This window comes from Phoenix dactylifera, chromosome 9 (genome assembly GCF_009389715.1).
Source record: "Phoenix dactylifera cultivar Barhee BC4 chromosome 9, palm_55x_up_171113_PBpolish2nd_filt_p, whole genome shotgun sequence".
NCBI lineage: Eukaryota > Viridiplantae > Streptophyta > Magnoliopsida > Arecales > Arecaceae > Phoenix > Phoenix dactylifera.
The window spans coordinates 5003399-5147577 of NC_052400.1; the positions used below are offsets into that span (position 1 = coordinate 5003399).

General features: G+C 42.1%; 4 protein-coding genes and 1 non-coding gene across 8 annotated transcripts; 2 read left to right on the forward strand and 3 right to left on the reverse strand.

The window, feature by feature from the left end:
* The first annotated feature begins 19208 nt into the window (after nucleotides 1–19208).
* On the forward strand, nucleotides 19209–82736 carry LOC103722876 (ribonuclease J). 2 transcript variants are annotated; one of them, XM_008813579.4, is made up of 17 exons: nucleotides 19209–19623; nucleotides 20434–20662; nucleotides 21661–21784; nucleotides 22773–22829; nucleotides 23113–23304; nucleotides 23379–23456; nucleotides 36880–37062; nucleotides 37195–37275; nucleotides 47047–47112; nucleotides 47215–47307; nucleotides 54035–54160; nucleotides 54329–54442; nucleotides 69023–69118; nucleotides 69203–69300; nucleotides 80162–80610; nucleotides 80901–81349; nucleotides 82232–82736. In XM_008813579.4, the coding sequence occupies exons 1-17, from the start codon at nucleotides 19512–19514 to the stop codon at nucleotides 82352–82354; spliced, it is 2670 nt and encodes an 889-aa protein (XP_008811801.1). In that variant the 5' UTR covers nucleotides 19209–19511; the 3' UTR covers nucleotides 82355–82736. The 2 variants fall into 2 exon arrangements, with proteins under 2 accessions (XP_008811801.1, XP_038985803.1); XM_039129875.1 differs by lacking the exon at nucleotides 19209–19623 and having other exon boundaries at nucleotides 20496–20662; nucleotides 21661–21770.
* Nucleotides 38118–41816, reverse strand: LOC120111851. 3 transcript variants are annotated; one of them, XM_039129877.1, is made up of 3 exons: nucleotides 39622–41816; nucleotides 39468–39543; nucleotides 38118–39369 (listed from the first exon to the last, which is right to left on the reverse strand). In XM_039129877.1, exons 1-3 carry the CDS (start codon nucleotides 39706–39708, stop codon nucleotides 38126–38128), a joined length of 1407 nt encoding a protein of 468 aa, XP_038985805.1. In that variant the 5' UTR covers nucleotides 39709–41816; the 3' UTR covers nucleotides 38118–38125. The 3 variants fall into 3 exon arrangements, 1 of the variants encoding a protein (XP_038985805.1); XR_005513254.1 differs by having other exon boundaries at nucleotides 39468–41816; XR_005513255.1 differs by having other exon boundaries at nucleotides 39350–39543.
* On the reverse strand, nucleotides 49408–49481 carry TRNAM-CAU. The gene has a single exon. It is a non-coding gene; the product is annotated as a tRNA-Met (tRNA).
* A 10265-nt stretch (nucleotides 82737–93001) lies between the features above and the next one.
* On the forward strand, nucleotides 93002–105608 carry LOC103722874 (probable adenylate kinase 7, mitochondrial). Its single transcript, XM_008813578.3, has 4 exons — nucleotides 93002–93459; nucleotides 94190–94330; nucleotides 94777–95028; nucleotides 105208–105608. Exons 1-4 carry the CDS (start codon nucleotides 93103–93105, stop codon nucleotides 105358–105360), a joined length of 903 nt encoding a protein of 300 aa, XP_008811800.1. The 5' UTR covers nucleotides 93002–93102; the 3' UTR covers nucleotides 105361–105608.
* An 18136-nt stretch (nucleotides 105609–123744) lies between these two features.
* Nucleotides 123745–134613, reverse strand: LOC120111978. Its single transcript, XM_039130552.1, has 4 exons — nucleotides 133407–134613; nucleotides 126540–126673; nucleotides 124805–124992; nucleotides 123745–124311 (listed from the first exon to the last, which is right to left on the reverse strand). The coding sequence occupies exons 1-4, from the start codon at nucleotides 134534–134536 to the stop codon at nucleotides 123745–123747; spliced, it is 2019 nt and encodes a 672-aa protein (XP_038986480.1). The 5' UTR covers nucleotides 134537–134613.
* Between the last annotated feature and the right edge of the window lie 9566 nt (nucleotides 134614–144179).

Below are 144179 nucleotides of genomic sequence, written 5' to 3' on the forward strand. Positions count from 1 at the left end.
TCGGTCAATACTTCTAGTGTGTGTGACCCCATAGGTTCTACTCTGACTGGTAGTGAGATATATTATGATCTCTATCACAATATCATTGAAAACTTCTTTCAATGGGTTGGAACGATTCCAACTCAACTCATTTAGGGTTTATCGATCATCGAGACAATCCCTATGAGTCCCACCATCCACCAGTGACACCTAGCAGCATGTAGTGGCTACCCAGCAGAATAGAAAGATAAACCTCTAGGTGCAGTTGTCATGTGATACAGTCCTACTATCGTGGATCCCTACAGGACGGAGGTCATGGACAACTCGTCAAACCCCATCGTCTGTCATATGTGAAGATTTATTCGACTTAAGTTCGAGAGTGGAAAACTCTTTCTCCACTATGCATACTTCCCCGGCCGAGGTCTTACGAACTCAGTCTTATAAATCACATAGGATCTCTCCTTATCTATCAAGGTCGATAGATTCCTTATAGGTGCATACCCTACTCCTACAGTAAACTTACTGCAGCCAATCTACACTGCATGGACCCATATGGCTAGAGACCATGTATGTGTGCAGTCAAACTACAATAACCTCACTGTGAGTAGCCGAAACACCGCAGGTCAAAGGACCAGTCACACTACTGCAACATCAAGCAAGTCACTGACGAGTGGATAGACATCCAAGTGACTTCTTGTCTTGGTCACGCTCAGTACCCTTATTCTCTAACAAGCACCTGCACTATCACTTCAGTGTCCCTACACTGTGGACTCAAGTCTCGTCCATCCAGAAGGAAAGTGATCTGTGCACTGATCGGATCGATCACCGTCCTCGTGATGATCCATTGATCAGGAGCATTTAGAAATTAATCACCAATGATACATGGCTCAAAACTCTTGAGAATATGCATCATCATCTTATTAATTTCTTGGATGATTCATAGACACATAAATAATATGAATGAAAAGATGCCTTTTATTTATTCAATAATAAATAGTCAATTACAAAATTATGTCCCTAGAATTAATAATGTGTCAGCCAGATTGGCTTCTAGGGCATACATCTAACACCTCATCCTCGGACGAACCGTCGAAAGATCGAGCTGGGGGCAGAATCGGGCCATCTGTCTCCGGAAGTTCTCGATGCCTCGGAGGAACCCATCGACGGTTTCCTCCTCTAACATGTCGCGAAATTCCTCCGATTCTTTGAAGGAGTCTACGGCATGTTCGGCTCGCTCGAGCGCCCTCCTTTCTCGAGCCTCCAGTTGCTCGACCTTGAGGCGTAGGACCCCGCCCTCGTACCTGAGGCCCGCGACCTCGGATTGGACCTCCCCCAGGCGCGCCTCCGAGGCGCGCAGAGCTGACTTGGCCAAGGAGTGGGCAGCCCTTTCTTCCTCAAGCACCTCGACCATTGCTAGGCACCCGGCCTCAGTGGCCTCCCTCCGCGCCTCGGCCTCGGCCAGCGCCGCCCCCAACTCGGCGATCTTCTTCTTAGCCAGCTCCAATTGCCGGCTGACTTGCCGAGTCTCTTCTTGACACCCTTGGGCAATGAATACCAGGGTGTCGACTTCGTGGATGTGCTGCAAGAGAAAAAGGGTAAAGCGATTACGAGTTGAAAAACATATAACATGTTCGCCAATAGCCTAAGGAAAATTGGGAAAGTAGCTTACCCGAGCGGTATTGCGGTAGGTACCGTCGACAATCTCTTCCAGCGGCAAGTTCCGGAACTCGGCCCAGTCCGCTGGAAGCATCGCACGCCGAAACACGGCACGTGTGACATCGGCATCGTGGATGGCCGAGCTCCCCTCGAGGAGTGGGGATCCTGGCTCGGCCGACTCCTCCCTCTGGACTCTTGAAGAGCTCGGCTCGTCCGAGCTACGGACCTCGGGGCCTCTAATTTCGGGGCCTCTGGTCGGCTCAGGCCCCAGGCGCCGTAAGTGGATTACGGTCGCCCCCCCGCTGGGCGACGGGGGCGGGACAGAGAGGGGCCGCTGGGCCCGCGTCGCCGGCGGCCCGTGTCCGCCCCTGATCAACTGCGGAGGCCCCCGCCTCCGGGCCTCCCGTCCCGGCCGATGTGGAAGCACCGGCCGACCTCGACTTCTTCCGAGGCTGGGGAATAGCCCCCCGGCCTCGGCCTCCCGCCTCTTCAGTCGAGAGAAGAGGGACGTGTTGCTGGTCGGCATGTGGGGGATGTCTGAAACCAAAAATTTTCTTAAGTGTCAGACCGATGTTAGTGAGAAGAGAAAACAGATAAAAACAAAGCGATGCGACTACTCTTACCCTCGGGGCGCGCCGAACTCAAGCCCACGCTCGCCAAGGCGTCCTCCCGTAGGAGCTCGGTTAGGTTGAACCCCTTTCCGAGGGCCCGTATGGAGTCCAAGACCCTCAGCTCCCTCCCCGAGGGCTCGGAGAGCCTGTTGAGAGCTTTCAACCGAGGGTGCCCCCACCTCGGGTTGAACCCCCACGGCACCTCGGACGCAAGAAAGAAAAATTTCCCCTTCCACTCATGAATAGAGGAAGGGGCGCCCTGAAAGAGTGACATACCGCCCCGAAAGGCGAAGTATAGCCACCCAGCATCCACCGGGTTTTTCTTTAATAAAAAACACCAGCGGAAAATACTCACCGAGGTCGGGATCCCGTGCGCAAGACACAAGGACAGAAACCCGATTATGGTCCTCCATGAGTTCGGAGCAAGCTGTGCTGGAACGAGTTGATACTCTACCAGCAAGTTGTTCACGAACTCGTGAACAGGGAACCGCAAACCGGCCCAGAGCATCTCGCGATGGATCGCGATCCGACCTGGGGGCGGCCGCGTCGCCCTATCCTCCGGCCCCGCAGTTTCGAGACGAAATCCGGGCTGGAAGAAGAACCGGGAGCGAATTAACTCCAACTCCTCTCCCGACAAATTCGACCCCACCTCATCTGGACCAAGACCCATTTTACAGAGAAATGAAATAAACTAAAAATAAAGGGAGTAAGGAGGAGGAGGAAGAGGAACCCTAGCTAACATAGGGTGGAAACCTACGGAAAAGCCGCCGGAAATCGCTCCGGGCACCGTCGGCAAGATTTGGTCGAAAGGTGGAGTGAAGGAGAAAACGGCAAAAACGAAAGGCGACCAAATAGAACTCTTAGGACAGATTCGTGGGGTATATATAGACCCCCCTGACGGTCCAGAACGGCGGCTTCGATTCCCACCCCCCGTCTGGATTGCGCCACGTGTCGGCCTCGGAAGCCGAAGCACCGCATTCACTCCAGATCAATAAGTCGGGTACAAAATCGAAGCGCCGTCCCATCGGATCTCACGGCCTCATCATGGGTTCGCAAAACCGGACCACCTTGAAAGACGAGCGGACGTCACCCCCGCTCCCTTTATTTAATAAGCTTCACGGACACGTGGAGCGCCGATGTAACCTCAGCCTCCCCAGATCACTATCCTGCCAATACGAGATCCGAAACATCCGACCTCGGATCATGCCGCGTGTTCATTTTGAGGCGCGAAACGGCGTACCTATTTAAGAGGGGGGGCTCGACCACGAGATCGAGGCGCCGCTCCGTTGGGTCCAGGGACCCTCATCATGAGTTCGTCGTACGAAGCGATCTCGGAGATCCAAAAGGCACTGTCCCCGTTGTAGCTGCTTCGAGATGCGTAAGGACGCAGACCCCGTTATAAGTTGGCCATATAGAGCGATCTCGAAGTGCCAAAGGGCGCAGACTCCGTTATAAAAGCTTCAAGGTACGTAAGGGTGCGGACGTGATCCCCTTCGGCTTCAATAACCACAATGACAACTTCTACTTCCCACGTCCGAGCTTGCAAGCCGCTCGAACTCGGAAGTCGGGGGGTAGTGTTGGGGGAATACGGTTTTCCCCCCCCAGCAATATAGTAACCCCGCCTTTAAAAGGCCGCTTAGCTGCCGACCTTGGACAACTGAGGTCGGCGTCCGACCTCAGAACGTCCGACCTGGAGAATTCCCGACCCCAGAGGTCTGTCCTTGTCGACCACCTACTACGGTCGTACCCCTCCGAGGTCCGGCCGAGGGCCATATCCTGCCACTGCCCCAGCATTTATTACGCATGACCTCTGCAAACCCCTGGTTCACTCAACAATTAATGCGAATCTCCAGCTTACTCAACAATTAATGCGAATCTCCGGCTTACTCAACAATTAATGCGAATCTCCGGCTTACTCAACAATTAATGCGCATGGCTCTTATTATCTACGGACCTACGGCTCTCCACGGCAAATCAGCTCAGCGGAGTCCAGTCAACCGTGATAAGTCTCTGATCTCGGCCTCACCTCCGACACCAATGCAATGATTCACCCGATCGTGTGCCAGCTCGGGTCGTACGACGGCCTCATTTCCGACATCAATGCAATGATTCACCCGATCGTTTGCCAGTCCAAGCAACATGCCGAGCCGTACGACGGTCTCGCTCCATCACATCACAGGTAAACCGACCCCCTATAAAAGAGAACCCTTGCTTCTCAAAGGGGGGGACACAGAAAACTCGAAAAATACTGTTCTCCTCTTTCTCCTTTGAACACAGATTGCCCCCCTCTGACTTAAGCATCGGAGGGCCGGCGCCGGAAAACCCGGCCACCGGCTTTTCTGCAGGCACCCCGATGGAGGACGCCGCCCGCCGACGGACCGCCACTCTTCTGTGTCCACCGCCGCTCCCCCTCCTCGACCGACGATCGCCCCCGGGTCCAATTTCCAGCAATAGGTAGGATGCAAAAGTTTGTATTATAATATATTGAGATACAAGAATGCAATAAAATTTGTTTACACGAGTGTACATGGATGTGTAAACCGATATAATACTTATACTGAATATATCACACAGCTCCAAGTGATATGCTTTTGAGAATAAAATGGAACATATCCTACCAACGTTTCATTAAGATAACTAATTTTGGTACACATTCAAGGGATCCATAATCTGTCAGCTATTTATGAGAAACAACAAAGGCCACTTGTGACCAAACAAATTAATTTCTAAAGTAGTGGAACATTTAGTCTTAGCATGAAAATTTGAATCACAATCCTTTAATTCCAAACCACCCACTCGAACATGATTCATTTTATTTAGTTTTGAGGCCTTTTTAATTATCTTGGTCATCAAACATCTCAATTAGATAGAAGAAAGAGAAGAGGCAGGCAACTTTTTTCCCAATCTAAAATAATGAGATATATTTTTGGCATAAGAGTAACAAAAAAACTATCGAGGGTAGACTCAGTAACACTCAAAAAACACAAGCATCAAGAGCAGCCCAAAATGTTATGAGATAATCAACCACAAGAGGACCTTAACCTTTTAAGAATTTTCCCTTTTTTTTAATAAAATTATTTAAGGTGGTAAATCTTTCAAAATTCAAAATACCTCCAAATATTACTTTTCTTTGCTTTATTTGAGAAGGAGGGCCAAAGCCCACAATATTTATCAAAGAATAAGGATTAGTGGATTCGTTGCAAAGGAGAAAAGGGTGGAAAAAGTATAAGAATCAAGTAGAAAGAAGTTTTGCACAGTTTCTCAACTACCTTTAAACTTGGAATTGTAACAAAGCTGTACCTACTTAAAAGACTAAGAATACTATGAAGAATAGAAGAAAGGCTCGACAACTTCTCTGAGAAGATTCTCCTGTTTCTCTCCTTCCAAGTGTTTCAACGTATACCAATCACTAGTTGATCTCATCCTCTCTTCAATCTCTTAACAACATATTTCAACAAGTCCAAAGATCTAGAAGCATAGAAACGTCTCCTCTAATTCCTAGTTTACATCTACGACGGCTCCAGCCACATTTGCATTTGAGCAAGAGATATATTTGGTTTCTTCTGAATAATTGTGTTAAAAAAAAAAAAAAACATGTCCCCCATAAAGTTGCCACTTAGAAAGGTTGTCCTGGGTATTTATCTTATTTTTCTTGGTATTTATCTTATTTTAGTGGCCAGGGAGTTATTTGAAATACCTCCTTTCTAAAGAGTAGAATAAAAAGGACTAAGGACCCCTCTCTCAATGAACTGATAATAGGCTTCAAATATCCTACCTTAGGCCAGGGGCTACAAATGGATTGGTCAGAACGGGGCATGCTTGACTCTAGCCGAACCCAAATTCATTGTTCGGTCCTAGTTTTGTACCCAAACTCAATCCATTAGCTGATTGGGTTTGGCCAAGTCAACTCCGTAGAAAAAATTTTAGACCCAATTTTGGTCATGTGGGTTGGATCAAGGTCAAAATATGACCCAGGCGCCCAACCTAAAACGTTCATATTTGGATCAAAACCGAGTCATGCTAGGTATACAGTTCGGATCACATATTTAGTTAATCTTTGATAGGTAAATGTATAATAATTGGATGTTTAAATATAAAATCACTAAAAAAATTTAAATATCACTAGAAAAACCAACTTTACCATGAATTTCATTCAAAGAATTTTAAATTTAATCCAAGAAATGACCATTGTTGATATCCAAGTTTATAAACTACAATTGTATACGGATATAAAATTTCTAACAATAATTTTAAAATAGATATTAATGTACTTGTGAATATTATACTGACTTATCACGCCAGGTCAAATTAGAAAATAAAAAGTTTAAACTTGATTTTGTTTTCAAATTAGGTCCAAGTTTTAACCCTGACCAGCCTACGAGTCTTCAAATACTTACTAGATAGGGACCAAGATAACTCAACTCGTTAGGAACCCAATATAGACCAGAATACCAACTATCAACCATCGAGATATAATTTGAAGTTATTTTACATTCATGCTTGTAGAATATAATGTAAGTCATATTCAAAGTGCATATCACATTTCAATCATCAATTCTTCTCAAATAAAAATAATTTTATAACATAAAAATAAATATTTTTATTTATTTTTTAAAATTATTATAATATTAATATTTAAAATAAGTATTAATATCAGTACGTTCAATATTTCTTTCTATTATGAATAATGATGTTCTGAATGATTACAAACTAGAAATAAAAATACTTTTTTCATAGTTCTAGATATTTATAAAATTTTACTATAAGTATCAATAGATCAACATAATTTTATATGTTAGAAATAAATAATTATTTTAAGAAAAAGGAGATGACTCATGATTATTTTGTATATATGCTATAAATGAAAAGTACAATTAAATGCTACTTATATGATTTAAAGAATATCATTTAATATAAAAATATTATCAATATCTATCTTTTCTTCTGTTTAGGGAAATTAATGGCCGGTCCATCTTTGGACTAGACTTTAACTTTTAGTCCCTGTTGGCCGGTTTTATAATAACCGGTCCAGCGATATTTCGATATTGAACTATTTTTCGTCATGAGACGAAAATACTCTTTTTTCTTCCACTCTTCCTCTCTTTCCCGGTTTCTAACTCCGAGTTCGACTCCCTAATCCCTATCCCACCGGCAATCCGTTCTCATCGTCAAAGGAGATAACTGTTCTTCCCTATTTTCTCCTCAAACAAAATGGGCTACTGATCTGTGCTTTCAATTTTGATATTGGCCTTGAACTTTGTAACAAAATGCTTCCTGAGAAGCAGACTCATATTTTATGACTGATTTCTCTTCTGAAATATGGCATGTGAACAAGAGAGCTGACTCTTTCATCTCCGCCAACGATGTTACTCTTTCTTTCTTGTCTGTTGTCAAGAAATAACGAGACTAAACTTCATTCTATTTGGGTTCTCTTCATGCAAGGTTAACACTACATGCCTATTGAATATTGGAAGTCATTTGACCATGGGAAAACAGATTCCATTGTAGAAAAGTTAACAAAGAGGCATGAACTATAAAGGTGCTGAATTTTCCATATCAAGCATAAAATGTAGCTTCAGATCATGCAGGGTGTGACAAATTTTGTACATAATGCTGTGGATGTATTCCAAAGAATAGTTATGCGAACATCAAAATGACTGTCAACTTGGGCAAGAGTTTCTTCACAACGTGTTTCTATATTCTTGATAACAAACCCTCCGAAAAAATAAATTAGCCTTCCATCATTTAATAATTATCAAAACCATTTGATGCGGGATTTGCACCCCGTCACCAGCATAGTCCCCACCGATCCAAGCAGCAGAAGAGAAAGTGTCCCTCAGAAGGTATTGTCCGCTTTGGGTCCGATTCGGGGGTCGAGCGTACCCGGAGCCCTCCTCACGGCGCCTCACGGTTTTGCCCCACAAAAGGCGCCTCCTAAGGGAAGAGTTATTGAGCCCCCCATTATATGGCACAGACCTTCCCGCTACACGGTCGATGTGGGACTAAATTCGGGGAACCCCCCGTAACACAGCCCCCCAGCGGGGAGGTCCTGTGCCCGGGTCGGCTCCTTACTGGATAGGCGGAGGGCCGAGGCCCTCCTTCTAGCGCCATCTGATGCGGAATTTGCACCCCGTCACCAGCATAGTCCCCACCGATCCGAGCAGCAGAAGAGAAAGTGTCCCTCAGAAGGTATTGTCCGCTTTGGGTCCGATTCGGGGGTCGAGCGTACCCGGAGCCCTCCTCACAGCGCCTCACGGTTTTGCCCCACAAAAGGCGCCTCCTAAGGGAAGGGTTATTGAGCCCCCCATTATATGGCACAGACCTTCCCGCTACACGGTCGATGTGGGACTAAATTCGGGGAACCCCCCGTAACACAGCCCCCCCAGCGGGGAGGTCCTGTGCCCGGGTCGGCTCCTTACTGGATAGGCGGAGGGCCGAGGCCCTCCTTCTAGCGCCATCTGATGCGGGATTTGCACCCCGTCACCAGCATAGTCCCCACCGATCCGAGCAGCAGAAGAGAAAGTGTCCCTCAGAAGGTATTGTCCGCTTTGGGTCCGATTCGGGGGTCGAGCGTACCCGGAGCCCTCCTCACGGCGCCTCACGGTTTTGCCCCACAAAAGGCGCCTCCTAAGGGAAGGGTTATTGAGCCCCCCATTATATGGCACAGACCTTCCCGCTACACGGTCGATGTGGGACTAAATTCGGGGAACCCCCCGTAACACAGCCCCCCCAGCGGGGAGGTCCTGTGCCCGGGTCGGCTCCTTACTGGATAGGCGGAGGGCCGAGGCCCTCCTTCTAGCGCCATCTGATGCGGGATTTGCACCCCGTCACCAGCATAGTCCCCACCGATCCGAGCAGCAGAAGAGAAAGTGTCCCTCAGAAGGTATTGTCCGCTTTGGGTCCGATTCGGGGGTCGAGCGTACCCGGAGCCCTCCTCACGGTGCCTCACGGTTTTGCCCCACAAAAGGCGCCTCCTAAGGGAAAGGTTATTGAGCCCCCCATTATATGGCACAGACCTTCCCGCTACACGGTCGATGTGGGACTAAATTCGGGGAACCCCCCGTAACACAGCCCCCCCAGCGGGGAGGTCCTGTGCCCGGGTCGGCTCCTTACTGAATAGGCGGAGGGCCGAGGCCCTCCTTCTAGCGCCATCTGATGCGGGATTTGCACCCCGTCACCAGCATAGTCCCCACCGATCCGAGCAGCAGAAGAGAAAGTGTCCCTCAGAAGGTATTGTCCGCTTTGGGTCCGATTCGGGGGTCGAGCGTACCCGGAGCCCTCCTCACGGCGCCTCACGGTTTTGCCCCACAAAAAGCGCCTCCTAAGGGAAGGGTTATTGAGCCACCCATTATATGGCACAGACCTTCCCGCTACACGGTCGATGTGGAACTAAATTCGGGGAACCCCCCGTAACACAGCCCCCCCAGCGGGGAGGTCCTGTGCCCGGGTCGGCTCCTTACTGGATAGGCGGAGGGCCGAGGCCCTCCTTCTAGCGCCATCTGATGCGGGATTTGCACCCCGTCACCAGCATAGTCCCCACCGATCCAAGCAGCAGAAGAGAAAGTATCCCTCAGAAGGTATTGTCCGCTTTGGGTCCGATTCGAGGGTCGAGCGTACCCGGAGCCCTCCTCACGGCGCCTCACGGTTTTGCCCCACAAAAGGCGCCTCCTAAGGGAAGGGTTATTGAGCCCCTCATTATATGGCACAGACCTTCCCGCTACACGGTCGATGTGGGACTAAATTCGGGGAATCCCCCGTAACACAGCCCCCCCAGCGGGGAGGTCCTGTGCCCGGGTCGGCTCCTTACTGGATAGGCGGAGGGCCGAGGCCCTCCTTCTAGCGCCATCTGATGCGGGATTTGCACCCCGTCACCAGCATAGTCCCCACCGATCCGAGCAGCAGAAGAGAAAGTGTCCCTCAGAAGGTATTGTCCGCTTTGGGTCCGATTCGGGGGTCGAGCGTACCCGGAGCCCTCCTCACGGCGCCTCACGGTTTTGCCCCACAAAAGGCGCCTCCTAAGGGAAGGGTTATTGAGCCCCCCATTATATGGCACAGACCTTCCCGCTACACGGTCGATGTGGGACTAAATTCGGGGAACCCCCCGCTCCCTCTCCTCAACCGAAGGTTGCCCCCGGGTCCAATTTCCAGCAACAGTCATGAATCAAGTTATAGTGCAATTTAAACTCAGTTGAGGATTTAGAAGACATCCAAAGATGCTAAATTTTCAATACTAGAGAACAATGCTTGGTTGCGATGGTGATTGGGTCAAGGGTAGGTACCGTGTTGTAGGCCAAGCTTGTAACCTCACCTAACTTTTTATCTTTCTTCATATGAAAGACTTTCCATTAACCATGATTAGGGTCCTGCAAACCCAATAACCTGACCTCCTTTCCTATTTGGATAAAAAAGTAGCCCAAGCGCTGTCGGCTACACCGCCAGGGATGGGATGTGTTGGGGGAATAAGATTTCCCCCCCCCCCAGTGACGCAAGTACCCCTAAGAAGTCGCACAATCGCCGATCCTGGATAGCCGAAGTCGGCATCCGACCTCGGAACGTCCGACCTCAACATATCCGACCTCAGAACTCCCGACCCGGAAGATTCCTGACACCCGAGGTCTACTCCTGTCAGCCACCTACCACGGCCATACCCCTCCGAGGTCCGGCCAAGGGCCATATCCTGCCACTGCCCCGGCATTTATTGCGCACGACCCCTACAAACCTCTAGTTCACTCCACAATTAATGCGGATCTCCGGCTTACTCCACAATCAATGCGGATCTCCGGCTTACTCCACAATTAATGCGCGTGGCTCCTGTTATCTACGGACTCACAGCTCTCCACGGCAAGTCAGGCTAGCGGAGTCCAATCAGCTATGATAAGTTCCCGATCTTGGCCTTACTCCCGATACCAATGCAATAATTCGCCCGATTGCGTGCCACCTCGGGTCGTACGACGACTTCACCTCCGACATCAACGCAATAATTCACTCGATCGTGCGCCGATCTGAGCAACATGCCGAGCCGTACAATGGCCTCGCCCCATCACATCACAGGTAAACCGACCCTCCTATAAAAGGGGACCTTTGCTCCTCAGAGGGGGGTTGAAAAATTCCACACTCTACAAACACTGTTCTTCTTCTCTTTATACATTTTGCCCCCCCCCCCCCATCTGACTTGAGCGTCGGAGGGCCGGCGCCGGAAAACCCGGCCACCGGTTCGTCTGCAGGCACCCGGACGGAGGACGCCGCTCGCCGACGGATCGCCGCTCCCCTGTGAGGACCTGCCGCTCCCTCTCCTCAACCGAAGGTTGCCCCCAGGTCCAATTTCCAGCAACACCATTGTTACCAAAAAAACAAAGAAACAAAAAAAGACGATCAAACCATTGTTATCAAAACCACTAGATTTGGTTTTCGTTTTGTAAATCCGCTATACCAAGACATTGAATTTTCAAAAGCCACATATAAAGGACTGCAGTTTATGAAACCATTTCGTATAACATAACTGTGTAACCATTAATTAATGGTAAAATTTTCTTCTAACTCCTGCCTATGTAATTTGATGACAAAGATAGTGCCACATTAGTTATCGCATCGTTCAGACAAAGTGGTTTTGGCAGCGTCTAGAGTAAGATCATAATGCGGTAGGACGCTTAGTAGGTAAAACAAAATGCCAGTCTGATGGTCGTTGGTTGAATGCAAAAGATGTCTGCAGCTTGGTTGGTTGAGCTGGAAGGACCTTTCATATCCGTGGTATCCAAGATTTACCAACCAAACGGATGCGATAACCGCAACCATGTTAAGAACAGTGATATGACCATTCAAAGCTGTCACAAATCTCTGTAATAAATATTCACTTGAAAGAAATTGCTGCCACCGAAGATATGCCCGCATCTGTTTCAACTGTTGATTACTTGAATTCTTGCTTCAGATTAATTAATCCATGCGACTATCACCACTATTTATTTTGTAAAGCTTCCCTCATCTCTAGATCATTAGCAACATTCCCCAGAGCTCTTACTCGAGAGCAGAACCAATTAAGGAACACTGATTGGAGAAAAACATCAAAATCTATTGCATATCCTACTGTAGCAAAAAAGCTCCCACTTGGAAAACGCTGACCAACTATCATGTTTTGCTCGGCCTGACGCTGTCCTCGTCATCTTGACCAGCGTTGCATCAAATAAGGTTCGCACGAGTGAATTGTTTGTAACAAAAAGCGTTAAAAGTAACAACAAATTCAAGCAGTAAAACTGCCAGAGAAAACACATTGTTCACATTAAGGCAGAAATACTAATCATATTAAAATATGTTTTTCGCAATGATCAAGTATTGAAAGCCAGAGAACTACATTCTTTAACGTCCAGCTAAAGGGAAGAAAGGGCTTCTTCAAGATTGAGCAGAATAAACATGGTAAGAATTTAAATCTTCTCCTACGCTCGAGCTCCCTCCTTAGCTGTAGAGAGAAATCATCACTGACATCATCATCATCCCAATCATCCTCCTAATGCTGCATGGCTTCCTTACCTTCTTCATTGTCATCCCATTCTGCAATGTGTTTAAGACAACAGTTAAAAACATATGGTTAATCCTGATTCTCACTTATCCATGAAGAGCCAATCTTATGGAATACAAAGAAACATTTTCCTTAATTTATTTTTTTTTAATAAAAAAATGCAAGCAAGTTTCTTCATCATCATCACTAGCTTGTTTTTTTACTTTAATAATTATTAAAGTACTTCATTAACAGGGAATAACAAATATGACAGCACAGATGTCAGATATCATTCAATGCTATTATAGGGCAACCTGCAACTTCATTCCACCATTCTAAGATCTGAAAGGAGATTGATCTTTGCATCTAATATAATCCCAAGCCACACAAGCTAAATTTAGTCTTTAGGGAGAAATTTGAAGAGATGATTAAATGTATAATCATGAAAATAAAGATAACTTCAGAGACTGTCTTGTACGATAAAACAATGAGAGTCCAACTCACATAGCACTAACCTGCAACGTCATTACATTTAATGCAGGTGGTTGAAACCTCATACAGCTAGCATATTACATAAATTGCTCCAAAAAAGTGGAAAGTGTCGTACACTGAAATAGCCTAGCACATAATTAAGTCTTCTCGGCATACCGTTAAGTCTTCTCTCCACACAGTTAAATAAGTTTGGAACACACTTAAATAGACCGGCATACAGTTAAGTCCTCGGTACACAGTTAAGTCTTTTCTGCACACAGTTAAGTAAGCTTGGAACACAATTAACATAGCCTGACATACAGTTATATCTTCCTAGTACATAGTTAAGTCTTCTTTGTACAAGTTAAGTCTTTCTGGGATAGTTATTTCTTCTTTACACACAGTTAAGTAACCCTAACACTGTTATTTTGAAAATAGTTAATAATATATGATAGATACTTAATATAGCTTGGCACACAGTTAATCAATGTTTGAAAATAGTTAATATCCCTATTCACTTGCTAATCATCTCTATAAGCTGAAGTCCATGGTATGTTGCTTATGTTTCTATGCACTCTCTCAATTTTCATTTATCTCTCTCTGATCCCATCTTCTTAGGATCTTCTATTCTCCTACAGCAAGATGAATTCTTGTCTATACCGCTGGACTACACTTAATAAGATTGCATTGGCTTTCTAATATATTTCCTCGCTAGAAAATAAAATTGGGTAAACAATTACTAAATTTTCAGATGAGAATTATGCGGATGAGAATCTGTTTAGATGCTTACCATGTACACAGAGTTAAGTAAGGCTTAGAACATAGTTTATATAGCATGGCACACAGTTAAGTCTTTCTCACATATAGTTAAGTAAGCTTAAAACACACTTAATAAAGTCTGACACACATATAAATAATCTTGGAACATACTTAAATAGCATGGCACATAGTTAAGTCTTCAAGACATATAGTTAAGTCTTCTCTGCACACAGTTAACTAAGCTTAGAAGACACTTAATATAGCCTGGCATACAATTAAGTCTTCTTGGCACATAGTTAAGTCTTCTTGGCACACAGTTAAGTCTTTTTTGCACACAATTAAGTCTTCCTGAAATACAGTTATTTCTTCCTTGCACACGGTTAAGTAACCTTGACACTCTATTATAAAAAGTTTGAAAATAGTTAATAATACGTGCACACTTAATATAGCTTGGCACACAGTTAATCAATATTTGAAAATAGTTAATATCCCCAATCACTTGCCTATCATCTCTAAAGCCGAAGTCCTTAGTATGCTGCTTATGTTTCCATTCACCCTCTTAATTTTCATTTATCTTTCTCTGATCCCGTCTTCTCAGGATCTTCCATTCTCATGCAGCAAGATGAATTCTTGCCTATAACGCTGGATTATACTTAATAAGATTACATTGGCTTTTTAACATATTCCCTCGCTAGATGATAAAATTGGTTAAACAATTACTAAATTTTCAGATGAGAATCTGTTTACATGCTTACCGTGTACACACAGTTAAATAAGGCTTCGAACACACTTTATATAGCATGGCACATAGTTAAGTCTTTTTGGCACATAATTAAGTAAGCTTAGAATATACTTAATAAAGTATGGCACACAGTTAAGTCTTCTCGGCATACAGTTAAGTAAGCTTGGAACACACTTAAATAGCTTAGCACACAGTATCCTTTTGGCACACAGTTAAGTCTTTCTTGCACATATATAAATAACCATAGCACACAGTTATAAAAGGTCTGAAAATAGTTAATAATAATGGTACATATTTAATATAGCTTGACACCTAGTTAACCAATGTTTGAACACAGTTAATATCCCTAGTCACTTGCTGATCATCTCTAAAAGTTGAAGTCCATAGTATGTTGCTTAGGTAAGTAACCCTTGGAAAGTAAACCTTGGTCTTTATTCTTGCTGTTGGTGCATGTAGAAAGCCACAAACATCAAGAAATTAAGGAATCATGAATCTGTCTGATGTGGATGTGTCATATGCATATATTCTTGTACCCTTGCTGGTGTACACTTTAGAAGATTGCATTGGCTTTGAAACAGATATTATATCATGGCACACATTTAAGTCAACTTGCACACGGTTAAGTGAAACTAGTATACAGTTAAGTGACCCTGGCACACGGTTAAGTTACACAAGCACATAGTTAAGTCACCATGGCACACAATTAAGTTATCTCGGCATACAGTTATAGAAGGTTTGAACACAGTTGAAATCCCATGGCACACCATGGCACAGAGTTGTGTTCTTAATTTTGCTATTGGTGTAGGCAGGAAGCCACAAACATTCAAAACTTCAGGGATCATGTATATGTCTGATGTGGTATACCTTTAATAAGATAACAATGGTTTCATAAGAAATTAGTTACCATTGCAATTAGTCAATTCAGCTAGGTACATAGTTATTATTGGCTAAAACACAATTAATTCAGCATTACAATTATTAGAGCTTGGCACATAATTTACTCGACATGGCATCCAGTTAAGAGTACGACAGTAAAGACAGAATTTGGCTAATCATCTCAAAAAATTCAATGTAATCATCTTATTTGTTTCAATGTTATATTATGCAAAAAAATGAAAATGTTATAAGGCTATTTAGCATTACATGCTATAATCTCTCTTTCTAAATAACTTCTCGTCGTACCATGACAAGAACCTATTATATGTAATGCAGCAGTCATTTAACAAAATATTGCCGCAACCCACTCCTGTATAAAAAGGGATCCTTGAACTCTTCCTGCAATGGTCTCGATGTGCCTCGTATCAGTACCTCTGCAATAGTGATAGGCTCCAATGACTTACTCGACTGAGCAGGCGAATCCTCCTTTTTAATTGCTTATGTCATACTAGCTTCATCTATTTTGCTGACTTTCTGTTTCTTTTTTGCCCTTTTATAAGTCTTCAGAAGCTGTGATATGGCCTTTGCTTTCTTTGTTGCCTTTCTCTCGTGTGCTCCCAACTTCACGCGCCTTAATAAGGAGGAAACAAATTTGGTGGCGGGTTTACATTCTTTCTCGCCCTCAACATCAGTGGGCCAAATAACCTAATAGTAATATACATTTTATGTAATAACCATTTATACTATAATTCTAAAATCATATATTGCTGAAAGCAAATAATTACATACTTCCACCACATCGGTACTGTGGTGCATATCCTCTATGTCCATCGACCTTAGGCTCATCCAAGAGCTTAGAGTTTCGCGCTTGAAAGCTCTTATTGACTCCCAATTGGTCATTGGACAAATTCGAGGAGACTTCAAAGCTAGGGCCTCTAGGATGGCACACTACCTCCAAAAGGTCAAGGACAACTCTTTGACCTTTAAGGAGTTTGAAGTCTTGCAAATGCCTAGGTCAAAAAATGCTAGGGTTGACTTGCTCTCGAAACTCGCTACCTCAAAATGTCCTGAGGCTTAGAGATGACCTACCTAGAAGTGTTCCTCGACAAGTCGAGCATAGAGGAGGAACCAACCCTAGTCCTACAAGCAAACTTTGAACCAAGCTGGATTGACCCTCTCGTTGACTACTTTCATGATGGAAAACTTTCCGAAGACCAGAGGAAAGCCCGAAAGCTCAAGAACCAATCTACACACTACATCCTTGTGGAGAGGAATCTCAACAAGACGTCGTTCACCTTACCTCTCTTTTGGAGTTTCCGAGCTTCCAAAACTGAGTCCACACTTCGAAAAGTCCACGAAGAAATTTGTGGGAATCATCTAGGAGGTAGAGCCTTAGCTTACAAGGTCCTATGAAAAAGTTACTATTGGTTGAGCATCCAGAGGGATGCTGTTTACTTTGTGAGGAGGTGCCATCAATACCAACGGCACGCAAATATTTAGCAGCAGCCAATAGCCTGCCCACACCGATCCTTGGCCTTTCCCCTATTGGGGAATGGATATCCTTGGACAGTTCCTACAAGCAACTGGGCTGAGAAAATTCTTGATAGTTGCCATCGAGCCCCTAGCCCAGATCATTGAGAAAATTGCCCAAGACATTGTTTGGAAGTTCATCTTTGGGCTTCCTCAATCTTTCATTATCGACAATCAAAAATAATTTGACAAAGCTCGCTTTAGGAGATTCTTTATCGACCTATATATAGACCATCAGCTCACCTCAATTGAGAATCCCCAAGCTAATGATAGATTGAGGAAGGTAGTTAATAGAACCATCCTACAAAGCCTAAATATGCGGCTAGATCGAGCGAAAGGACTCTGGGTGGATGAGCTTAATAACATTCTTTGAGTCTATCGAACCACTCACCAGACTCCAACAGAGAGACATCTTTCAGTCTTGCCTTCGACATCGAAGTAGTATTTCGGTGGCTCATAGGATAGACTCCTTCAACGAGTAGAGAAATTCGGAAGACCTTTGAACAAACTTTGATTTTTTTGAAGTTATACGGAACAAGCTTAGATTTGCATGGCTACGTACCAACAAGTAGCTCAATATTGTAACTCTCAAGTGAAAGTCAAGTTTTTCTGGCCAGGAGACCTAGTACTTAGAAGGACTAAAGTGGCCCAACTAACCGAGCAGGGCAAGCTCGCACCTAACCTAGAGGGGCATATAAGGTATTCGAAGTCATACACCCCCGAATCTATTGCTTGAAGCATCTAAATCGGACGCCCACACAATAAAATATTAGTCCCAGTCTAAAAAATTGTCAAAAGTTTACCACAAATAAACTTTTCTTATGGTAGCCAATAACTTTTTCTCTAAATCTAAATCTATTTCTGAAAGTATCATACCCAATGCCAATGTGTATATCTATATTTTATATAAAAATGACAGTTTCAAAATTAGGAAATAATCCCTTCTGATTTTGTCTATTATTTTTATATCAAAAATACCCTTTCACATTTTGTACGATATAAGCAAGATTTAAGATTGCTTTTGAAAATTAACCTAATAAGAGGATGGTTTTTTTTTTATAAATTTAAACATATTTGGGATAACTACTTTTTACAATTAATTTGAAAAAATAAAAAATATAGATAGAGTTGGATTACTTCTAAAAACACAATTTGGGAAAAATAAAAATTATTCTAAATCAAATTTTATGTATTGTAATTATCTTTTAACAATATATATTTCTATTTAAATAATGTTATAAATTTTATATAATTTCAAATTTACTTTTATTTTTCTAAGCCACGCATGCCATGAAGGGGTGTCAAAGGAGGTTGATAATCCACTAATCCTATTTGAAACTTACCTAAATCAAAGGGTTTGGTTATGAAAATTAAACCCAATAAGCTAATGGTTTGGGTTTAGGCTCCGAAATTATATCCAAAGTCTTATTAGATTGGGTTTGGATCTGGTATATCCATACTTGAAAATTCGAAATCCAACTTAACTTTAAATACATGTGCACAACACATATACGCGCACATACACATAAATACATAATATACACATAGCTATGTGTATTTACCAATTATTCTTTTATGATTAAAAAAATTAATAGAGAGTGTGAAACAGTAAATGCTACTTCTAGTAGTCTTTCTGTAACATACTAAATGCGATTAATATTTATTATTGAGCTTAATCATTCTCAGATCTTTTTTTACAACTTCATATTTTTTGATGGCACAGATGCTTAGATAACAAAAGATAGATGTATAGATGCCATCTTTAGATTCAACTTTTTCTTTATATTTCTTTATATAATTACTCTTCATATTTCACAATTCATGAGTCAGCATTTTGAATGTACTATATAATTTTAAAAATAGTTCAAAATATAACAAATTAATTTATTAAATACCTGATTTTTATTCGAAAACTATCCGATATCCGATATTTCTTGGGTCCAGTAATGAGAGGATCCAATTAAATTTGAGTTAGATTTGGATCCTAAATTGGTCCGAACCCGGCCTGCAGAGAAAGATGCGCTGGACCGACCTGACTCTACGTAGACATGTTCGGTACGTGATAAGCCTGCCGCTCGTTCGCCGCACCCTGTCTTGTGTTTCCCCCCGCCGATGCGGCTGAATGCCACCAGCGAGCAGCAGGAAAGGCGATAAGATAGATATTTCCGCCCCATCCAAAACAAAACCTCACTCTCTCTCCGTTTCCCGCTTCCGTCCTCACTCTACCATCATCTCATCTCCCTATTGCTCCGCCCTCCATCCAAAGCTAACATCTCCCTAAAACCCTAAGACGGCTGTAGGGTTTCGATTCGCCGTGAAGAGCTCTCACGCTCGATCCTGGAGCTCCTTCTCCTTCTCGTCCCTCTCCTCTTCTGACCATCTCTTCGAGAGGGGAGCCATGGTTTCTCTCAGCGTGCTCCCATCTCTCTGCCCCTGTGGGCTCTCCCGGAGGCCCAGGCTTCCGAAATCCATAGTTCGGTGCTCTCTCGGATCGTCTTCCTCGGTCCCAGGTCTCTTCTCTTATTTCCCTCTCTCGATTTAGGTGCCAGCTTGTTTTGATTGCTCGCTTTAGGTAGATTGGTCTGGGTTCCTGCTTCTTTAAATTGGCTTCTAATTTTTATTGTTGCATTTTCCCCCTTTTTTGGCCCTTTTCTTAAAGAATAAATGTCGATTTAGATATTCTCGTGACGACTTTGGAACAATATAAATGCTAATAACAAAGTATCTGTTCTAGCTGGGATAGAGGACACTGGCAAAATTTCGCAGGCCCATCTAATTTGGAGTTTGGACAGCTTCCGATGTCAAAGATTCATGTTTTTTTCTACAGTGCCTAACGTTTATTTTTTGCAGGCAGGCTTCATATTGTGGCTATCCTTTGAAACCATTTTATGTATCTTCCAAAACCACACTGTCCAGATTATGAATTTGGGCTCCCTAGCTTTCTTTACCTGGTTGTTGTACCATACCATTTTGTTTGGCAGCCCACACTATCCAGATTATGAATTTGGACTGCCTAGCTATCTTTACCTGGTTGTTGTACACATACCATTTTGTTTGGAAGCATAATGCTAATAATATTGCCCAAATTCCTTTACGGCTTTCCCCTGCACTCCTATCCTGTCAGTGTGTGAATATATATATATATTTTTGTGCTTTAAGTGGCAATAAATAATACTGTAATTGTTGACCTTGTAGCTTTTGTTTATCTGTGAAATGCAATAATGTGATATTGTGGATGTTCTCATAACTGCTAATTCTTTGGTTTTGATGTTTCTATTCTTTGTAGTCTTACTGCCAGCACATTGACATTTCAATTGTAGGTTCCCGGGAATCTAAAGTTTCCCGCAGAAAATCCAGAAGAACTGAAGGGGTGCGGAAAAGCATGGAAGATCCTGTCCAGCGCAAATTGGAACAGTTTTATGAAGGATTAGATGGTCCACCACTCCGTGTGCTTCCAATAGGCGGTTTGGGGGAAATTGGGATGAACTGCATGCTTGTAGGAAACTATGACCGTTATATCTTAATTGATGCAGGTGTCATGTTCCCAGAGTATGTTTCAGAAAGTCAATTGCATTTGCATTATCCATTGCAGCTATACTCCAGCCTATTTTATGTATATGCTTGATTCAACTGTAGACCTAATTGGAATATTAAAGCTCAAAAGCCTATCAATTTAGATAGGAGTAAGACGTTTTTGATTTCATGATCATGATTTTTTAACCTATTGTTTAATCTTAGAAATTTTGACCGAAGGCCTGTTTGGTTGCTTGGGCTAAAAATCCTATGGGATTCACGGGTTGGGCCAGTATAACCAGCAAAATTAAAAATTTATAGGCTGGGCTAGGCCTATATTCATAAATACCTAGGAGTAGCTTTGCAATGGGCCGGCTAGGAATGTTGCCCTATTGCTAGGGTCTTTTTTTTTCTTCCGATGGGATTTGGGCCGGCTTACTCCAAAGCTACTCCTGAATATTTATGAATATAGGCCTAGTTCAGCTTATAATTCTAGAATTTTGCTGGTTGTATTGGCCCAACCCACGAATTTCATAGGATTTTCAGCCCAATCATTCAAACATGCCCTGATGTATTTCTAGAGAATTTGGATTTTTTTAAGACACACCTGGAAAGCTACTTTCAAAACTCTTATATTTCTTTTTCACGATAGATGAAAAATCATAGAATATCAGTTTTGTTTTTCTCTAGTTCACCCAAATAAAGCTTCTGTGAAGTGAATGAACATACAACAGAACTTTTTTTATGGCATTGTGGGAAGTAGTTGTTTTTCCTTCCTTATGCTACTTGTTGTAGCGCCTCAATCATATTATTCAAGTCCTAGCCATATTACAAATTAAAATGTTGTGCGAAAATGCTTTATTTTGTGCATATCCATTTCTATCTTTTATTTTACATTTTGCATATTATATATTCCCTGCATGTCTGCTGACTTTTCTAATACAGTCACATCATATGTTGTGCTTCTATCTACTTCTTAACATTCCTCACTGCTGCTACTTTGGTTTTTAATGGCTGTGTTACATGCATAATAGTTATGATGAGTTTGGAGTCCAAAAGATTGTTCCTGATATAACATTCATCAAGAGATGGAGCCATAAAATTGAAGCAGTTGTTATAACACATGGCCATGAGGATCACATTGGTGCGTTGCCATGGGTAAAGTTTCATTCTAATGCTTGAAACTGTTGTATCTTTTTTACATTTGACATTATTATGATTCTCTATATAATTAATTCAAATGATATTCATCGTAACAGTTATAAGTTATGTATTCAAATATGTTTTATTAGAGAATGGCTGTTTGCATCACCTTTCCTGAGAGGTTAGGTTATACTCAGAACATAATATGCAGGATGATTTGGGAAGGTGAATGTGTTTAAGTGCTTCCTGCAATTGGTTCTTGGTCTTGAATGAACCAAAAGCAGTTTCATGTTCAAGATTTTTGAGGTTGTTAGGGCATAAATTTATTTGTCATTCGCATCACTTATTCATCAGCATTTCTTTTCCATTCTGTTAGTAAATTAGCAATGCAGAATGGTAGAATCATGTAGAGATGAAACCACTTGGAAGTATCTCAGTTTTTTCCTGACCCATTAATTGAATCTGATTATCATTGGTAAACAAATACTGCTTGTGCTCTTATGGTCTAACTAGGTTTAGTTGCTTCAGAACACTTTTGCTAGACCTGGACCAGTTTAGTTGGACTTTTAGAAGTCAACAAGTGGTCTCTAACAGAGATGCACTTTTACTTTATTCATTTACAAATCAATGATGACTTCGGATCAATAGCTAAATGGAAAAGTTTTCATAAAGTTGTTGGAATATCTGCTTCAATTTGAAAATAAATTTCTTGGTATACATACCACAATTAAAGAATGTAAGTTTCTTTGGTTTGGCAGTATTCTGTGCATGGTGCTATCATAAATCTTTTTTCTACTCAGCTGAAGATATGTCTTTCGCAATAAGATCTCTTATCATGTATATGCTGTTGGTCATGTAAGGATGAATGACCACATTCTTTTTATTGCAAATATGATATCTGAGCATCATTTTACATCAATCTTCTGCACTTGTTGCATTCCCTCAAATTTTGAAGTAGCTAAATGTTCTTGCGGTTTCTGATTCGTACTGCTCTATGAAACAGGTTATCCCAGCTTTGGATTCTCATACACCAATATTTGCTTCATCTTTTACAATGGAGGTATGTGTCACTAATGATAGCAAGTTGCTGTAATAAGTTTGAAGGGTATACTTGTATAGGTTCAACATTGACAGATTTTATGATGTTATAGATTTTATATGCATCAGATTTTTTTATTTTTTATTTTTTACTTTTATGCATGAAACGAGCATGTTTATCTCCAAGTAATCTTTATCTCTTGCATGCAGGCATCCACCCCCACATTTCTTCTTTCCTTTTCAAAATCTCTTTATGACCTTTCACACAAAAAAGTAAGAAGCTTTCTGTTTTTATCTGTGAACAGCTTATTAAGAAGCGATTGAAGGAGTTTGGGATTTTTGTTCCATCCAGGCTTAAGTTATTTAAGATCAGAAAGAAGTTCCTTGCTGGACCATTTGAAGTGGAGCCGATCCGTGTAACTCATTCAATTCCTGATTGCTGTGGCTTGGTTCTCCGCTGCAGTGATGGTACCATTCTGCATACTGGTGACTGGAAGGTAAACTACATTGTTATTATGAAGCTTTTAATATCTATTGGTCTTAGTTGCATAATAAATTAAATGTTTTGCAGATTGATGAGTCACCATTGGATGGTAAAGTTTTTGATCGTGAAGCATTGGAGGAGCTCTCTAAAGAAGGGGTGACTTTAGTAAGTTTTCTGAGTATATATTTTCTCATTCTGTTTCCCTTTGTTTTTCTTTCTTTCTTCATTGTGAGATAGAGCTCTGAATATCTGATATGCTGTGAACTGTACCCTGCTCGTGTATCGTTGTTGTGTGTAATGTGTTGCCTGTTTCTCTTATAAGCAATCTATCTACTGTCAATCGTTAATCTCCAAATATTTATATTTATTTGAATCTTTTATGCCTATGGAGCTCTCCAAGATGGTGGAAGCTTTCTGTATTTTTTCTTGATCACTTCTTGCTCAACTACTTTATGATTGTCCCTTTCTTAATAAGTCGTACAAAGAAAGTACCACCCATATAATTAAAAATTTATCGTAAAGATTCTGCACCTGTGACCTCTCTTTTTGTGTAGGTAAATAAATTGTCACCATTGCAAAAACCAGCTTCATTTGAATATGTTGTTAGAATCTTTACAATTAAGATTTGGCACATAAATATTTGATTTCATGTTTTACAACTCCATGAGATGGCCTAGTGTTTAGGATTCAATAAAATTGGAATGCAAGAGATAAGCTGCCTTGAAGTTTAGCCACCATGTCCTGCTAGTAGTATTGTTATTTGTCTTTTAACTGTCAAGAACACCTTAACATGTTACCTAAGTAGTTCATTTATGCTACAAGTGTAGTTTTGAAAATTGATATAGAACCAAGGTTTTGAGGAATAAAGTAGAATACAAAAGAAAGAAACAGAAGGTATTCATGTAAAAGAGAAGGGATGGATATTTATTATGCGGCTACTACCATGAAATGGACTAAATACATTGTATTAACCACACTCAGATAAGTAAGACAGATTTAACATTGTTATTACTATGTTGCTACAATTGTGGATTAGCAATAATTTAAAACCATCATAAACCATGGTTACTATTGAAATAAACATTTACTAGAATCGAAGAGATAAAGTAATTCATGAATTTGTTATAATCACTATTACTAGGACCATGCTAATTAAACATCAAAAGTTTTTAATTAAAAATGTTTTGAACTTTATTGAGAATAAAAAAAAATCAGTAGGTGGAGTTGTTTATAACTCAAAATTCTAGAAGATAATCCATCTTACACCCAACCATGATTGGTCTATTTTATAATGTTAACAAACCTAAACAACAACTTTTCTCTTGAGGAAAACTAATCTAAACAATAATGTTTAATTGTCAATCCCATGTTCAACTTTGTGAGAATGATGACCGATCTAAACTATTTAGGCATAGGCAGAAAGAAACCGAATAGTAAGAAAAGGAAGTATCACTTATGACTTATGGCCTTAATATATTAGGGTAGTGGAGATAAATCTCTCTTTTCTTGAAATATGGAAAACAAAAAGAGAAAGATCGTTAGGGCAAAACCAAAACAAAGGAAGCTACAGATGAACCAGTGAAAAATAGATATATATCTTATTAATTTGACTCTTTATATATGCTATTGGCTACCTGATTTGATCAAAGCCCTTGCTTCTTTGTCTGATTAGAATTTTAAATGAAATGCCAAAACGAGGTGAGAGTCCAAGCTTCCTCAAATAACATCAAAAGGAATTGTCCTGATTCATAGATCTAGTTGGGAGTTCATTAATATCCTATGAATTAGAACAACCCTGTGATGTGAGCAGGATAGGGGGGCCCATGCTTGGGTTTGAGGTGGGATGGCAGCTAGCCAATGTTTTAGGAGACAGTGGTTAACAGTATCTGGAGAACTACCAAAAAAAGGCTGCTCCACCCCTATGAAGTATAGTCTTGGCTGTGGGCAACTTTTGCTGAAAACCTATAAATATTCTCTAATTGTAAAGCATAAAAGCCTTACTGTAAGTCCTGCTATATGTCTCCAGATATATAACCTATAAATGCAGATCTATAACCTGTAAATACCATATAAACCTAAATGTTACAAATTCTTTATGCGCAAATTCCAATTAAATCAATGACAAAACACATATTCCATCATAAATTGTTAAAGACACTTGATATATTAATATTTAAGTTAAAACCTAAAATAGTAAATGCCATTCTTTCCTCTAAGCAGTTGAATCAGTCCAAGTGCAAAATAGCAATGGAAGCTCAGAAGACATGATTGAACCTAACAAAAAAAGAGACTAGTCAATGTTAGTTTCAGTAAATAGGTGAAAATAACAACAAAGGATGCTGAAAATTGGAGGGCAACACATGCATGGCAAATTAAAATCCTATATTGGGAGCAAGGCTGAAAGAAGTCACAAATTTATAGGAATGGAATAATGCTTTAGTGCTACCAACATTAGGTTATTGAAATTGTTGCCGTTGAGAATCGGTATGACTGAGGTGCCGGGCTGGCGAGGTTGCTGGAGGGCTCGATGGTCAACTGTTCAAGTTGTGTAGATCGGTGACGTACTCGAAATCGTGCTTGGAAGATGGGGTCATGCTCGGGATTTTGCTCCGAAGTTGGGTTCAACTTGAAACAGCAAAGAGGAAGAAGTCCTTTTGCCGAAGAGTGTCCGACGGGGACCTTCGTTGCCTAAGTCAGAGAGACTCTCAAGGAACAACGGAGGTTGGGAGCGATAACATGATGGTGTGTGAGAGCTTGAGAGCACTTACGTAAAGGCCCCCTAGGATTGGATTGTATAGGTGAGGGCTGGCACCTGTTTTCAGAGGATTAGGGCATGTGAGCTGGCCATTTTTAGCAGGCTGCCACATGTTTCGAAGATCACGCACAATTGTTTTGCATGTGCGTCATGCTCTGCGTATCTCACAGGCGCGGTTGGGAAACCACCTATGATTATAGCCGAGGTGTTGGTAACTAGGGGGAGATTTCGAAATTCAAAAGGTTCTTTGCATGCTTCTAGGCTTGCCACATGGCAGGCCTTGGTTGATAGGTTGAAGGCCTCAAGGATGGGTTTGATTGGCTGGTCCTCCACGTCAGCTGTGGTCGGTTCCAAGGCGTATCACTTACCCCTCGCTTTTCAGGTTGAGTGAACTTGTTGGCACAGATGGTGGAAGTAATCCCGTCGACGAGACCAACCAGTCGAGGTGACATGTGAAGCCAAGCCAGGCGATGTTGCTGTGCCATTGTGGTTGTCCTTTCAATTTTGGCGTGGAGGTTTTCCAGATACTGCATTTATGAAGGGTGTGGTTGCTCCTACCTCTCTCGAAGTGTTGTCATTCACAGAGGGAATATCGACTTAATGATTAGAGTTTAGGGATCGATGATGATCCGAGGGACTATCTGGAAGCGAACGCTCGGGCGACATATGGTGAGGATCAACTAGGGTAGGTGAGCCATCAGAGTTTAGCCCTTTCGCTGGAGTTTGTTTGCTATAGTGAATCTTTTGTAGGTTTTTCTTAAGCTTTTGTTCTTGGCTTGTTTTGGGTCTCCTTTCTCTTTTTTTCTTTATCTTGCCTTTGGTCTTCCCCCATGGATCCATCTATTGATGACTGGTCCACGGGTGTTGAGGGAGCAGGTCAGGACTCTCCTGACTGAGCTTCTGTGGCCTCGGGGGAATCCACCTCGAGGTCATCTTAGGTTCGGATACTGAAAGAAGTATTCTGGAAGAGTCTGACCTCCATTAGATTTAGGCCGAGTTTTTTATCCCTCGAAACTTCTCGGAGTTGCTTGGTCCTTCTGGTTGGGTGATGTTGTCGGGGAAGAGTCTGGTTGCCCTTTATGAGGGGTGAGGATGGAGGTGAGGCTCTCCATTCATTTGATTATTCTTGACTTGCTAGCCCAGTATCAGCTTGTCCTGTCCTAGTTTGTCCCCACTGCATGGAGGATGTTAGTCGGCCTTTTCTGCTTTTTGAGATTCCATGGGATTGTCCCAATCATGGGGCTTTTCTGAGCCTTCATCCAAGTCAAGGCACACCCTTAGAATAAAGGGTGATTCCCATCCGGCTCTTCTTGTATTCATGGTTGGAAGGCTAGTTCTTTTTTGTGACCTCGACGGATTTCTTGGGCTTTTCGACATGGTGGAGGACATCACAAAAGAAGGCGTTGAGCCTTTTCCCCATCTTGTTGGATAAGGAGCAGGAGTCGATCGACATCCTTCGCCAGATGAAGGCCCTAATTTTTGTCGAGCTGCTTAGTGAGGCGAATTTAGTAAGTACCAGTCTCAGTTCCGCTTCCGTCGGGGGTAATTTTCTCCATCTTGTCTTTTTCCCTTTTATTGAGGTTGTTTGGCTGGTTGTTTTTATATTTGCAGTGATGAAGTTTGATGTGGACAAGTTGTTTAACTCCTTAAAGAAGAGACCTGAAGGAGGTAGTCTGTCGTCAGGGAAGAAGGTGGTGGTGGGCTCGCCTGCTATTGAGGCTGAGCCCCCCACCGCATCAGGCTTAATCGTAGGGCCGAAGAGAGGCCCACCAGAGAGGAATCGCTGGAGGTGGAAGCAATCGCCGCCTTCCCCGTTTTGGCCTGTCCCCCTATCTCAGAGGCTTTTCTGGAAATGTTTTCATTTGGGGCCTTCGAGGCCGTTTAGGCAGTTGCGCCTGCAGCTGCATCGGCTTTTGCGACTGCTCCAGAAGCCATTCAAGTTCCCATGGATGTCTGAAGCAACCCCATATTCGGCTGCTTACCTAGGGGCGATAGGGTTTCGGCGCCTACCCTGGATGCCGTTTCAACTCTAGCGTCGGTGTCCAAACCAATGCTTACCTCGTCCACTGCCATCGGGATTTTTCATGCATCTGCCTTGACATCCTGGCCTTTTCCGTAGGGTCCTGAGTCGGCAACATTCCGACCAAATTGGTCGGTGAGGACTACCAATTCGGTGCTTTGCTAGGGCGATCCTAGAGTAATGTGGGATATGGTCCGGAGGTTATGCTCCCCGAAGACGAGCAGAAGCTTCGGAGGAGGCCAGTCAAGAACATGCTCACAACGACATGCCGCACTGCTAATGAGGTAAAGGCACAAGCTCTAATACTTTAAGACTCTTTCTCCGTTGAAGGAAATGACTATCTTCTCCTTTTTGTTTGCTGGGGATGTACGTCGCCAAAGTGATCATCGAGATCATCCGCTTTTACCAGCGAAAATCAGAGAGATTGATCGCCGCATCCGAGAGGCCGAGCGAAGGAGGGCTTAGGCCGAGGAGAAGCAGGAAGCAACTAAGAAGGCAAGAGAGGAGGCGAAGGCCCAAGTCCGCCTCTCTGAAATAAGGGCTAAGGCCGCCGAGGGTGAACTGAGCTTGATGGCGACAACTTTAGGCAATCCAGCGGGTAGTCAACAAGGAGATGGCCTAGGACAGGAGAAAGGACGATGAGGAGATCGCTCGTCTGAAGGACATGGTGGCCGAAGTTGAGGGCAGAGCTTCTCAAGCTAAGGAGAGGTTTGCCTGGGCGGATGACAAGACCACCCGATCGGAGGAGCTATCGCTGAGGAGAAAGCCGCCTGAGCTTGAAGAAGTAGCCCGCACCAAGGAGGAGGTCGCCCAAGCTGAAAGGGCTCATGCTAAGGAAGAGACCTAGTGTGCCGTTGCAGAGTACAAAAAATTGCAGGAGCCTGCAACAAGATGTCGGAGGCTGCCAGGGACTCCTTCAAGAAAGGCTTCACTATCTGTCAACGAAGGGTCAATAAGTTGCTTCCTAAGGTTGATCTCAGCTCAGTCACTTTCTTGGGGGAATCTTCCGACGAGTGGGCCTTCTTGAGAGGGAGTGACGACGAAGAGGAGGAAGAAGAAGAGGAAGAGGAGGAAGAAGAAAAGAGAGGAGATGAGCAGAATATCTCGGATATCCATGAGCTGGAATTTTGTACTTCTATGCTACTTTTTGTAATCCTTCCTCTTCTTGAATGGAATGGATTATCTTCCCATCTCCCTCTTGTTCATTCAATTTTCACCAAGTGTTTTGCTTGGAATAGCTCGTTCCATGGACTTAAACTTTCGTTTGGCGTTTAGGTAGAGCAGCTCGGTACCTTGGCTAATGCATAGCTTATGGTAGCTCGGCATATGGTCCGAGGTAGGCTTGCTTGGGGAAGATTGGCGAGAAAACTATTGCAGGCTCAAAGTGGCCTACCCCCCAGTTGCTACATGGTTGGGCCCTATATTTGAAATGGTCTTTTTTAAAATCATCCATTCATCTTGTAAGGTGTGGATGTGCTTGTTTTCGAGGTCCCAAGGGACTTTCCTTAGGCACGCTGCCTGGTGAAGATCTTTCTTTGAGCTTTGCATTGTTTTTATGAGGATAATAACTCTTGGTGATGCTATCCCAAAAGTTAGGTTGTAGGGAATGTTTCCTGAAATGAATGCGGATCGTCAAGAGCTCGGTGGTTTGACACATGGCGGGTGATCAGATGGGATGACTTGATCTTAGTCGTTTGAGTGGCCGATAAAAGAAGCAAGGACTCGCCCCTTTGTGAAGAGGACAATCTCCACCTTTCATTTCCGTTTTCTTGTCCTTTGCCTGGGCATGATGAATCGTTCATTGGCAGAATGGTTGCTAGATCATCTCAAGGCTCTCCAATTGAGTTTTTAGCAGGCCATGGAGCAATTTGGCGAAGGTCGAAGGCGAACTTGGACTTCTCCATGGCAGATTGGTTGCAGGAAGGGCGATGCCAGCCCATCATAAGGCGACATCAACCCATCATAAGGCGATGGAGATAAAGGTGGAGCTGAGGTTGGCCAAGATCCAAGCAGAAGAAACAGACCTTAGGGTCTTCGAATTCATGAGGGAGCTGCAAGTTGTACGCCAGCATGCCATAGAGATCGAGAACAAGTCTTCCCAAATAATAGAGTGCGAGCCTTCGGCTGGGTCTGAGTAGAACATTGTTGAGTTTGCACTGGGACTGCTAGGATGAGAACTCCCCCTTGACCCCTTCGAGCTTTTTGAGGGGGCACAACACAAGGTAAGAGCTGGACTCCTTTTGGATGTTGTAGCCAGTGAGGGTTCGACCGTCCTCAAGCTGCCCTAATGGAGCGTGGCTTCTCGATTAACTATTACTTCATCTGAATTGTAGTGTTCTATGTTACCCCATTTTTGTAAATTTGCTTGGTTAATAGACCATTACCACTGTAACTAAAGCATTGGATGAATAAAGGTTTCTCTTATCCCTTTGTTTTTCATTTTTTGCTTTGTTTGATGTGGTGTGTACAATCCGGTGGGGTTGAATCGGCTAGCACAATGTGTCGCTATCCTGAAAACTATTAGATTTCAACCTTTTGGGGGATCGAGTTGCGGACTCATCACTGGTGAATACCGAGGCCTTGTCCCTTAGGCTCGGTGTCAACTTTGTTTATTGAGAGCAGTGATTTGCAATATTTGCATGTGCGGACTATCTGAAAAGGTTGCTATTGGTTTCCAATTGACTGACTGCCAATGGCACCGATCAACGTTTTATCTGGGCTGCTGCTGTTTTGATGAGGATCGATTAACTGGTCAAGTTCTTGGCTCGGAGGCCGGTCCCTCTACTTGTGCTGTGCTGACCTATGGAGGTCAGTTAGCTCGTCAAGTCTTCGGCTCGAAGATAGGCTCTTCTACTTGAGCTGTCTCGACCTATGGAGATCAGTTAGCTTATCAAATCTCGACTCAGAGGATGGTCCCTTCACTTGGGCTGTCCTGATCTAAGGAGGTTGGTTAGCTCGTCAAGTATTCGACTCGCAAGTCGGTCCCTCCATTTGGGTTGTCCCGACCTATGGAGGTCGGTTAGCTCGTCAAATCTTCGGCTTGGAAGCCGGTAAGACAGGGTATTAGCCCCTACGGAAGCTCTTCCAAGAACTTTCTAGCTGTGATGGCTTATAGGTCGGGGCTGTTAAGTAGCTCGTCCAACGAACGGAGGTGTAGGCCCCCGCAGAAATTCCCCCAGAAACTTCCTACCCACGAAGGCTTATAGGTTTGGGCTGTTAAGTAGCTCGTTCGACCCATCATGCTCGAAGGCGTCTTTGTCGACGGTCACACTAGGATGCGCCTGATCTTGTGGCTAGAGTCCGATCTGAAATACTTAGACGGTTTTTGCCAAAAGAGAAGAGTTTCATTGATGAGCTAGACTTACAAAATGTATTGGTACACCTTACTGATAATAAATCTGGAGGTTGGTGGAATTCCATGTTCGAGGTATGGATGTTCCATTCAGATGCTCTGGGTGGTAGGTTTCGGAGCGTACGATCTCGGATGTCCTATACGATCCCTTCCAGTTTGGTATGAGCTTACCCCATGTGGCTGGTTGGGCCACTTTGATTCTTCTGAGTACTAGGGCCTCAGATCCTAAAAATTTGACTCACTCGAGAGTTGTAATATCGGGCTGCTCATCGTTGGTATGTAGCCATACAAATTAGAGCTCGTTCCCTTGTCTCTTCAAGAAGGTCAAGGTTAGCTCAGAGGTAGACGGTAGGAGTCCATTCGATGAGACGGTAGATCGATGCCTAAGGTGAGGCTAAAAGGTGTTTCTCCTGTCAGAGTCCAATAAGTGGTTCGGTAAGCCCGAAGAATACTATGGAGCTCATCCACTCAGAATCCTTGTGCTCTATCCAGCTACATCTTCAGGTCTTGCAGGATAGTTCTGTTAGTCACTTCGACCTCTTTATTTTCTTGTGGATGCCCAATTGAAGTGAGCCTATGGTCTATATGCAGGTCAACGTAGAAGCCTCTGAAGCGGGTGTTGTTGAACTACCTCCCATTATCGGTAATAATGGATCGAGGAAGTCCGAAGCGGCATATAATGAACTTTCATGCAAAATCTTGGGCATTTTTCTTAGTGATCTAGGCTAGGGGCTCTGCCTCAATCCACTTAGTGAAGTAGTTGATGGGACCATTAGGAATTTTCTCTGCTCCTTTGCATGAGGGAATGGTTCAAGGATATCCATTCCTAACTAGGAAAGAGGCCAAGGAGCGCGGTTCAAAGTAAGTGGAGCTGCCGGCACCGCTACCATCCTCTCCTTGGCATGACCCTCTTAGCCGACCTTGATCCTTGTCCCAGCTCCAAGGCATATAATCCAACCGATATTGCATTAGCCATGCCAATACTCTATGGCCGACTGGCTCCTGTGGATCCCCACGAGACATCACCCCGCAATGCTTATGGGACTTGCCTATTAGGGTAGCTCAATTCCTTGTCCGACTAGTCTCTTTTTGCCTCTTGTCTCCACCATAGAGATCAAGAACACATAGAGTAGCCCGAACAATTCCTAGAGGACCAACCTCTCGGAAATCCCCTTCCTGTGCAATGTGGCCAGCTCGTCCGACTAGCATTGCCTCAAACGCCTCCACGCGAGACCATTCGGGTGTGGCATTGCCTTGCCCCGCAATCGTGCCATGGTGGACTCGTGTCCTACGACTCTAGGGGAGTCGGGAATGAGACTAAAGCTTCGCGTCCCTCCTCAACCAAGAGGAAGCCTCGAGTATCCCCAAATGTCTTGGCAGTCTATTGCCATGCCAAATATCATGCTTCTCGAGCTCTCCGATATCATGCCATAGTCATGCCAAACCCTCCACCGCATCATGCCCTGCCCATGCCGGCATCCCCTACGACGGGCCCGTAGTTAAGTCCGTGACAATTCTCCTCTACTCAAGCTGTCGACGCCCTTATTGACGTCCAAGCCACTGCTCTGCAGTTTGGTTGCCGTGACCAAATGTCCATTGCAGCTACTGCAACTACGGTTCCTTAAGCCAAAGCCCCACGGCCTTGGTGTCCTTATCCTTTCTCCACCACTGAGAATCCATCATCCACACCGCACTGACTCTTCCACGGAACCAATTGGTCCATATCCTGATGTTGGCTTCTACCTTTGTCATTGTGCTGTGGTCCTCTGACCTTCTAACCGCATGGCACTTGTTGGACTCTTCCAAGGCTTGACTCCCGGTTGCTCCAATCTGAGAGCAACCACTGCATCTTCTGACCTTCCAACTGTATGGCACTTCTCAGACTCTTCCAAGGCTTGACTTTCGATTGCCCTAATTTGAGAACGGCCACCACATCTTTTGACCTTCCAACTGCATGACACTTCTCAGACTCTTCTAAAGCTTCACTCTCGATTGCCCCAATCTGAGAGCGGCCACTGCTTCCGCCAGAGCATCCTTGGTCCTCTGACCCATGAAATCCACTGAAAACTAAGCAGAGTGACGCTCCTTGGACTCTTCCCAAGGCTTAACTCTCGATCCTTCTTGATCTAAGAGCGGGCAAACTGGAATTTGCACCTTGTAAGACTTCGACCTCCGACTCAAATTCGTTGCCGGCAGCACAAAACGACACTCCTTGGACTGCATCCAAGGCTTAACTCCTGTCCGTCTGGATCTAGGAGTGGCCCTCCCAATTAGTCCCCTCTAGCAACTCATCTCCAACACCTGGCCTTGCTACATAACCACCTTGCGACCTTGTGGTAATTTCGATTTTTTCTGTTCAGCACCATGCCTTCGGACCTTTCCACACTGCACCGTTGCCAAGTAGAAGCAAGTCGCCTCCATTTCTTTGCGTCATCCCATACCAACACTCAGGTCCACAAATGCTACCAAACGGGACCTTGATATCCGATCAAGGTCACTTCCTGCTTTGCTCAAGTCTCTCAACATAGCAATCTTCACTCCCAGCTCCAATTATCTGCCTCTATAGAACTACTGTCATGCTGTCTTCTGAGATACTCAGCCTATCTGGCTGCTTTTTTGTCTTCACCTTGAGTCTGTGGAACCAATACAAGGCTATTCCACTAGCCTGCCTCACTTCTGACTCCAATACCTCGACACCCTTTTGCAAATGACATCTGAGCCTTATAGTGCTTCACAGCATGTCAATTTTTCATCACAACCATCTTGGCCAACAATTGCACCGTCCTCGTGCTTCACCTCCTGCAACCTGACATCGCATGCTCGTGCAGCGAGCAAGCACCCTTGGCCAAATATCTGCTGCCTTAGTTACCTCGGCTTCCCAGCGCCTTCACCTTGAGAGCAGTTTCATGAGTTCCATTTAGATTTTGCCACTCAAGTATGTTAGGTCCACACTTGCCCACACAAGAGATGGCTCTTTCCAATGTTCCCATCTTTATGCAACTGGGTCTCTCAACTCTCCAAGCTTCACCTCAGCTTGTACTTCAAACTTGGATGCTGCACCTTTTCCTCCGCAGTGCAGACATACCCTAGTACCTCAGTCCATTTACCCTACTCTGGCTGTTAGGAGATCCTAGTCCCTCAAGACGCTCTTCCTTGCAATTTTGTATGCAACTCAAGTGCTTCAGTATTTGCGAGCACTCTTCACCCTGAATTCCTTTCCTCAGCCACAAACTGGTAGACTTTTACCTTCACAGGCTCCTATCGGCCTGGGCCATCGATGAGCAACCTTAAATCGTTCAGCACTGAGCATATTGCGTCTGCAACATGCTCCCCCTCTTTGAGTCATTGACAGCCACAATAGACTCAGACATCCAGCTCCTCTGACACTGGACTTCAATATCTATGGTTCATATCATTGCTTTGGATACCCCGTATTTGCAACCAAATGCATGCAACCTGATACCTTACATACCAGAACCCAACAGCAAGCACTACATCGAGCATCGACTTAGCAAACTTTTGCTCTGATACCAACTATCATAGGGTGAGTGTTTTCCTAACCCAAACACTCATGTGGCGCCCCGATATGCTACACACCAAGGTCAGCTTTCTTAAGTCCTTCCTTTGGACACATGCATACGAATGAGCAGCAGTCCAACCTCATAGCCAAGCATGCACTTCTATGCCCTTGCCTAGCAACTCTGTCGAATTGAACACATGCGACAACCATAAGTGTCCGCAAGCAACTCTACCCCTCGGGTCAACAATAACGCTCATGCGCACCTTCGTGCTATAGTATAGGCTCTTCCCAAGAGTGTTCCACAACTCGGCACCTCTGTGCCAACTCTATGGCTTTGCCCCACAAGCCAAGTATTGCTTCCCCAAGATGTCCTGATTCTTAGAGTACTTCCATGCCATGACATAACCACTGTGTCACCGTTCCGCAAACCACCCAACTACCCTTCAAGAATACACAGACCAAATCCACACGGCACAACTATGCATGAGGCTCGAGAAAATCCGTCTCTAGTGCTGCCCAGCTGAGCCACCAAGACGACTTGCACCGCAACAAATTAAAGAAAATCAGTAATATGTTTGCAAATTATCCAATAGTATCAGATATGTTCCTGTTAGAGACTTATAATACATAGAGATCTGCTGTCTCCTCTGTCCAAATTATCACATACAATTTAAATGAAAACTAAACCAAATATTATATTTGTTGATTTGGAGTGATTTGTAGTGATCCAAGTCTCAAGTTAATTTAGTGGTCATGAATACTTGGAACCTTTGGCCCTTTTCTCTTCCGGTCAGTGTGGCATTCTGCTGACCCTGCAGCAGTGTTAGTATCTGCTGTTGCTTACTGACACAAACAGTGGATCTGCTTCTCCATGAAGCCATCTAGCCTATAGTGTTCACATACTTGTTAATTTAAATGATATTTTCTCACTTTATCCAGTACCAAGCATATGTTCTGCACATGATGGTTTTGAGTGGGGGTACTGCATTGGTGAATGTGATTAGGTCAAAGATGAAATATTTGGAATTGTTTTTTCTTTAATCACGAATTCTTTTTAATTGTGAGTATTGATATGGTGCATCCTCACTTTTGGTTAATATATTTCTCCAATTCTCTGTCCAAAGTACTACTGTTGTATCTGTATGATGTGGGATGATTATCGAAGAAGAGGGTATGTTTAATAAGTTGAGCCTCGGAACCTCACATGTAAAGTGTCCAGCCATGCTGGGTCTTCACATTGTAATGTATATCAGAGATTGCCAGCAATTTATGTCCTTAATCTAATTTATTTAAATCAATTTCTGTCATTCATGTATCCACATTTAACTTAACTACTCAATGCTATGATGCTCATGAATTTTCATAATTACCCATCATTATGAAGACGGGCAAAGCTGGTCTTATTACAGTCATGTATATTTTTCTTATTGACATCATGAAGACATTTATCTTGACTAGCTTTAATTTTAAATGAGAAATTAATGCAATATTTATTAAATCAATTAAATTTCATTTAGAACTTATGGATATTGCAAGCAGTGTTTTCCCTCAACTCTGGTGGCTTCTACTTTTTGATTCTTTCATGCATGAATGAATTGTTTTTAGTTTGTTATAGAGTTTAATCATTGCTATTCATTAATTCATTTCTTCTATGAATATGGATTAACTTAATGCAATGAAGTGTTGAGACTTTCTGATGAACCATTTTAAGCATTCTGGTGAGATTTAGCATATAAAGTAGGCTTTAAAGTTTGAAAATTGATGATAGAATTGCCATACACTTCTTCCCTTTGGGAGCATTAAAAATTCTTTTTATTTTATTGGGCATATGCTTTTTTGTTCATGGATTTTTATTGCATGATATTGTGCCTCCATCTTGCTTATCTTTCTAATTTCTGTATCTTTTGCCAACTTTGGGTACTCTCTTTTTATGATTCTTAGATGATGAGTGACTCAACCAACGTTCTGTCACCTGGAAGATCTGTTAGTGAAGCTGTTGTAGCAGATGCATTACTACGGCATATTTCAGCTGCAAAAGGAAGAGTTATTGCTACACAGTTTGCTTCCAACATACATCGTCTGGGAAGCGTGAAAACTGCTGCTGATCTGACTGGTCGTAAATTGGTGAGCTGCTTTAACTGTTACTCTTCATCTGTGATCTTTTTGGTACTTCAAGAAGTTTTATGATTTTCTAGCTTCGAAGGCAGATTACACATTCTGTTTTGACATTTTCATTGGTTTTGATGTATGCAACAGGTGTTCGTTGGCATGTCTCTAAGAACTTATTTGGATGCTTCTTTCAAGGATGGAAAGGCACCAATGGATCCTTCAACCTTGGTATGAGATAGTACCATAAGTTTTCCTACATTTCTTCATCGTGTTAGCTTTATAATCAGCAATGTTTAAGAAAAAGAAAACATGCATGAGTTTGCCTCTGTATTCTTGACAAGGTTTCCATGTATTTTTAGGTCAGTCCTCTTACTGGATTTTTTTGATTGAAATTCTTGCATTCACATTGGAGAAATAGCTTAATTTTTAGAAATAAAAGAATTTACATGCTTTCTTTTTGGGGTATACAATATTATGAGTCATACTTTGTGTTTTTCTGTTTCAGCAAGTTCCTGATTCCTTCCATTTTTTTCGAGTTATAGTGTATTGGGGATGAGTGGAGTGGATGAGCAAGGGGTTTGATCCATATTTCAAGACTGATTAACTATGTTGTTAGCTTGTGTTAGCAATCATATGACTCTGATCTCGCCACTTTGATTTGTTATTGCGCATGACAAGGATTTTATTAGATGCCTGTATCTGTATGTGTGCTGAGGGCCAGTGTTTGCTTATCGAGTAATCAAGTAGAATAATGTTCTGCCCAAGGTTCACGGTACCGATGGTACCGACGTACCGGTCGGCTCCGGTAACGGTACGGTACCGGTGCCGAACCGAGCCGAACCGATACCGTACCGATAGGGCACATTCGGCCTGGTTTCGACCCCATCGTCGTTTTTTTTTTTTTGAGTTCTTTCACTTTTGGATATTTTTTTTTGATGTTTTTATGTTTAGGTTTAAGGTTAAAACTAGATGATGCAACTTATTACTTCCAAATAATTCAAATAATGAGATGAAGAACATAAAATATTTTCAAATTAAGATACAATCAATTACATACATTTAAAGCACTCTCGGATATCTAAAATCGGGTCGAGTGGCGATGCTTCTCGTCAATATCTGGATCATCAGCATAATATGGAGGCAGATCAACCCATCCCTCTAACCAAGCGGCATTGTAGTCTTGTATGCTCAATCCTCGAGGAATGCGCGTCGGGTCATAAGAACTCTCGGATCTATCGCTAAAGCTCTGGCTCTGAGAGGTGTCTTGATAAGGGGTCCATCCGAATATGCCGGCACCAAAATCTGACCCGTAAGACCCTCCGGGCTGCGCAGGGTAGTAGCCACCGGAAGATGACTCCGATGCACCATATCCATAGGCTGGCTGAGGCCGCGGATAATAGGAAGACTCGGAACTTGATACATCAATGGATCCGACTCCACATGGGAGGTCATCTGCAGCTGCATCCTGGCCTCTTGAACGACCTCGAGGAGCTCTTCTTCGATATGCAATGGTATCCGACCGGCCTATATTAGACGGCCTACCGTGGTCCGTATCTTGTGTAGCATGCGTAAACTGAGACTCACCGGTGTATCGAAAACTTTTCTCCGGCTGTGTCTCATAAGTAGTACCATACTGTCTTCTACTTCCTCCATGGCTAGTAGATCCATCACCACCAGAACCTTCATCGCTGCTGGTCCAAGTCTCCTCTTCGACACTCTCCATTGGGGCCCTTTCCTTGCCTTTTCTTCTTTGCTGGGATTGACGCCCTCCTGATCGAGTCGACTGGGTACGAGAGCGTCCTCGTCCTCGTCCTCGCATGAGAGGATCATCTCTTTGAACGGGAGCATCGTACCAGTCATGCGGTGACTGGCTCCCCTCTAGCCACGTCATATCAGCTGTAGGAGTGCGTGGAACGTTGCGCTCAGCCCATTGCTGTGGATCGACCATAGCCTCGGTGGCTATGATGCTGGCTGGTCGTCGAGGCGATCCTGGCTCATCAAGCTCGGGCTCGCGCTGCTGGGCCGCAAGCCAGTCGAGCATAGGATTATCATCATCATCTGTAAAAGTCCTATAGATGGGATCTGCATACTTGAGCTCCACTTCCTCCTGAATGCATTTTAGCCTCAACCGCAGATTGTAGTGCACATAAACTAGATCGTTGAGGCGCTTTTGTGTCAAATGGTTTCTCTGTTTGCTGTGGATGAGGCCGAAGGTGGACCAGTTGCGCTCACAGCCACTCGAGGAGACCGTTTGGGAGAGGATCCGGATAGCTATCCGCTTAAGATTTTTTGCGGATCCGCCAAAATGAATCCACCATTCAGCTGCAAAAATATTGAAGATAATTACATTTTACATATATGATGGCCTCATAGTTGAAGATAATTCAGATGCAGAGGTATCTTGCAGATTTGTATTGTACCTGGATTCATAGTTGTCTTGCTCACGACAGCTGGTCGCTGTCCAAAGCTATGGCTGCCCTCTCTAAATAATTTGGTCTGTGGAAAGAAGCTTGTTGTAGTATGTCAATAATATAAGATCCGATATATTTACATATGTTACTAAATCATAGTTACCTCTTCTATACATGACGCGGCGACTTCTGGATCAGGCTCCATCTTATAAATAACATTACGCAGAGCATGAAGAAGTTCATCATCCATACCAATTCCACTCTCGTATTGAAACCGAGGATTCAGATAGTATGCTGCACATAGATGACACCATCTTAGTATAATTATACAAATATATCAATCAGTATAATTATCAATATTATCGCTTACCTGCTAGATGCAATTCCCTACCCATTTGGGCTCCCCACCGCTGCTCAATGATGTCGATGTACTCCTGGGCATGGGCTACATCTGCCTCCATGATCTGAGCCTTTGCCTTCTCCATCATGTGATACAAAAAGTCCATCTGGGGGTACCTCTCGCTATCCACGGCCCGCAGCACTTGATATAATAGTTTGATAGCCTTGACTATCGCATTGGCCCGCTGCCAGAATGACTGCCTGTTTACCAAGTCTTCCATTTTGCTTCCTTCAGTGCCGGCCTGGGCATATCTACTTTCCTGCCACTCGGGACTGACAAACATCTGACGTAGGGCTCCTTTCTTCTCGATAAGGCTATCAAGTGCAATGTAATTCGTAGCAAACCGTGTGACTCCTGGTCTAAGAATTTCTCCCCCTGCATACTTTCTCATTAATGAAAGAATCCAAGTATGGCTATAAATATACCTGGTGATGCGTTGGGCTATCTCCACTGTATGTTGCACCCTACGGATCTTTCCAATGTCCATCAGGATGAGGTCGATGCAATGTGCAGCACATGGGGTCCAGAAAATTTGTGGTCGCCGCTCTATCAAGACCTGCCCGGCCAACTTATATTGCGGCCCGTTATCAGTGACGACCTGCACGATATGCTCCTCTCCAATCTGATCAATCACCTCCTCCATAAGTCTGAGGATGTATGAGGCGTTGTGCACCTTATCCGAAGCATCAACTGACTTGTGGAAGAAGGTCTTCGTATCACAGTATGTCAGAAAGTTGATGATGGCCCGCTTTGTCGGACCGGTCCAACCATCACACATCAGAGTGAGCCCATATGTGGGCCACTTGCTCTTATATGAGCCAATCCAATTCTCTAGCTCCTCCTTATTGTTGTCAAGAAGCTCACCGTAGATGTCCCTCGGACCTGGAGGATCGACACCGGGACCGGCAGACTGTATGGCAGAAATGGCAGACTTGTAGTATGTATTGTCTGCAGCATTCGCTGGAATGTGGCTGAAGTGGAACCAGGATCCAATAGCTCGCCACATATCCTTCTTCTTCTCCTTCTTCCACATTGTGTCTACCCTTTGCTGCTTTGAATCTCTCCTGGGGAAGGCATGCGGATCTACATCATGGATTGATGCACCTGGTGGAATCCCTCCGGAAGATTTCTTTCGGCCACCAAAACCACCCAGGATAGATGCAATCTGGCTACGTCCTCTACCCTCGCCCTCCCTGACTGAGGTTGTCCTTTGAAACTCTGGATCTTGTCTGCTTCCACCAGAACCGGCGCCCGACTCGAAAAACGAGGGCCCAAATCGAGCCTGATGCCTCGCCACCTCCTCCTGCTGCCACCGATCATCCAGACTCGCCCGCATGGCAGCCTGGATCTGTGCCTCCTCATCTGGACCCTCGACCTCCTGTGACTCCATCAAGTGATAGGAAGGTGCTTCTGCAGCTTGGCGTTCTACCTCCGCTTTCTGCTTGGCAGCCCTCTCCTTGGCTGCTTTGATCTCAGCGAGGTTTTTCCTCATCAGCTGACGGGTGCTCGGTGGGCACTCCGAGCATGCAGATATCTCACGAGAATTACCGGCTAAGTGCTGCTCTAATCTGGTTACCCCTCCTCCTTTGAAGCACTTGTGGCAATAATTGCACTGAAACTGCTGCCGTTCACCGAGCATCTTTCCATGCTCCCAGCCAATATTACGTTCTTGGGGTTGCCCTCTCCTTGACGGCTCCATTCCTACAACCACATTAATTTTTTTCAATTTCTATTTTTTTGTAATTAAAAATTAATGTTTAAATTTTTTAATTAAATTTTAAATTATATAAATTCTGTAAAAACAAAAGTTAATGTCACCATTAACATCGTCCATATATCGACAACATATAAAAAATTCAAGACGAAATGGAATCATTGAATCATTTCCTATTTTTTGGCAATTTTTGACTTAATTTTTTTAAGCAATTTAAATGAAATATTAAAAAAACAATGTAGGGGAAAGAAATTTTACCTTATTTAGTTTTTGCTGGATTTTTCTTCAAGAAAAACGACGCTCTCCGACCTTTCTAATTTTTTTTCATGCCTTTCTCTTCTTTTCCTCCTCCTTTCTCTTCTTTTTCTCCTCCTCTCTCTGCCTTTCCTTCACCTAAGCTGATGGATCTGGCTTCAGCATTCGGTCGGCTTTTATAGCCAACCGTTGAGACATTGTGGCACTTTGAAAAGTGCCACTGTGAGCCACAGCGCGGCACTTTCACGAAGTGCCGCACCGGCACTTTCGTTCGAAGTGCCGCACAAGGCGGCACTTTCGTTCGAAGTGCCGCACAAGGCGGCACTTTCGTTCGAAGTGCCACAGTGTGGCACTTTCAAAGTGCCTCTGGCCAGCCTCTGGCCAGCGCTGTGGCACTTTCAAAGTGCCATAGCGCTGGCACTTCTTTCCAGCACCGAACCGGTGCAAACCGGCTCGGTTCGCACCGGTTCAAGATCATACCGATGAGAACCGAGCGGTTCTCACCGGTTCTAGCATGTACTGGTGCGAACCGGCTCGGTTCGCACCGGTTCGAACAAGGAACCGAACGGTTCCGACCCATATTGGGTCGGAACCGTTTTATACCCCTGAACCGGACCGGTGCCAGTCGGTACCGGTCCGGTTTGGGCTGAACCGACCGGTACAGGTCGGTTCAGCAGACCCTGGTTCTGCCCTTGTTTAGATCCACGGTAAACTGTAACCAGTCAGAAACATTCCATTTCCTGTTTTAGGCTATTTGAAGTCTTTGTTTTAATTGTTGGTTTTTTTGGGTGAACTGTTTTAATTAGTGTTTCTTGATATTGGATAAGTACCCTAAACATTGACTTAGAAACACATGACAGCCAACCCTATTGGGGAAGGGACGCCAGCTGCTTAGGATGCTATGCTTAGATGTTGTACTTGGCTTATTTGGTTTGAGGCAAAGGAAAAGGATTTAACAAAAGCGGCCAGGTTTAGGCATTGATTTTGCATGCCATTTCATTCTATCTTCCCTTGCTCTGTTGTATTCTTCTTTATTTTTGTTTTTCCTCAGTGTCTTCTGAAAACAGGTCCAGTCTGACCTAATCCTTAACTGTTTTTATGTTCTGAAACCAGTCCCAACTGTAGCAATGCATTTCCACTCCGACCTAGTGTATACCAGCCTTTCCATTCCAATTCCAACCTGTGAAAATATATCTAATAATAAGTCCACATCTAATTCAGGATATCGTTCTCTTGGAAGCTTTGCAAACCCATCTTTTTTTACTTTGGATCTTCTATCCAGGACCCCAATATTACCACTCTACTTTCATTAAATGGAAATTTGCTGAAATGAACCTAGATATGAACCCAAGGTCTGCCGAACTGGTATTGAGAGCTGTATTGGCGACCGGTTCGGTACCATATCAACACACAGTATGGGGTGGAAACCGGCGTATGGGGTGGAAACTGTCACGCCAATTTTTTTTCAATCTTTTTGAGCTTCAGTGAATAGTAATCAATTTTTTTTTCTTTTTTTTGAATAATTTTAAATGTTTTTTGATGTTTTTTGATGTTTCTATCACCTCGATACATCTAAGGCTGCAAATGGGTCGGGTCGACCCGCGACCCGACCCGGCCCGACCCGCGTAGACCCGACCCGACCGGAATTTTAGGACCCGTGGATTCGGGTCGGGTCCAAAAATTGGACTCGAATCATTTTCTGGGTCTGGGTTTACCGAACGGACCCGACCCAACCTGAATGGACCCGAAGAGAGAAAAAAAAGAGGAAAAGCTCTAAGGGGAGTAGGGTTCAAGCGTGGAAGGATAGCAACAGGCATAGGTTCACAGAATCCAAAGGAACCTCGGCCTGTCAGGATTCTCTCTCGATCTATTACACTGTTGATACCTCTGGTGTCTCGGTAGCTGGTTTTTTTTTTTCCTTCTGTTTTTTGGTTTTTGTTTCTTTTAACTTTTGAAGGGAGAAAGTGAGGGAACGCTGAATTGAACATGGGTCATGTGCCAATTTTCTGCAATGGAATTGGATTTTGAAATAAGGTATGGGATTTTTTTTGCCCTCGTGAGAGGGGAGCTGGGAGACACCAAGTTCCGTCCAATCAGTCATATAGATAAAAAAATAGTGTGATATGAAATTTGGCTTGTAGATCGACTTAGTACATCACATATCATCTGTTCTGACTGGAGGTCAATTGCAAGTCTTTCGAGTCATGGGTCACCGAGCACCTCATAATTATGATATGACCAAATTAGATTTGCTCAAATTCTTTTCCAAAAGCACAAAAAAATTGGACCCGATTTGGACTCGAACCTGACCCGACTCGGACCCGGACCCGATCCGACCCGACCCGATCTTCAACCGGGTCGGGTCTGGGTCCAAAATTTGGACCCGAACAAAAAATCGGGTCGGGTCGGGTTCACTTAGGACCCGACTCGACCCGTCCCGACCCATTTGCACCCCTAGATACATCCTAAATGATGCTTCTTGATGTTTTAGAGTGGTACAAAATATAAAATAATTTTAAGTGTAATTTTTGTTTGTTGAATGCTTTACATGTTAGGATAAGCAACATGAAATATCCTAAAATCAATTAGTGAGATACAAAACATAAAATGATACTATCAATTGTATATATTTAAAGTGCAATATATATATCGATATTTAGAATCTCGTCTAGCAGCGATGCCACTTGTAGGTATCCGGGTCATTAGCATAATCAGAAGGCACATTAGTCCACCCTTCTCCTCGAGAGCCTCCAACCATCTAATTTAGACTGCGACATGGCGAGGCGGCATTTTGATTCAGTAAAAACAGGCAAATGTCAGAATAACAAAAGTTTATTAGCAAAAAGCATTTTACATTATTCTCTTTGTCTAGTTCCTATCCATCTCTCAATCTTTTTGTCGAATTCTAGGAATCCTAAAACCTGGGCTATGATACCACCAAATCTATCAACAACTGTTTAACAATTTTTTATATTGAACTATCTTATTGCAAGAGATATGGGAGTAGAACACTTAAATATCATGTATAGCTAGTAGAAAGATGTACTTTAACACCCTTTCAAATAATATATAGTAAATCTCCTGTTGGATGTTAGTTCACCATAAATAAGAATAAAGTATCTTCAACGACAATAACATCAGTAGAAAATGAAATTTGGTGATTATTAAAAAAATATTTATAAATGTTTCAGTATCCATCACAGAAGAGAGGAGAAAATAGAAAACCTATAATTTCTTTTGTTGATGGAAGGGTTATTTGCAGCATGGGACGCTTAGACCTAGAAGTCATTAATCCATGCACGCTATATATTGAAGAGAGGCAGAGGCATGATGCTGCATGTTTGTGGGTTGATTCAATTGTGAAATTCATGCAGTTGGTGTCATTGGTGTCGGCGTTAAGTCTAGGACAAATTACCCAAGTATAATGAGTGGACCAACAATTTGGCTAGAAGTGATGGAGAATGTGTTGAAGTTCTCATTGCCTCTCAAGTCCATAATGCTAAAGGGATATTCGAGGAGATGGCGGCTGACTTGGTCGCAGGAGGTGGTGAAGGTGTGGTAGGAAGAGAATCTAGGGCTTGTGAAAGAGAGGAATAAAGATGGGAAAGGATGGGTCTTGCTTGAAGAAGGGCAGGCTTGCACAAGGTGGCGATGTTGGCAGCAACGCCAATGGACGACCAATTAGAGATGGCAGCGGATGGAGGTAATGACGACTCTAGGTATTGAGAGGAGAAGACGAAAAAGGTGGTGCTCTTGACAAAGTGGTGGGCTAGCATCGTTGTTGGCTGTCGGGTGGTTGGAGATGGAGGCTTTATTGAAGGTGACGGTGGCCAGAGGTGTTGGGAGGAGAAGAGTAGAGAAGGGTGGGGTCTCAAAATGGTTGGGAGGAATAGCATGGTGGGGCCTCCCATGGAAGGTCTAATGATGGTTCTCGTTAAAGCCCTGTCTGCCCTATTTTTAGAGCTATTTTAAAGCTTCACAAATCTGCCAACATGGCAGATTCTAAAACATGTTCTATATGATTTTCAATAGCAGCTTTGCTGTACAATTCTCGTTCAGGTGATGGAATCAAGATTTTGAAGCAGAATTTTCATAGTTTTACAACCATTTGCTAAAATTTGACACTTTTCTCATAAAAATGTTCTACCTAAAAGGATAATTCAATCAATAGGTTGTATAAACATATATTGATAATTAGACATGATGTTGTCCCATTTGACATGCTATATACTATTTGTGATGATGGAGAAGAAGACTTCTTATACGAATGGCTTTTTACTTTTCATCCATATAATTTATACTTGTTTTCATTTTTCATTTTTTATTTGCTTAAAATTTTTGAAGAAATCAGAAAGTATTTGCAATCCATAATCCGATCCATGCTTTGATCCAACCCTACCACTACGATTCACAACTTGATCCCAATCTTTGTGGACATTGATCACAACACGTCTAATACTATTGGACCCTGTTGATTTGTAACGCAATAGAGAACTTTGACAGGCTCTCCTCTAATAGTACCATAACCTTTAATTTTATGGAGGAAATTATGTAGAATCTGTAACATCTTGGTAGAGCCAAAGACCCACACGTATGATACAATATTGAAGTACTTATAACCCTGCTGAGGCTATTCTAGTAGTGGGAGGGTATTTCCAGAGATGCCCTTATGATTGATGAACTATTCCTGTTCCTACATTCATCTGTTTTACTTTTTTTCGCAAATGCATGGGACCAACAGTGTGCTCATAACCATGGGCTTCTATTCTCATACTAGTTTATCTAAATTATTTACCATGCTGCATATCTGTTCCTTTTTATCTCTTATCTGTTAGTGTAAAGCAAGGGGTCATTGCTTGGTGCAATGGTAAACGACTTGGTCTCAAGTCCTGGGGCAGCCACTTTGTGCAAAAAGAAATTGCTAAATATTAGGTCTATTGCCAGCTTGCCCCTCCCAGGACCTTGGATTGCTGGGACCATAATTGGGTAATGTACTTTGATAAAGAGTAAAGAAGACATTGTGAGATAATACAAATATTTCGTTCCTTAGCATTTATACTTATTGCAGATCTTGAAAGATATAATAAATTCGTAAGTCAGGAGACAAGATGTTTATTCCTTTCTTTGCTTTATTTCTTATCTTCCATCTGTCCTCTCTTCAATTAATATTATTTACCACATGCTATAACTGGTTGCTTGTTGTATGACAAATTGTGTAGGTTAAAGTCGAGGATATTGATGGCTATGCCCCCAAAGATTTGTTGATTGTTACGACTGGCTCTCAAGTAAGATCTTTTTGCTGTGCATCATCAAGGATGATTATTTAAATGTATGCCAGTTTCTGTCAATATGATGTAGTAGCATGACCATGTTCATTATTTTATTAGGGGGAGCCGAGATCTGCTTTAAATCTTGCATCATTTGGAAGCAGTCATTCTCTCAAACTAGGCAAAGATGATGTGATCTTATATTCGGCTAAGGTAACTAGTAAAGCCAGTATCTGAGACTTGGAGGTCTGTGCATAGCAGATTATTGCTGAAAACAAGGTTTATATGTATATACTAATGAGTGTGTTTTACTAGAAAAATATAATTTACCTATCAGTATGTCTTGAGCTTTTTCTTTTTCTTCATTGAATATTAAAATTTATGAAGATTAATTATCTACACTGACAACACTCAAGCAGCTGCATTGAGTTGGTCTGATTTTCTTTCTGACCAATTTGAGCATAGCATATCATAATCTTCCAATTGGTCATTTTTATACTATAGCACATAGTTGCAATAATCTATGATAGTATATCCTAGTTGATTTATCAGATAATGCTCGTGCTCCCCACCAAAACCATTTTAGAATCTGTGTTTTTCTATGCTTAGCTCTCTATAAACACCATTTCAGAATCTTTGTGCTGAATTCAGTTTTCTCTCTTTGCTGCAAGACCAGCTTTGCTGCACATATTTGGATCTAAGGTTCATGTAATATGAATTTAGAATTGTTCTTTTATGCATGAACAGTCTGCTAGTTTTGTACATCATTAGTCATCAGTGTTTGGAACATGGATTCAAGTACTGGTTGGTATCGGAGCGAACCAGGTAGAACTAGCCCTGAGAAGGCGTTGTGGTACCCAACTTAGGGTGAACAGCACAGAAACGAGGTGCTCAGTGCCAACCTGTACCAAGCAGCACCTTCCAATACTGTTTTGGTATCAAATACCAAGTCAGAAAGGGTGGAGTCCCCCTTCTTTGATTTCTTCTGGTACTGATGCATGCCAGTCTGTACCACTAGCATTTTGGTTTGGAACCCAATGAATATGGATCTTGCTATCGAGATTTTTAATATTGTTTCAGAAATTTGGTTTTGGATTATGTTGTGGGCTGAGTTGAAACCAATATATATGATCTAGTTTTGGTTGGAATGCATGCCAAAGTGTCATTTATAGTAATGTTGTGCATGTCTGATGCATATAATTTATTCAGGTGAAGGGGCATGTTATAATGGGTATGTGCCATGCTTGCAAGAGGAAGCATAGATAGATGTGATCCCCATCATATTATTTGATTAACTTTTTGTTTATTATTCATGCAACTTTGATAATTATACTCCCACTTTTGGGTATTATGTATCTCGTCTTTTTTGACGTATTGCATCTTTTTTTTTTCCCCCTTTAAAAAGAAGAAGGAATCTAAGAGGGGCATATGCATAAAGACTAGAGTATACATAGGCTTGCACAGATCTTTAGAATCCCAAGAGAGATTAATGGATGTCTCCACACCCCTATAAAATTGCCTATCCAAAGCCATGAACAGTAGAAAAATAATGGTGTCCTCTCAGCTGAAAAGGGAAAGGAACAACAGGGGAGTCCTCCTGCAAACTCATTCCTTTTAAGATCTTAGAGAATCCATGTCTATGATCTTCTAACTATGGAGTAGATGTGATTTTCATATTCCTTTTCTTCTCTTCCTGCATTCGATGAAAATCATATTTTTAATATAAAAAAAGACATGGAGCTGGACTCTAACAAGTCTCAAAATTCCTTCTCTTCTTCTCTGAATGTGGACTCTAGATAAGGCACAGCCATTTCCAGAAAATTAAAAAAACAAGAGAGGAATCCAGCTGCAATAGAGGGGAGTCCAGCTACGAAGGGTTTTTTCATAATAGTAGACATATTAGGGCTGAAAGTCGAGGAAAAACTTTATGTTTGTAAAACAAGGCTAAGGAATGGGAAATCTTTCTCCTGTTACATGAATCAAATGTTTCATTTCATCCGGGAAAAGCCATCTCTTTCTCAACAATGTCTTTGTCATTTGATCCAATAGCGTTCCGTTAGATAGGAACAGATTTGATAAATACTGATAACTCTCGGATAGAGTATTAGAACGGAAAGATCCATTAGATAATGAACTATTGGTTCTAAGCCATCTCTGGCGATGAATCAACAATTCGAAGTGCTTTTCTTGCGTATTCTTGATGAACCAGCGTTTATATATAGATGTAGGAGGATTTGTTTGGTAAGTAATAAGCCCCTTTGACATCTCTTCATCTGCAAAGAATTCTCGACGTGAAAACACAGAGACAAAGTGTTGCGGAGACAGGATTTGAACCCGCGACCTCAAGGTTATGAGCCTTGCGAGCTACCAAACTGCTCTACTCCGCGATGAAGAACTGGGAACCAATGGACGAAAAAAAATTGGATACACCCCTCTACCATATCTATACAAATAGAATAGTCCATTTATACAGAATGGTAAAGAGGGCCCCTTGAAAATAATTCAGTTCTTACAAGTAAATGCTCAATACCTAAGTAGGCTTACAAATTTGATCATGATCAAGTGCCTTTTGGATTGTCTCATGTCTTTTGATTGGTATTTATCCCCACAACATCTCGATTTTCTTACATACAAAGTATTTACTTGTCAAAATAAACCCAATGGCTTAAATAGGTTCAACTTACATAATGGGAGTTGAGCAATTATGATCAAATAACCCTATTCTAGAATCCTTACATCAAAACACTATATGTAATCTGCATATAAAAATTAAATAAAAACATAAATTTTATATCTCAAAAAGTGGGTTAATTAGTCCTCTAGTAAATGGATATCATTCAAAAAATGAAATAAAAAATATGAAAGAACAGGCGAATTTGTTTTCTCAGGAAACCCATGGGATAAAGATCAGTATACCTTTCTAAAACTGATCCGAATCCTTAACCTATAACTAGAATGTTAATTCTTTAACACTATTGTTACTTAAAATAGTATATGGAAAGATACCCTTGAGATCCGAAAAATCAATCAATACATCAAAACAGGCCTACAAACTCTAATTTATGTAATAGGAAACCTTTAACCTGGAAATTCTATTTTAACCATGTATCCTACAGGAAAAATGAAGGTGAAAAATTGAAACTGCCATTGAGAACTACTACAAGTCAAACTGAAATTGGAAAAAAAACACAATTGAACCCCATGGAAGAACATCTTAGTTTTTGATTACAAACATAAAGGTCTTTCTTACATGGAGTAAATACATTGTCATTCTTTGATGTAACGTCTCCCAGCCTATCAACATGTTTTGCCCATATAAACTGAAAAAACACTGCTAATAAACAAGGCACCATCCAAAAAGCCGCTGTCATTTTTTTTTCTTTTATCAACCACATAACTAATTTCTGGGTCTTGCTGGAAGTTGGTGCACTGTGCAACAGAACCACCCAAAAAATATATTATGCATCAATTTCTTACAAGCTGCTTTGTGTTGAGTGTGGGCATGTCACGACTTGAACAATGCTCTGAGCTGTAGATCATCACATACAGTTGTTGAAAGTTGAAACATTATATGCACCATTACTGGATACAAGAAGGATGCAATAAATGTATGACAATTCTCCTAATCTGGCTGGTCTATCCAACACACATCAGAGTTTAGCCTCTATGGTTCCATATCTTGGTGGGTCTATGAGCAGTGTGTTCTTTTATGTTGGCCCAGTTGTCATTTTTAATGTGTTTGGTTCCATTTATTTATGAAGTCCATGTGCAGTGTATGCTTGTGTTGATGTGTTTGTCATTTATATTGTGTTAATGATCTTGCATATAGTTGTGGTTCAACATCTATGCTTGACTAAACTATGACAGCAGCTGTTGTCTTATAGGGTGATAAAATGCACTTGATGGGGTAACCATAGATTAAGAATTCTGAGGTTACTTTTCCAATTTGCTTTTACAGCTTTCAATTCTATCATTACAGATTCTAGTTTATAGCAAACATTTTGTGAGAATAAGCGATTCCAAAAGATCTATGGTAGGATTGACACATCTTATTGAAATTGCTATGAACCCGTCACAGGCATCCCAACATTGGAGACTAGCGGGAGGGAATTAATTAGAGGGCGAAGATTATTGGTGACTACATGGTGTGAGCCTGATGTTGAATGTTTTATGAGCATCCTCCATTGTGTGTATGGACACTTTGACATAACATTTGTCACTCTCAATGTATTCACATGTTGTCTGTATTTCTCATTGACCTCCCAAACCCCTCAACACTTCCCCCCACCTCCCCTCCCCCCCCCCCCCCCCCCCATCTTCTTTTACCTTCGAGTGGTGTGTTTTCTGACTAGATCCTAACCCCCCCCCTCCTCCCATCCTCTTTTTCCTTCGAGTGGTGTGTGCTCTGACTAGATCCTAACCCTTGGAGACAGTGCAGGGCATTGATTTTAAATAAACATTTATCTAGCCAAAGTCCCACATGTTGCTTTACAATGCCAAAGTCGTATGCATTGCTTTTACAATAAAATCCCTCAACTCATTTCCCTGTACTAATGCTTTTACTAGAATAACTGGGATCATGGGTAACATGCTTTCATCTTTCTTGCTTTAAATCTTTTCTTGTCATCATTTTTTAACATCTTAGCATGCATGATATATGTGAAGTATAAAAGGTTATCTGAGAAGTTACAAATTTAAGCCATTATAAGACCATAACATTGGTCTAATTACTTATGATGTGCTGTATCTGAGGATGGGACAACTTATTAGTGATAAATTTGCATAAATGTTGATCCCCTGCAAGCTGGTATCATTGTAGAGAAGTATGAGAGAAGTATGATGTTACGGTAGCTAAATTGTGGGCACCTAGTTAAAAGCTAACAAAGGCAGCAAACTTGATGCACATCTATGGTCAAAATGTTGTTATTCTGCAAAACATAGATTCAAAAGGAAGTCTGTTGATGACAAAACCACATTAATACTTCATTACATATTTAATTCGCAAAAAAACTAGTTCAGTCATTCTAAGTGACATTTTGGCAATCGTAGTTAGGAAATCAAGATTTCAGATTGATAAGGGCAAAACCTTTTTTTTATTGACACAAACTTAGTAAAAATCATGTATGTTGCTAGAGATTAGCTATGATAGAAATACATTATTATTGTCATCAAACGAGCCTTTTGCACAAAATTTTGGTATGAGCATAACTGTACCTTGAGAATATTCCTTGGAAGATTGAGCAGCTTCTTGTAACCTCGAGCTCATGTCAACCCACTATAAGTTGGCATGAAATGCTTGGGCATGGCAACTTTACACTAAAGATGGGCTCTCCATGAAGTATAGAAGGTTGTAATGTTGTAAAGACCAGAATCGAGATGTAAGTCGTAGAGGGGTCTAGATGAGATTAGATTGTAGATCATAAGATTTTTTTTTCTTGCTTTCTTTTAGAACTTAAGTATAAAACAATTGTGAAAGTTGAAGTATGAGTCAACTATAAAGTAAATAAATGGAGAATAGGGAGGCTATTCATACAACTACTCTAGTTTTAACCAATATAGGCCCATAGATTACATGTCCAATGAAACAAATGTTTTGTTTGGTTATTCAAGAAATTTAAATATATTATCTATCAATTTTTAATTATCCTTTTAGGTAGAATGTTTTTGGAAAAATCACGATCAAATCTTTAACATATGGCTGCAAGAAGGCAAATATTTGCAACTTGGTTTTTAACTCTTTGGATTCCAATAATAGACATGCTAATTTTACTTCTCAGCACTTACTGGTGATAATAATTTTAAATCCACAGTCATATAACTTATGAAAAAGGGACTTGCCCATGATTTAATATGTAATTAGCACTACCATGCTTGATCTTTGATCCAAAGCATGGTACACCATACTGTATCAAAGCGGATGGTGTGTGGCGTACCATACCATATTAGTTCGGTACTGGTGCACAGTATAGTAGGTGTATTGACACTCGGTATGCTAAACCAACCTCCATACCGAGATGGTGTACCATGATCCAAAGTAATGTATAATGCATTATAGAGAACTAATTGTTGTGATTTTTCACTGATCTTGATCCGAGGATAGGATCCGGATCGTTTAGGGCTATTTTGATGTGGACTGTAAGGCTCGCATCAGGAATCGTAACATTTTAACAATGGAAGGTCAATTTTTAGGTAAGGACTAAAGAAACCTGCTCTGGGTTGCTAGAGTTTACAGCACAAGGGAGCAATCTGCTAATATTTCCCTGTACTTGAATATAATCTCAACAAAGAGACTGGCATGTATTGATGTAGGGAACTACACTCAACAATGAGGTGTGAAGCATAATGAGAAGAATCAAATTAAAACACAGCCACATAATTCAAAATGTTAGAAACAGATGGGTTAAGTGAAACTAGAAATGTTTCATGATGAAGGCAAATTTTAATATCATTCAGTTGCTGCATTCTAATAGTTGAGATATCCATAATTTATCGTTAACTATTTGTAGTCTTTGTGTTATACTTCTTCAATTAGTCTGAGCAAATGTTTGAAATAAGCCTTTGCAAATAACTTCAAATTTTGGAAATTTTGTGACTTGGCTTGTAGTTTGGGGAGGTCTTTTAGTTTTAAGAGTTGGTAATATTGGCAGAATGTGGATTATCATTAGGAAAAAAAGAATTATTTAGAGTTGTAATTTATGATGATTGGTGGATCTATTTCCTTATGCTACAAATCAAAGAAAAAGATTGTATTTTGTAATTGGTCACTTTTCCTGTTTCATGTCAGCACTCTAGTTAATATAATTATTTAATTTTTAGGTTCCTGTGTCCCTACTCCCAAATTTTTTAGTCATAGAATCTATTGGTGATGCATATTTTGATGTGGCATAAAGCCATTGACATGGCTATTTTAATTGTTTTCCTATTTGAATTCTATGTCTAGGTGATTCCTGGAAATGAGACTCGGGTAATGAAGATGCTAAACCGCATATCAGATCTTGGCCCGACAATTGTGATGGGCAAAAATTCAGGCTTGCATACATCTGGCCATGGCTATCGTGGAGAATTGGTGAGTTTGCTCCTAGTCTTGTTCTTGACATATAATTAAATTTTAAAGTTTTGCTAGTAGTGATTGTTTATGTCATATAACTTCTGTTTGAAAAAAAAGTAAGCGAGTTACGTATTAACTAATTAACTTGTTCAACATTTTTGTATATCTCAACCTTTTATCTTGTAGGAGGAAGTTCTTAAGATTGTGAAACCTCAGCATTTCCTTCCCATTCATGGAGAGCTCTTGTTCCTCAAGGAGCATGAATTACTTGGAAGATCAACTGGCATACGGCACACTGCTGTAAGTTAATACTTGGATATTCTTCAATTTCTGCACGTTAGATATTGATGTAAACAATCAATCTGTGCCAAACTTACCATACTGCTCTCTGTTAATGCAATATTTTATTAATTTCATTATCACTTCTGTGAAGAAATGATGATAGGAAGAAGCTTCAGGTGAAATGAATATGTAATTTATCTATGGTTTGACAAAGTCTACAGTCCTTGTACTGAATCACTAGAAAATGATGTGTTAACATATCAAACCCTGAAAGACATAAATTCTAATGTCTTGCTTTTAGTTTTAAATTATTTTTGAAGGACGAACTTTCTCGTCATGAAACTGGAGTCTTGGTAAGTTTTTTATTGTAAGCGGAATAGGTTGGACTTCTAATCTTTATGCCCTAATTGTTTAGAGGATCTGAAAGAATTACTATGCCATCTTTCCCAGTGTTGATTGATACTTGCAAAGAAATCAAGAGTTTAAAACATCTTATTTATCATATTTTTGAATCCTTTTCTGATTTCTCCATCTTTTTCCTCCCAGATTTGCACTCTATCATTTTCATGTCCATCATCATGGGTACCACCCAGAGTTTTGTTGGCCTTTTCTCCTCTTTTTATTATGCATTTTCTTTGACATTTGATGTGAATGAGAAAACTGTTTATTGCATCATATTATTACTTATTGGTCCGATTCATAAGTTTTCTTTTGACAGACTAATTCAAAGTTCTCTTTTTCCTAATCTGATTGCATATTCTCATATCCTGCGTGCCTACAACAGCCTGCTGCACTCCTGTCTTCCCGCCGCAACATTCTCCTCCTCCTCATCAAGGGGTGAAAACTTCTAGATATTACAATAGATTTTCCGGTTGATGAAACCTATTTTTGGATACATCACACATTTGGATTATGTATATTCATCTTTAAGTTAGGTTTCTTTTTAAAGGACAAGTATTGTAAAGAAATAAGAACATTGTAAAATCTTTAACCTTTAATTGTTTGCAGGAGAAATGATAGATTCTTAATCACCCATGTATCCAGGATTGAACTGTGAATAGAGATAAAACAAGTTTCTTGTCAAGTGGCACTTCATAATTGAGGCAACACTGACACTTAAGATTGTAATTGAGCCTTGAGGATGGTGTAATAGTAATTGCAATATTACTAGATAATTGAAAATTTATTAATGGTTTGTCATAAACTTTGATGTATATCTGAGGGTTCCTTGTCTTGATTGCAGAAGCTGTTCTCTGAATTTGTATATCGGCATGTTAATTATGGGAACTGGTCTTAATATTTGAGGTTTGTCCCTTGAAATATCAGTTAGGACCTATCTTGGAAAGGGGGGTTAAATTTTGGTTAATTCTGGTGCTTCTAACCTTTCCTGGGTCGTCAAATCCTGGTTGCTCTCATGGAAGATATATATCCCTCTTCTGGGAGATACTGGCCATCACCAAAATCTGTCTGGGGACAGGATGCTTGTAGTATAAAAGTGACATGTAGTTATATACTAATATGCAAAAAGTCAGTTAGGGACCTTTCCTTTGTCTTAATTAGAACCTTCACTGATCATTTTCAGTATAGTATGCACTCATAAAATTGGATTTGCTTTTTACGCAATCGTTTCTATCTCTTTAAAAGTTCCATTAATCAGTACTGCCATCCTATTTTAATTGTTAATTTGTTAGATTTTGCATTATTTCACTTTGACTTTCGAGCAATGAGGTTACTTTCTAAATTTTGATGCTTAATGTTGCATCAATGTCCTCTTAAAAGATTACAGAGGCCCGAGCGTGATCATGGAGATAGCAAGGTAATTGCAAATCCTCTCCATAAACTGATTAGTTGATTGATGAGGTGAATCATCTTCCTTTGCGGTGTTGTCAAGAGGTCTAGTGGAGTTGTATTGTTCGAGAAGAGTAAATTCTGTATATGAAACCTATTAGCATGGTTCTTCAGGAAAATACTGTTTTCTGATGAATGGATTGTTTGAGTGATAAAATTGAACTCAGAGAAAAATGCATGCAAGATACCTTGGAGTCCATGCTATGGTTTGTTCCTCAATTTATTTGGTATGATATTTGGTTGGCATGCTTGGATCTTATGGACATAGAGGTTGAGAAGATTTTAATGCTGAACCTAAAAGGATGTGAACAAAATGCTGGAGATTCTAGGCATGATGCAACAATGTTATAAAACAGCAATAACATGAGTTCAGAATGACCAGATATTGGTAGGGCCAATTTTTAAAATTATGAAAGAAGATTTCTGAAACAGGCATTTTAATTCCCATTTCTAGAAGTTGCATTACTATTGTTCTTGCATTGAAGACCAATCTCTCTTCTTGTTGTGTTGTATCTTGACATTTAAATGTCTTTTCTTTTGGTTGTGGTGGCAGGGGTGCCCCCCCCCCCCCCCCCCCCCCCCCCCCCAAACCTAGTTTTCAGAGCCAGCTAGTGTATCCCTCCTGTACCCATATAAACCCCCTCCCCCAACAAAAAAGAACCAAAAAAAGGAAAACAACACATCCTATGACCATGTTTTAAACTACGAGTCTTAGTTTTTCTCAGTTAGGAGATTGAGAAGATTATTATGGGGAATTCTAGCATGCATCTTGACCCCCTAAAGCACCTCCTATAAAAAAAAACTTACCAATCTCCTTCCTTTTGATAGGAATATTTGATGTAACATTCCTATAAAGTCACAATTTCATTCGATCCTGGCTATATATAATAAATTAGGATTGGGTAGCCCCACCACTGCTTGCTTCAAAACTGATCAAGCAGACTCCCCTACTTACATCTCTTATTTGCATAGGGTTTGCCTAACTTGCTAATATATTTCCCCCATAAGTTTCACTCTATGAGGAAGGTGGGCAAGAAAGAAAAGAATGTTCATGGTGTCTCTCAATCTCACCTTCCTTTGCAATATACCTAAAAGCAGAGATTGCATGTTTCTTGATTGGGACCTTTTTTGGTGGTGAAGGTGGTTCTTTTCTTGGTTCATACAAATGCTTTTGTGATGGTATGTTTTATTATAATTATTGATAAGTAATTGTCATAAAAGAGTTAAAGTGTCAAAAGGAAAAATAGGCTTACTTTCTTTATAGTACTTCAATTGGCAGTGCTTTCTTTTAGAGCAATCTAATTCTTTTTAGGTTGATTATGTGTCGTAAATCCAGTACTGGTTCTTATTGTAGTCATTGTCTAAGTAATAGGAAATAGGAATGATATTTGCTTGCATGTCGTTTTGCCAAATTTTATTCAAAGAAACATCTAAACAAACTTTAAAATGGTGATCTGATATGTATGGGTGATTATGGGATAAGCGGCAGAAAGATTGATGTATATCCCCTTTTGAATCTTTGTGATTTCAGAAACTAAATATATCTAAAGAAGAAAACAAAATAATGAAAATTAGATTGTCAATAACAGAAGTTCAATATAGCTTGGTTAATATCTTGCTGCTTATTTAGTCTTAGTTCTTGTTTGGAGTATGCATGAAAGAATTTCAAGTGCAACTTCAAATATTACTGTGTAGTTATGAAAATAAAATTTTATTTCCATTTTGTGGAAAACTATAATCTTTATAAGTTATTCAGCCATCCAAGAGAAAAATCTTGGCTCCATCCCTACTTGAAAAAGGTAATTTTCATACTAAGGCATGCTGAACCGGCTTGTACCGGCCGATTTAGCGTGTACTGAACCGGTCCAGTTCGTCCTTAAAAAATGGTTCCGACCCTTATGGGGCTGGAACCAAGCGGTACTGGGATGGAACTAGCCTGAACCGGCCGATACTAGTTGCGTATCAGACGGTTCCGTCCGGTACGGCTAGAAATCTGTGCGAACCGGTCAGTTCTCACCGGTTCAATTTTTTTTCCATAGTGCGTGCTGTGGTTGATTTGACCACAACCACAGCGCGGACGCGCTGTGGCCTGATTTGACCACAGCGCGTCCGCATTGTGGCCTAAAGTGACAACAGCTCCGCGTTGTGGCCATGCTGTGGCAGGCGAACCTGGTATTGGTTTGATTGGGTCCGAACCGGTACCAATCTGGTCCGGTAGCTGACGGTACGTCTACCGGTACTCGTTCGACATACCTTATTTCATACCCATTGCATTTTCTAGCAATGCTGATGGTCATGCATGCTTGTATCCTAACTGTTCCATACAATCATGAAAATGGTTGGCACATCATAAACACATGCCAATCTAATTTGAGGTGTCATGTTCTGGTGCCATGCCATCCTCACACTGGCATTGTACATGTGCTGTCAATGCTAGTGTTTGATGTGTACTACCATCATGATGTGCTACAATTGGCACAATGTTAGTAGTAGTACCATTCCAAAGCCCCATACTTATCATGCTGAACAAGGTACACCGTATTGGTATCGATAGGCGTACTGGTCGCCTATCGGACCGGTTTAAACTGGTATCGAACCGGCTAGCTCTTCGCCGCGGAAGCGGGTGCGCCCAGCCGGAGCCGGAGAAGAAGAGGAGAGAGCGAGCGGGGGAGGGAGGCAGGAGACGTCTCCGCCGCCTGTGGAGGGCGGGGGAGCCCGCTGGGATGCGGCGGAGGCCGCGACCGCATCCCCTGTTTCGAAATGCGGCCGCGGAAATTTTTTTAGAATTTTTAAGTGAAGTCGGCAAATCGCTTGCCGACTTCACTTAAAAATCTTCAATTTTTTTAATTTGGAAATTTGTAAGTGAAGTTGGCAAGCAATTTGCCGACTTCACTTAAAAATTCTCAAATTAAAAATTTCGAAACAGGGGACACGGCTGCGGCCTCGGCCTCCGCCCCGCCCCCGCGGGCTCCCTCGCCCCCTTGCTTGCTCAACCGCTCCCCCTCGGCCTTCACCGGGCCCCTTCGGTTCTCCGCGGGCGGCGGAGGCCTCTCCTTCTCCCTTCCTCCCCTGCTCGCTCTCTCCTCTTCTTCTTCCTCGGCTCCGGCTGGGTTTGGCATCTACAGGCCCTGTACCGGTTTTCACTGCTCCGCCGTATCGGTCAAGGCCCGGACCGATACGGTACGTGTTGAACCGGCCGGTACGTGGAAAATTGATGCCGAGAAGGGGGAGCGCGATAGGACAAGTACTCACTCGAGAAGCTAGAACGCCACCGACCCATGATTAGGGTCATTAATATGATCTCAGGAGGACTTGTAGTAGGAGGGTTGAGTTCGTCGACCCGGAAGAGTTATGCTCGAGCAGCTTGAACAGGAGACTCCACCTCGAAGAGACCATGATTCAAGAAAGTCATCTTTCTTGGATGCCGATCTAGAGCGGGTATAGACTTCCTGTGATGTAGTTGTAATCTCTATTACAATAGCTAATTATGATGTACAAAGGGTTTTGGTAGATGATGGAAGCTCTGCAGATATCTTGGTGTACGAGGTATTCCGAAAAATGAATTTGCTCATAGATCAGCTAAGGAGAGTTGACTCCTTTGATCAATTTCTCTAGATATCCTATAATGGTGGAGGAAGTAATCACCCTTCTGGTCACAACCGACCAAGAACCTTAATGGGCGATTGCCATGTTAGACTTCCTGGTCATCAAGATCCGCTCGTTATAGAACACAATCCTAGGTTGGCTCGGATTAAACACGATGCTAGCCGTGGTATCCACTTACCATTTGATGATGAGATTTTCCACCAGCAACCGAGTCAGCGAAGTAAAAGGCGACCATGCGGTGGCTCAATAGTACTACATAGCCAACGTTAGAAGAAATATCAAATTTTTGGGGATATGGGCTATCAAAGGTATGGACGTCTAGCACGAGCAGAAGGAATATCGTGCAAAACCAGTTGTGGAACTTATCTATGTTCCTCTTTTTGGTGAGGAAGACACTCGAGCAATTCAGATTGGCTTGGTGAGGAAACAAAGAGCCAGCTCATCCAGTTCTTTTGCTCCAACACTGATGTAGATATTGATTCTTCTATTGTGATGCACAGGTTAAATATAGATCACAAGCATCGGCTAGTACGTCAAAAAAAGAGGAGCTTCATCCTTGAGCGACAACAAGCCATTGACGAAGAGGTCGAAAAGCTCTTGGAGGCCGAGCTCATCCATAAAGTTGACTATGCCTAATGGATAGCCAACATGGTGCTCGTCAAAAAAGCCAATGGATGTTGGAGAGTCTGCATCGACTTCATTGATCTCAACAAGGCCTGCTCGAAATATAGTTTTCCACTTTTGACGATCGATCAACCCATTGACGCCACCTCGGGTCATCAGCTTCTCAGTTTCATCGACGCTTGGGATACAATCAGATAGGATATACCTCGAGGATGAGGAGAAAACGACTACTATTGGATGATGCCATTCAGATTGAAAAACGATGAAGTTACATATTGATGGCTAGTCAATCGAATTTTCAAGAATCAGATTAGCCGGAACATGGAAGTATATGTAGATGAGATGCTTGTGAAGAACCAGAAGGCTGAACATCACATCACTGGCCTACATTAAGCTTTTTAGACCCTAAGGAAATACAACACGAAGCTCAATTCGAGCAAATGTGCCTTCCGAGTCACCTTAGGGAAGTTTATGGGCTTCATGGTGAATCGAGGAATGAAGCCAACTCGGAGAACATTCGAGCAGTGTTGGTGATGATTGTTCCAAAAATGTTGAAGGATGTCTTGTGACTTGCTGGTTGGATAATTGCTCTAAGTCAATTTGTGTCTAGATCGGCAAAAAGGTGTTCCCCTTTTTCAAAGTCCTGCAAAATGTCAGAAATTTTGAATGGATTGAGGAATGCCAATTGGTGTTCGATCAGCTGAAGAATACCCCAGGTTTCTGCCACTCGCCAAACCTGAGGTCGGGGAGAATCTATATCTCTACATGGCCGTCCTCCCTCAGCAATTAGCTCGATTCTTGTCTGGGAAGATCTCGAAAACCAGAAGCCTGTTTATTATGTGAGCAAACTACTTCGGGATGTCGAGACAAGGTTCCGAGAATGGAGAAAATGGCCAAGTGGGCCGTCGAGCTTGGAGAGTTCAATATAAATTATTGGCTTAGGTTAACTAGTAAAGCATAGGCACTTGTCAGCTTCATTGTCAAGTGCATTGTGCTGGAGGAAGCTAAGTCCGAGGCCAAAGAGGAAGCTGAAGCCGAGCTCGAGCGGCGACCCTTTTGGATGCTTCATGTTAATGGATCCTCCAATGCAAAAGGATGTAGAGCTGCGCCGATCCTCGCCAGCCCTGAGAATGTCGTGGCCAAGCACGCCCTGTGGTTTAACTTCAAGGTCTCCGACAACGAAGCAGGATATGAAGGACTAATCCATAGATTGAGGTTAGCCCAAGTCATGGGGTAACCTGACTTAGGACCTACAACGACTTCCAGCTCATCTTTAATTAGGTTCGAGGAGAATATGAAGCTCGAGATCCTACAATGGTGATGTACCTGCAGAAGGTGAAGAAGATTTTCTCTGCCTTCAACAAGTTTGATATTCTATATATACCTCAGGAAGAGAATATGAAGGTGGATGTTCTGTCCAAGTTAGCCAGCTCAGAATGCTCCGATCTTAGCAGAATGACTTACTTTGAAGTCCTCGACAAATCGAGCATTGATGAGAATCATGACCAAGTACTCTAAATAGAGGATGAGTCAAGCTGGATGGATCTTGTCGTCCATTACCTCAAGGAGGGAGAACTCCCATCGATCAGGAGGGTCATAGACTTAAGATCAGGCCACTCAGTATACCTTGATCTGCGGCCGACTATATAAGAGGTCTTTTACTTTTCCATACCTTAAATGCCTCCGACCTACTAAGGTCGAGTATGCCCTTCAAGAAGTTCGTGAAGATGCAAAAATCACTTGGGGTCCGACCTACTAAGGCCGAGTACTCCCTTCAAGAAGTCCGTGAAGATGCAAAAATCACTTGGGGGGTAGGACCCTAATGCATAAAGTATTGAGGTATGAATATTATTGGCCCATACTACAGGTAGATGTTGCTCAGTTTGTGAGTGTGATCAGTGCCAGAGACGCTAGTATTCATCACCAACCGATAGTGGAGTTATCTCCGATCAGCGCTCTGTGGCCATTTGCCTAGTGGGGGATGGATATTCTTGGTCTTTTCCTACAAGCTACCGGGTAGAGGAAGTTCGTTATCATCGACGTCGACTGCTTTATCAAATGGGTCGTGGCGGAACCCTTAGCTCGAATCATTAAGGAGAATGCACGAAGCTTTGTCTGGAAATCCATTATCTATTGGTTCGAAATCCTCAGGTTCTCACCACCTACAATGACCGACAAGTTAATAACGCTCGATTCAGAGAATTTTGCTTTGAACTCGGCGTTGACCACTGGCTCACCATAGTCGGCCATCACCAAGCCAATAGACGCTGAGGTTATTCATCGCATTATTTTGCAGGGCTTGAAGATCAAACTTGATCGAGCTACGAGCCTATAAGTGGATGAGCTGCCCAGTGTTCTGTGGGCATATCGAACAACACATCAGACCCCAATTGGAGAAACTCCTTTTAATCTCTCCTTCGGTACTGAAGCCGTCATTCTCATGAAGATCAGCATTCTGTCCTACTAGGTAGAGACATATGATGAGCAAGCTAATGTTGAGAACCTCCACGCTGACCTAGACCTATTAGATGTAGCCAAGGAATGATCTCGGACCAAGATGGCCGCCTATCAGCAACGAATGACCTTATCCTTGAAAAAGCTGAGGTCATCCGACATGGCAATCTCGGGAAACATACACCCAAGTGGGAGGGACCGTACAGAATTGCAGTCATCCAACCCGACACATACCGACTCAAACAATTCGATGGAACTCCAGTACCTCGGGCATGTAATTTTGATAACCTTCAAGCGTACCACTAGTAAGAGTTGTAATTTTGAACTTTGTACTACTTTATTGCTAATAATAAATAAAGCTTGTTTGTCCTGCAAAATAGCCGAGTAATGCAGGTTGGATACATCAGTGCCGATCAAGAAATCCTTGAAAGCGATGGTTTGAGTGAGATTGCTGAAGACCCCCGATCAAGATTCTCGTGGGGTTGGCTAAAATGCCGAAGTGTCGAAACACAAACGAAATATGAGGCAAGTCTTCCAAGAGACCACTGGTGGCGCCACACTCGAGCATTGCGACTCAAACGAGTCTCCCAAGAGGTCATCGATTTGCTATTCCTGTAGGCCTAGCCAAGATGCCGTATAGCCGTATCATGGATGAAATGTCGGACAAGTCTCTCAAGAGACTACCGACAGTGTCGCACTCGAACACTGCAGGTCAGAACGAGCTTCCTAAGGAGCCACCTGCTTTTTACCAGCCAAGAGTCGATGAAAGACTGAGTCAAGGCTAGGCTTGGATGGGAGGAAGCATGCTCGGCTCGAACAATTGGGCGCTAGCTATCTATAAAACCCAATCGATAGAAGATCCGGCGAGCCAAATGACCCACCTCTTTGAGCGAGGGGAACCAAGCACCGGGATGAAGAGTGAACTACAGACAAACGAATAAAGATCCGAAGAGCTAAACGACCCACCTTTTCAGGCAAAGGGAACCAGGCACCGAGATGAATAGTTGAACTTGAACAAATGACCAAAGATCCGAAGAGCCAAACTACCAACCTTTTCAGGCGAGGGAGTCGAGGTACTGGGATGAAGAGCTGAACTTCGACCTAACATTAAGGGCTGAATATCCCACCTCTTCAGGTGAGGGAATAGGGCTCCAAGATCATAAACCGAAGTACATAGCGACAACAACATGGGCATGACCCACCGACCAAAGATCAACTACGAATAGAGGGCAAGGGTATGAGTTGACCACGAATGCACCCAAAAAATCTACTCAGAAGTTCTCGACCTCATCTAGTTCGAACAAGGACTCGAAGAACTCCAACCTCCAATCGACGACCTACATGCCTACTCCTAAAAATGGCTCAAGTCTACAACCTCAGCAAAGTGATGCTGGGAATGGGGTGGTAACGTCCCCACACATAGTAGGCAGTTTATGCCTCGAACACCGACACATCGGCCCAAATGAATGACGAACTGCCGAGGCAGCCTGAACAAAGCTCAACCAATTTAGGCGCATGAAAACAAGCTATAAAACTTCTTACCGCCTAAACATCGTGGCAAACAAAGCAAGAGGTACGAACAAAAAAAATGCTTTCACTAATATTTAAAAGTTACAAAGCAAAAGCAGCTCAACAATCGAGCATTACAAGAATGAAGAAGATCCAACTATATCAGGTCCTATAGGGCCGATGACCGTAAAGAAGGTCAAACACGTCAGGGGCAGACAACTTCGACAAGGTCATCCAGCTCAGGAAGCCATCCTTCCCTTCACCCCTCTCTCCATAGTGGTGCCAAGAAGCGAAAAAAGAAGACGTACACCAGCCCTGTTGCTCGGGACTTGGTGGGGGGACCATAATGTTCGGAGGAAGGTCAGTAGCAGACACAACGACTGGGGCATCTTCATCTTGCTACACCTTGGCGGTACCCTCCTATTTTGTAGCCTCGGCCGCATCTCGCAACTCGGCCTCCTCGTCCTCAAGCAGGACAAGGCAACTGATGTCGAACTTGGGGAAGTGCCTCGTTGTCATCTGCCGACAATCATAGAAGTCGTCTACGTAGGAATCAGTGGAAGCAGAAGCAAGATCTTTCTAGAAATCCTATGAAGTCTTGTAGGTCTTCAAAGCTCGAAGGACCCTCTCTTCGGCAGAAGTGCCTGCTGAGAGGCCTTCTGCTCCTTGGCCTCGGTGGTCTAAAGTCGAGTTGCCTCGCATCGAGCGCTGTATGGGCAATACTCTAAAAGAATAGAAATTGTTTGCGATAGAATATCTTAACAGAAGGTCCATGAAACATCAACAAACGATAACCTCGATAGTAGCTCAGTAGGCCCCGTCAAAAAAGGTCATCGTGTTCCCATCCTCGATCTTATTCTGGTCGGTGGGGAGAATAATTTTCCTTACCAGATCTTGAGCCACTTTTGGCGCTATCAAAGTTGAGGTAGAAGACTTCATGGCTCAGTCAGGACAGGAGACCTCCTCCTTGGGGGTAGAGCGTGGGGGGAGGCATCGGTGCCGTAGGAGTGGATCGAGGAGTTGGCAGAATCTGTCTGGATCTACTTAGGGGCTCCAAATGGAGCCCGACTAGAGTTGCGCCCCGACCCGAGTGAGAAGGCAAGACCTCACGCGGCCTCTTGGGGAGCGACGATAAGGTGTCTGCTAGTGCCGCCTTGCGCTTGACGACGACCACCTTCCTCACTAATGATTTGTCGATCATATCTGTGGAGACAAGTGAAGTCAGAAAAAGTAGCAATCTGAAGAATCGAAATATGGAGAAACTCTTACCCTAAGGCCGAGTAGGGCTCAGCTTGATGTTGCCCAAGGTCTGCTCGGCCAACAGCTCCTGAATAGGAAGTCTTGATGATGCGCAAAGACTTCATGATATACTGCGAAGTGTCAGAGAGAGCAGGAACTTGTTTCATGATTTTATTGGGGGTTCCTCAGAAGGTGTTGAAGCCCCAGGGCTGCTCGGACAACAAAAAAGAAGCGGCCCTTCCTGCAATAAATTGGAGAAGGGCCATTCTAAATCAATCGGAACTCCTTTCGAGCCAAGATGTACCACCAATCTTGTTCGATACGGTGTTCCTTGAGGACATAGCATGCACGAATAGTGGGTTGTATACCATACATAGAAAGAAGAGGCAAAAAACCAATAATGATCCGCAACACATTGGGAACCAACTAGGCGGGTGCTAGCTGGAACCTATTGAGAAGAAGGATAGCAAAAAGAGAAAGAGGGAGTCTCAACCCAGCCTTCAGAGTCTCCCCATAAAGGCTAACCTGGGTAGGATAGCAGGCATTGTCCTTTTTCTCACCCACAGATAACCTAGAAGAGAACTTGACTGAGACAAAATAGCCTTTTCAGAATCGGTCCAAATCATTCTAGTCCAGAATGCACTCAGCGCCGAGGCTTGAAAGTCTCCGTCGGGTGCTGCTAGAGTCATCGGAACACTGGGATGAAGCCCTTTGGGTCGACGGGTTGGTGGGATGCTTTTTCTCGGAAGAAGCAGCTATGATAGCAAAAAGAAGATAAAGAGAAAGAAAAGGAGAATAAGCCAACCTATAGCAGTTTGCCGGAAAGGATAACCAATGGAAGGATCCCGGTGAAAGGATGGACAAAGAAAGAAGGCAAAGGGTCGAAGCTTCCACCGAATAGAGCTCTAAGATACAGAAAGGCGATTGCAAAGTCAGGCTTTCGCTCTTTATATAGAGCCTCTGATAGTGCTGATCTCATCGCTCGTCCATTCATCCGTTTATCAGCCGCCATGCATAAGCTCAGCGTTTGGGGGTTATGGGCTCCCATTGATCGATCCTTTTCTGAACTGCGAGAAGGAATGATTGCAGCAGTGAAAATCTCGTCCGTATGTGCGATGCTTCGAAAACAAAACTGACTCTGCAGAAGTTGTGTTTATCATTAAATGCAGTTTCTAGGAGCCCCTAGGGCTGATCTGATGGCTTGAATTTAGCTCGGCTGGCTCACCCGATAAATGATTTAACTATTTCCTTCACCTGAGTCGCGCAAGCACAGCTTGAGCTCGAAAGTGGGGGGTAAGTGATATGGCTTGGATTTTCTATCCTTAAAATCTTGCCTGACAGCTTAGTCCGTCGAATCAAACGACGACATGTGTCCAGCGAAATTAACGACCAATCAAATCTCTGAATAATTAGTGATAATTACAACACAACTCGATCTTAATCTGCCCAAAAAGGAATATCGTAATCGATTGATAGATAAGGGAAGCGTTTAATCCAAGTGCACCTGAAAGGGAATATCCTTATTGCCTCGATCAACAAATATGGATGGAGCTCAACTTGTTATATGCGGATCTCATAACCCTAATCATGTAGATTTGCATCTTCTCTTCTACAGATACAAAGGCACAGGGACCCCCAAGTACGACAAAGGAAACTTTCACCACCATATTCTAAAATGTCTACCTCTCTACTTGACTTAAGCATCAGAGGATCTCTAGCCGGACATGTCCCGGTGACCTCTTGATTATTTTCTATGGTTATTGAACAACTCCAGCGTCGTGCTATGTTTCTCCAACTCCACCGATTGGAGCAGCTCATCTGTCTGCTTGTCCACCTGTCAGGTCGAGTTTTGAGCGGCAATAGTTATTTATTTCTTAGATATAATTGAAAAATTACATTTGTTAGAGTGCTGGAAGATCTATAAAGAATTTTGTTCCTTTTTTGCGGGTTGTGCTTAACAATGTATTCTAGCAAAAATATTGCCATAAAAAAGCATCTCAATTTTTGTAGTCTGTTATATCAGCCAATTCATGTTCCTTCTCTTTTTAAATTTTTAGATGTTTAATTTGATGGTTCTCTTGAATAATGTATAGTGCTTGTCTTTAGCACCATGCATCATGCACATTGGCATCATCTAGACCTAAAGTTTGTGGCAAAATGATATGATGTCATGAATAACACCAATGCTTAGTAGAAAACAGTTTACATGTGGATCTGAATGAACTGATGCCTTTTCAGCAAGTTGTTAAGAAGAGTCGTGCAGAACTTCTTGAGAGTGGCTGCTTATGCATAGTGGACCCAACTGCTATGAAATTTAAGGTTTCACTCACTTGTAGTGCTTACTGTCAAATTCTAGAAAACAAAAGGGAGGATAATTATTTTGCGCATTAATGGATGTATGCAATTTTTCTAGTGGTGCCCTAGGATTTCAAGGATAAGATGTGGTGTTAGAAAAGGTTCTTAGGATTTTAAGTTTAAGGATGAAAGTTCAATATTGACCCAAATTTGAATTTAAGCCAGCAATACAGATGTCTTCATGCTAAGTAGAAAATGAGCTGAGGAAAGAAAGGAAGAAAGAAAAGAAATAGAAGAGAGAGGGAGGGGGCTAGAGAGGCTGAAAGAGAGGGAGATGAGGGTTGCAAGCCAACTTTGTTAAATGGCAACATTTATTTCTCAACTGAATATTCAGATGCAGCTTAAGAGTATCCATCTCTCTGATAACCATTTAACCTTTGTATACAAGATATAGCCTTATCTGATTTAAGGACCAAGCAACCAAATAAACTAGAAAAATTCAGGACCTAATTATAAGTAGGTCAAGAAACTTGATGCCAAGTAAGTAAAGTACTCACTTAGTGCTCAAGTCACTTAAAGTCCAACTTACCAGCCAAGTAACCTAATGGCTAAGTTTCTACTAGATATTAAATAAATAGAGACTCAGCACATGAAATTGGACATTTTTAGATTGTTATGTGCTCCATTGATGCTCTTAGCAGCTTGGTGAGGACTTGAGTCATCATGATTCAAATAGTACCTAGGTCTTTAACTTCATCAAAAGGCGGTAAAGTGATACAAGATAAGGGTAGCCTAATTGTTAGCTGCCATATTGATAGAGATTTCTTTCACATGGAAAGGGAAGGTCTTCTTGAAATGAGAAAAAGAAAACCATATACTTTGGTATGGCTAATTCAAAATCAATAGATTAAGAAACTCTTTGCTTCAAGCAGCCTGTATGACCTTGTTGGTTTCATTGTCTTGTTATGTAATGAATAATGAAATGTTGAATTACTCATCTCTATGATTCATATTTGTTTTCAGGTAATAAAGAACGGAGAGATGCTTGGAGTTTCACATCTCAGAAACAGAAGAGTCTTGTCGAATGGGTTTGCTTCACTAGGAAAGGAGGAGTTGCAGGTTTGTGATCCTTCAGTTAGTTCATTGTTTATCTTTTGCTGCTTAGAGTATTAGCTACCTACGAACACACATTGGACTTGGCAGTTAATGTATAGTGATGGTGATAAAGCATTTGGAACATCAGCTGAACTTTGCATTGATGAGAGGCTAAGGATCGCAACAGATGGAATTATAGTTGTCAGGTATTGACTTAATCACTAGAATTTGAATATTCACAGGATTTGATAATTTTGGTGTTGATAATTGAACTCTCTATGCTACAGTTGCTTCATTTTGCAAAATCCTACCTTAGCTTAAATTTTTTTAGTCGAAGTGTTTATTTATGTTAGTAACTTTTTTTTTTAAACTTTAGAACAGGTTATGAGCATGCATTGAATTCTAACACCATTCATGAGAATGTATTGACCAAACTTGGAGATGATATTTTCCTTATGCCTTGTGAAATCCAGCAGTCTAAATGAATGCTAAGATTATAATTTAATTATATCCTAAAGATAGTGGAACATATGATAGTTTTGTTGTTTAATTGTAGGATGCATAAGATGTGCTGAATAGTTAATAGGAAAATACATGACTTTTTTTAGTTTAAAGGGATTTTGGGCTTTTCTTCAATACTATGGGCTAAGGTAGGGTGAACTGGTACCGGTACCCATGCTGGTACGCCACCAGTTCGGTATGCCACTGGTTCGGTATCATACTAACACACGGTACGCCACCGACACACCTATTTTTTTTGTTTTTAATATTTTTAATATTTAATGAAATGTAATGATTTTTTTTTGGTTTTTGAGATTTTAACTTTATTTTGATACTTCTTGATGTTTTTATTAGGGTTAATATCCTAATTTGATGTTTTTATCACTCGATACACCTTAAATGATGCTTCGTGGTCCTAAATACACCATAATTATATCATGAAAAGCAATTAAAGTAGATCAAGCAATATATTTGTAAAGAAAATTAATGAAATACAAAATATATAATTAATTAGATGTATTTAAAGTACAACATACATACCGACTTTTAAGATCTGATGGAGTATTGATGTCTCTTCTAGATGTTGAGATCATTAACATAATTAAAGGGCACATTAGACCACCGCTCTAACCACATGATGTTGTAATCCTGTATACTTATCCCATAATATATACATTTTGGGTCATAATTATTCCTAGATCTCTCGCTGAAGCTCTAGCTTTGAAAATCATTATCTGTTTGATAATACGGTTGTGGAGCCCATTCAAATATATTGGCAGCAAAATCTGATCCGCAAGGTGTTTCGATTGTGTAGGGTAGTAGCTATTTGAAGACGTTGCCTCAAATGCACTATATCTATATCCGTATGGGTCATAAGCTACTTGTGGCTGTAGGTAAGAGGATCCAACATATGACTCAGTACCTGATATGTTTATGGATTCTATTTCACATGCGAAGTCATTTGCAGTTGCATCATAACCTTCCAAATGATCTCAAAAAGTCCTCCTATATGCAATCGTATCCTCGCGGGCTCTACCAGCACGTGCACCACGGTCACTATCCTATGTGGCATGTATAAACTGGGACTATTTGGTGAATTGAAGACCATATTGGCATTGTCTTATAAACGGTAGTCTTATGTCCGCTGTTCTCTAGCCACTAGATTGATGATCATCAGAACTGTCATTGCCACTTGCTGCTCTTCTTGATCTTTGAGTCTGAGTGAACTGATTCCTTCACTCTCCATTAGGGCTATAGTTGTCTTTTTCTTTCAAGCTGTGCTGGGTAGTAGTCTCCTTTTCCTTTGTTCCCCTCTCTACTTGACTATGTTAGGACGATGGAAAGTACCCTTTTGAGTGGATTGGATAGCGTGATGGTCTTGTCGAAATATCACTCGATCATCTTGAGGAGGATGTATCGGACATGGAGCCTTCTGATGATCAGCTTCCTACTGACCCATTTGGCTGATCGGTCGGATGCAAACGTGGATTGTTACGTTCTACCTATTGTGCAGCATCCACCCTAGCCTTCCTGACTGCAAAACTGATTGATCGAGGAGGTGATCTTGGCTTGTCAAGCTTGGCTCCTGTTGTCGGCCCACAAGCCATTCCATTATGGGATTCTCATCCTGAACAAAATCATTATGGAGTGGATCCGTATTCTTCAGCTCCACTTCTGAATATACTTTAGCCTCAATCTCAGATTGTAGTGGACATATATAAGGTTAAGGTACTTATGTCAAATGGTTTCTCTATTTGTTATGGATGAGGGTGAAGGTGGACCAATTATGCTCACAGCTACTCGAGGAGACTGTCTGGGCAAGGATCCGACTGACTAGCTGCCTAAGAGTTTTTGCTAACAGACCAAAATGAATCCACCATTTAGTTGCAAAAGCATTTAAAAAAAATTATTTATAAAATAGTATCATATTAATAATTATAAACTATTAAGTAATAGTTATATTTGATATCTAATATACCTAGATTCATAGATTTTTTACTTACGACGGCTGTCGAGACTTCAAAGCTTTATCATTGCCCTCCCTAAATATTTGTTTGTAGAAAAGGGATGTGTTATATGTTAATAATTGAAGATATGAGTTAACTTACACATGCCACTTAAATTAACTTACGTCTTGTTGATATAGGGCTACAACTTCTAGATTATGCTCCATCTTGTAGATCCCACGGCGTAGGGTGGCTAGAAGTTCCTCGTTCAATTTGAAATAAGGTACAGTGTAGTGGAATCTCGGGTTCAGGTAGTAAGCTACCAAAAGAGTTTGCAATTGTTTTAGTAAAATATACACAAGTATAAGAGTAGTCAAATTTTCAATCTTGTTGCTTACCAGCTAGATGCAACTTTCTACCCATCTGGTAGTTCCACCTCTGCTCAATGATATCAATGTACTGCTGGGCATGTTTTGAATTTGCCTTCCTGATCTAAGCCTTTGCCCGCTTCTTCATATGATGTAGGAAGCCCATCTTGGGAATTTCTCACTGTCCATGGCCCGAAACGCTTCATACAATGGCTTGATAGCCTTCACTATCTTCTTGACTCGCTGCTATAACGTCTGCCTCATCACCAAGCTCTCTGTGTGGCTCCTTTTAGTATCGACTCTCGTATATCCTCTCTCCTGCCACTTGGCACTGACAAGCATCTGATGTAGGCCTACTTTCCTCTTAAGGAGGCTATTATGTGCAATGTAGTTAGTAGCAAATCATGTGACTGTTAGTTTCAAGATCTCTCAACTATGTACTTCCTCGTTAGTGATAGGATCCATGTATGGTTATAAAAAACTTGGTGATGGACTGGGCTATCTCCACTGTCTGTTGTATCATGTGAATCTTCCCAATCTCCATCATGAGGTCGATACAACGTGCCGCATTTAGGATCTAGAAAATGAGTGACCATCTCTCCATCAAGATCTTGCTAGTGACCTTGCACTGTGGCTCATTATCAATGATGACCTGCATGATATTCTCCACTCCTATTTGATAAATCATCTCCATCAATCCAAAGATGTTCGTGGCATAATGCACCTGAGCGGAAGTATCAACTGACTTTTGGAAGAAAATTCTCATGTCATAGTATGTCAGAAAGTTGATGCTCCACTTGCTAGGATTGGTCCAACCATCACACATCATTGTCAGTTTATATGTGGGCAATTTGCTCTGGTATAGGATCTACTTTTGTAGATCTTGTTGTTGTTAAGGAGCTCATCATAGATGTCCTTGGTACTGAAGGATCAATACTTAGACTGGCAACTTGTAAGGAGGAAATGGTATACTTATAATATGTGTTGCCTACCACCCTCATTTGGATGTGGCGGAAGTAGAACCAAGGTGTAATAGCTTGCCACGTCCTTTTTTCCCCACTTCAATATGGTGCCAATTTTTTGTTGCTTCTAATCCCTACTAGAGAAGGCATGCGGATGTAGGTCATGGATGTTGGCTTCTTGTGAAAACTCTTTGGAGGATTCTTCCTATTGCCAAAAAGCCTGTAGCATAGAGGCAATAGGGCGACCACCTTTGCTGACGGCCTCAATGACTAAAGTGGTCCTTCTGAACTCTGAATTTGCCTTGTCAGTCCTAGAACCAGAGACCGACTCATATTGAGTGCCTAAACTGAGCGCTATGCTTAGCCACCTCATCCTGCTGCCACGAGTCATTTAGGCTCGTTTGGATGGCTTTTGGAGCTGTGCCTTCTCGTCATTTAGAATGGAGGTCTCCTTTGATAGGAAGCTGGCTCCGCTACTTGGTGATCCACCTCCACCCTCTTTTAGGCAGCTCTTTTCTTCACTGCTTTGAAATCAGCGAAACGATTCTTCATCAGTTGCTGGATCTTCTATGTGTATTTCCGACACATGGATACATCGGGGTAACCACTAGTCAAGTGCTTCTTCAACCTAGTTCTCCTCCTTTGAACTCTGTGCTATAATGGTTTCACCTCTAATCCGTGGTTATCTACCCAATATCATGCTCAGGATCCTTCTCGGTGGATTTATTCATTCATGCAAGTTTGCCAAGCATGTCAGTTTATTAATTATTTAAAAATAATAAAATTTTGCTATGATGAAAAATATATTTTCTACTTCAAAAAACTACTTCTGAATTATATATAAATAGTGCTAATTTTTCATATTTTTATATTAATTATACATTTTTGATAAATTTTAAATTAAAAATATTTAATTAAAAAATCAGAACAATATTTTTTTAGTTTAGAAAATACTTCTAAATTATCCATATATAGTACTAATTTTTTATATTTTTGTATTAATTATAAATTTTTAAAATTTTTATATTTTAAAAAAAATAAATTTAAAAATTTAAAAAATTAATTTGAGCTCAGATTCATGGAGCATATACCTTGAATGCTACATGTATTTTCTCTACCCGTGGCCATTGTATACATAATTGTGCCCAAACTTGAACACTGGACACCAAATTTTGGTTGAGAGTTGGTTGCATAATCCTAAGCAAGCTTGTAATTTTGTAGTTATTTTTTTGGCTATTATTTTATTTTTTAAATTTTTAATCCAAAAATATATTTTAATTAAAAAAATATAAATTTAATGAAAATTAAAGATTTATGTCATTGTGTAGATCATCCATAGATCTACAACATTATATGAAATCATGCCAAAATCAAAAATTTCAGTATGACTTCTAATTTTTTTAATTTTCTTCTCGATTTTTGGCCTAACAAGAAAAAATAAGAAAGAAATAGAGAAGGGGAGAAGGACAATACGTCAGGGTTTTATCTTACCTTCGATTGTCAAAACCGGTTTTTTTTTGGATTTTGGGGGGATTTTATGAGGGAAGAATGAAGAGAAGAGGCATGAGAAGGCTTGAGAGCTTCTCATGCTCTATCTTAAATGATTAAGGGGAGGGGGGGGATCCATGGCTGAACTGGTGTAAACCGGGCAGTTTGCACCGGTTCCACTTTGAATCGCTCGGTTTAGAGTGGTTCACATAGATTCAGATGGATTTACCATTTTTAGGCGGGGCGGGGTTGTGACAGTTCCCTCCTGATTTGATTCGGTATGCTCTGAGTTAGACTGTTTGTGGTAGTATGACAAACCATGCTATAGGCCTTGACCCATATTCTTGAAGCTAGTTTACAATGCACTGGTTAAAGCGAATTTTGTCATTTTTGCATTTAATGTGGTCGCCATAATGGTATAATAGGACAAGTGAAAATTGTTATGGTATCATATGCTTATGAATTATGGGCTTTACGATTGTGGTATAATTCATGATAACCTAAGGATTTGAATGTTATATTTCCTTCATGATTATAATCGTAAAGCCTGTAATTCATGACAACCTTAGGATTTGAATATTATATTCCCTTCTCTATCTTTCTCTATTGTTTCTTCTTCTGGTATATGTTCAATGTTTCTTCTTCTTTGATGTCTTAGGAATTAAAGGCCTAGAGCCACACCTTGAACTGACTGCATACAACTTTTGAAATCAGTTACAAGATTATGAAGATCTACGTGTAGGAATCTAGCTTGCAATTAGAAAACATGTATAGAAATCTATATGTGTTTAATCCATGAAAGTGAAGCAGTCTATGGAATGTGCTAAGTGCTGTTAAACATCGTCTAGGTGACATGCATTGGTACTAATATATGAGACTTTTCTAACTAGACTTTGGGAGTAATATTTATGTATAAAATCAAGGTTTGGCGAATACTATTTCTTTTTAAAAGACAATTTTGACTTAGAGACTAGAATCAAGGTTTTGGACTAGGGTTGGGAAATCAACTTTTTTTTTCAAGGAAATGGAACTTTTAAGTTTTTTTTCCCCTGAATTCAAATAAGGGGTACTTCCTTATCTACATGTAATGTCCTTAGTAAATGAAAATAGAAACAAAAAAGAGGATAGTTACTTAAATGATGTTACGGGTAGATAAGCCTCTTTATTTGTCTCTTTGTTGATCCTTTTTTTTTTTAAACCCACATGGCCTAGCACCTCATCCGCCTAACCGATCTAAGGGAACTGACCCAGGGTGGAACTGACCTAGTGGGGCTCCCATGTGGAATCACCTCTCTCCACCTATAAATGGGTGAAGAACAAGAAGACCTATAAATATGCCTCCTCCATGCCTTTGGATCTAAGCTTTGGATCAAGTCTTTCAGATCAAGTATTGTTTTGATACCTTGAACCACTAGCCACAAACCTAAGGTTATCATAAATTATGGGCTTTACGATTATTCTAGCTGTATTTTTTTTGATAATTTTGAATTGTTCATGGTCCTGTCCTACCTTCAAATCATTTATCATATTCTTGGTCAACTTGTGAAATTATATAAATCCCTTAATTGATATTTTTATACTCATTTATCTGTATATTTTGTTGTCATTAGAAGCTATTCCATATGTTAGTATGTGATTGAAGTTTTATAACAAAATATGTCATCTGATATTTATGAGAACATTTTCAAATATAAAAAAATTATCATAATTGAAGAATGTGAGGGGACTGTAACTAGTTGGTATATGAGCGGCCTCACTTGAATTTTGATGAGGAACCTTTATCTGGGTGATATTTGTTGCCTTATATGGATTATCAATGAGGATCTATGTGAAACCCCAGCAACTTGGTATATGAAGGATCTCACTTGAATTATCATGAGGAGTCTCTGGCTAGGTCCTATATGTGGACACTTGGCCAAGTGGTATGAGCGGACTTTGAGAATGTAAGTGACCTCGTCAGCATTAAAAATGAGAATAATGAGGGTCTCATTCGAATTATTGGTAAGGATATGAGTTTCCTTGCTTGCATTTGCAAAGAGGATATTAATAGTCTCGAGGGTACGACTGAAACTTTATAAGATAATCAAATTTTATGAAATATCATAATTTGATGTAAAATATGTTTTGACTACTTTCTCCCTGTTGGATTATTTTTGGAATTTTCATTATTGAAGTGATTCAATGAACCTTTGCCTGAACTTTCAGGGAATATATGACTTATGATCTAATATGACTCACTTGAACTTTTCTTGACAATCATGTGTTTTGACTCTTTGCAATTGTGTTCATATTGAAGCTCTTGATTTCACTTTATTTCGGCGGACCTACACTTGAATTTCTAGTGATAATTTGATTTGTGTGATAATTTGAGAGTCAAGTGTTTTTCGGCGAAAATCAAAATTCTTGGCCATGGTAAAAATATGATCTTTGTAGCTCATCTTATCTATCACATGATTTTTTAGAGGGATAGGTGAGTGACTCTCATGGGCCTTTTGAAGAGGAGGTCTCGATTACTTGAAGTTGCCTTTTTGGGGCTAGAGGCTAGTAGAACGACATCGAAACATAGTTTCTCATTTGTTTTGATATCTTCAAAGTATAGTAATTTGTATTAGAGAACATATTTAAGTTGCAAAGTGGATTTTGTCATAAATGTGTTAGGTTATAACATATTTTTGGTTGTGTTAGTTGGATTGTTTGGTTTCTTTTGAGGATCTTGAATTTTAATGATGTTTTAATCAATTATTATTGGTCACGCCTTGGCATTTTATCAAAGTTGAAATTTTGGGCTGTGATGCTACGTGCTATGTTTTGGACCATCTATCTTCTAATATTATTCCATTTCTTTTTGTCCTTTCAGATTTAAACTTCCCTAAAAGATATGAAATTCTTTCAAGAGTATAGTAATGTTTTGGTTTTCATGTATGCATGTTCCTATTGTGCATTGCCTAAATGAATTTGAAACAAGGGCTGTAATAGGTTTAGGTCTGGACCAGGTCAAGAATGACTTGGACCAAACCCAATATGTTTCAAGTCCTAATCAAAGGTGCAAACCCAGCACAGCAGTTTATGGGGTCAGAGTAATTCAGGTCCATGGGAGTTTTGCTAGACCAAATGGGTAATTTGAACTAGGTTGGATTAATCATGACTCTAGCCCCGACCCTAGGTTGGAGTGTTCCCATCTAAATGGAACAATTTAACAAACATGAAATGTGAGTGTTGTCTATAGATTGAAGAACACACATGGTAAGGCAGATGAAGTGCATCTTCTGATGGATCTATTGATTTGAAGGGCCAACATTGGCAAAAGAAAATTCTTGGGGTGCGGAAATTCTACTGCTTGGGCCCCGAAACATTGGAAACTTCCCGACATTGCTTTGCATGTGGCCTCTTTCTTCTTACACTAAATCTCTTTCAACATTAAGGACCAGACATCTCTAAATTTGGTGATAGCGCTAGCTTTTTGCAAGGCCCAAGACTCATACTCCCACAATACTTAAGCAAAAGAGTGGGATGGTGGCTATACTAGAGGCATAAGATGGAGGGTAAAGGTGAGGGAAAATGGTTGGAGATGACCAAGGAGGGATGGTGAGTGGAAAAGGAGAAGGCCAGAGATGAGCTGTAGACGGAAAGGGTTTAGGTGAAGAGTGGAGCCATGGATGAGGACTGAAGTGTAGTGGAGTGGTGGCAAGGGCTAAGTTTGACTGATAGGAAGGGAAGAGTAGCAGAGGTGTGGAATAGAGCCATAGATGGCAATTGATGTAGAATAGACTGCTGATTGTGAGGCCAAGTTAGAGTGGAGCTACCCTTGTAGAAGGTGGAAGCAAGAGGAAGAGAAGTGAGAAAGAATATGATGGAGCAAGAGTTTGGTGTGTAATGGATTCATGGCTCTTAGATTAGGACCATTTAAGTTTATGCGGGATTTTTGGGTGGAATCAGATCAGCATAGATCTTCTGTTCTGAGTTGCATGCTTTGAATAATGTTAGGCCTGAATAATTCACAGAATGGTTGATTCGATCATTTCTAGGGTTAGTAAAAATGAAAAGATCTGAAAAATTATGGAAATTATCTATATTCACATAATTCTAAAATTATCAAGGCTCAAATCAAGAGAAAGATGCTATGTGCAATAGTTGCTTGTTTTGCATAGGGCAAGCATAAAAAGATGGGTTTATGATCAGAACTAGTATGCCCTCATATCACATCCTTTTCTTGCTGGTGTTGGTTGCTTGGTATAGCCTATAAATAATTCCATAGATCATGTTAATATGCATAACGTATGTTTGTTACTGTTGCAAGTTCAGGATGGTAACCTATTGTTTTGATACAACTGAGCAAAATGAGTCTTATTTTCATTGTTAATGAAATGGCTAATATACAAATGACTTTGTTGAATTTTTTTTTTGGGGGCAATGTTTCAAAGTCTTATTTACTATTGAAGAGAGGTTAAATCATATATGATTTATCCTATCTTCGTATGTGATTTCCACAAACTCTTCATTGGCATGAGTCAAGGTTCGCGGTACCGATGGTACCGACGTACCGGTCGGCTCCGGTAACGGTACGGTACCGGTGCCGAACCGAGCCGAACCGATGGGGCACATTCGGCCTGGTTTCGACCCCATCGTCGTTTTTTTTTTGGAGTTCTTTCACTTTTGGATTTTTTTTTTATGTTTTTATGTTTAGGTTTAAGGTTAAAAGTAGATGATGCAACTTATTACTTCCAAATGATTCTAATAATGAGATGAAGAACATAAAATATTTTCAAATTAAGATACAATCAATTACATACATTTAAAGCACTCTCGAATATCTAAAATCGGGTTGAGTGGCACTTTAAAAAGTGCCCCAGTGTGGCACTTTTGAAAGTGCCAGCCTCTGGCCAGCGCTGTGGCATTTTCAAAGTGCCACAATGCTGGCACTATTTTTCAGAAGCGAACCGGTACGAACCGGCTCGGTTCGCACCGGTTCGAGCTCATACTGGTGCGAACCGAGCGGTTCGCACCGGTTCACACATGTACCAGTGCGAACCGAGCCGGTTCGCACCGGTACGAGGCTCAAACCAAACGGTTCCGACCCATATTGGGTCGGAACCGTTTTATACCCCTGTACCGGACCGGTGCGGCTCGGTACCTGTCCGGTACGGGCTGAACCGACCGGTACAGGTCGGTTCAGCAGACCTTGCTACATCTTGCAAATGCTGTACACAGCTGTCTTGAAATCTTGTTTCACAGAGAAACTTTCAAACTGGAACATATGATTGCCCTTGAATTTTCAATTGTTAGAAAATGTTATATACGGTGTAAAACTGTAAATAATATCCAAATCATGTATACAGATGTCAGCTTTATGCAAGCTCTTTAGTTTCTTAGAATCTTTGAAAATCATGTATAAAGAACTGTTGATTGAAGTTTCTTTATCTTTTTCCTATTTTTTCGTTGGTTTGGGGTAGGGGGGACCCATCCGAAGCAAATTATCCAGGTCCAACCAATTGGGATACAACAGCCGAGACTTAAACCTACAACCTTCCCAGGAGAGGGGGGGGGGGTGTGGACCTTTCGGGCATTGTCCTTCACACTTAGTCTCATCATCCTTTTGTGTTTTTAAGCAATCCGCATCTAATTGCCTGTTTAATTGAAGTCCACTTGTATATTCTATGATGCACAAGGGTTTAATTTTCTCTTTCGATTTAGCTATTAGGATCACTTTATTTGACCCTTTAATGTAAATTTTGCAAAATTTATATGGTTCATATTTTGAAAATTGTGGATCCTGAACCTTCCTTTTGCATTTGTTTATTTCAGCATGGAGATTTTGCGCCCTCAAAATGTAAATGGTTCATCACAGACATGTTTGAAAGGAAAAATTAGGATAACCACCCGTTGTTTATGGCTTGATAAAGGAAAGCTGTTAGATGCACTCTATAAAGCTGCACATGCTGCACTTTCAAGCTGTCCAGTGAGCTGTCCTCTGGCTCACATGGAACGGATTGTATCTGAGGTATTAAGGAAAATAGTGAGGAAATACAGCAGTAGAAGGCCTGAGGTCATTGCAATTGCTGTGGAGAACACCGTTGGAGTTCTGTCTGAAGAATTGAGAATCAAATTATTAGGAAAATCTCATGGTCGGTTTGGGCTATCTGCCCTTAGTCAACAAGCTAACATTCATTTGAGGAAGGATTCAAGCAGCAAATTTGACGAAGACACTGACTCTACGGACGTCACAGAGAACCTAACAGAAGATGAATCCGAAGGTACTATTTACACTGAATTACTTGGCTTTCCAGTTGATAAACTTGCACACGTCAGGTGTTTATTATGTGATTAATAAAATATAACCACTTAATTTTCCTAATAAATGAGCAATATATATGAGGGACCTTTTTGTCATTATACTGAATGTTCTTTTGGTAGATTTAGCTTCTACATATTAGACCTTTAGGACTATACAGCATCTCATGTATCTTATGACAAACAATGTCAGTAATTTTGCTTGCTTAAATCTTTAGCTTCTTGAACAATACTGATCTCTATGCTTGTGTAGGTGATAGTTCCGATCTTGAGCAACCGAGAACTGAGGATGCAATTACAAACAACCTAGAAGAGTCATCTTCACATGCCTCTACAAAATTAGGAGATCTCTTGAAGTCACTCAAGCGGTCTTCAGCTGTCCAAATATCAAAAGTAGCAAATGGTTCTGTTTTAGAAGAGCATTTAAAATTTAGTAAAGATGGAAAAGTGGGCAGCAGGGAGAACATAGAACCATCAGATCCTAAGGCAGGGACATCTAAACCTGCTAGGAGGAACAAATGGAAGCCTGAAGAGATTAAACAATTAATAAAAATGCGTGGCGAATTGGATAATAGATTCCAGACTGTCAAAGCTAGAATGATACTCTGGGAAGAGATATCTGTGAGCATGTTGAAGCATGGAGTAAATCGTACTCCAGCACAGTGCAAGTCTCTCTGGGCATCACTTGTTCAGAAATATGTGGTATCTCTTCAATCTCTGAAGACTCATCTTTCATGTATACATGTATAATTCTGGTTTCATGCACGTAGATGAGTAATCTACATGAGAGAACTGTTTGACTAATTGTTGAGTAGATGATGTCAGGTGAGAGCTCACTGCATGAGGAGGCAGTGTTTTTAGTTCTTGGTTTGTTAGTAGTCATGGGTTGGGGCAATTTGCTCCCACATTCTTGTCAGAGTCAACATGTCATCGTTTCTTTGTTTTTATAATATATTCAATGCAGTTTTGCTTTGAGACATCGTGGAATTGGTTCTGAGAGAATGTCAGGCATTTATGTCCCTGGAGAAATTTGTTTGCTGATTCCCTCTACTTTGTCCAATACTTTTATGTCATCCATCTACTTCTATTGTCTTGCATTAAAATAATGATGTAAGGATAGCTGGTGGATCATATCTGCATTTGGGAATTGTGGAGAGCAGATAGGCTTGACCTGCAAGAATTTACTGAGCTGTTTCCTAGATACCTTTTAATCCTTCTTAATGTACTTTTTCAGATTTTATGTTTCTATGGAGCGTTTGTTGTTTTTGTAGTATCATAAAATAAACCTCATTGCCTTCTCAGAAGCCTTTATGTCAATGCTAACTTAGAAATCTCAAGTGTTACATCATGATTGAATGCACAGGACCATTAATGTTATTTTCTGACTTGGTGTCTTCTGGATGCCTGGTTACTTCATGGTTGTCTTCCCTCATTATAAATGTTGTTCTTTGTATACATGGACATATGCTAACTATGGCTTGGAGCATGTTTCTAAATTCTTTTTATGCTTACTGAAACTTCATACGTGGAGCACTTATTGATATATGTAATTCACTTATGTACTTGCGTTTCCCCTTTTTACAGGACTGTAAGAGTAACGAGAATAGCAGAAAATCTTGGCCTTATTTCACCTCCATGGACGAGATTGTGTCTGTACACGAAGAGGCAGCAAAAAGAATGGGAGTAAACCAACCATTGAAAGTTTAGAACACTTTGTGGATAAGTGTTTATTATTTAATTGGTTACACTCAATACGAGGTGTGCAAGAATATTATTATCAGAAGACCAGCATGGTAGGTCTATTAGATGACAGTACAGAAACATGGACGTCTTTCAGGTTATTGCTTATCGGGCTTCGATGAAGCCCCAATATATACCCGGAAGGTGGTTTATTTTCTGAAGCCTTGAAGAGGAAAGGAAGAAGCTGAGCTAAGATCCTCCAGTTCAGTTGTATCAGCAGCTTTCAGTGAATGTTGTACCAACATGATTTTATTTGTTTACCAAAATTTTGTTCTCTTTGTAAAATTGTTCTAATTTGTTCACGAATATCATGCCGTTATGTGGAAACATACCCTCTCATGTTCCTCTAGTGGTTATTTGTTAAACTGTGAGAGATGGAAAATAATGATTCTTTATATATATATATATATATATGTATATATATATATGTATATATATATATATATATATATATATTGTATTAGCCCAAATTTTAATTTTATTTATTTAGTTTTCACGAGCTTTGCCATGTTTCAATTGTTGTATGGTCGTCTAGGTCAATCATAATTCTTTGGATTGTGAATAACGGACCAACTAGTGTTATTTATGATAATAAATGTTGAATTAAATCAAATATTTTAAAATTTTGATAACCAAATTGGTTAATGGCCAAGTGGTAAGCATCCGTGCACAAGTAAGGGAGCAAATATGGAAAAGTTCCTAAAGAAAACAAACCATGACAAGTGTTATGCATCCAGCATAGGAGCAAATATGGATCCAGCGCAAGAGCAAGCATTGAAAGGCTCCTCAAAGAAGGAAGGAAGTATGAACGGCCAAGATGCAATAAGCCAAAGAATCAAAGGAGCACAAGAAGACGCGAAGGAAATTTTCTTCTTTTGACGTGTCTGAGCCTATATAAAGGGCTCTAGGGATCATTTCAAACTACAATAAAAAATTTTTCTTCCTAAGAGTCTAGATAAAAAGGGCTCTAGGGATCATTAGGGAGAAAAGAAATAAACAAAATTTTTCTTATTCTCATAATTTTTCTAAGTTTTTTTTGAGTTATCTGTAAGCGGGAAGATGCACTTTTTTCTTTACTGGAGGCGCACTGATGGAAAAGATGTGGTCTGTATTGGGTCGTCGTATCTCTAGAATATCTGTGCCGCAGATCCGTGCGTGGGGGGCATAAATTTTTGGGGGGCATAAATTTTTCTAGGATAACGCATCAGCGTGCTTCGATCCACAGACCATCTTCTCTCTCTTTCTTTATTTAATTATTATATTGTCAAGTTAATTATTTGCTAGTTTATTCTTCTTATTTACTGTTTTTGAATATTAGAAATATTTATTTATCAATTATATTTGTGCATCTAGGCTAACAATCACTAGATTTTAAATTGCAATATTTATTATATATTTTGCTGCATAATTGTAAATTGTTATATTTTAACTGTTATATGTTTATGCTAGCTTTATTTTAGTACTTAATTTTCCAAGCAAAATATTAGATTACTTAACCTCCAAGAGATTTATTAATACCTCCATTTAGACTCCTCACGGAGTAATTTTCAGATTCCATTCAAACGGAAATTCGGAAACTAATTAATTCATAGGAGCTAGCTTAATATTGCACTTAGGATGAAATAAATTGAACGATATCTAGTGAAATTTTCTATTGAATAACAATATCTAAGAAAAGCTTGTCAAAAAGGCATACGTGCCTAAGAAAGGTTGGTACTTAAGTGAGTCAAGTGCTCCACTATCGATCTGAAGCTGATCTGGTTGTTATTCTTTGGATTTTTTTAACTAGACATCTAAAGTTCAAATTAGATATCAGTGCAATATTTTGACATAAACCTTCTCATTTTTACAGGTGTTAAAACTGTGTTAAGCTACAAATTAATGACTTTCCACACATCTGAAAATCTTAGTGCTAAACCTGAAAAGTTTGATGGTCAAAACTTTAGAAGGTGGCAGAATCAAATGCGGTTCTAGCTCACCACCCTAGGCTTGATCTCCGCCATTGGTGGGTCTAACCCATCTGCTTCACGATCTGCTACTCGCAACAACCCAAATCCTACTCCTTCCTCTTCTCAAACTGATGCTGTCTCCTCCACTAGGACTCTAGAAGAAACCAACTACCACTGTCTTCATAGAATCTTAGGAGCTATTTCTGATAGGCTTTATGATATTTATTATATAGCTAAGAGTGCTAAGGATCTCTGGGATACCCTAGAAAATAAATATGGACTTGATGATGCTGGGGTAAAGAGATTCAAAGCCTCTGACTTTAGCAAGTTTAAATTTGTTGATTCCAAACCTATGAATGATCAAATTCATGAATATGAAACCTTGATTCTTCAACTCCAGGCAAATAGAATCCACTTAGATGAGTCTTTCCAAGTTGCCTGTATTATAGACAAACTTCCCTCTACCTGGTCAGACTTTGCCAAGACTTTGAGCCACACCCAAGGTGATCTGTCTCTAACCCAAGTCCTAAATTCTATTAGGATTGAAGAACAACATCGTCTTAGAGAAAAATCCCAATCCTCCAATCCTTTGCCCAACGTCAACAATGTTGAATCCAAGCCCAAATCCAAAAATCAGAATCGTTCTTTCTATCCCAACCACAACAAGTCCTTCAAAAAGAAATCATTCAACTATAGAAACTTCTTTCAGCCCAACAACAAAAAACCCAACTTCTCTTAGAACCAGAAGAAAGAGAAAGAAGGAGAATCTGTTCGTTGTTGTTTTCTGTAGTCGGACCAACCATATGGCCAACCAATGTTTCTACAAGATCACTACTCCTCGTCAACCTAGAAGTAAGGGTCCTGCTACTTCTGACGCCCAGGCCAACATGGTAACCTGTGGGGCTGACTCCTCTGAGACTGCTATCAGGTCTGTTTCCTTCATACCTGAAGTTAACATGACGCAATTAACACTTGACTGGTGGATTGATACCGGAGCTAGTATACATGTTTGTTCTGATCGCTTCTGGTTTTAATCTTATCAGATCTCATGTAGAGGAACTGTGACCATGGGTAATAATGCTGTGGTGCGCGTGCTTGGAGTGGGACGAGTGGATCTGACACTTACCTCTGGGAAGATCCTCACTCTGCAAGGCGTGCACCACGTTCCAGACATCCGTAGAAATCTAGTTAGTGGATCCTTGCTTGTCCAACAAGGATACCGAATTATTTTTGAATCAAATAAAGTTGTAGTAACCCATGGTGTCTCTTTCATCGGAAAAGATTTTCTTTGTGATGGGTTGTTTAAACTCAATGTATTTATTTCATCTATGAATGAATATTCTATTGTTCTTCGTATTGACTCTCCTGTTGTCGGCAAAGTAGGTTGGGACATGTAAACTATAGTTCAATTAAAAGATTAATGCACTTGAATTTAATCCCAAAATCAGAACTTAAGAATAATGATAAATGTGAGATATGTGTAAAGGCCAAATTATCTAAAAAATCCTCACACTCTATAAGTAGAGATTCTGATCTCCTTGAACTCATACATAGTGATTTATGTGACTCAGGAAGAACCTCAAGGGGTGGAAACAAATATTTTGTAACTTTCATAGATGACCTTTCTAGATACTGTCACCTCTATCTTATCAAAGCTAAAAATGAGGTCTTAAATAAATTCAAAGTCTATAAAGCAGAGGCTGAAAACCAACTAGATAAAAAGATTAAAATCTTTAGGTCTGATAGAGGAGGTGAATATATCTCATTTGAACTGACCCAATTCCGTGAAGAATATGGGATAATTCATAAAGTGACAGCTCCTTATTCACCTCAATCTAATGGAGTAGCTGAGAGAAATAATAGAACCTTAATGGATATGGTTAACTCTATGTTAATTAGTTCAAGAGCACCAGAAAATCTTTGGGGGGAAGCACTAGTAACTGCATCTTATATCTTAAATAGAATTATATTCAAACATAATGATAAAACTCCATATGAAATCTGGAAATATAGAAAACCTAACTTAAAATACTTAAAAGTGTGGGGGTGCTTAGCTAAAGTAAAAATTCTAGAAAATAAAAGAAAGAAAATTGGACCCAAAACAGTAGATGCAATATTTATAGGATATGCAATTGAGAGTAATGCTAATATATTTTTAGTGTTTAACTCTCAAATAAATAAAATTAATAACAGCACCATAATGGAAGCAAGAGATGCAATCTACTTTGAAAGTATATTTTCTTTTAAAACAAGGATAAATGATCAAATAAATACCAATAATAATTTAGGAACTAGTTCTAGCAGAACCAGATTTAGAGAAGAAGAAGAAAAACAAACTAAACTTAGAAGAAGTAAAAAAAGTATAGTTAAAAAGAACTTTGGAGAAGACTACTACACATTCCTAATAGAAGACTCTCCTACTTCTTTAGAGGATGCCTTGAAATCTCTAGATGCTCCCTTCTGGAAAGAAGCAATAGATAATGAAATGCAATCCATAATCCAAAACCACACTTGGGAATTGGCAGACCTACCCCCAGGAAGTAAACCCATAGGGTGTAAATGAATTTTTAAGAAGAAACTTAGGCCAGATGGAACTGTAGACAAATATAAGGCTAGGTTAGTAGCCAAAGATTTTACTCAAAAATCTGGGATTGACTTCTTTGATGTTTATGCCCCTGTAGCTAGAATCACTACCATTAGGATTCTTGTTGCCTTGGCTTCCATTCATAAGCTGGTTATACATCAAATAGATGTTAAAACCGTTTTCTTAAATGGGGACCTAGATGAAGAGATCTATATGAACTAACCCGAAGGTTTCACTGTCCCAAGTCAAGAGAAAAAGGTATGTAGGTTGATTAGATCTCTTTATGGTCTAAAACAAGCTCCCAAACAATGGTACCTTAAATTTGATGAAATAATCCTAACTAATGGATTTAAAATTAATAACACAGATGAATGTGTATATTATAAAAAGAAGAATAACAAAATTATAATCTTATATCTATATGTAGATGATATCCTAATTTTTGGAACAGACTTAGAAATTATTAATGAAGTAAAACAATTTTTATCTCTAAAATTTGACATGAAAGATTTAGGAGAAGCAGACCTAATCCTTAATACTAAAATCATGAGGAATGAAGATTGAATAACTTTGTCCCAAAGCCACTATGTGGAGAAGATTCTTAAAAAGTTTCACTACTTTGATTGTCATCCTGTATCTACTCTTTATAATCCATCTCTTCATCTAAAGAAGAACTTAGGTGATCCAGTCAATCAAAGCTTGTATGCCCAGATCATTGGTTCTTTAGAATTTCTTGCAAATTATATCAGACCTGATATTGCATACTCTGTGAACCGACTGAGTAGATATACTCATAATCATAATAATGATCATTGGACTGCTCTAGAAAGAATTCTCAGGTACCTTAAGGATACCATATCTCTGGGATTACACTATTGTGGTTATCCTGCTGTTCTGGAAGGTTATAGTGATGCCAACTGGATCAGTGATACAGTTGACACCGAATCCACTACTGGTTGTTTTCCTTTTAGGAAATGTAGCTGTATCATGGAAGTCTACCAAACAAACTGTAGTGGCTAGGAGCACCATGGAATCTGAAATGATTGCCCTAGATACCACTAGCATTGAGGCCGAGTGGCTTAGAGATATATTGATAGATTTGCCTCTTGAGACTTCACCATTACCTTCTATATCTATTCATTGTGACTGCAGATCTGCTATAGATAAATGCAATCAAGAAAATGCAAATGTGAAAATGAATAGGTACTTGAAAGTGCGCCATAAATCATTGAGATATAAATTAAAAAAAAATTTGATTGCACTGAATTTTGTAAGATCAGAAAAGAATCTAGCTGATCAGCTTACCAAAGGATTGTCTAGAACAGTAGTTTTAGAGTTGTCGAGGGGGATGGGGCTAAGCCCATAAGTAAAGTCACCACAGTGGTAACCTAATCTGAAAAGGTTCAATGGGTAGAAACAAGCTACATAGATGACTAATAAGGAGTACTATTTATTTTTCCCATCCTTAGGGCAATAGTGCTCATAAAAAGAAAGGGTTAGGTTGAGTTTTTTACTCTTAATGAATCCGAGACCCATGAGGCAGGGTACCTACTTGCTTGTACCCTTTTTAGGATTCACCTATATGCGTGTAGTCGTGAGGCCGCGATTGTGGAAACCATGACAAGTGTCATGCATCCAGCGCAAGAGCAAGCATGGAAAGGCCCCTCGAATAAGGAAGGAAGCATGAACGACCAAGATGCAATAAGCTGAAGAATCAAAGGAGCACAAGAAGACACATCATCAATCTGCGTGAAGGGAATCTTCTTCTTTTGACGTGCCTGAGCCTATATAAAGGGCTCTAGGGATCATTTCAAACTACAATAAAAAATTTCTCTTCTCCCTATTCCAAGAGTCTAGATAAAAAGAGCTCTAGGGATTATTGGGAAGAAAAGAAATAAAGAAAATTTTTCTTCTTCTCATAATTTTTCTAAGTTTCTTTTGAGTTATCTGCAAGCGTGAACGTGCTCTTTTTTTTTCCTGGAGGCGCACTGATGGGAAAGACGTGGTTCTGTATTGGGTCATCATATCTTTAGAAGATCTGTGCCAGCAGACCCGTGCGTGGGGGGCATAATCTTTCCTGGGACAACGCATCAGCGTGCTTCGATCCACAGGCCATTGTCTCTCTCTTTCTTCATTTAATTATTATATTGTTAAGTTAATTATTTGCTACTTTATTCTTCTTATTTACTGTTTTTGAATATTAAAAATATTTCATTTATCAATTATATTTGTGCATTTAGGCTAACAATAAATAGTAGGTATGAACTTGAACCCTTGAAAATCTCTAACGCTTCCTCGATTCTGTTGATCCCCATGGTTCTTGTGTCTTTGCAAGATCCTCTAGAATATCATCATCATCATCATCATCATCATTTCTGGTTGGTTTCATAGATTTTTATTTGCCAAATATCTCTATTAAGATCATGTCTGGTGTTTTTTCTAGTTTATCCATATCTTTGCCCATATCCTCCAGTATGATAATTTAGAATTATCACCTTCTATATAATCTTCAATACAGACTATATTACCTTTTCTTATGTGAGCAACCTTAAATCTTCGTTATATATGTTAATTACTATCTCAATCAAATTTCATCACTTTATCTTTAATTTCATTGACTCCTGTAGCTTCTCTAATTTATTGACTTTTTAATATATCCTTCCTAGATTTATTATGCATTCATTTTAACATTCTTATTTTTGCTATATTTAATTTGTTTCATGTAGTTTCTTTTGTTCATCGATCTTAATTGGTATTACATATTCATTTCTTTCTCGGTAAATTTGCATTCCATATATTTACTTTGTTCTACTGATTTTAAATCCTTATCCTCTAAAATATTACTCCATAGTTTTAATGTTATATTTAATCAATTTTTTTCTTACCAATCAATATTATATTATCCATAAATAACATAAACTATGGTAAATCTTGCTAACTATATGTTATATTTAATCTTTCTAAATATTATAATCTTTGTAAATAGAAAAATATAGGTTCATTCATAACTAATAAAAAAGATATGGACTTAGTTATGATCCCTCGTGTATTAGCATATTGTGGCATTGGTACTGTAGCAACTCCTAATATTTTTTATGGACCCAGCATACATGCTCTCAATTATTTAAATATACTATTTATGTAGAACCTTCCTTTGTGAAGCCTACTGTATAACTTATCTGGGCATCTTATTATAAGCCTTTTCTAAATTAATAAAGACTATATGGACATTTTTATTTTTCTATATATTTTCTATCAGTTGTCTAAGTAAAAAGATAGTCTCTATTATTGATATTTCAGGTATAAAACCAAATTGATTATCAGAAACAATTGTTATTTATCTTAATAAATATTCAGTTATCTTTCCTCATAATTCCATGGATTGACTATTAAGCTTAATTCCTGTTAATGAGGATAATTTTGTGTCACGCCCCCGGCCCGAGATCGCGAGCTGGGGGTCCGTGCCAACCGCCGCACACCCGTAGGAAACTCTCCCCACGAGCATGCAAGGCATCTTAACTAAACATCTCAATTATATATACCTCTAAAATAATTCAACTGAAATAAATGCAATCTTACTCCATTGACTGACCCAAATTACATAGTCTCAGTTCTAAATACGCAGCGGAACAATAAAGATAAAACATCAATTTAAATAAAGCCTAATCTAGGATAACTTGTGCTTCAGTTCTTCTAGTCGCTCTCACATTTTAAATCCCCGATAGGTTAGTTCTCAAAATCTGTAAAACAACAAGAAAGTGTATAATGAGCTAGACAGCTCAGTAAGTAATAAACACCTTAACTAGTCAATTCATATAATAACATAAAATATAAATACAAATTACGATGAATCAACATAAAGACATAATCAATTCCTTTTCAAGCACAAATTCGTTAAAATTCGTATTTTTTCAAATATCTATATACATAATCATAAATCTGATTTGAAGCAAATCATATTCATCTCATCAGCATTTAGCTACGACCACACTTATATCCTGTGGCTAGGCCAGAAACAGAACCGCACTTATACCCTGCGGAGTGGGCCAGAATACCGCACTTATACCCTGCGGAGTGGGCCAGAATACCACACTTATACCCTGTGGTGGGGCCAGAATTGCCAATGCATAACCCCTTATTGGCAGGGTCCAGAACATAGCCAGGCTGAGAGTTCTAAATCTGATGCACATCAAGATTCTTTTGTAACATAATAGATATATCATAATCCGATATAAATATGCATATACGATGCAAAAACAGTAATGTAACAATAGTCCAAAAAAAATAATATTCTAATTCACATATCCATTTTTCATTCAAAGCATCATCTCGTAAAATTCATAAATCCCATATAAATTCATTAACAATTTATTCGATGCAAAAATAATATTATATAAATGAAGAGTCTAGAGAAGGCAGATCATTACTTACATTGAATGCGATCCACAACAAATCCAATTAATTTCAAATTCCTCGCAGAACCTCAGCCCCGGCGAAGATCCGGCGGCTTCTTTCCGGCGGCAAACGGAGGAGGAAAAGGATCGTCCGCGCTGTGGCTTCTCGGCTCCCTCTCTCTCCCTCTCGGGCGGCAGCGGCTCCTCTTTCCCTCCCTTCAAAGAGAGGAGAAGCCCTAAAAAGACTGGGGGAGCCGGCTTCTTCGGGATGGCTCCCCCCCCTCTCACACGCCCTCATGTGTGACGCACGTGAGGCCAAAATTTGGGCTGGGCCGGTCAATGGACCGGGCCCAGTTTCGGGATCTCACATTTTGTCTACAACCTTGATTCTTATAAACAGCTAATACAATATCCTCTCGCATTTTCTTGGTATGCATAATTTCACTAAATAGGTTACTAAATCAATTTATTACAATCTGTTTCACAACTTTGTAGACTTCAGTAGGCTTTTTTTTTTGGCTCTAATGCTTTATCTTTTTATATTTTTGTCAAAGTTATTTCTAATTTGCTTTTACAAATTATATGTATAGAATCTTGAATTCTCCTTGATCATACATTTTCAATAAAAATTTCTTTTGCAGAATTTTTATGCAATAAATTTTTAAAGTAATATCTCTCTTTTTTAATTCCTTATTTTTCATCAATATCCAATTATCCAAGCTCTTAATATTACTTGATCTATACTTTAGCTTTCTTTTCTTTAGATTTGTTATTTTGTAAATTTCATTCTCACCTTCTTCTTAACCCAACCTATCATATAAATAGACATTTTGCCTTACTGCCCTTTTTGTATCTTTCTTAGCCTTATTATATTTTAATAGTTTTTATTATTTTATTTTTGTTCTTGTTTAAAGCAAATCTGTTTTGTTTTAATTGCCTTCTATACCTTTTTGTTCCACTAGCAAATTTCTTTGTGTATATCTTGCCCTTTTGGCTATCCTAAAATATCTCTAAAATATCTCTTGCCAATCTTTTGATATAGTTTACTATTTGATCTCTCAGTTTCTTCAATTTAGTTTTTAAATTTAATTTTTTTCTTTTAATAATAATTCTAAAATCAATAAATTTTTGTTAAATTCTATTATCTTATTTTTGGATATTTAAGATTAGTTTTTTTCCTTTCCTCTTGCACTTGGTGTACACATTATTGCTGCCCTTTTCGTCCTGTTCCATTCGCACCAAAATTGCAGGATTCTTGAGAAGCTTGATTGGTTGAGGCAGGGAGCAGCTCACCTAGCTTGACTAAGCAAGGCTTGAATGTATGTACGAGCATTTCACTAGCATTGAATAAGTTTAGGCATCGAAGTAACCATGTTATACAATTTAACCTGGGTGAATATAAATAGGTTAAGCATGTGATTCACAGTTGAAAAAGGTATACTGTGAACCCGACCGCACGAGGTTATCATAGTTACATGGCTGTGAGGTCCAGATTTCAAATCATAATCTGATTGATAACCCTGCCGTTCGGAATTTTTTAGCCCCCCCAGATCATTTACCACCCATACATTACATAGCACCCGCCCATTGGTCCGTACGCAAGATAGTGGCATTTACGTGATTCCGTTAAATGCAAAGGGCGTGTGGAAGGCACCCTCTCCTTAAGACCTCCAAACCCCAGAGCCCATTTTCCTTCATTTTTGGCCGCCTCCTTCAAAGAGGGAAAGCCTTTCCCCATCGCTCAACCAAGGAATCAGAGAAGGGTTCCGAAGCCCTCAGCCGCCAGCTATGGCTGCTGGAATCTGCCGCGCGAGGTCGGCCGCTCGATCTCTAGCCGGCCGGATTGCTGGGTCCCTGCTGTCATGCCGGTCTTTCGGCGCCGCCGCCGTCGCGGTGGAGGAGCTGGAGTACGGGAGCGAGTGGGAGGAGGAGTGCGGGCGCGGCCGGTTGGAGGCGGCGGAGGTGGCGAAGGACGCGTGGGGGGAGAGGGAGGGGAGGGGCGTGCAGTGGGTGTTCATGGGGAGCCCCGGGGCGCAGAAGCACGTGTACGCCACGCGTATCGCCGAGCTCCTCGAGGTGCCCTACATCTCTATGGGCACCCTCGTTCGCCAGGAGCTCAACCCCGGCTCTGCCCTCTACAAGAAGGTCCTCTCTAGATTCTTAAAAATAAATCAGTCGTGTTTCTTTTTTATTTTTATTTGTTCTTCTGAAATATTAAAGTCAAATATGTGTTTTTCAGATTTTGTAATTTTCAATGCATATAAACGGATGGTTTGAATTATTTTCTCCAATTCCTTGGTGTCGATCATGTTATGCTTTTGAAACAGTTGTTTTTTACTTGCTTCGTGCGGTGTGGAGGCATTCTTATGGAACATTCGTTTATTTTATTTTTTTTATTATTATTTTTGCCCCCGGGGGATTGGGGGGGGGGGGGGGGCGGTAAATTTATGGTGGGAGACGGAAGGAGAGTGGAAGGCATGTTGCTTCGACGAATGTTTTCGTCAATTTGGATTTGGAAACCATTGCGCGTGAGGGGGTGTTTCTGGATTGCAGCAGACCTAGGATTTGCGCTGACCATTGTGTATATTTTCGGCCTTCCTGCAGCCTTATATTACTTAATTTTCCGGATGCAACCCCTTCTTTCTTGAAATGTCTTTCTTAGATATGAAATAGAAATTTACTTTGTCTTGAAAACAAGAGGAAATAATGAATTTGTTCCTTGAGCTTAATATTGTTATCAAATTTGAAACATTTGGTTTAAAATTAGGTTCCCAAGTTATAGAATCATCCTTTTCTTTCTTAATTTATATTTAGATACATGATCTGATGATTACATTTCTATAAATTTCTCATTTTCTGGTTTGGTGGCTTTAAGATTGCGAATGCTGTAAATGAAGGAAAGCTTGTTCCGGAGGATATCATATTTGGGCTGTTGTCTAAACGGCTGGAGGAAGGATATCACAGAGGTGAAGTGGGATTCATTCTCGATGGGATCCCACGAACTAGAATTCAAGCTGTGAGTCCAACTTCCTTGTGGCACTGTAGCTTTTACCTTTTCCAAAGTCTTGTTTGTTGCTGAACATTTCATTTTGAATAAGAGAGATGCTTAAGTCTTTGTATGTAAAAGTGATGAATGGCCACGTGGCCAGTTCAGACATGTACTAGGCGAATATTCTGATGGGCAACCATCTGAGATTGAAGTTAGTTGTATCTTTTAATTACCAGATGTTTTTTACTAAATGCTCAAATCATGTAATTCTCTTCTTAAATTGGTTGTGTCTGCTTGCTAACATCATTTAAGTTATATGATAACTATAGTTTGATGGATATTAACATGCTCCCATATTCTTATGAGCTATCTTTTCATGTACGAGTCAATGTTGATGATATCTATTCTGCACGTCTGGATCTTGGATATGTATGTATGATGCCACATTCTTAAATTTCCAATCTCTATTTCAGGAAATCCTTGATGAGATAACAGATATCGACCTCGTTGTGAATTTCAAATGTGTCGAAGACTGTTTAGTGAAGAAACACTTTGGAAGTGAAATTTGTTCGCATTGTGGGAAGTCCTTTGATGCTGGCAATTCAGAATCAACGAGCTTTAATCCGTGCTTGTCAACTCATACATGGCATGCTTTTCCGGACAATTCTCCTATAATAGATGTGGAGGATGCCCGTATGGAAAAATTTCGTATCTATACCGAGCAGGTATTCTTTGTTCTTTTCATAATAAATCCTATGATTTATTTTTATAATTTTCAGATGGATGATATTCTTTTGAATTGGTGGCTATTAAGCATCATAGTGGCCTTGTGATTATAATCCCTCTCATTATTTTGATATCTATTGTTGATGTGGAGCATTACCTTAGTTTTTTTTTTTTGGCCACATCATTGGAAATTATGGTTTGCTTGTGCAAATGATGTGGTTTTGAGGTAGTTCTAGGGGTGAATTTTCTGATGTGGAATATCTTGCTATGCTGTAACTGAATTTAGTTCCTGACCCATACAAACAAGTCCTTTAAGTCTAATGTTTACCAATCTGAGCTTAAGTTCTTCGATTATGATAGAAAATGCTTGTAAATTCCTATAACTTGTTATTCTCTTTTTCTGTATTTCACAATAGTAAAATATTATTTTAGGTATATTCATGTTTCTCTTGTTGATTTTTTTTTTGAAATTTAGAGTGAGGTAATTTAGTAGAGAACCCTTCTCCAAAGCCATTCAGCTTTTTGTTATTGGCCGTGCATGTGCTAGAACTATTTTGACACAGTATTCCACCACTTGATCTTTTGAGTATTATTAAGGAAGGCAACATGGATATTGCACTAACACAGTATTCCACCACTTGATCTTTTGAGTATTATTAAGGAAGGCAGCATGGATATTGCACTAGAGAGGCTAAGGCTATGCGATGGTTTATATGACTGTCATAAAAGTGTTACTTTTCAAAAAAGGTAAAGAGTTTTGTAAAGGAATAAAGTAACAGTATGATGTATCTTCTTGACATGAGGATTGAATTATTATCATAATTAGCAAGAAATGGATGCATGAAAAAAAAAATACTCCTAGCTAGAGGACCCAACGACACATCACCTCCTTATGGGGAGACTTGAAGCATAGAATTAATAGACGAGACTGAACATCCTCTTACTCAAAAGAATGCCTGCGAAGTCCTATAGAACATCAATATTAACATCTTTTTATCCTTTGTTTGGACTGCCCCCTCATAGAGCATGTGTGCAACATTCCTTGGTTTTCAAGGACATCAGCATATGCTATAGAACACCAATATTAACATAATACAAACCCAATTCATGCTGTACAACATCAAATCAACGGAATGTTTACTTTAGTTGCCCCTAATATATCATGTGGCACAATTTTGAGTGCCTTCTGGTGACTTAGATAGTTAGATCATTGGAGGGTATAACATGTATTAACATTTGGAATACAACATCAATAATAAAAGACCATGTCCACTCATCTCTTGAGAAATTACAAGGAAGTGCAATTAATAGATACATTCTGGTCTAGACTATAACTGAATGATTGTCTGAATGTAATATATAAATTATTATGGATCCATTATATGAGAAGATTTCTTTAGATGATTTCAGATTTACACTAGAGATTCTAATCGAGAATGATCTCTCATTTATGGCCCTTCCCCTTTTACATATAATTCAGATTTATTCCTCCTTTCATCATATCCTGAGGGTACTCTCTTACACAAGTTCCACCTTTATATGGATACTCTCTTGAGTCATAGTAGGGATGTGCTCAGAGTCTCTTACCTGACTTTCTATCAACATAGTGATCCCAGATAACACCAGACACAATATGAGCAATAGGGATGGGCTCAGTGTCCAGGTTGGCTTCATATTCAATGGGACCTAGATGTATATGAGCACCGTAAATGAATATTCCACATGAGAATGGTAGAGAGTTTGATATGTTTATCATAAACTCATGAATCTATTTTGTGTAACATTGAGATATGGCTTATTAGGCGGTTACATAGTTTTTGACCTTAGATTACGATAACTAAGGTTAGTTTATCTTAAATATATTATTTTGAATTTCAAATATGTTTTCTAAAACAAATAAATCAGTACAAAATCTTAGATAAATTAAGAAAGAAATTAAAATATAAAAAAAGGTGTTCCAAGCAAGTGCTATGATGCTCGACTTGGATGATTACCGGGATAGGGCGGACGCAGGGTGTCCCGTTCTTTAGGAAAACTCGAAACGCCTCCATCCTCTGTGATTTCAAACCTTGCTATCATGTGAAATGAGCTTGCCCCTGTGACAAAATTCATTTTAGATTCCACGAGGGAGGGGAACATAACACACTTATGTCACCTAAAGGAGTATAGCAGGCCATGTTGCATTTTAATGCACCCTTGGGCAAGGTTTCAAATAATCCATTAGGACTTTTTTGTAGACTAGGATGCCCTGCGTCCCAACACTCGAGATGTGGCTCCTATCATATGTTGGTCCTTTTCCTTACTTGTTGGATGCCTTGCTGTCCCAACGGTTTTCAAAATGTTGCCCTTGGGATTCCCTATTGAAAAAGTGATCAATTCTTAATGTTAGCTTGACATGGGAAAATTAATTGAAGTATTCTAGAGATTTGATGCCTATCAAGTTGTGCCAAATCAGTCTATGGTAGTTTTGTTTCATCTAGTTGTGTTTATTCTGAAATTGCTTATTTTAAATGTGGATCTTAATTTTGTCTTTTGCTTTTCTTGTTGAGTTCTATGGATAACCATGACTCGTTAGCATTGTAAGGGACACTAGAACCTAGAGATACCACATGTAGTCCTTGCTTTGGAACAGGAAAAATTGAAATTGAATTTGGTTTGTGTTTTTATTTTTTGGTTGTTTTTTATTTAATGGATGTAATGTTGATTTTGTTAGACTTTGAGGGTCTCTATTCTTAACTCACAAGAATCATGACGACCGACCCTCGGCAAGCAAAAGTTTGGATGAACTATTGAATCATCATGTTATTCCTTTCTTCATCTTTCCTAGCCATTGTGGCAATCAACTTTCTGGTGTATTACATGATTTCCAAGCACTAGAAACCCATCCTTCCTCTTCTACATGCCATCAACTGATACCATGCTTTCTATCTACTTTTTGCTTTCTCAAGGGTTTCTTCTCATCTTACATGACTCATCACCCTAAGAAGGTGCCCCATCAGGGTGCCAAGTGAAGGATGCCCAGTGGGGTATTTATTTTATTCTTCAACTGGTAGCCCCATTTTGGAGATGCCATGATGAAATATGTTGTGGAAAATGAACTTGATGATATAGCACAACCGAATTGGTCCAATTCAGAACTAATGTGGCGTCCCGCATAGTTGGACCAAGTCTACATCAGTCAAATTAGAAAGTAGGACGAGTAGAATAGAAGACCTTCGAGGTCACATGTCACCCGATGAGAAGCATCATAGCTTGGATGGATACTCTTCAACTCGGCATCTAAACTGACCTGAACGTTCTCACCTCGGCAACTGATTTTTTCTGTGCAAAAGTGCGTTCCCCCCATCAAGCCGGGGATGAAAATTACCATGATAGCTCCCAACAGTTATGCCAAATCTTCAGAAGATTATAATGCAATCCTAGACGGTTACAGCATGACTCTAGGCTATTAAGATACGATTCAAAGGAGATTCGGGCTCCTATAGCTATAAATAAACTTAGAGACCCTCCATGAAAGATAACTAGAAAAATCCTAGCTGAACGACACTCTTATCTCTCTGATTTTTTCTTCTTTTTCTTCATCTCCCACCAAAAAATATCTCTGACTTAAGCATCAAAACACTCCGTTGAAATCAATCTAGCGAGCTCTCTAATCTTGTTTGTTGTCTTGCAGATCCATGGAAGCAGCCATGTAATTGATTCGGGTTGGCAACAATAGATTGGCACTATCTGTGGACAATGAAGGAGGAAAAGCCATGAAGCTCAGGAGGAGCAACCATCAAATGGTTGTCCAATCGAAGTCTAGTGGCTCCTTGCACAGCTCCCCGAGACCCTAGCCCCCTTAATTGGTCAAACGAGTTGTAGATGCCAGACATTTCAACTTGCTTGCTCAATAGGTCCTGGCTCTAACAATGATGGTGTAAAACCTGTAACACTAGGCTGGTAATTCCCTTGCTAGTCAGCCAAACCACTAAGATGGTCTGGCGCAAAGTAGTAGCCGCCCTCGCCCTGAGAGGGGCTAGGGGCATGATTGCTCCGGCTCTCCCTCTAACACGAGTCCCAGTTCCAGCAAGTCCGCTTTAGTCGGAAAAGTCTCTAGGCGGGAGGCTGACCTCCACCACGAGATCAAGGAGATATGCAACCAAATCAAGCCCTAATGAAGGTAGAAGGTCGAAGTTGGAGACGATCTGAAGATGACGAACAAGCACTTCACTAGGGATATCATAGAGGAGTTCCTGCTGAAGAAATTTAAGATGTAGTAGTTCGAGCACTACAATGGTACTACAGAATTGATGGACCATCTTGCGAGGTTCGGAGCTTTCATGTTACTCTAATGAGACAATAATGCCGTGCTGGGCTTTCCTAGCCAGACTTAGAAAGGCCGCTTGGCTCTTGTATTTGAGCCTTCGACTAGGCTTGATCGGCTCCTTTGACTTGCTCAGTCTCAAATTCATTGGGCACTTCATCAGCAATAGGAGGCAAAGGAAGAACTTCACCAGTTTATTCACCATCAAGCAGAGGGAAGTTGGATCCCTTCTAAGCTTCATTAGCTGGTTCAACATTGAAGTGTTGGAAGTGCGCGAGTTGGACTACTCTGTCGCCATAGCCATGACAATGAATGGGCTAAAGAGCTTGTGCTTCAGCTTTTTGATAGCGATAAGGCCTTTTAGAGATCTAGCCGAGCTTTTGTCCCGGATGGATAAAGCACATTTGCACCGAGGAGGCCAAATGGCTCAGAAAGAGCTAGTAGAAGAAAAAAATGGCAAAGAATGCTGGAGCCATGAGTAGAACGAGCCAAGGGGAAAGCATGTCCAATAAAGGAGCACTATGCGACTTTGGAGTCTACCTTAGAAGTTTGAGATATATATATTCCTCTCAACACTTTGAAGGTTTAGATCCTATTGGAGACTCGAGATCAAGAATATTAGCCAGCGTCAAAAGATGAGGACCCTGCTAATAAGAGAGACTTGAACATATATTGCTGGTTTTATAGGGACCACGAGTATGATACTGAAGAATGCCTCCAACTAAAAGAAGAAATCGAAGCCCTCATCCAATGAGGCCATCCCCGCCATTTCGTTAACAACAGCGAGGGAACGCTAGACGAGATAGATGAACTCCAGATAGGCAGGGCAATGATAGGCTGTTCACCGGGTGATCGCCTCTATCCATAGAGGAGTTGCATCGGGAGGTCGGTGATCAGGAGACTTGAGTAGCAAGACCAGATCCAAAAAATCGAAGCCACCGGACAAGAAGAGCATTGGATAGCGAGCTTTGATATTCTTTGGGCCGACTATAGTAAGAACTATGAAATTGAATATTGTACCTATTGTTACTAACAATCAATAAAATTGTATTTCATCTCTTTTCCGAAACAACATCCTACAAAGTCTCAGCACAATTGAGTCGAGGAGACACCCCAAGATTGATTGGGACCTCCAGAAAGAAAAAGTCTCAATATAATTGAGTTGAGGAGACATCTTTGGATTGACCGGGACCTTTGGAAAGAAAAAAGTTTTAGTATTACTGAACCGAGGAGACTCTAGGATTGAGTGGGATCTCTGGAAAAAAAATCTAAGCATGACTAAGCTGAGGAGACATCCTAGGATTGATTGGGACCTCCAAAATAAAAAATTCTAGCGCTAGGCTTGGATGAGAGGAAGTATACTCGGCTTGATCATCTGGGTATTAGCTATCCTGAAGAACCCAACCGATCCAAGGCTCGATAGCCTTTGAGGATTGACGACTTCGGTCTCGACCTTGGACAAGTACAATGGAACATAGTTCAATGGCCTCTGAAGATTGACAACTTTAGTCTTGACTTCGGACTAGTACAATAAAGCAAGGATTGATAGCTCCCGAGGACTAAAGTCTATCAAACCAGCCTTTGATAGGTACTATATATATTATTCTCAAGGCTTGAAGACCCATGCAATAATACTCAATCTCTATTCGTCGATGTGACGATCTCAAGTACTTCAAGCCCGTTTAGGCACTATGGCTTTATTCTGGTTAGTTTTATAGAATTCAGGTTTCACCTCATTTCTTCTCTACGGAATCATGGCTTTCTATGGAATATCTCGGTCACTTCTATGGTATTTTGATAATGGCTTTATCTTATCTCAACCAACCACCTTGGATACTCTAGTCTTATTTTAGCACGTTTGGGCCTTTTGTATTCATTTGATCTTGTTTCTAAGAGCATGTGGCTCTATCTCGATATGCCTCCAAGGATGTTGTGATCTTACCTCAATTTACTTCTAAGGGCTCTCTGAATTAATTTGGCCGATCTCAAGCACTTAGAACTATCTCTAAAGTGATTACGATTTTGTTTCGACTTTCTTCTCATCGTTCGGTTTTACTTAGCTGACCTTATATACTTAAGAGTACTCTAGCTTAACTCGGCGGACCTCAATGTTTGACCTTAGTATCCAACCTCATCGTCTATGAGACGACTTCACACTCTCAAAATAAGAAATCAAACATTCAGACAAAAGAAGAGGTCCACACAAAAATGATTCTATTTCATTAATATTTATAACATGCGATTAAAAAGTAGGTCAAGGACCAGACGACACTTCATTACAAATGAAGAACGTCGGGACTGGTTGGGCTCCAGTTCTACAAGATTGGTAACCCCAGTAGGGCCACTCGGCTTAGGAAGCCACCCTTCACCTCGTGCTACGCCTTCGGTGGTGTCAAGAAGCGCAAGAAGACCTATATAGAAGTCTACTCCTTTGGTCTCGAGGAGGGATGCTTAGTCGCTACATCTCGTTGCTTCCTAGAACAGCTTTCACTAGGGATGAGGTGGATGAAGTCGGGGAAGAGCTTTGCTCTTTCCCTCTAGCACTCCCTAAAGCCCTGCAGGAAGACTGGATTGAGCGCTCGGCAACCTCTCACTGGTAGCCCATGGAGGACTTGTACTCCAATACTTGGAGGGCCTTTCCCGAGCCTCGGTAGCTTGTTGTCTAACCACCTGTAGTTTCTTCTTGGCTTTGGTATCTCAGAACTCAGACAGCTCAACTCTGCTTTCTACGGCCTTCAGGTTGGCCTTCACTTCAGTCGCCTTCTAATTGGCTGCGTGCAGTACCACCTTGAGCTCCACCACTCGATGCTTGAAAGCTGAGAATCTTTCATCCACCTTAGCCATGATGTTAATGACCTATAAACGAATAAAGGTACGCATCGGAGTTGAACCCCTGAAGTTAAATTGGAGGAGCGTTGCTTTCAAGTTATCTGGGTTACCGACAATGGACCGGCAATAGTAGTATTTGCTGGCCAATCGGCAGCAAACATGTTAGGCATGCAAATCGAAGAGAAGGAATCTGGGCTATCTCCTCCCTAGACTGCACTTTGATTTGAGAAGCCTCGGCTAAATCCATGGAGATACAACTCTCAGAAGATAAACTACCCTCGCCAAGAACTTGGAATTCTCCAAATATGATGGAGATAATGGGGGACACGTGCTTCTTAAATAGAGCCTTGAGTGGCTCGTATCAGCTTAACTGATCGACTTCCATAACCTATCAGCACAATGCATATCGAACTCACATTCACCAGATGATCAACAGTGCCTTCGAGAATTGGAAAGCAACTCGTCCTTCAAAACATTCCCACTAGAAATTGACTGTCCTCTTTAAGGCAACACAGAGTTTGATGATGTAGCCACTTCGTGCAAACCAAAGACGACGGCTTGAACTCGAAAGTGCAGGCAAGTGTTGTGGTGGAAAATGAATTTGATGAGATGGCATGATCGGATTGGTCTAATTTAGAGAAACCTACAAATAAAAGAATACCTGCCAAAAGCTTCACCTCGGTAAACCTTTGGAATACAGATCGTCGAGCCGCCGACAACTCCCAGGGTTCCCTAAAACAGGGGTACTTCGCGAAAGACTATTGAGTGACCTGTCGAGCTGATCCGACACCAAGTGGGCCGCGCCTCTGAGGACTCAATATGAAAGAGAAAGGTGTTCCTTTAACCCCGAAAGTCGTCCTGTAGATAGGTTTCTCACCGGTCGCAGAAACTCTTTTAAGAAAAAGGCTTCCCTAAATTTTCGTGGCATCCGGATCGGGATACCCCGGCACGAAGACCGGCCCCTCTTTTCGGTGATGACTTGCCGCGGGAAAACGGCCCGTATCCCGGCGGGGATGCCGGGATACGGCCCTGCCCTAGCGACCGCGACTGGGTGGCCCCTTTGTTTCGGGGCACCGCCGTTGTCACGGAGCATGGGAAGGACGCGCGGCGATCACCCCGAAAACCTTCGCTTGCTTGGAGGCATCTGGAGGCTCACGCAGCACAACCGGCGAGCAGAGCCAACCCCAACCATTACAGTCACGAGACGCGCGGGCGTGACGTCCTGGAAGCGAACGTGTAAAGCATATCGCTTTTCGCATATCACTTATCCCGGTCACCCCCTCCATCCAGAGAACATAAGTTCAAACCCTAATTTTTTCCTTTTTTGCTTATTCACATCTTATTCACCTCCTCACTCGAATAACACACAACCCTTCCGAACTTACAGCCACTACCCCCAAACATCTTTCTATGACACCCTGCCCGACATCGTCACGAGTAAGCCCCCCTTTCTTTTTTTTATGTTTTTCAATCGCCTTTGATGATTGTTTATTGTGAATCCGTTCGACATATATGCCTTCACTCGGGGCCATCCAAAAAGCAGAGAAATGAGCATATCGGTGATTACCAGCTCCTATGATTCGAATACACATCAATTCTATTCAGAACTGATGTGGCATCTCGCATAGTGGGACCAAGTCTACCTCGGTCAAATCGGAAAGTAGGACAAGCAAATTAGAAAACCTCCGAGGTCACATATTGTTCAACGAGAAGCACCACATTAGCTAGGCATATGCCTCAAGCCGACCTGAATCTCCTCACCTTGGTAACCAATTTTCTCCATGTGCAAAAGTGTGTTCCCTTTATCAAGTCGGGGATGAAGATTACGATAATAGCCCTCAACAATTACGGGGATGAAGATTACGATAATAGCCCTCAACAATTATGTCGATTGTTCAAGCAGTTGCAATGCAATTCCAAATAGTTATAGCATGACTCTAGGCTGTTAAGATATGATTCACAGGAGATTCGGAGTCCTGCAGCTATAAACCCATGAAGGTCTAGAAAAACCCTAGCTGAACGCTGCTCTATCTCTTTGATTCTTTCTTCTCTCTCTGCTCCCACCAAAGAAATCTTTGTGACTTAAGCATCAAAGAGCCAGGCTGAAGCCTATCAAGCGAGCTCTTTGGCCTTATTTGTTGTTTTGTAGATCCACTGAAGCAACCTACATTATCGATTCGGGATTGGTAGCAACTAAATAGCTTCTTTTTTTTTTCGTTCAAGTACGGTCTTGTCAGCACCTACTATGATGGTATGAATAAGGATGTATAGTTTTCTCCCTTTCAAATTGTAGCTGCCAAGGGAAATGGTACAGTGGAAGTAAAAGGTAACCGTTCATTCTATGCATTCTTCAAAGGTCGGACACCTTAAGGCCCTAGATACTTAGACTAATTATCCTAGGATAAATCCCCCCTTTGGAAGCAAATATTTAAGGGAGAGAAGAAGCCATGCTAGAGGAGGATCGGGGAATTAGTAGTTTGTAGATCAGTCCCAAAAAACCAGGATATTGCATTCCTCTTTTAGAAAGGTGATTTTCCTTATGCAGGTAGCTACACCATCCTGTTCCTTATCTTCTCATCGAACTCCTAATTTTTTGGTCATCTATAGATTAAAATATTATGTCATCACCAGATAAGATGCTTTGGCATCCAAATGAGACCTTAAGAGTTGCAATGGTCAAAGAAAACAGTTTAGTTCTTGTTAACTTGTAAACTATTGGCATTGTAGTTCCCTTATGCAAAAAAGAAAAATTGAGGAAAAAAGATTTGCTGTTTTAAGATATTTTCTTTCTTTTATTATAGTGAACATGGTATGTTGATGTTTCTTTGTAACTTTGATGCCTGTGCATTTTTTTCCTTGATTGTTGTCTTCTTTATTGTGTCTGGTGGAAACGTTTTCTGATCTTATTATTCTAAATTTGTATTGGAGTTTGTAATTTGCCTTTCTGTAAGCTAGCGTAGCAATATATATAGTTTGTATTAAAATACAAGTTGGATATGGAATATTGTGAAGAAACTTATTAACATCCATTATCTTCTCACAGAGCAAGCTGTTGGAAGAGTACTATAGGAAAAAGAATAAACTTTTAGACTTTCAAGTGTCTGGGGGCCCCAGAGAAACCTGGCAAGGGCTTTTAGCTACATTGCACCTCCAGCACATTGATGCTGCCAGCTCTTCACAGGAACTTACAGTGTGATTCAGATACAGGGCTACCAGCAAGTTAGCTTTCTGCCTCATTTTGTACTAGTTGGAAAACCTTAAGGTTCAACTGGCTCTAGCCTCCAGCAAATAGTGCTGAGTTTTGGAGACTTTCAATGAGTCCTCTGAGTTCCCTTTGTTATATAATGTTAAGCGATTTTGCATTGTTTGTAATGAAGAACCCTGATGAGAGGGGGGAAAATGAGCACCAACTTTCTTTTTTATTATTCATTTACCTCCTTGACATCTCTGAGTAATAATTGCCTTCTTTATTTGAAAACTTCATTTTGGGGCCTGTAGGCGAAAACGCTGGAGCGAAGATTAAGGTCATAAGGGCATCCAATTGCGAGATGATGGAATAAGGCATTCAAGACGAAAGAAAACTGATCTTTATAGACAGACTCTGCTAATTGTTTGATCTCTTTCCGCATAGTGATAGATGGAAAGTTTGGATCCACCAGATTGCACAGTAGTAGGTTTTAGGATTAGCAACCGGCTTACGTAGCTTAGGTTTAATCTTCTGACTTATAAGGACCTGCTATGCTTCTGCAACAGTTTGTACAAGGCAATAAGGGAATCACCCGAGTGGCTGGTGCTTGCTCCTGGAGAACTCTTGGTAAGCTATTAAAACCTAGTGACATTTAAAAACACGGTGAGAGTGAAAATAAGGGAAAGATAACTGTGTTTATCATGGTTATACTGTATTGCCCGAGTCCTGTCCTCCCACTACCGTTCCTCCAGATACATGTTCTTAAATACCTTTAGGGTCCCGTCAAAGGGAAAATAGAAAATCCGCGCCACCTCTCAAAGATTTGGATTCCAGTTGAATTTGAAATGAAAGCAGAAAAAACAATAAAACTAAACTATCAAAAGAGGGAGACATATCCAATATTAGTGTTGTAAAGGCTCAGTGTAGCTCTCCTTTTGAAAGGATCCCGGGGGTCCGCCTGCCGAAACACTTTTTAGATGCGTCTTGCTACTTGATTCTAGATCTTAGGGTTCTAGGTTTTCATGATGGTCTAGGTTTTTCGAGGCTTTCTAATAGGTTCTAGGGGATGAAAAGTGGTGAAATGGGTTCATGGCAGCAATGTTTTCCTAGGATTTCCAAATATGTAATCTAATTTCTAAGAAAAGAAATCTAAAATCCTAGTTTTTTTTATTTTCTTTTATAACTTATAAAGGGAGGGAATCCCCATCCATATTGTAATTATCTAGGCCAGAAATCTTGAGGAGTCGAGACTTGAGTGTATGACTACTGCGCCAATTTTAGTCCATAAGATGGAGGATTTAAGTCCAAAAGGATATAATTTTATTCTATGGCAGGATATTTATAAGGAGAGAGAGTATATGTGATATGTAATATTTTAATCATTATTTTCTAGAAATAAATCTTTTCTCTTTTATATATTCCTATGTTTATATATAAATTTTTACAAACTCTCTAGAAAATAGATAATTCATGATTATGTTTTAGAAATCATATAATTAAAGGGTAATGATAGTATTTGATGCAAAATAATTACTAACATTTTATAATATATTTTTTATCTTAAATAAATTTTAATTACAAATTCGATTTTAATACAAATTCGATCGAACCAGTGATCTAGATGCTTAACATTATCGTTCCCATTAAATAAGTATACCTTAAATCCTTAATTACTTGTGTGTTGTATGTAATCTATATAGTGAATTTTGTTTTCATCCTTTATGATTTTATATAATTAATGTTAGTCGTCATCATTGAATTTGGTTAAAATTATGATTTATTTAAATATTATCCAACTAATATCCATATTTAGGATAGAAAAAAATATGGATAGAACTAATATTATCCACAGCCATTTGGGACAGATATTAGTTCTTCATATTAGTATGCAGATACAAGTCAAATATGGGTCAGTAAATTTGCTCTTCTCCATTCTTGTTCTTCATTGTTTTGGAGCACATGATCCCCCAACCCCTCATGTTCTCCTTTATTCTGTTACCATATCCAACCTTGAAAAAGAAAAATTACCAGTTACTAACATTTGCACATTTATGAAACACTAGTAGTGTTTTAGCTAAGAAATTGTGCACTATATATGGTAGTGGAAATCCTGTGCTACCAATGGTAGTTATTTTCTTCATATTTCATTCCTCCTATATCTAAAAAATGTTGCAATTTTTTGATTAGACATGGTTCATTCAAATATTCTCACCCTCTCAATGAAATCCTTGAAAACTAACAAGAAGATTGCAATCTTTTCACAGCATGGTTTGGCCATTTGCCATTGGTTTGAGCCATTGCTGAATTCAATCAAGTGACACGTACGAAGGGATTACAAAGCGAATCCCAACAACGTGTGGCTCGGTCTATCGAAGATAACCGATCAGCCTTCTGGCGTGGGTACCTAGTCTCTATGACTTAGGTCACGCCTAACAACAATAATGCAGCGAAACACAACACCAGAAAATACCACGAAGGAGAAGAAGAAATGTAGGGGAAGAGAACTTTATTGAATAACCACTCAACTGATTACAATAAGCTCTCTTGGCCTCTCCAGCTCTACCGGATACCAATCCCTCCCCTTTGAGGGTCCTCTTATAGAGGAGAAACCTCTAGTTACAAGTCCCTCACGAACTCAACTTCCCATGCACAAGATAAGGATGAATTCTAGATAAGATAGGAAAACCCCGATTCTCGCAGGATTCTGCGTAATCAGATAAAACAGCCAAGTTCATGCCTCAAACGAACTCGGATTACCATAAAACTAGATTCGTTGGTTTCGGGACGAAAAACCCTTCCAGATGGCACCTTTTCCACTTTGAACGGACTTCTGTAGAGTTCCCAAAATGCCCCTCAAAGTGAAAGTGCGTGGAAACAGCGTTACAGCCACGTCTTCTAACCATACACGTTTTCAGTTATAAAAACGTGTTAAAACGTGTCCCTTGCCTTCTGGAGACTTATGCCACGTTCCTCCATCAGTGGCACATATTTCCATGCATCCCAATTTCCCGGATTCAGTCCATGCTTCGAGATAAGCCCACACTGCTGAATCAGTCTCGTTGCAGCAGCTTTCCTCCTAATGATGAACCAACATGTATTCTCAACAATACACGCCTTGGAGCATGTGCCCACGGCCCCATGCTCTTGGGTATTCCACCTACATCTTGCACGTTTCCCTAGGTGATCCTAGGGCCCAGATTTGGTCTCCAAGTTGCCCAAATCTCTAGAGAGCACCGTCAGACCTCGAACCCGTCCAGCGACCTGATCTGGTTTATACCTTGATCCGCGTCCGGTCCAGCCCCGATTCGAGGAGCCGTGACACCCTCCCCCACCTAAGCCGAAGTCGCCCCTGACGAGGCTAGGCGGTACTCGTTGATGATGTCTTCGAACTGCCATAGTTCGTCACCATATTCCCAGCTTGCTTCTGAATCTGATAGTCCTTTCCATCGGACTAAGTATTGCACACGGTTACCCTTTTTTCTGTCCGCCTTGATTTCAGAAACCTTCTTGGTGTAATGAACTCGTACGGCCACTGGAGCTCGCCCGCTTCGAGCCCGAGAAGGGTCAGTTGTGTCCTCTTTGAATGGTTTCAACAAGGACACGTGGAACACCGGGTGCACTTTCAGCTTGGAAGGCGGCGACAATCGGTATGCTGTCTCTCCAATTCGATGTGTGATGATGAAGGGACCTTCATACCTCCTCACAAGTGCTTTGTGGTAGCCCGACTTCAATTTCATGTGATGATAAAGCTTCACCAATACCCGATCACCAACCTGAAATTCAGCTGCCCGCCGCTTTATGTCAGCCCACTTCTTCATCCGTTTGGTCGCCTTCCACAAGGAGACCTGAACCAAATCTGTATCCTCCTTCAGATCCCTCACGAACTTGTAGGCGGTCGGACTACGTCCCATGTAGTCCGCTGCGATACTTCCCGAAGTGTCTGGTTGCAGCCCTGTAATCACCTCGAATGGTGATTTACCTGTCGACTCCGATCGCTGTAAGTTGTAGCTGAATTGGGCTTGGTCCAAGAGTCGTACCCAATTCCGCTGGTTGGCACTCACATAGTGCCTCAAATACATCTCCAATAATGCATTGGTTCGCTCTGTTTGGCCATCGGTCTGAGGGTGGAAGGCCGTGGACATCTTCAGCTCCGTTCCGAGTATTCGAAATAACTCCGTCCAGAACCTCCCCGTGAAGCGAGCATCGCGATCAGAAACGATACTCCGCGGTATCCCCCAATATTTCACCACATATGTAAAGAACAACTACTCTGCATGGCAAGAGTAGGTGCTGCAATGAAGACTCCGTACTTCGAGAAGCGATCCACCACTACCATGATAGAGCTGTTCCCATCCGCCATCCGCCAGAGGTAGCCCGATGATGAAGTCCATGGAGACACTCTCCCACGGATGCTCTAGTATTGGTAATGGCTCCAACAACCCCGCAGGCCGTCGATGTTCCACTTTGTCTCGTTGGCATAGCAGACAAGTGCAAACATACTCCTCGATGTCATCCCGCATCTTCGGCCAATAGTAGTTATGTTCTATGAGAGCTTGGGTCCGATGCACCCCCTAGTGCCGCCCACATAGAATCATGGTGTTCTCGCGCCTCAGCCCTCGGCCTGAAGGCACATAGACACGTCGCCCTCGTGTCAAAATCAGCCCTCCTTCGGTCCAGAAACGGCGCGCCTTGCCGTCTTTGATGAGTTCACCCATGGAAGTGGCCCATTGATCCTTCTCCATCTTGGTCTTGACCCTCTCCATTAGGTTACTTGCTGGTCCGGAAAAGGAAGAGACTGCAGCCAGCTGTGCCTTCCTACTCAAAGCATCAGGGACTGAATTAGCTCGGCCCGGCTTGTACTCGATGTCGAAATCAAATTCAGCCAGAAACTGCTGCCATCTCGCCTACTTGGGGGTGAGTTTTGGTTGGGTCTGAAAGTAGCTGTGGCCATGTTATCCGTGCGCACCACAAACTTAGATCCGAGGAGGTAATGACGCCAGGTTCGAAGACAGTGCGCAATTGCAGTCATCTCCTTTTTATGACCCGTATACCTACGCTCGGTGTCGTTCAACTTCCGACTCTCGTAGGCCACTGGGTGCCCTTCCTGCATGAGCACCCCTCCAATGGCAAAATCTGATGCGTCGGTGTGGACTTCAAAAGAAATAGAAAAAGTCCGGTAGCACGAGGACCGGCTTCGCCGTGACCGCCTGCTTGAGATGATCAAATGCCTCCTGACATTGGTTTGACCACCGCCATGGTCGATCCTTCTTTAACAAATCCGTCAGTGGGGCGCATAACTTCGAATATCCGATGATGAACCTCCTATAGTAATTTGCCAAGCCAAGAAAAGAGCGTAAGTGTGTAACACGTGTAGGTACCTCCCACTCGGCTATGGCTAAAATTTTTGAGGGATCCATCATGAGCCTTCCATCCCCAATGATGTGCCCGAGGAACGGCACCCTCTGCTGCGCAAACACACACTTCTCCCTCTTCATAAAGAGTTGGTGCTACCGTAGGGTAGAGAAGACTTGCCTCAGGTGTGCCACATGCTCATCCAATGTCCGGCTGTATACAACAATGTCATCCTAGTATACTACCACGAATTTATCAATGGAGTCGTGGAGTACACGCTGCATCAAAGCACAGAAAGTTGCTGGTGCGTTGTGAGGCCGAAAGGCATGACAAGGTACTCGAAGCTCCCGTACCTTGTTACACATGCAGTCTTCTCAATGTCCTCCTCCGCCACGTGAACCTGATAGTACCCGCTGCGAAGATCCAACTTGAAAATCCATCGTGCCTTGCCAAGTTGATCGAACAAATCATCAATCCGAGGAATGGGGTACTTGTTCTTCACCGTGAGCTTGTTGAGGGCCCTATAGTCGATGCAGAGTCTCAACGAACCATCGTGCTTCTTCTGAAAAAGTACCGGTGCTCCATACGGACTCTTCGAAGGTCGAATGAACCCGCTGTCTACCAACTCCGTTAGCTGCCTCCTCAGCTCCTGGAGTTCAGGTGGGGCCATCCTATATGGTGCTTGAGCTGGTGGACGTGCTCCATGCACCAAATCAATCCGATGATCGATTTCTCTTTTTGGCGGCAATTGCTTGGGTAACTCGGGGGGCATCACATCCCCGAATTCAGTGAGAACACCCTCGATGGGCGCTAGAATCTCCTCTCCTTCGAGTAGTTCTTCCTCCTGAAGGGACGTAATATATGTTGGAAGTCCCCTTCTCAGCCCCTTAGCAAGTTGCATCGCCCATAGGACTCGCTGCGGAGTCCCTTTAACTCGCTTCCCTGGAACTACGCAAGCTCCACTCGGATTCAGGACCACCACCACATCTGAATCCGGCTTTATCATGGCTTATAGCTGGGTAAGCAAAGACATGCCGATGACCACCTCGTAGTCGTCGATCGGGGCGACCACCGCTGTCACCCGTCCGGTCCATGCGCCGAATTGGATCTCAACATCCTTTGACGTTCCGCTGGTAGCCACTTCTGCGGAGTTGACCGCCTTGAACGTGTGTTCATCATGTTCAATCTTCAGATTTAACCTCTTTGCCGTAGCTAGGTCCACAAAGAAGTCAGTGGCACTCGTATCAATGAGTGCCTGGAAGATGTGACCACCAATGCAGATAGGTGCATAGAGCAGACCTCGTGGCCCCTTGGCCTTCAGGGCATTGAGACTGAGTGAGCCCATCCTTTGGTCGGTCTCTTCCTTCTCCTCCACCGCCATAGATGCTATCTTGCCCCTCAATGGACAGTCCTTCACCTTGTGCGGTCCATTGCAAATATAGCATGAGATAGTGCTGGTACCTTGCGCCACCCCTTTGCCCTTCGCTTGGGAAGCCCCTCCACTCGAGGAGCTCGGATTCGAGCCTTTTGTACCTCCTTTGTGACCTGATTTTGCTCCCCCACCTTTGCCCTGTTTCGATGCTTGGGCTTTGGGAGCTGTGGGTTGAGTCTTGAACTCGATGAGAGCCTCCGCTTGAGCTATCGCCTCGTTCAAGCTCTGGACTCCTCTTCGCTGCAATTCCATCTTTGCCCACGGTTTGAGCCCGTCAAGAAAAGTGAAGAGAGAGTCCTCGTTGCTGAGGTCTAGTACCTCCAAACAATTTGCTGAACTCTCGCACATACTCACGCACATCGCCCTTTTGCGTGAGTCGCCGTAGTCGTGCTCGAGCATCATCCTTAGCGAACGCGGGGAAGAATTGCTTTCGAAGTTCAGTTTGGAACTGTACCCAAGTGGTGATTGGAACAGCCCCTCGCTTCACATCGTCGGCCCGACGTCGCCACCAAAGCATCGCCACGTCCCTCAAGAACATGGCCGCCGTGCTCACCTTCATGGCTTCCTCCCTCACGCTGGTAACCTGCAAGTATTGCTCCACGGCGAAAAGAAAGTTATCCACCTCCTTCGCGGACCGTCGTCCGCAGAACTCTTGTAGCTTGGGAACATCAAGCTTGTGCAGGGGGCGCGTAGCCTCTCTTGCGGCCTCCATTGTCAATGGAGAAGAGGATACGCCTGTGGTGGTACTCTCCTTTAAAAGATCAACCACCTGATTTTGGAGAGCCTTCACCATGATCTCCAACTCCTCGTTACGCCGCAGCACTTGCTTATAGCGCCGCTCCATATCGAAGGAAATCTGGTTCAGCTGAGTGGCGATTTCACCTCGGAGGGTTGCGTCCGTACCCTCAAGGTCCTCCATCCGTCCTTCAACCTCCGCTATTTGGGCCTCGCACCTCCGTAATCGATTGTCGGCAGAGATAACCGGAGATGCAATACATAACCCATACAGAGAGTCATCAACTGGATGCACTCCACCCATCGCCGTGCCTCCTCCTGAGGCTGGATTGGGATCCATGGTCGAGGATGATGCGTCCGCCATTCCCACCATGGAAGTTACCGTAGAGGTCGTCTCCTTCATTTCTGGTATGGCTCTGATACCAAGTGACACGTACGAAGGGATTACAAAGCGAATCCCAACAACGTGTGGCTCGGTCTATCGAAGATAACCGATCAGCCTTCTGGCATGGGTACCTAGTCTCTATGACTTAGGTCACGCCTAACAACAATAATGCAGCGAAACACAACACCAGAAAATACCACGAAGGAGAAGAAGAAATGTAGGGAAAGAGAACTTTATTGAATAACCACTCAACTGATTACAATAAGCTCTCTTGGCCTTGGCCTCTCCAGCTCTACCGGATACCAATCCCTCCCCTTTGAGGGTCCTCTTATAGAGGAGAAACCTCTAGTTACAAGTCCCTCACGAACTCAACTCCCCATGCACAAGATAAGGATGAATTCTAGATAAGATAGGAAAACCCCGATTCCCGCAGGATTCTGCGCAATCAGATAAAACAGCCAAGTTCATGCCTCAAACGAACTCGGATTACCATAAAACTAGATTCGTTGGATTCGGGACGAAAAACCCTTCCAGATGGCACCTTTTTCACTTTGAACGGACTTCTGTAGAGTTCTCGAAATGCCCCTCAAAGTGAAAGCGCGTGGAAACAGCGTTACAACCACGTCTTCTTGACACGAACGAAGGGATTACAAAGCGAATCCCAACAACGTGCGGCTCGGTCTATCAAAGATAACCGATCAGCCTTCCTGGCGTGGGTACCTAGTCTCTATGACTTAGGTCATGCCTAACAACAATAATGCAGCGAAACACAACACCAGAAAATACCACGAAGGAGAAGAAGAAATGTAGGGGAAGAGAACTTTATTGAATAACCACTCAACTGATTACAATAAGCTCTCTTGGCCTCTCCAGCTCTACCGGATACCAATCCCTCCCCTTTGAGGGTCCTCTTATAGAGGAGCAACCTCCAGTTACAAGTCCCTCACGAACTCAACTTCCCATGCACAAGATAAGGATGAATTCTAGATAAGATAGGAAAACCCCGATTCCCGCAGGATTCTGCGCAATCAGATAAAACAGCCAAGTTCGTGCCTCAAACGAACTCCGATTACCATGAAACTAGATTCGTTGGATTCAAGACGAAGAATCCTTCCAGATGGCACCTTTTCCACTTTGAACGGACTTCTGTAGAGTTCCCAAAATGCCCCTCAAAGTGAAAGCGCGTGGAAACAGCGTTTCAGCCACGTCTTCTAACCATACACGTTTTCAGTTATAAAAACGTGTTAAAATGTGTCCCTTGCCTTCTGGAGACTTATGCCACGTTCCTCCATCAGTGGCACACATTTCCATGCATCCTAATTTCCCGGATTCAGTCCATGCTTCGAGATAAGCCCACAACGCTGAATCAGTCTCGTTGCAGCAGCTTTCCTCCTAATGATGAACCAGCATGTATTCTCAACAATACATGCCTTGGAGCACGTGCCCACGGCCGCATGCTCTTGGGTATTCCACCTACATCTTGCACACGTTTCCCTAGGTTTCCCTCTAGAGGTACCTTGCGCCACCCCTTTGCCCTTCGCTTGGGAAGCCCCTCCACTCGAGGAGCTCGGATTCGAGCCCTTTGTACCTCCTTTGTGACCCGATTTCGCTCCCCCACCTTTGCCCTGTTTCGATGCTTGGGCTTTGGGAGCTGTGGGTTGAGTCTTGAACTCGATGAGAGCCTCCGCTTGAGCTATCGCCTCGTTCAAACTCTGGACTCCTCTTCGCTGCAACTCCATCTTTGCCCACGGTTTGAGCCCGTCAAGGAAAGTGAAGAGAGAGTCCTCGTTGCTGAGGTCTGGTACCTCCAACAACAATTCGCTGAACTCTCGCACATACTCACGCACATCGCCCTTTTGCGTGAGTCGCCGTAGTCGTGCTCGAGCATCATCCTTAGCGAACGCGGGGAAGAATTGCTTTCGAAGTTCAGTTTGGAACTGTACCCAAGTGGTGATTGGAACAGCCCCTCGCTTCACATCGTCGGCCCGACGTCGCCACCAAAGCATCGCCACATCCCTCAAGAACATGGCCGCCGTGCTCACCTTCATGGCTTCTTCCCTCACGCCGGTAACCTGCAAGTATTGCTCCACGGCGAAAAGAAAGTTATCCACCTCCTTCGCGGACCGTCGTCCGCAGAACTCTTGTGGCTTGGGAACATCAAGCTTATGCAGGGGGCGCGTAGCCTCTCTTGCGACCTCCATTGTCAATGGAGAAGAGGATACGCCTGTGGTGGTACTCTCCTTTAAAAGGTCAACCACCTGATTTTGGAGAGCCTTCACCATGATCTCCAACTCTTCGTTACGCCGCAGCACTTCCTTATAGCGCCGCTCCATATCGAAGGAAATCTGGTTCAGCTGAGCGGCGATCTCACCTCGGAGGGTTGCGTCCCTACCCTCAAGGTCCTCCATCCGTCCTTCAACCTCAGCTATTTGGGCCTCGCACCTCCGTAATCGATTGTCGGCGGAGATAACCGGAGATGCAATACGTAACCCATACAGAGAATCATCAACTGGATGCGCTCCACCCATCGTCGTGCCTCCTCCTGAGGCTGGATTGGGATCCATGGTCGAGGATGATGCGTCCGCCATTCCCACCATGGAAGTTACCGTAGAGGTCGTCTCCTTCATTTCTGGTATGGCTCTGATACCAAGTGACACGAACGAAGGGATTACAAAGCGAATCCCAACAACGTGCGGCTCGGTCTATCAAAGATAACCGATCAGCCTTCCTGGCGTGGGTACCTAGTCTCTATGACTTAGGTCACGCCTAACAACAATAATGCAGCGAAACACAACACCAGAAAATACCACGAAGGAGAAGAAGAAATGTAGGGGAAGAGAACTTTATTGAATAACCACTCAACTGATTACAATAAGCTCTCTTGGCCTCTCCAGCTCTACCGGATACCAATCCCTCCCCTTTGAGGGTCCTCTTATAGAGGAGCAACCTCCAGTTACAAGTCCCTCACGAACTCAACTTCCCATGCACAAGATAAGGATGAATTCTAGATAAGATAGGAAAACCCCGATTCCCGCAGGATTCTGCGCAATCAGATAAAACAGCCAAGTTCGTGCCTCAAACGAACTCCGATTACCATGAAACTAGATTCGTTGGATTCAGGACGAAGAATCCTTCCAGATGGCACCTTTTCCACTTTGAACGGACTTCTGTAGAGTTCCCAAAATGCCCCTCAAAGTGAAAGCGCGTGGAAATAGCGTTTCAGCCACGTCTTCTAACCATACACGTTTTCAGTTATAAAAACGTGTTAAAATGTGTCCCTTGCCTTCTGGAGACTTATGCCACGTTCCTCAGTGGCACACATTTCCATGCATCCTAATTTCCCGGATTCAGTCCATGCTTCGAGATAAGCCCACAACGCTGAATCAGTCTCGTTGCAGCAGCTTTCCTCCTAATGATGAACCAGCATGTATTCTCAACAATACACGCCTTGGAGCACGTGCCCACGGCCGCATGCTCTTGGGTATTCCACCTACATCTTGCACACGTTTCCCTAGGTGATCCTAGGGTCCAGATTTGGTCTCCAAGTTGCCCAAATCTCTAGAGAGCACCGTCAGACCTCGAACCCGTCCAGCGACCTGATCTGGTTTATACCTTGATCCGCATCCGGTCCAGCCCCGATTCGAGGAGCCGTGACATTCTAACCATACATGTTTTCAGTTATAAAAACGTGTCCCTTGCCTTCTGGAGACTTATGCCACGTTCCTCCATCAGTGGCACATATTTCCATGCATCCTAATTTCCCGGATTCAGTCCATGCTTCGAGATAAGCCCACACTGCTGAATCAGTCTCGTTGCAGCAGCTTTCCTCCTAATGATGAACCAACATGTATTCTCAACAATACACGCCTTGGAGCATGTGCCCACGGCTCCATGCTCTTGGGTATTCCACCTACATCTTGCATACGTTTCCCTAGGTGATCCTAGGGCCCAGATTTGGTCTCCAAGTTGCCCAAATCTCTAGAGAGCACCGTCAGACCTCGAACCCGTCCAGCGACCTGATCTGGTTTATACCTTGATCCGCGTCCGGTCCAGCCCCGATTCGAGGAGCCGTGACACAAGGAAGTACTATCTCAAGATCTCGAATAAGGCTCATGATGGAAGAGGTGGTGTGTCATGCCCCCAACCCAAAATTATGAGTCAAGGACATGTCAATCGTTACATATAAGTCACTTACCTACAAGCATACATGACTTTCATTATAATTCATAAATAATGCAGTGGAGTAAAACGAGAGAAACTAAAATCCAAATTTTAATAGTTAATAAATCCAAACTAACAAGCCATGTCCAGAATTTTTGTTCACAAGAGTCTTACATCAATTATTCATCAAATACTAAAATCAAAAGCAGGGCTAATTCTAAACTATGTTGGTACATTTTTCTTTTGTCTTTAATTACATGCCCATAGCAGTACCCTAGTAGCAACTAATTCTGTAAATTTGTGAGCAAAGAAGAGACCAGATTATGAGCCCAACATCCCAATTAGTAATGAAGAATTTTTAAAGAGAAGCCTTGGTGCAAGAAGGACTCCTCCCTTCACTAGAAAATCAGCATGTGTGATGATCATCCCTTGCTGATTTTTTGGGATCCTCATCTTGCTGATTTTTAGGAATCCTCATCTCCATGATTTGGCATCCCTTTGAGGAGTTCTATTTGAAGGACTCTCATGAGGTGAAGGAAATTCAGCATGAAGCCTTGACGTGAAATCTCCTAAAGACATGAATCATCCAACGGTTGGGAGTCTTAGAGGGCATGTTTTCTTAGCGTGAAGTCCTTGGAGAGTACTTCTTTAGGCTTGAAGACTCTTTGAAGATTTTTCTTGGCATGTGGAGTCTTTTGACTTGTCAAATTCTATTTTGGTTAGGAGTCCTATTAAGTCCCTAGTATTTGAATTTAGTCATGAGCCTAAATTTGAGTTTAAGTTATGTAATGAGTTTTCTATTTTGTTCCAACACCCCATCTATTTATAGGGTGGACGTTGAAGAATAAAGGCAGAATTAATTTTGATTTTCAATTGCTCTTAACATTGAGTGGCATGAGGTTTCTTCTTCCCCCTTTGGTGAGACTCCAAAGGTTCCTTTTTTTCTCGATGAGATGCCGGAAATCATTGAATTTAGGATAGAGGTGAGACTCTTCTATTCAGCCCATAGTTATCTTGTTACTATCAAAACTGCAGCACCTTCCATTGTTCCTTCGTCCACCCTGCCAATCTTCATCATGCCATAGCTCTAATCCCTTAAACGGCCAATCATCACAAAATTCTTTAGGTTTCAAATCTGAATCGCAGGCCTAATCACTTCCTCCCACGTTCTAACCCAAATTAGTTTTAGGTCCAACCAATTTCAACCATCATCCATCAAAAATTCAGTAGCACGCATCCCCGACTGCATCAGTTGGTATCAAAGCAAATCGCTCCACATGGTTATAAGAAGAAGCCGTCCCTACTATTATGATCCCTACTATGATGATTCCTACTATGACGATCAATACTATTCCTACAACATCGAACGACAATAAGATGATCTGATGGATGAAGTTCAAAATCAAATGGCTACCTTAGCATGAAAGATGGATGTTGTGAGGCAGAACTACGATGTCGTAGCTGTGTCAAATTATAAGTTGGGCAAAGACCTTCAGGATGTAGCAACAAAGGCGCTCTTTCTCCTCGAGGTATTTCTCCATTTGTAAGATCTGAAATCTTTGCAAATAGGGGTACATATCCGGAGCGAGGAACAACAAAATTCAACAAAAAATAATGAGTCCCATGCTGCAAAGAAGAGGCAAACTCAATTGTTCCAAGTGCGGTGGCTAGGGGCACCTCGTTGATATTTGTCCTACTAAAGATCAATAGATATTTGAAGAAGACCTTGACATTGATTTTGAAAATTTAGCAGCACCGTTTGTTGCTGTCCCTGCTGCTGAGATTCTTTCTCCTTCTCCACTAGGCCTGCTGAGATTGAGGACAAGGAGGAAGCCAACGTGGAAGATAAAATTTCAAAGGTGATCTCATCTGAATTTGAATCTTTTTTCGATAATTTTTCTGATGTAACTCCAGGAGAATTGCCTTGATGTGGAAAAAAGTGGATCACCCAATGCATATGGTTAAAGCACCCGAATCCGACAGTAAACCTAGTCCCGGCAAGCCTAGTCTCGGCGGGCATAGTCTTGGCGAATGTAATCTCGGTAAGCATGGTCTCGATGGGCATGGTCTCGACGAGCGTGATCTTGGTAAGCATGGTCTCGGCGAGCGTGATCTCGGTAAGCATGGTCTCGGCTAAGCAAAGCTTGAATGACCTCGAGGCCAAGAAAGACCTAATTAGAAGCTGAGACCGATCCCAACTCCACCGAAAGTGAGCCGATCTCTAAATCGGAGCGTCTGCAGAAGGGGTCACCAAATCCTCCATATTCGGGATCATATTCCGCAATCTCCGCTACAACAACTGTCAAACCTGAATCCTTGCAATCTCAACCAATTGCCAGCTAACCCGAATTTCCATGCCATCTAAGGTAATCTATTTAACCCAAGATTTGCGCAACCACGTCCGATTGCGAATAACCGCCACACCCCCTCCTATAAAAAGGGGAAAACTTCGGGGAGAGAGGGGACTTCTCCCCCTCTACAAAAAGATTTCTCCATTAGAATATCTACGAATCCTCTCTAACTTAAGCATCGGAGGGCCTTCGCCGGATCCCCCGGCCTGGGCTTCTTGTAGGTCTATCAGAGACAGTCGTCCGCCACCGGGTCCGATTTCCAGCAACAACAGTTGGCGCTAGAGCAAGGGTCCGAGTCGTGATCATGAGACTAAGGAGCAGTGGGGCTTCTAATATCTCTAGACATTGTGCACCAAACCCTGGTCGCTCGATCCAAAATCCACAGCCAATGCCTCCGGCAGATCAAGTTCTGCAGATCCAACCTGAACAGTTTGACGTGCTGGTGCAATAAGTCCAAACGCTAGCCACAGCAGTCCAAGGCCTCCAACAAGCGGAGGCCCCTCTTATGCTGCCTCTATGAGGTCACACTCAATCGGCACTCCCTCTAGATGGGCATGTGTCGTGAGGCCGTAATCCCCGCCATTGTTCCTCAAAAATCAATGATGGGGAACGACGTCGTTACGAGGATTCTTTTCAAACATCCCCTCATGAGGAGTTGTCAAGGAGTCGCTAGGATAGGAGGCCGCAGCCTCTAACCTGGCCGCAGCCTTCTGAGGCCGGCTCAACCCCGGGTCAATCAGTACCGAGACGGACCACTGCGACAGAGAACTTGACAAGAAGGTCGAAGAACTCAGGCGACAAATCAAGGCGCTTCAGAATCAAGGAGCAAGGCGTGAGGGTGACACTACCAAGTCACAATTTTCCTGCTAGATCGAGGACGAACCAATCCCACTGAGATTCAAGATGTCCCAAATAGAACCATATAATGGGACAACTGATCCACCAAAGATCATTTCAACCTAGCTTATGGAACGGAAGCAATCATCCCCTTGGAGATCGGACTTCCATCAGCAAGGGTGGAGAACTACGATGCAGCTTCCAATTCATCACGACTCAGAAGCAACTTAGATCTTCTTGAAAAAATAAGGGAAGCCGCTCGAATCCGCATGGCAAGATATCAACAGAAAGCGGCACAATATTACAACTCTAAAGTCAAGGTCAAGCTCTTCAAAGTGGGTGATCTTATCCTGAGAAAAGCTGAAGCCTCTCGACCTACGGAGCAAGAAACGCTTGCCCCAAATTGGGAAGGACCATATCGAGTCGTTCGGATCCAACAGCCCAGAGCATACAAGTTAGAGTCCCTCGATGGAACTCTTATTCTTCGAAGTTGGAACTCCGAGAACCTCAGGATGTATTATCAATAAAGCCCTTTTAAGGGTCTCTCTCAAATGCTTGAAAATCCAACCAATAAGACGTTCCTCAAGGATTTCTCCAGACCATTCAAAACTTCTTCTAATGTTGATCTGCTTATGAACCACAGGTTCCTGTTACAACAGAAAGTGTTCTCATAACACCGAAAAATGCCTTGAGTCATTTGGAAGAGACCTAATGACGTCCCGACCAAGCTCAGGATGCCCCGCTGAGTCGACTGCGAGCTAAGGCTCCCTCGACGTCGGGTACTACCAAATGACGTCCCGACCAAGCTCGGGATGCCCCGCTGAGTCGACCGCGAGCTAAGGCTCCCTCGACCTCGGGTACTACCTAATGATGTCCCGACCAAGCTCGGGATGCCTTGCCGAGTCGACCGCGAGCTAAGGCTCCCTCGACCTCGGGTACTACCTAATGACATCCCGACCACAATTCAAGATGCCTAAGGCAGAGACTATGGATCGAAGGACACTCAAGCCTGTGATAGCTTGCAATTCCAACGGCCGAACAACAGCTTGACCTTAGCCCGCGCTACAACTAGATCCACGCCCGGAGACTTAGTAAAATTCTTCGAAAAACATCAGAATCAGATTCAAAAGTGAACAACGCACGAAGTCCTGCCCAAATAATCAAAAACAAAAGTTCATCGAGAACACATGTAGAGACAAGTTCGAAAATGCAACAAAATTCATACTAGATGAAGAAAATATATTGTTCATTTGTCACAGCATGTTGAATCGGGGCTGGACCGGACGGAGATTAAGGTATAAACCAGATCGGATCACTGGACGGGTTTGAGGTCTGACCATGCTTTCTAGAGATTTGGGCAACTTGGAGACCAAATCTGGGGCTTAGGATCACCTAGGGAAACGTGTGCAAGATCTAGAAGGAATACCCAAGAGCATGGGGCCGGGGGCACGTGCTCCAAGGCGTGTATTGGCAAGAATACATACTACTTCATCATTAGGAGGAAAACTGCTGCAACGAGTCTGATTCAGTGTTGAGGGTTTATCTCGAAGCATGGCCTGAATCCGGAAAATTGGGATGCATAGAAATGTGTGCCACTGATGGAGGTACGTGGCATAAGTCTCCAGAAGGCAAGGGACACGTTTTTAACACGTTTTCTAACTGAAAGATAGATGGTTAGAAAATATGGCTGTAACGCTGTTTCCACACGTTCTCACGTTGAGGGGCATTGGGAAGGACTATCAGATTCAGAAGCAAGCTGGGAGTATGGTGATGAACTATGGCAGTTCGAGGACATCATCAATGAGTACTGCCTAGCCTCGTCAGGGGCAACTTCAGCTTAGGTCGGGGAGAGTGTCATGGTACCTCGAATCGGGGCTGGACCAGACGCGGATCAAGGTATAAACCAGATCGGGTCGCTGGACAGGTTCGAGGTCTAACCGTGCTTTCTAGAGATTTGGGCAACTTGGAGACCAAATCTGGGCCCTAGGATCACCTAGGGAAACATGTGCAAGATCTAGGAGGAATACCCAAGAGCATGGGGCGGGGGGCACGTGCTCCAAGGCGTGTATTGGCAAGAATACATACTACATCATTAGGAGGAAAGCTGCTACAACAAGTCTGATTCAGTGTTGAGGGCTTATCTCGAAGCATGGGCTGAATCCAAGAAATTGGGATGCATAGAAATGTGTGCCACTGATGGAAGTACGTGGCATAAGTCTCTAGAAGGCAAGGGACACGGTTTTAACATGTTTTCTATCTGAAAGATAGATGGTTAGAAAACGTGGCTGTAACGCTGTTTCCACATGTTCTCACGTTGAGGGGCATTTCAGAAACTTTATAGAAGTTCGTTCATTTAGTTATATCATCTGCAATTGCCTGAATCTCGAGACTTAAGTGGGAAAGGTGCTATCTGGAAGTATTTTTCGTTCTGAATCCAACAAATCTGGTTTCATTGTAATCCGAGTTCGGTTGGGGCACGAACTTGGCCGTTTCAGCTGATTGCGTAGAATCCTGCTGGAATCAGGATTATTCTATCTTATATATACATGGGAAGTTGAGTTCGTGAGGAACTTGTAATTGGAGGTTGCTCTTCTATAAGAGGACCCTCAAAGTGGAGGGATTGGTATCGGGTATAGCTCGAGAGACCAGAGAGACCAGGAGAGCTTATTGTAATCAGTTGAGTGGTTATTCAATAAAGTTCTCTTCCCCTGTATTTCTCTTTCTCCTTCGTGGTATTTTCTGGTATTGTGCTTCGCTGCATTATTGTTGTTAGGCGTGACCTAAGTCACAGAGACTAGGTTCCCACGCCAGGAAGGCTGATCGGTTATTTTTGGTAGACCGAGCCGCACGTTGTTGGGATACGCTCTGAGATCCCTTCGTACGTGACACATTGATAAAAAGCCTTGAGGCCAAATACAGGGACACTGACTCTAAGGCCGTCCCATTTAACCTTATTTACAAAGACGATAAAAAAGAAAGAGGTGACGAACAGCAAAATCTCAAGTCACCTTCGAAGCAGTGGTGACCTTGGCACTGGCCTCGGAGCCGTCTGCTAGAGCAGCCTTGGGAGCCACTTCGAGAGCACTCTCTAAAGCTACTTCAGATGGAATCTCGCGGGCGGCCTCAGGAGCCATCTCGGTCTAGGCCTCAACGACCACAGGGACGGGACTCTCGGGCGCACCATCATCCTCAACGGCCTCGAACAAACGATGCTGAAGGTTGCTAAAGTCCATCTTGGGACAAAGTCTTTGCACCTGACCCCGAAAATCCTCGAAGCCGCGAATAAGCCCATCGACAGCCTCGTCCTCCAACTCCTCTCGGTACTCGGCCGACTCGCAAAAAATATGCACCGCATTCCGAGCCTGTTCTATCACCTTCTCCTCTCGAGCTTCTAGTTGCTTAACTTTCAACCGTAGGATTCCCACCTCGTATTTTTGGCCTGCGAGCTCAAACTGGGTGTCGACTAAGCATGCCTTGGAAGCACGAAGTGCCGACCTAGTGAGAGCATGCGAGGCTTCCTCCTCAAGGCGCTCGGTCTTGAACTTAAGCTCGAACTTGGCAGCCTCCACCCTCACGGTGGATTCCTTCCACTTGGCCTCGGCTTCAGCGAGCTTTTTATTCGCGAGCTCTTGTCCTTTCTGGCTCCTCCAAGCCAGGCTTTGATAGTCAGCTATCGCGGAAGCTAACACGTCAATTTCGTGGTGGTGCTGTAACAAAAAAAAATAAAAGTTAGTCGAGATTGAGAACTTAGAAGAATATGAAAGCATAAGAAAAACTTACTCGAACAGCAGAATAGTAAGCCTGGTCAACAAAATCGCTGATCTCGCCGGCTTCGAGCTCGGCTTGTCAGCTAGAAGTAGTGCGCAGCGGACGACCTCCCGAACAACTTCGCTGTTATGGAAGGCCGAGTCGTCCTAAAAAAACTAGCCACTTGGGGGAGTAGGGCCTCTTCTCGGAACAATCCTCAACCCTTGAAGAGCTCGGGGGGTTGAGTCTTGAAGAGCAAGGCAGGGGAGCACACGAAGAATTCAGAACTCCAAGACCACTGCCCGACTCAGGTCCCGAGCGCTGTAGACGGACGATCCTGCGGACTTTTTGAGGGCCCAAGGTTGGGCAAGCACGGGCCGCTGACTCCCTTGCGGCCTCAGTAGAAGCTGCGCGCTTGGCGGGAGAAGTTTCTTCCGATCTAGGCTCCCCGACCTTCTTTTTGCTGTTCTTCTGAATGAGGTCGGAAGTCCCAGCCTCAAGATCCCTGGCCTCCGTAGGGATCGAAGTCGAGGCCGGTCTAGGTCCCTTTCTAGGTAAGGGATGAGCTCCACCAGCTTCGGTTGCTCTTTTGTTGTACTTGGTGAGGAGGGTGTCGTTGCTGAACACCATCCCTGCAATCTCTGAAAAGGAAAAAGAAACTCAAGTAAAGTCTCATACCAACCCTAAAAAGAGGGGGGGGGGAAGAAAAAGAATAAGAAAGAAGAAATGAAACGAAGGACGACAGAATGAAGGGAGGAGCAATCCAACTGACCTTACCCCTAGGATGCGCAGAGCTTAGGCCGACATTCATCAAAGTCTCTTTGCTCAAGAGGTCGGTCAGAAGAATATCCCCCTTAAGATTGCGAAGAGCATCAAGAATTTTTTGCTCGTTCACAGAGGGTTTAGGGGTCTTGTTATTGGCCTTGAGTAGTGGTAGGCCCCATGATGGGTTGAACCCTCATGAATGCTTGGAGGAGAGAAAGAAAAACTTCTCTTTCCACCAACGAATGGAGGAAGGAGCACCTCGGAAGAACGGCTTACCTCCCCAAAGGGCAAAGTACAGCCATCCTCCATCTGTGGGGCTAGATTTCAGCATATAACACATGTGGAAGATGTTTACTAAGGTCGGTATTGTGTGAGCAAGACAAAGAGATAGGAAACCAATAATTATCCTCGAATCGGGGCTGGACCGGACGCGGATCAAGGTATAAACCAGATCAGGTCGCTGGACGGGTTCGAGGTGTGACGGTGCTCTCTAGAGATTTGGGCAACTTGGAGACCAAATCTGGGCCCTAGGATCACCTAGGGAAACGTGTGCAAGATGTAGGTGGAATACCCAAGAGCATGGGGCCGTGGGCACATGCTCCAAGGCGTGTATTGTTGAGAATACATGTTGGTTCATCATTAGGAGGAAAGCTGCTGCAACGAGACTGATTCAGCAGTGTGGGCTTATCTCGAAGCATGTACTGAATCCGGAAAATTGGGATGCATGAAAATATGTGCCACTGATGGAGGAACGTGGCATAAGTCTCCAGAAGGCAAGGGACACGTTTTAACACGTTTTTATAACTGAAAACGTGTATGGTTAGAAGACGTGCCTGTAACGCTGTTTCCACGCGCTTTCACTTTGAGGGGCATTTTGGAAACTCTACAGAAGTCCGTTCAAAGTGGAAAAGGTGCCATCTGGAAGGGTTTTTCGTCCCGAATCCAACGAATCTAGTTTTATGGTAATCCGAGTTCGTTTGAGGCATGAACTTGGCTGTTTTATCTTATTGCGCAGAATCCTGTGGGAATCGGGGTTTTCCTATCTTATTTAGAATTCATCCTTATCTTGTGCATGGGAAGTTGAGTTCGTGAGGGACTTGTAACTAGAGGTTTCTCCTCTATAAGAGGACCCTCAAAGGAGAGGGATTGGTATCCGGTAGAGCTGGAGAGGCCAAGAGAGCTTATTGTAATCAGTTGAGTGGTTATTCAATAAAGTTCTCTTCCCCTACATTTCTTCTTCTCCTTCGTGGTATTTTCTGGTGTTGTGTTTCGCTGCATTATTGTTGTTAGGCGTGACCTAAGTCATAGAGACTAGGTACCCACGCCAGAAGGCTGATCGGTTATCTTCGATAGACCGAGCCGCACGTTGTTGGGATTCGCTTTGTAATCCCTTCGTACGTGTCACTTGGTATCAGAGCCATACCAGAAATGAAGGAGACGACCTCTACAGTAACTTCCATGGTGGGAATGGCGGATGCATCATCCTCGACCATGGATCCCAATCCAACCTCAGGAGGAGGCACGGCGATGGGTGGAGCGCATCCAGTTGATGATTCTCTGTATGGGTAACGTATTGCATCTCTAGTTATTTCTGCCGACAATCGATTACGGAGGTGCGAGGCCCAAATAGCGGAGGTTGAAGGACGGATGGAGGACCTTGAGGGCAGGGACGCAACCCTCCGAGGTGAAATCGCCACTCAGCTGAACCAGATTTCCTTCTATATGGAGCGGCGCTATAAGGAAGTGCTGCGGCATAATGAGGAGTTGGAGATCATGGTGAAGGCTCTCCAAAATCAGGTGGTTGACCTTTTAAAGGAGAGTACCACCACAGGCGTATCCTCTTCTCCATTGACAATGGAGGTCGCAAGAGAGGCTACGCGCCCCCTGCACAAGCTTGATGTTCCCAAGCCACAAGAGTTCTGCGGACGACGGTCCGCGAAGGAGGTGGATAACTTTCTTTTCGCCGTGGAGCAATACTTGTAGGTTACCGGCATGAGGGAGGAAGCCATGAAGGTGAGCACGGCGGCCATGTTCTTGAGGGACGTGGCGATGCTTTGGTGGCGACGTCGGGCCGACGATGTGAAGCGAGGGGCTGTTCCAATCACCACTTGGGTACAGTTCCAAACTGAACTTCGAAAGCAATTCTTCCCCGCGTTCGCTAAGGATGATGCTCGAGCACGACTATGGCGACTCACGCAAAAGGGCGATGTGCGTGAGTATGTGCGAGAGTTCAGCGAATTGTTGTTGGAGGTACCAGACCTCAGCAACGAGGACTCTCTCTTCACTTTTCTTGACGGGCTCAAACCGTGGGCAAAGATGAAATTGCAGCGAAGAGGAGTCCAAAGCTTGAACGAGGCGATAGGTCAAGCGGAGGCTCTCATCGAGTTCAAGACTCAACCCACAGCTCCCAAAGCCCAAGCATCGAAACAGGGCAAAGGTGGGGGAGCGAAATCAGGTCACAAAGGAGGTACAAAAGGCTCGAATCTGAGCTCCTCGAGTGGAGGGGCTTCCCAAGCGAAGGGCAAAGGGGTGGCGCAAGGTACCGGCACTATCTCATGCTATATTTGCAATGGACCGCACAAGGTGAAGGACTGTCCATTGAGGGGCAAGATAGCATCTATGGCGGTGGAGGAGAAGCAAGAGACCGACCAAAGGATGGGCTCACTCAGTCTCAATGCCCTGAAGGCCAAGGGGCCACGAGGTCTGCTCTATGGCCACTGACTTCTTTGTGGACCAAGCTACGGCAAAGAGGTTAAATCTGAAGATTGAACATGATGAACACACGTTCAAGGCGGTCAACTCCGCAGAAGTGGCTACCAGCGGAACGTCAAAGGATGTTGAGATCCAATTCGGCGCATGGACCGGACGGGTGACAGCGGTGGTCGCCCCGATCGACGACTACGAGGTGGTCATCGGCATGTCTTTGCTTACCCAGCTACAAGCCATGATAAAGCCGGATTCAGATGTGGTGGTGGTCCTGAATCCGAGTGGAGCTTGCGCAGTTCCAGGGAAGCGAGTTAAAGGGACTCCGCAGCGAGTCCTATCGGCGATGCAACTTGCTAAGGGGCTGAGAAGGGGACTTCCAACATATATTACGTCCCTTCAGGAGGAAGAACTACTCGAAGGAGAGGAGATTCCAGCGCCCATCTAGGGTGTTCTCACTGAATTCGGGGATGTGATGCCCCCCGAGTTACCCAAGCAATTGCCGCCAAAAAGAGAAATCGATCATCGGATTGATTTGGTGCATGGAGCACGTCCATCGGATTGATTTGGTGCATGGAGCACGTCCCACTCCAGCTCAAGCACCATATAGGATGGCCCCACCTGAACTCCAGGAGCTGAGGAGGCAGCTAACGGAGTTGGTGGACAGCGGGTTCATTCGACCTTCGAAGAGTCCGTATGGAGCACCGGTACTTTTTCAGAAGAAGCACGATGGTTCGTTGAGACTCTGCATCGACTACAGGGCCCTCAACAAGCTCACGGTGAAGAACAAGTACCCCATTCCTCGGATTGATGATTTGTTCGATCAACTTGGCAAGGCACGATGGATTTCCAAGTTGGATCTTCGCAGCGGGTACTATCAGGTTCGCGGCGAAGGAGGACATTGAGAAGACTGCATGTGTAACAAGGTACGGAAGCTTCGAGTACCTTGTCATGCCTTTCGGCCTCACCAATGCACCAGCAACTTTCTGTGCTTTGATGCAGCGTGTACTCCACGACTTCATCGATAAATTTGTGGTAGTATACTTGGATGAAATTGTCGTATACAGCCGGACATTGGATGAGCATGTGGCACACCTGAGGCAAGTCTTTTCTACCCTACGGCAGCACCAACTCTTTGTGAAGAGGGAGAAGTGTGTGTTTGCGCAGCAGAGGGTGCCGTTCCTCGGGCACATCATTGGGGATGGAAGGCTCATGATGGATCCCTCAAAAATTTCAGCCAAAGCCGAGTGGGAGGTACCTACACGTGCTACACACTTACGCTCTTTTCTTGGCTTGGCAAATTACTATAGGAGGTTCATCATCGGATATTCGAAGTTATGCGCCCCACTGACGGATTGTTGAAGAAGGATCGACCATGGGGGTGGTCAAACCAATGTCAGGAGGCATTTGATCATCTCAAGCAGGCGGTCACGGCGGAGCCGGTCCTCGTGCTACCGGACTTTTCTATTTCTTTTGAAGTCCACACCGACGCATCAGATTTTGCCATTGGAGGGGTGCTCATGCAGGAAGGGCACCCAGTGGCCTACGAGAGTCGGAAGTTGAACGACACCGAGCGCAGGTATACGGTTCATGAAAAGGAGATGACTGCAATTGTGCACTGTCTTCGAACCTGGCGTCATTACCTCCTCGGATCTAGGTTTGTGGTGCGCACGGATAACGTGGCCACAAGCTACTTTCAGACCCAACCAAAACTCACCCCCAAACAGGCGAGATGGCAGCAGTTTCTGGCTGAATTTGATTTCGACATCGAGTACAAGCCGGGCAGAACTAATTCAGTCCCGGATGCTTTGAGTAGAAAGGCACAGCTAGCTGCAGTCTCTTCCTTTTCCGGACCAGCAAGTAACCTAATGGAGAGGGTCAAGACCGAGATGGAGAAGGATCAATGGGCCACTTCCATGGGTGAACTCATCAAAGACGGCAAGGCGCGTCGTTTCTGGACCGAAGGAGGGCTGATTTTGACACGAGGGCGACGTGTCTATGTGCCTTCAGGTGGAGGGCTGAGGTGCGAGGTGTTGCGAGAACACCATGATTCTATGTGGGTGGGACACCAGGGGGTGCATCGGACCCAAGCTCTCATAGAACATAACTACTATTGGCCAAAGATGCGGGATGACATCGAGGAGTATGTTCGCACTTGTCTACTATGCCAACAAGACAAGATTGAACATCGACGGCCTGCGGGGTTGTTGGAGCCATTACCTATACTAGAGCGTCCGTGGGAGAGTGTCTCCATGGACTTCATCATCGGGCTACCTCTGGCGGATGGGAACAGCTCTATCATGGTAGTGGTGGATCGCTTCTCGAAGTATGGAGTCTTCATTGCAGCACCTACTACTTGCCATGCAGAGGACGTGGTGCGGTTGTTCTTTACATATGTGGTGAAATATTGGGGGATACCGCGGAGTATCGTTTCTGATCGCGATGCTCGCTTCATGGGGAGGTTCTGGACGGAGTTATTTCGGATACTCGGAACGGAGCTGAAGATGTCCACGGCCTTCCACCCTCAGACCGATGGCCAAACAGAGCGAACCAATGCATTATTGGAGATGTATTTGAGGCACTATGTGAGTGCCAACCAGCGGAATTGGGTACGACTCTTGGACCAAGCCCAATTCAGCTACAACTTACAGCGATCGGAGTCGACAGGTAAATCACCATTCGAGGTGATTACAGGGCTGCAACCAGACACTCCAGGAAGTATCGCATGGGACGTAATCCGACCGCCTACAAGTTCGTGAGAGGGATCTGAAGGAGGATACAGATTTGGTTCAGTTCTCCTTGTGGAAGGCGACCAAACGGATGAAGAAGGGGGCTGACATAAAGCGGCGGGCAGCTGAATTTCAGGTTGGTGATCGGGTATTGGTGAAGCTTTATCATCACATGAAATTGAAGTCGGGCTACCACAAAGCACTTGTGAGGAGGTATGAAGGTCCCTTCATCATCACACTGTTAGAAGTATGCCCTAGAAGCCAATTTGGCAGACGCATTATTTTATTCTAGAACATAATTTTGTACTTGACTATTTATTATTGAATAAATAAAAGGCATCTTTTTCATTCATGTTCTTATGTGTCCATGAATCGTCCAAGGAATTAATAAGATGATGACGCATATTCTCAAGAGTTGAGAATTTGAGGCATGTGTCATTGGTGATTAATTCCTGAATTGCTCCGATCGATGGATCATCACAAGGACGATGATTGATCCGCTGAGATTAGTGCACATATTGCTTTCTTTGATGGACGAGTTTTGAGTCCACAGTGTAGGGACACTGGAGTAATTGTGCAAGTGCTTGTTAGAGAACAAGGGTACTGAGCATGACCAACACAAGAAGTCACTTAGATGTCTATCCACTTGTCAGTGACTTGCTTGATGTTGCAATGGTGTGACTGGTCCTTTGACCTGCGATGCTTCGGCTACTCACAGTGAGGTTATTGTAGTTTGACTGCACAAATACATGGTCTCTAGCCATATGGATCCATGCAGTGTAGATTGGCTGCAGTAGGTTCACTGTAGGAGTAGGGTATGCATCTACAAGGAATCTATCGATCTTGATAGATAATGAGAGATCCTATGTGATTTATAAGACTGAGTTCGTAAGACCTCGGCCGGAGCAGATTGCACAGTGGAGAAAGAGTTCTCCGCTCTCGAACTTAAGTCGAATAAATCTTGACATATGACAGACGAAGGGGTTTGACGAGTTATCCATGACCTCCGTCTTGTAGGGATCCATGATAGAAGGACTGTATCACACGATAACTGCACCTAGAGGTTCATCATTCTATTCTACTGGGTAGCCACTACATGCTGCTAGGTGTCACTAGTGGATGGTGGGACTCACAGGGATTATCTCGATGATCGATAAACCCTAATGAGTAGAGTTGGAATCATTCCGACCCATTGAAAGGAGTTTTCAATGATATTGTGATAGAGATTACAATATATCTCACTACCAGTCAGAGTAGAACCTATGGGGTCACACACACTAGAGGCATTGACCGATCCGATGGTTGAATCGTGATTAGGAATCACAAGTAATCAATTCGATTAATAATAAGTTGAAGAAGGAACAAAGGGAATTAATTAATTGGACTTGAAACAAGAGTCCTACTTGGAGTTGGATTCTTGGAGTCCTAATTGGATTAGGACTAGAATTCCTACTTGGACTGGGATTCTTACTTGGACTGGGAATCCTATTTGGAGTAGGACTAGGATTCCTACATGGAGTAGGATTCCTATAATTCTAATGAGATTAGGAGTTTTGAATTAAATTTGGATTCCTACTTGGAGTAGAATTTCTAGAGTCCTAATCGAATTAGGACTTCGAATTCAAATTAGAGTCCTAATTGGATTAGGACTAGAATTAAATAAATCCTAATGGGATTAGGACTTCTTAAGTCCCAATTAATTATTAATCTAATGAATCAAGATGACTCCTAATTAGATTAGGATTGAAGGGTTCAATTGAGTCATGGCTCATCAAGTTCTAATTGGATTAGGACTTACCTAGATTAAAACTCAAATTGGTTCACCCTTGGTCCAAACCTAATTAGATTAGGACCTAACCAAGAGTGACCTTCCTAATCCTCCTTAGAGGAGGATTAGGTTAACCATGAAGGAGGGGCACACGCCCCTCCTCCTTTTCCTTGCTTGGTGCGGCAAAGAAGAGGGGCCGGCGCCCCTCTTGGAATTTAATCAAGGAGCTCCGACAAAGTAGGAGCTCCACATGCTATTTAAGAGGAGGCGTGGGGCTGACCTAGGACAATCATTGAAGCCCTCTCCCTCTCCAATTCGTGGCCCCCTCTTGATAAGAGCACACTTCGGACCGTCCTGGAAACAGGTAGAGAATGAGGAACTTGACCCTAACCGCGACCTGCCGGTAGAACCAAAGTTATCAAAAGAAGCGTGACCCTAACCGCGACCTGCCGGTAGAACCAACACTATCAAGTTCTAATCCAAGAACAAAGGTGAAGCTCTCACATAAGAGAAACCCTCAAATTTCATTCATGCGTTCTCCCCCTCTCAAGTACAATCAGGTGCTATTTTAAGGCTGAAATGGCTTCAAAGAGAAGCAACTCCTAGGAAATTACATAGCACTACTTGTCATGCATTTTCCAAGGCTGCATTTACCAAGGCTTGGAAAAGATGCATGTTACACCTACTCCTAGAAAAGTAACCAGAACTTAGGAAAAAGATCCCAAAGTAATTATAGTGACTTTGGGAACTACAAGAAAGTCTGAATGTGACTTGGGGAATACAAAACATCATCTGAAATATCACCCCAAAAGTATGCACGAAAATCCAAATATAATAGGAAAGTTGGCCTTCCCATGAATGCTTCTTGTCATGTGATTTGGACTTTCCAAAGTGTTGTCTTCAGGTTGGACTCAAAGCATCTTCACCCAATTGTATGAAAGTGACCCAATTAGGTGCAGCCTCTATCTCACGTTGGTCTTCTTTTCCTTTGATTTTTATGATCAGGCTTTCCAAAGCTTGTTTCATCCTCTTAGTCTTGGCCCTAGTCATAGGACCTTCAATTCCATGCAAAGGATCTTTAGATGGGCTGGTTGCGTCTCTATCATTGGTTGCGTCTCTATCATTCCCTCCCTCTTCAAAAGGATTCGTCCTCGAATCAGATTCATCACCTACATCAAACAAAGATAGATCAGCCACATTAAAGGTAGCACTTACATTACCATATTCACTTGGCAAGTCCAACTTGTAGGCATTGTCATTGATCTTCTCTAGAACTTGGAAGGGTCCATCTCCTCTTGTTTGCAGCTTAGATTTTCTTTGAGTGGGAAACCTCTCCTTCCTCATATGAACCCAAACCCAATCTCCTGGTTCAAAAATAACTTTAATACGCCCCTTATTTGCTTGCTTTGCATATTGCTCATTCTTCCTCTCAATGTTGGCTCGAACTTTTGCATGCAATTCCCTAATAGTATCCGCCTTTTTCTTACCATCCAAATTGGTACACTCATTAGTAGGCAAAGGTAAGATGTCTAAAGGAGTCAAAGGATTAAAGCCATACACAACTTCAAAAGGAGAATAAGAAGTAGTAGAATGAACAGTTCTATTATAAGCAAACTCAACATGTGGCAAGCATTTCTCCCAATTTTTCAAATTCTTTTTAATGATAGCACGCAACAAGGTAGTAAGTGTTCTATTTACTACTTCAGTTTGTCCATCCGTTTGAGGATGTGCAACAGTAGAAAATAAGAGTTTTGTTCCTAGTTTATTCCACAAAGTTTTCCAAAAATGACTTAGGAACTTTACATCCCTATCACTTACTATTGTTCTAGGCAATCCATGCAAGCGCATTATCTCTTTAAAGAACAGATCAGCAATATGTGTTGCATCATTGGTTTTAGAGCATGCAATGAAATGTGCCATTTTACTAAACCTATCAACAACGACAAATATACTATCTTTGCCACCTTGAGATCGAGGTAATCCTAACACGAAATCCATTGAAATATCAGTCCAGGGTTGATTAGACACAGGCAAAGGTGTATAGAAGCCATGGGGCATGACTTTAGATTTAGCTTGTTTACATGCTATGCACTTGTCACAGACCGATTGCACATCATGCTTCATGTTAGACCAATAAAAATGCTCATGCAATATTTCTAAGGTCCTTTTTATCCCAAAATGTCCCATCAATCCACCACCATGACTTTCTCTAACTAGCATTTCACGCAAGGAACAAACAGGCACACACAACTTATTTTTCTTAAACAAGAAACCATCATGCCTATAATAGTCCCCAAAAGCATATTTAGAACAAGAATCCCATACTTGGCCAAAGTCAGAATCATTAGCATATAAGTCCTTTATAAACTCAAAACCAAGTAATTTAGTTTGCAAAGAAGTAAGCAATGCATACCTTCTGGACAATGCGTCAGCCACTTTGTTTTCCTTACCATTCTTGTACTTGATTACATAAGGAAACATCTCAATGAATTCCAACCACTTGGCATGTCTTTTTTGAAGCTTACCTTGAGATCTTAGAAACTTCAAGCTTTGATGGTCAGAATGAATTATGAATTTCCTTGACCACAAGTAGTGTTGCCAAGTTTGCAAAGCTCTCACCAAAGCGTACAACTCTTTGTCATACGTGGAATAATTCAATGATGCCCCATTAAGCTTTTCACTAAAGTAAGCAATTGGTTTAGAGTCCTGCATTAGTACGGCCCCTATGCCAACACCAGATGCATCACATTCAATTTCAAAAGCTTTATCAAAATTAGGCAAACAAAGCAAAGGTGCATTGGTCAATTTTTCTTTTAATGAATTAAAAGCTTCCTCATGCACTTCATTCCACTTAAACACAACATTCTTTTTAACAAGTTCATTCAAAGGTGCAGCAATAGAACTAAAGTTCTTTACAAACCTTCTATAAAAACTTGCTAAACCATGAAAACTTCTTACCTCATTTACATTCTTAGGTGTAGGCCATTCTCTAATTGCCCTTACCTTCTCCTCATCCACACTTATTCCTTTCGAGCTTACAACAAAACCCAAAAACACAACAGATTCATGGCAAAATGAACACTTTTTAAGATTAGCATATAATTTGTTTTCTCTCAAAACATTAAGAACAACATGCAAATGATTAACATGTTCATCTAAGGTCTTGCTATAAATCAAAATATCATCAAAATACACTACAACAAATTTCCCAATGAAAGAACGCAAAACATGGTTCATTAACCTCATGAAGGTGCTGGGTGCATTAGATAAGCCAAATGGCATCACCATCCACTCATATAAACCATATTTTGTTTTAAAAGCTGTTTTCCATTCATCAACTTCTTTCATGCGAATTTGATAGTATCCACTCTTCAAATCTATTTTAGAAAACACACACGAACCATGCAATTCATCAAGCATATCATCCGATCTAGGGATAGGATATCGATACTTTACAGTGATTTTATTTATGGCTCGGCAGTCCGTACACATGCGCCACGTCCCATCTTTCTTCGGAACCAAGATCACAGGAGCAGAACACGGGCTAAGACTCTCCCTCACAAATCCTTTTTGCAGCAACTCATCTACTTGCCTTTGAATTTCTTTTGCTTCCTCTGGACTTGTTCTGTAGGCTGGTCTATTTGGGATTGAAGAACCTGGAATTAAGTCAATCTGATGCTCAATACCTCTTGTAGGAGGTAATCCATGGGGAATTTCTTCTGGAAAAATATCACCAAATTCCTGTAACAAAGAAGCAACCATACTAGGCAAAGAAGAATTGAGTTCGTTAGTGAAATAAACATCCTTTTGTATGAGCACAAGTAGCTGCTCTTTTGCTAACAAGGCACTCTCAACCTCTCTTTTGCTTGCAAATGCACTCACTCTCTTTTTTTTTCTCTTCTTTGGATTCTGATTTATTCTTTTCTTTCGTCTGCTGACTCTCATTTTTCTTATCTTTTCTCTCTTTTTCTTGAATGCTCAATTGTTCCTCTCTCAACTTACACTCTCTTGTAATTCTGATTTGATCAGCATAGGCCTCGGTTGGTTGGAGAGGTGTTAAAACAATAGTGTGATTGTTCATAACAAGAGTGTATCTATTTTTGTACCCATCATGAATAACCCTTCTATCAAATTGCTACGGACGCCCAAGAAGTAGATGTCCAGCATGCATAGGTGCCACATCACAAAGAACTTCATCCTTGTATTTACCGATGGAAAATGAAATCATCACTTGCTTAGTCACCCTTATGTCTCCACAATCATTCAGCCACTGAAGTCTATATGGATTAGGGTGCTTTAATGTGGGCAAACTCAATTTTTCAACCAACAAGGTGCTAGCAACATTAGTGCAACTACCACTATCAATGATTAAGCTGCATACCTTGTCGTTTATATGGCATCTTGTATGAAATATATGCTCACGTTGCTCCTCATTACCACCCGCCTTAGGTTGCATGTTGAGAGCACGCCTAGTAACAAGCACATCTCCAACAACAGGTTCAGCAACTTCAACATCACTACAATCCTCCAATGGTGGCATGTCATCATCACTTGAGCTCACACTCTCTATGTCTCCATTATCCAGCAGTATCATGGCTCTTTTGTTTGGACATTGAGAAGCAATATGTCCAACTCCTTGACACCTGAAACATTTGATATCACGAGATCTAGAGGATGAATTAGTTTCCATTTTACCTTTAGGTGCAGCAATCGAATTTTTGGCCTTTGCATCTTCTTTTGGCTTTGACACAGATTTGTTATTTTGCCAATTCGATTTCCATGAGGAACTAGTAGTAAATTTGGAAGTACTCTTAGCTTTCAATTGCCTTTCCACTAGAATAGCTTTGTGCAGCAAATCCTCCATCTCTATATAATGTTGCAATTCTACCACATCAGCTATCTCCTTCTTTAAACCTCCAATGAATCTAGCCATAGTTGCCTCTCGGTCTTCTTCAACATTGGCTCTAATCATGGCTATTTCCATCTCCTTATAGTAATCTTCCACACTCATGGAGCCTTGAGTTAGACTTTGCAATTTCCTGTGCAAATCTCTATAGTAGTGGCTGGGTACAAACCTTTTTCTCATGACAGCCTTCATCTCATCCCATGTACCAATAGGCCTCTCCCCATTTCTACGTCTACTAGTCACCATTTGATCCCACCAAATACTAGCATAATCATGGAACTCAACAATGGCTAGTTTAACCCTCTTCTCCTCGGAATAATTATGACATTCAAACACATGTTCAACCTTTCTCTCCCACTCTAAATATAATTCAGGATCATTTTTACCTTAGAATGCAGGGATTGTCATCTTAATACTTCCCAAATGACTGTCTTTTCTTGATTCATCTCTTTGCCTCCTTCCATTACTTCTTCCATCCGAATACTCCTCTTCTTCTTCTTCTTCAAACATCCGCCCCCTCAAAGGTTTGAGTCTGCTTGGTGATTCCAAATCATTCATTCGTGCACCAAGCTTAGTAAGTTGATCAGCAATGGCTTTCATCCATAACTTCATATCAACATCTGGTTGTTTACTACCTTCACTACTCATCTTTGTATGCTGCAATCAAAAGATTAGTATAAACAGAATAGGTCCTCACACACTCCTCTCTCTGGTGGACACTCTTTTATGGCTTTTTCTTGATGATGATCTCACCCTCTTGCCTTTTACCACTTAGCTTCACCTTATGAGCTCTTAAATAAGAACCTTTTGGATGTTTCTACACAACAGGAAACAGTAAGGAGTCGATGATAACCTTAGGGAACAAGAACTCGCAAGGAACAATTTAATTGGATCCAACAAAGGGTTCAAGGAAGGTTTGAATTGAGAACAATTCAATGGAAGCGTTAAAGAACCCACAAGGAAATTAGAAGCAAAATCTGCCCCGAATTTTTTTCTTTTTTTTTTTTTCTTCTTCTTCTTTCTTCCTTCTCTCTTTTTTTTTTTTTTTTTTTTGAAATAGCAGAACAGAAAGAAACAAGGACGATGACACAAACCGATTAAAGGAAGATGTCACCAAGGATATAGAGATAAACAACAGCGGAACACCTTTTTTTTTTTGAATTAAACAAGATAAACACACAAAGGATAGATAACACCTGATTTCAGGAACCGGGCTCTGATACCAAATGATAAGAGCACACTTCGGACCGTCCTAGAAACAGGTAGAGAATGAGGAACTTGACCCTAACCGCAACCTGCCGGTAGAACCAAAGTTATCAAAAGAAGCGTGACCCTAACCGCGACCTGCCGGTAGAACCAACACTATCAAGTTCTAATCCAAGAACAAAGGTGAAGCTCTCACATAAGAGAAACCCTCAAATTTCATTCATGCGTTCTCCCCCTCTCAAGTACAATCAGGTGCTATTTTAAGGCTGAAATGGCTTCAAAGAGAAGCAACTCCTAGGAAATTACATAGCACTACTTGTCATGCATTTTCCAAGGCTGCATTTACCAAGGCTTGGAAAAAATGCATGTTACACCTACTCCTAGAAAAGTAACCAGAACTTAGGAAAAAGATCCCAAAGTAATTATAGTGACTTTGGAAACTACAAGAAAGTCTGAATGTGACTTGGGGAATACAAAACATCATCTGAAATATCACCCCAAAAGTATGCACGAAAATCCAAATATAATAGGAAAGTTGGCCTTCCCATGAATGCTTCTTGTCATGTGATTTGGACTTTCCAAAGTGTTGTCTTCAGGTTGGACTCAAAGCATCTTCACCCAATTGTATGAAAGTGACCCAATTAGGTGCAGCCTCTATCTCACGTTGGTCTTCTTTTCCTTTGATTTTTATGATCAGGGTTTCCAAAGCTTGTTTCATCCTCTTAGTCTTGGCCCTAGTCATAGGACCTTCAATTCCATGCAAAGGATCTTTAGATGGGCTGGTTGCGTCTCTATCATTGGTTACGTCTCTATCACCTCTCCTCCCCTTTCCTTGGTTCAGCCGCAAGCAAAGGAAGAAAAAGAAAGGTGGCCTCTTCATCCTCCCTTCTTCCTTCCAACGCAGGGAAAAGAAAGAAGGCTGCAGGGGCTTTGATCTTCTTCCTCTCTTCATCCTTCTTCTTCCTCCTCTCAAGCACAATCAAGGGTTGATTAAAAGGGAGGACATCAGCCATCAAAGTTATCTCTGCAAGGGAGCTAGCACCCCGGGGAGATAGAAAGCTTGGATCGGTTCCTGCTTCGTGTGGATACCTGTAGAGGCCGGGCACTTGAACGGCTTCAAGCGAACCTTCATCCAAAAACCACGATCATCAGTTTGCGGTGATCATCTACCCGCACAAGATGAAGATCTGATCTTCTAATATTTTTAAAAAGGTTTTTAATCCTTATCTATCTACGAACGGTTTTAAACAACGTTCATGCGATGAACGGTTGATCCCGCGCATGCCTCTTTCGCTGCATCTGAAATTTTTTAAATTTTTCTGCGACAGTGGCGGGTTCCCAACAGTGGTATCAGAGCCTAGGCTTCTTAGATTAAGGTAAGAATTAATTATCTAAAGACATCTTAGATCTGAAAATTGAAGGATTATGTGTGCTGAAAATTTCTGCATGCAGATTTTTCAGGGTTGCTGAATTTTTGCATGCTGATTTTTATGTGATAAGATGATGATTCTAATTGCATTGTTAATGGGATTACAAAGTTTAGAATCATGATTAGCATGATCAGCAACTTATGTCATGAGATAATCAATTAGATTTCAAATCTGAAAATTATAATTATTGCATGTGGTGATGATCATAGGATTCAAACCCTTTTGGTATCAAATGTAATGACCTGCGATATAATCTGTAATGTCATGTAATTTTTCAGATGCTTGCATGCATCTTATTTGATGTTTTGAGAGGCCTGCATGCCTCCTAAAAGGGGATGTAATTTATTATTATTTTTATTTTACATCTGGTTGTATTTCTGTGATGTGATGTACGTCAACGATCAAGTTGAAGACAAGGCATGAGATGAACGGCGATCCAAGTGGTTGATGGCGATGGGATCAAGAGTTGATCAAGGATCGAGTCAAGGAGGCTTGGAACCAATTCAAGAGTTGAAGATCAGTTGATCGATTGACGTGCATGTGCTTGTAATACGACCTAATTAGAATCCATGATCATCACCTATTTAAAGTTTAGCTTTATTTGATGCTGCGATTATAACTGCCTGTGATGTGCCGTTTGCATGTGATGTGAATGAGAGTCGGGTAGATAGGTTTACATGTGATGTAGCAAACCCAATGAGACCTAAATTAAAACCTCCTCAATCAAGTCGAGAGTGAACCAACATGAGCGAGTCATATTAGATTAATTGATCTAATTGGTGTCTAGGAAAGTATGAAAGGTGGTTACTTAATTAGGACCTTACTCTCTGAGTAAGGGGAGCCTCCCACCTGTTTACCTGGCCAATTGTTCGATTACCTCTTATGAAGAGCTCAAGTTGCAAACACTAAGACCTGATTAACCAATATTAAGTCAATAGGTCTTCCACTGTAGTAGAGCTGCTAAGGTCTTTCTGATGTTGATTTGTCTCGGCTGGATACAGTGGGCAAGTTGCATCGGGAGGCTGGACCTCTCTATAGACATGAGATGTTGTAGGGTAAAGGTGGGGTTGGGCACCAATAACTGTTAGGTGAGGACCCAATGACGACTTTATTCCTACGGTTATACGTTGGGTCTGACTTAACTAAGAAATGGGACCAATAACTGTTAGGTGAGGTCTTCATGGCTTAGAGACCAAGTTGCACTGCAACATGCTTGAGAAGCATTGTACAAGAGTTGTACACTCATCCATCTATGTGTCACCAATAACTGTTAGGTGAGGTGCCATGTAGATTGGTGAGACCGCAATACCTACTAGAAACCCTAGTCGCGTAGGATTTCCGTTTTCCTACTAGGGGAGTGTGAGGAATTCGAGAAAATAGTGGGAGGTACATTTGTTCTAAAAGACCCTAGAACAAATAAGGATCAAGTACAAAATTCTAACTAGAATCTTTACTCTATGAGGATTATAATATCAGCTTCTAGATTTTTAACTCATATCCTATAGAACAACCGTTTGACCAAACCCAATTATAAAGACTGGCTCAGCAAATTTTAAAATAGTTTTGAATTGTGAGAAATTAGGGTATGAACTAGACCATAGAATCCCTGTATTACCAATCTGTCCAATCACTCATCAGCGTAAGACGCATGCCAAGTGGACGAACGATGACAATAAAGTTAGGTGCTACATAATGGCATCTATGTCCAATAAATTATAATGCCAGCATGAGAACATGAAGATTGCCAAGGACACATTAAAACACCTGCAAGAGTTATATGGTAATCAGAGTCACGCAGCTTGGTTTGAATGTCCAAAAGGCTCTTCAAGGCTAAGATGCGTGATGGGCAGTCTATCCATGATCATGGTTTGACCATGATAAAGGACTTAGAGAAGCTTGAGAAGCTCGGCATAATTATGCACAAGGAATTGCAAATAGATTTGTTCCCACAATCCCTTCTAGCTTCATATGAATAGTTTATAGTAAATTATTATATGAACAAGATTGTAAGCACCAAAACAGAATTGTTAAATAAATTGGTAACTATCTTAGGGACCTTGAAGAGTTCAAGGGGTATCGTTCTCGCTATCAAGTTGGTTTCTAATTCCAAGAGAGAGTCTATTTGGAAGAAGAAGAAGAAGCAGAAGACTGAGAAAACGCCAAGTAAGGAAGTTCCAAGAAAAAGGCCAATTGCAAGGAAAAATGTTTTCATTTGCATCATGGACGGCCATTGGAAGTGGAACTGTCCTACATACATGGAAAGCATAAAAACATGAAGGGTGACAGACCTTCAGAAGGTATGTCAGATATGCTCAGGATACTTAGGGACTGTTACCTGTTGCTAGCAGAAATTTGATTTCTATATCTTGTTTAGCACAGAAAGATTTTTATAAGACTACTGTTCCATTTATTTGAGAAATAAATTGATTCAACGTGGTTTTATGACTGACAGTCTCTATCACATACATATGGATGTATCTGTGAATATATCTGAGCAAACAGTGAATACCATAGGATCTAATAGATCTAGAAATGAGATAAATCTAAAGTATTTGTGGCACCTCAGGCTTGGCCATATAGGAGAAGACAGAATAAACAAATTGGAGAAACATGAACTTTTGGGCTCATTGACTTTCGAGTCATATTCGATTTGTTAATTCTGCCTTCAAGGAAAGATGGCCAAATTATCCTTTGTAGGACACAGGGTGGTCCACTGAAATACTTACCCTGGTACACACTGATATGTGTAGCCCATTCGATGTGCAAGCTAGGGGTTGTAATTTTTACTTCATTTACCGATGATTACTCACGGTATGGATATGTGTATGACACACAAATCTGAAACTTTTGAAAGTTTCAAAGAGTTAAGATATGAAGTAGAAAAATAAACAGAAAAACTCATTAAGGTTCTTCGATCAGATCGAGGAGGTGAACACCTTAATAGAGAGTTTCGTGATTATCTCAAGGAGAATGGTATAGTTTCATAATGGACTCCTCCTGGTACACCTCAGCTCAATGGAGTGTCAGAGAGGAGGAATCGGACTCTATTGGATATGGTTCGGTCCATGATGAGCTTCACTAATTTACCCTTGTTTCTTTAGATAGATAGATGCCCTATTTTCAGCTATTTACTTATTGAATAGAGTTCCCTCTAAAGTCCGTTCCTACCACACCATATGAGATATGACATGGTAAGAAACCAAGTCTTGGTCATCTCAAGATTTGGGGATGTCCGGCCCATGTCAAGCGACTACAGGCAGACAAGCTAGAGGATAGGACAATTAATGCTCGTTTTATAAGATATCCTAAAGAGTCATTAGGATACGACTTTTCGTCCCAAAGGATCACAAAGTGTTTGTGAGCCTAGATGCTATCTTCATGGAAATAGTTTATCCTTGACAGAGACAGTGGAAGGAAAATTGAGCTTGAAGAGAAAGTCTCTAAATAGCAACGAACCATTGTGCCTATAGAACCTATTTATATTAAGCCAGTACACGATGTCCCTCAATCACCTCGCAGATCTAGTAGGTTCTCCCATTCTCCCGATAGATACTTAGGTATACTAGAAGAGGATACCGAGAAAATGTTTCTAGTGGGAGATAGGGATCACATACAGGTGTCACGGCTCCTCGAATCGGGGCTGGACCGGACGCGGATCAAGGTATAAACCAGATCAGGTCGCTAGACGGGTTCGAGGTCTGACGGTGCTCTCTAGAGATTTGGGCAACTTGGAGACCAAATCTGGACCCTAGGATCACCTAGGGAAACGTGTGCAAGATGTAGGTGGAATACCCAAGAGCATGGGGCCGTGGGCACGTGCTCCAAGGCGTGTATTGTTGAGAATACATGCTGGTTCATCATTAGGAGGAAAGCTGCTGCAACGAGACTGATTCAGCGTTGTGGGCTTATCTCGAAGCATGGACTGAATCCGGGAAATTGGGATGCATGGAAATGTGTGCCACTGATGGAGGAACGTGGCATAAGTCTCCAGAAGGCAAGGAACACGTTTTAACACGTTTTTATAACTGAAAACGTGTATGGTTAGAAGACGTGGCTGAAACGCTGTTTCCACGCGCTTTCACTTTGAGGGGCATTTTGGAAACTCTACAGAAGTCCGTCCAAAGTGGAAAAGGTGCCATCTGGAAGGATTCTTCGTCCTGAATCCAACGAATCTAGTTTTATGGTAATCGGAGTTCGTTTGAGGCACGAACTTGGCTGTTTTATCTGATTGCGCAGAATCCTGCGGGAATCGGGGTTTTCCTATCTTATCTAGAATTCATCCTTATCTTGTGCATGGGAAGTTAACTCGTGAGGGACTTGT

Bases quoted from the DNA above. Each gene is read 5' to 3' on its own strand.
- LOC103722876 (XM_008813579.4), top strand. From the start codon at position 19,512: ATGGTTTCTCTCAGCGTGCTCCCATCTCTCTGCCCCTGTGGGCTCTCC. The intron at 37,276-47,046 runs GTATGAGATAGT...CAAATTGTGTAG, and splicing joins CAATGGATCCTTCAACCTTG to GTTAAAGTCGAGGATATTGA. The intron at 69,119-69,202 runs GTTTGTGATCCT...TGGACTTGGCAG, and splicing joins TAGGAAAGGAGGAGTTGCAG to TTAATGTATAGTGATGGTGA.
- LOC120111851 (XM_039129877.1), bottom strand. From the start codon at position 39,708: ATGGATGATGAACTTCTTCATGCTCTGCGTAATGTTATTTATAAGATG. The intron at 39,544-39,621 runs GTAACTATGATT...TTCTTTCCACAG, and splicing joins CCGCGTCATGTATAGAAGAG to ACCAAATTATTTAGAGAGGG. The intron at 39,370-39,467 runs GTACAATACAAA...ATATTTTTGCAG, and splicing joins CAAGACAACTATGAATCCAG to CTGAATGGTGGATTCATTTT.
- LOC103722874 (XM_008813578.3), top strand. From the start codon at position 93,103: ATGGCTGCTGGAATCTGCCGCGCGAGGTCGGCCGCTCGATCTCTAGCC. The intron at 93,460-94,189 runs GTCCTCTCTAGA...GGTGGCTTTAAG, and splicing joins GCTCTGCCCTCTACAAGAAG to ATTGCGAATGCTGTAAATGA. The intron at 95,029-105,207 runs GTATTCTTTGTT...ATCTTCTCACAG, and splicing joins TTCGTATCTATACCGAGCAG to AGCAAGCTGTTGGAAGAGTA.
- LOC120111978 (XM_039130552.1), bottom strand. From the start codon at position 134,536: ATGCTAGTTAGAGAAAGTCATGGTGGTGGATTGATGGGACATTTTGGG. The intron at 126,674-133,406 runs CAGCCCATCTAA...TTACCCATACAG, and splicing joins ACCAATGATAGAGACGCAAC to AGAATCATCAACTGGATGCG. The intron at 124,312-124,804 runs GTCGGGGAGCCT...TTTTTGTTACAG, and splicing joins AGAAGAACAGCAAAAAGAAG to CACCACCACGAAATTGACGT.